The sequence below is a fragment of the Myripristis murdjan genome, chromosome 6 (assembly GCF_902150065.1).
Source record: "Myripristis murdjan chromosome 6, fMyrMur1.1, whole genome shotgun sequence".
In the NCBI taxonomy this organism is placed as follows: Eukaryota; Metazoa; Chordata; class Actinopteri; order Holocentriformes; family Holocentridae; genus Myripristis; species Myripristis murdjan.
This window is the reverse complement of record NC_043985.1, coordinates 10,029,977-10,174,155: the sequence shown is the minus strand read 5'-3', so window position 1 is coordinate 10,174,155 and position 144,179 is coordinate 10,029,977. Positions and strand designations below refer to the sequence as shown.

General features: G+C 44.7%; 3 protein-coding genes across 8 annotated transcripts; all 3 read right to left on the bottom strand.

Annotated features, from left to right (window-relative positions):
- Nucleotides 1-477: 477 nt before the first annotated feature.
- Nucleotides 478-55,459, bottom strand: carmil2 (capping protein regulator and myosin 1 linker 2). 2 transcript variants are annotated; one of them, XM_030053213.1, is made up of 41 exons: nt 55,112-55,459; nt 53,844-53,947; nt 52,417-52,467; nt 50,646-50,705; nt 46,663-46,784; nt 46,284-46,381; nt 45,203-45,273; nt 43,847-43,920; nt 43,678-43,753; nt 42,671-42,759; nt 41,804-41,898; nt 37,454-37,540; nt 37,243-37,352; nt 36,844-36,921; nt 36,515-36,591; nt 36,103-36,207; nt 35,379-35,448; nt 35,182-35,263; nt 34,056-34,152; nt 33,913-33,967; nt 33,175-33,347; nt 32,827-32,895; nt 32,054-32,147; nt 31,017-31,103; nt 30,485-30,613; nt 29,824-29,937; nt 29,482-29,657; nt 28,681-28,768; nt 28,188-28,277; nt 28,018-28,084; nt 22,710-23,245; nt 12,754-12,851; nt 9,565-10,477; nt 8,118-8,222; nt 7,539-7,575; nt 6,849-6,917; nt 5,646-5,914; nt 4,827-4,962; nt 3,620-3,709; nt 2,529-2,642; nt 478-2,395 (listed from the first exon to the last, which is right to left on the bottom strand). In XM_030053213.1, exons 1-41 carry the CDS (start codon nt 55,137-55,139, stop codon nt 1,806-1,808), a joined length of 5,673 nt encoding a protein of 1,890 aa, XP_029909073.1. In that variant the 5' UTR covers nt 55,140-55,459; the 3' UTR covers nt 478-1,805. The 2 variants fall into 2 exon arrangements, with proteins under 2 accessions (XP_029909073.1, XP_029909074.1); XM_030053214.1 differs by having other exon boundaries at nt 9,565-10,330.
- A 2,332-nt stretch (nt 55,460-57,791) lies between these two features.
- On the bottom strand, nt 57,792-71,013 carry ctcf (CCCTC-binding factor (zinc finger protein)). 2 transcript variants are annotated; one of them, XM_030053297.1, is made up of 16 exons: nt 70,759-71,013; nt 67,823-68,000; nt 67,444-67,589; nt 66,853-66,972; nt 66,455-66,634; nt 64,806-65,015; nt 64,241-64,403; nt 63,808-63,978; nt 63,563-63,696; nt 63,243-63,363; nt 62,615-62,764; nt 62,328-62,488; nt 61,903-62,085; nt 61,190-61,322; nt 60,841-61,086; nt 57,792-60,722 (listed from the first exon to the last, which is right to left on the bottom strand). In XM_030053297.1, the coding sequence occupies exons 1-16, from the start codon at nt 71,011-71,013 to the stop codon at nt 60,478-60,480; spliced, it is 2,796 nt and encodes a 931-aa protein (XP_029909157.1). In that variant the 3' UTR covers nt 57,792-60,477. The 2 variants fall into 2 exon arrangements, with proteins under 2 accessions (XP_029909157.1, XP_029909156.1); XM_030053296.1 differs by having other exon boundaries at nt 70,764-70,901.
- A 1,011-nt stretch (nt 71,014-72,024) lies between these two features.
- ripor1 (RHO family interacting cell polarization regulator 1) lies at nt 72,025-134,853 on the bottom strand. Of its 4 annotated transcripts, XR_003928336.1 has the most exons (26): nt 112,645-112,967; nt 101,634-101,757; nt 100,591-100,743; nt 98,986-99,064; nt 98,749-98,772; nt 98,599-98,652; nt 96,533-96,682; nt 95,544-95,607; nt 94,586-94,629; nt 94,344-94,469; nt 93,178-93,326; nt 92,717-92,849; nt 91,174-91,290; nt 88,318-88,440; nt 86,858-87,030; nt 86,025-86,730; nt 84,642-84,778; nt 83,393-83,513; nt 82,156-82,291; nt 80,138-80,299; nt 79,870-80,028; nt 77,997-78,193; nt 76,794-76,877; nt 76,268-76,358; nt 75,701-75,865; nt 72,025-75,669 (listed from the first exon to the last, which is right to left on the bottom strand). XR_003928336.1 is itself a non-coding variant. In XM_030053229.1 (25 exons), exons 2-25 carry the CDS (start codon nt 101,729-101,731, stop codon nt 75,768-75,770), a joined length of 3,378 nt encoding a protein of 1,125 aa, XP_029909089.1. In that variant the 5' UTR covers nt 101,732-101,757; nt 134,600-134,853; the 3' UTR covers nt 72,025-75,767. The 4 variants fall into 4 exon arrangements, 3 of the variants coding, with proteins under 3 accessions (XP_029909089.1, XP_029909087.1, XP_029909090.1); XM_030053229.1 differs by lacking the exon at nt 112,645-112,967 and adding an exon at nt 134,600-134,853 and having other exon boundaries at nt 72,025-75,865; XM_030053227.1 differs by having other exon boundaries at nt 72,025-75,865.
- Nucleotides 134,854-144,179: the final 9,326 nt, after the last annotated feature.

The window sequence follows — 144,179 nt, the reverse complement described above, 5'->3', positions numbered from 1 at the left end:
TAAAAACTGTTAACCAGGTTTATGTGTCTTGTTGACTTTCTAAATAGCCTCTTACAAAAAACATTTACCATTAGTTTTCAGCAACTTGTGCTGGCAGTTACTACAATTATAGTCACCCATGTGGGGGCGCAAATGGATGGCAAGTCTGTCCCATGTTGAGAATGAAAACATGAAAGTGACTTGTTTGGGGTGGGGGTGTGTTCAAACTCCCGTGAATGGGGAGGTTTTGTTCTAAGACGTAAAGACAGAAATTTCAGCAGCTGGTCAAAAAAAATGGTTGAGTCATTGCTGTGCAGATCAACAACCCTATCAAACACCACATTATCTGTTTATTTGCTGTTCATTTGCTGATTATTTGCGTGAAGGCTAAACGCCCTCGATGTGCCTGTTCAGCACATTTGATTTGATTTCTATGGTTCAAAACTGTGGAATTAAAAATTAAAATTCAGCACCAAGAAAGAAGACGACAACTGGAACTATGACACAACTCAATCAACTTTAATAACTATTAACAAGTATAGGTATGGATTTACACTCTTTTTTAAAACTTTTTGTTATTAATTTCTGTAATTTTTTTTTTGTTCCCTTTATGTATTTTGTACATATTCCAGCTGGCGTGCAAGGCAAAGATAGACATGATGGTAGAAAATAAACTCTCCCCCAGGATGAGAAGGAAGCTCGGGTCATTGCCATCACAGGGAGCCCAACACGGGGGTTGGCCAATGGGGGCCGAGGGGGTGGGGTCCTCTGAAGCTACTCCGACAAAAAGTGTGTCATTTCCAACAGCGACCCTGAGTGTTTGTTACAGAAAATACTCTTTGTGTTACTTTTCAACACAACATGTGTTAATATTTTGCATCAGACAGTTTGTTGATATACGGGTTAGTGAGCAAATATGCGCCTTTCATTAAAAAAAATCAGATGTGGTCCACCTGATATGATGGGAATGATGCAGTTTCATTGATTATGTTTGAAATGCCTTTAACCTGAACGGATTAATATGTTGTGTTGAAACGTAACGTGATGATGAACTACACTCACAAACGTGTTGTACAATGAAGCACATCCCTTTCTGGAGAGTGAACAGGGAGGATTTCCCTTCTGCCTGGCTCACGTTCTCATGGAGCTTTCCATTGACTGGCGGACGCTCCAACCTCTGAGGCGGAGCGTCACGCCTCTGACGTGGACGCCGGCAAGAACAGAAACTGACTATCGGATCTGACTATCGGCAGCAAAGGACTCGCTGACCAGAGTCGATGAGGATAAGTCAGATTACCTGCAGCTGGTCCTCATCTGCTCTAAATCTATACCACTGCTAGATAAAGACAACAGACTGAAGCTGAACATGTTTTCAAATTAAAGTCCAGACAGAGAAAAAATGCGTCACTGACTGTGTTTTCCATCGTTCATATGTTGGTATTTCAGTAAACTCAGTGCTTTCAGAGTTCCTAATTAACTGGACCTCCTTTGCACTTTTCTGTGTTGGAAGTCCTATTTGTTGTAATTGGGAGTTCAATGGAAAGCTCCATTGCAACGTAAGCACACAGTGGCAGACAGTGACTGGGCAGGTAGGTAACACGTCACCTGAGCACCTTGGCTGTTTGTAGGAGCTGACCCTGGGACCGCGGCCTCAGACAGTCTCTCAAAGCCACTTCACTGCATCTTCTCCCAATGAAGCGGTGAAACGTACATGCTCCCGTCGCAGTCCGCGTACTTCCTCCCGGTTTCTGATCTCCGTGATGTCACAGGTTCCTCCGTCATCTCCCTCCTCGGTGTCTTTCCTCGGGTTAGTCCATGTGTGTTTTTCAGAGAGGGGGGGGTTCAGTTCTTTGGTCTGGTGGTTCTGCCTTTACTATGTGCTGTTTCAAGACCGTCTCCCCCCTCTCCTGTGTGCTGTTTCCCACGTCCGCTGTGGCTGGTGTTGTGCTGGGGCTCTTCTCTCGGGACGGGGGCATTCCCGGGGGTTTCTGCAGGGTCGGGTGCAGGGGCTGGGTTGTGCTCGGGGTCGTCTCTTGGCACGGTGGGGGTTTTTCTGAGGTTTTGGGCAGGGCTGGGGTTGTGCTGGGGGTCTTCTCTCTAGATAGGGGGATCACTGGGGATTTTTCCAGGGTTTGGGTCAGGGCTGGAGGCTTCTCCTGGGTGGACGGTGCTTTCTCTAAGGCAGGGCCGGGGCTAAGAGCTGGGGCTGCAGATGGTTCTCTATGAGCAGCGGTGGTGGAAGTTGAGATGGGGGGTGCCTGGTCTAATGTTTCCCCTTCTCTTGGAGGCGGTTTTCTGGAATTGGCTGGCATCTCCCCACTTCCTGTCCTCCCTCTCTCTGCCTTCATCTCATCCATCCTGACCTCCTCCTTCTCCTCCACCTGCTCCTCCTCTTCTTTCTCCTTGGCCTTCTTCCCTGAAGGTCACACACACAGAAGACAAAGAAAGAAAGAAAGAAAGAAAGAAAAGGGTTTAGTGTGATAAATAAACAAGATCCCCTCTACTTCCTTCTCTCTGCACCCACTTCCCTCCTCTCTCATGCTCCTCACCTCGGTCGCCCTCAGGTGCTTCCTCCCTGGTGGGTGGGTCTTCAGTGCAGGTGGGCAGGTCTCCTCTGTTGCCCCGGAGACGGATGGGTGACCTCTGCAACACCGCCTTCAGCTCTGACAGGGCGGGAGAGATTAAATGCTAGATTAAAACTGTCTGAGCTTATATAGAACTTTTACAGCTTATATAGAAGGGTTAGATTAGAATTTGTAGAATACTTGATAAAACCAAGTCAATAAAAGGAAGTTTTAAGAAGTGATTCTACTTTAAATTAGACAGGTCAGTCCGGAGCCGACAGATCGATCAGTTTAGGCCTTGTTCACACTGCCAGCCCAAAACAGTTTGTTTAGCATAACCATACTGAACACTGATTTCAGCAAATCAGCCAAAAATCACATGAAACACAATTTTTGCAAGTCAGATCTTAGCCACATTCAGAGGTGTTTGAAACGTGACTGTCACCGCAGCACACAGAGTCAAACCCAAAGAGCTGCAGATGAAGCCGTGCTGCCGGTCGCCGAGCCGAACGGACGACAACACACACAACAACAGGCCGACTGACAGCGTTAGCGCTCAGAGGGCATCTGTCCTGCTGCTGCGGTGGAAACCGCCATGAGCAGCAAAGTTACTGACTGTTTCCAGCGGCAAAACATGCAGACAGACTGGTGATGTCTGGACACACAGATCTGACCTGAGCAGATGAAAATAACAGCGTGTCTGTCTCTGAGCTCTGACTGGAGAAACTGATTTGATTTGCCTCCAGTCTGAGCAAAGCATCAGTGTAAAGCTGCAACAAGGCGAGGCACTTATGTGGAGATACACAGTCTGTGGGCAAATTAACAGCCACTCACATTATCAGGAGAAAGAACAACTGTAAAGAGTTTTGATGAATTGATTTTGACCTTGCTTTCACAGTTTTACTTTGATGGTTCATGCTTTGCTTTTATTTTTCTTACCTTGCTTTCATAATTTTTCTCAATATTACAGTATTTTGAGATGTTTATCCTGTTACATCAAGATGATGATGATGATGATGATGATAATTATCAGCAGGAGTGGTGTGATTGTGGTTGCACACAGAGCTCAGCCTCACCTTGTGTGATGGCCAGAGTGTCTTCATGGACTGACACCGCTCGGCGCTGTGGGAGGGGCTTCATGCGTGGGTGGGGCTTAGGAAGACTCTCTAGGGGAGGAACATGAGCACACACACACACACACACACACACACACACACACATTAATGACAATAACACACTCACAGGTTAAAGAGGCTCCAGCAGTGTTTTATCGTTATAATTAGCAGAGTCTAGCTAACAGACAACGTACTGGACTGTAAAGGCTGTTCAGACTGAAACATGTGACCTGACAAACGTTCAGCCTCTTCCACAGCTGTTATACAGTTTATCTGTTCATAAGGTGAGTATGTACACTGCAAAAAGTCAAAATCTTACCAAGATTATTTGTCTTATTTCAAGTAAAAATGTCTTATTTCAAGTAAAAATGTCTTATTTCTAGTCAAAATATCTCATTATTTTGCCAATGAAACAAGCAAATTTTCACTTGTTCACTTGTGTCACAAGTAAAAATTTGCTTGTTTCATTGGCAAAATTTGTTTCTTGTTTCAAGCTAATTTTCACTTGTTTCAAATAAATCTTCACTTGAATCAAGTGAAAACTGTCTAAAGACAAGTTATTTCTGTGCTGATCATGTCTTATTTTAAGTGTAATGAGATATTTTGACTAGAAATAAGACATTTTTACTTGAAATAAGACAAATAATCTTGTTAAGATTTTGACTTTTTGCAGTGTAGGTGGGCTCTTTCTTCTTATTAACACATACAGCACAGCGACATGCTGTGGCAGAGTTTGATTTAAACTGCCAACAGGAAATATTTAGTGCTGATCTTGCTGGACCCCTGCTAAGGGTGGAGGGCCTCGAAACTGACATGTCCCTTACTGCCTTACTGACTTAATCCAGTTTATTAGTTGTACCTGGTCCCTAGCAATGTTTAATTGTCACCACTAGAAGGCTCCACTGAGTTATTTCTGAAAATCAGTTAGTGACATTCAAAGTCCTGGGCCTCATGGAGCTCAGGAGAACATAAAGCACCGATCAGGCCAGCAGGAGCCTGATGTGAGGGTCCCGGCAGGCGCAGCCCTCCTGCTGTAATGTTTATACTTACGTTTCACCATTTTCAGGGCAAAAACTGTATCATGTCCTAAGTGGAGCAACTAACTTGACCAGATCAAATGTTAATGACTTTGGACCATCTGCATCCAAACTGGTTGACTATCAGGTACCGTCAGTGACTGATTGTGCTTTCTCGGAGCGGTCCGGGGCACCGGGACCCCTCCGTGGTGACGGGGCGGGGGGAGCAGCTTCTCTCCTTGGGGAGGGAGCAGCGGCCGTGATCTGGGCATCCTCCTGGATTTCATTCTGGAGATGAGGATGAGAAAATGGGTGGAGATGAACTTGTGATATCACAGGCGGGGTTTGAGCAGGACAGTTTGAAATACTGATATTTTTGGTTTGAAGCTGCTGATAGTCAATAACCTGTGTTAAGAGAAAAAAGATAATAACTAACTAACTAACTAACTGACCCTGGCTAGTGTCAGTACAGCAGCGACGGCTCATTTGGCTGGACATTGACCACAGTAATGTAGTTAGTGCCTCACCTACATCTGTCACCTTGTATTATTCCCCATTAGCTGCTCATGTGTCAAGTGTCAAATGATGCCGACAGAAACAGAAAATGTCTGTTGTCGCTTTCGATGCGTCAGGACAGCTTCAGTGTGTCATGGCTGGCATCAGTTTACCAAATTAAATATCATTGGTAGAAACAATTTTACTGTTTTTCGGAACGAGGTTACATTTATTCCCATCAGAAGTTCACCAGGTCACCACTGAAGTTTCAGTTTCATAGACCTTTAATCAGTGATTTTAAATATGTATAATGATCATGAGGCATTTTGGACACTGAATGTGAAGGACCCACTTTCTTGAAAATCCAAAACAAATTTCTTGGTTTTTAAAGCGAAACTGAAAGTTGAAGTTCAGTTTCGCTTTAATCTTCCGGCTGCAACCAGGAGACATGCTTTCTCCGTCCTGTGCTGTTTTACCTGCAGCTTCCCGTCCTGTGAGGGGGGTCTGGACTGGATCCCTGCTGAGGAGCTGGTGAAAGAAGGAGTGGAGGAGGGGAGGTGTGGCTGGACAGGACGTCCCGCTGCTGCCTCTCCAGCAGGAGTGGCCGGGGCAGGGAGGGGAGGCTTTGCGGCGATGGCGGGTTTGGGTGGCAGGGGGCCGACGGGGCGCTCGGGGACGGCGGGTTTTGGGTGGAAGGGCAGGTCTGGGTAGAGGGGCTCCAACACTCGCATGGGACGCCTGGTGTCTGGTGGGCCGGGCAACAAAACGAGAGAGAGAACAGGAGATGGGTTAACCTGCTGGTATCCAAGAACCAGAACCAGGGGGCTTTTATACTGAAAGGCTTTATTTCACCTGCTGAACAAAAGTCTTTTTTTTTTTTTTTTTTGAATTTATCCCTGTTTGTACATTTTTGTATTGTATGGTATTTTTTTTTTTATTGTAATTTAATTTTTAATACATAATTATAATAATAACAAATACCATTTTCTTGTAATTCTTTTTACTCATTTTTTTTGCATATTTTATGGTCTTTTTGTAATTTACTGGTCATTTTCTTATAATTTGTTGTTGTTTGTTATTTTATGGTCATCTTACAGTCATTTTCTTTTAATTGTATTAACTTATAGCAATTAAAAAAGATTTCTGCAATTTTCGTAATAATTAAATTGCTTTGGCAAATTTTATAGTATTTTTTATTTAATATTTTTGCTAATTTTCAAATAATTAAATTTTTTTTTATTTTTGCGGTAATTTTATGGTAATTATATGGTGATTTTCTTGCACATTTTGGGGGTATTTTTGGGTAATGTAGTAATTTCATGGTCATTTTCTTGAAAATTAAGTTACTTGGATTTCAAAGGGTTAAATAATCGAGCCGGCAGCGCCTAAGACATCAGCTGACAAACGGAAATATCAGAGTTTCTTTACCAACCAAAACATTTTCCACTTTGACTGAGAGCAAAAGCTTTCATACATTATTATGGAGATCTTGACTTTTGCTAGTTCCAGCTTTTCTTACTCAGTTCATGTAATTTGCAAATAAATACTGGAACAGACGCTCAGCTAATAATCCTGAGTCTAGCCCAGTAATTTGACCCCGAGGTAATCCAGTGAACTGATTCCTGTCTAGGCGAGGTGACCCGTGACCTGCGGGTCAAGCTGAGGAGGATGATGTGTACCTGATGAGGTGGACATAGTCCTGGGCTTCATGAAAGTGGGAGGAGGTTCAGGTTTGTCCAGAATAGCACCTGAGAGAGAGAGAGAGAGAGATAGTAACCTGTAAACTGACTCTTGTAAACTAACCTAAACTACCAGCACATATTTACATCTGCACAGATTCCCAGTATAGATGGATCCTTTCAAACTCAAGTTTCAACATCTGAGAAGTGTCTTCCAACCTTTTGCGCACGAGTTTTCAGATCATCGTTATCGATCTTCCAAACAAACCAGTGTACCTTTGCAGTGTAAAATCATGTTTGCAGAAATTCCAAATCTGTTTTCCCGGGCAAAACTTTATGCACAGTCTGTTGATCAGATTTCAAACTTTCAAAAACTGAATCAGTCAGAATCACAAGATGCAACACTGAGTTAATCTTTAACATATTACGTTGGTGTCCAAACCGATGCCTGGGGTTTTATTTATTTATGTATTTATTTTGGACATGCTGCAAAATCTTGCTGCTGGACAGAGAGAGGGGTCAGTAACACCAAACGCAGCGGGACAGAGGTGACCAAGACAAAGGAGCTGACTCTGCAACCCCTGACCTCTCATCATCCCACACACACACACACACACACACACACACACACACTCACACACACACACACACACACACACACACACACACACACACACAGAGCTGTCTTACCCTCAGAATTGGCCTTCCTCAGCTCCTCTTCTTTATTCTACAGATACAGAAATAAAAGGACAGCACAATGGAAAACATGGAAAATCCCCCACATAAACTGGTTTATTCTGATAAACTATATACTGATACATTTTCAAGTAAATAAATTGCTATCCAGTTCATGAACGCTGTTTACAGTTTATAGCTGTTGGACTAAGGGGCTTTTGGTCCAATGGGACATTTTCGGACTGTTGGGGTTTTGGAATAATTGGCTGTTGGATCAGTGGAGGATGACCTGGTGTTTCACATTTTCTACCAAACTGTCTCAGTTTTTCTCTAATCACGCCTGCATTTTGGACCAAACATTCACATATGATGTAAAAAAAATGCTGCTGAATCTAACGATGCCAAATCTATTTTGTTAAGTCAAAATATTACATTTTATTATACCAATACAACAGCCTGTCTTCCTCCTTATCTCCTTATGCAGAGTGTGTGGCTCTTTATGCCTCACACTACGAGTCCACTGCATGTTAAGAGATGTACTGTGTGAATCTACACACACGCACACGCACGCACGCACGCACGCACTGGTCCTACCTGGCTTGTCTTGGTGTCAGCAGGTGGGGTTTTGGCCACGCCCATTCTCTGCAGCATCACCTGAAGCCTCTGTTCAAATCCAAATGTGCTCTCTGATGCATGCTTCTGCAAGAATGTACACACACATTTACATTACATCAGTACATCACACACACACACGCACACACAGACACACTGCAGGCTGTTCAGCTTCACACAGAATAAAACATGCTTCTGCTCTTAAAAAAAAAAAAGACAACCCAGCCACCCTCACCTGAAGAATACGTTGCACTACCATCAGTTATTGATGTTTAAACGTTTGTTTTTATTTTTTAAACAACGAAGGCAAATCAAATAAGAAATCCAATAGAACTCATTTGATTTGACTCACATGCAAAGTCAAAACAGCAGTAAAGCTGTCAGCTTTTATAACACAAGCTGTCCAAATATTAGACATCATTTATGTTGACCCATCATTTCATGTTCAGACATATGAAGTTTGCAGTTTTTACTAAAATGTTGATAAAAACAGATGATAAAAAGTTGGTGTTATCATTCAGCGCTCTGGCGGCTGTTATCATGTCGTTATCTAAATATGAACATTAATATCTTAAAATGAAACAGTATGGACAATATCTAAGTTAGGGTTAGGGTTAAGACACTGTGTGGTCTGTTCTGATCAATACAATATTCTGGGAAGGAGCTGCATTTTCTTTATCTATTTGATATTATTATTCTGTATTTTGAAGAATGCTTAATTTTCACTGTGGCTACACTTTTCAAATAAGTGTGAACTCCTAGTCATATCATAGATCATATGGCTATCTGGATATTTGGCATCAATACCGAGCTATGACATTGTGCCCATATCGTGCAGCCTTATTAATTTCCAAAAGCGTTCAACATGTGGAGCGCCAAGCAGCAGGAAGTGACATCACTGTGACATCACCATCAGCGCTCAGCTGCTTGTTAAATAATTCCTTAGTTGTGGCCTGAAATTATATGTTTGACCTTTGAATCCCTGGAAATGAAATAAGTTTTGTGGATATGAAAAATAGTTCATACAATTCTCCAGTCGTTATTGTAGTTATAAAATATAGTTATAATATCGGAACCAGGCGGCTCTCTGTGAGGCTCAGACCACCAGGGGACAAATAAGTTCCCAAAGTCAGGAGACAAACTGGACCTTAGCGGGTCCAGTGACAGTCCTCTGTTCCCTGAATGTGTAATAATGGGCTTTATTTTCTGAGTGTGCCACTGAAACCAGTGAAACCAATTAGAGTAACAAATGTTTTTTAATTACTTAATTATTATTTTTGTTTCTGCAGTTGTTCTCTTGTCCCGCTCACGCCTTCACCGTATTGTTGTCGTGTCGGGTCCCGCAGCACTGCGGCCCTCCGGGGGTCCCAGACCCCACTTTGGAAAGCGCTGCTGTATTCTCCTTTATCTGGCGTGTGTGCAGGCTCACCTTGCTGTGTGTGCTGTCCTTGTCGTCGGGCTCCAGTCCGGTCAGCAGAATGAGGCTCTGGCTCTTGCCCTCCCTCAGTGACCTCCTGCTGACCTTCAGCCTCCTCTCTCCGAGCGGCGTCCCTCCTTCCTTCCTGTCTGTGCTGTTCCCGTCCCGCTCTGCTGACGCCACGGCCTCAGCGGCGGCCCTCGTGGGGCCGTGGTCCGGCCAAACAGGAGGCGAGGGCGGGTGCACCCCCTCCTCCGGGTTGGCGAGCGGGACGGCAGTGAGGTCAGGGGCGGTGGTGGGGGGGGAGAGGGGAGCGGCCTCACTGGAAGGCGCCGTCGTGGTTACTGTCATGACGGGCGCCATCTTGTCCCTCCGCTCGCCTGGGGGATGGTGGTCGGCGGCAACGGTTCCTTCTGTGATGGCGGCATCGTTAGAAACATTAACATCGTCCACTGACCTTGTCCCTCTCTCCTTCTCTCTCTCCTTCTCCCTCTCCCTCTCCCTCTCTCTCTCCCTCTCTTTGGCCTCGCGGAGGGGTCGGATGAGGTCTGCGATGGAGGTCCTTTTGACCTTCGCCCCCTCTCCTCCTCCTCCCTCTCCCCCTCCTGCCTTGGCGGCCCGGCCGGCTCGAGCCCTCTTGAAGGCGAAGAAGTCGCCAAACTTTTTCTTGATGTTTTTGGAGGGAGGGGCGGCGGTGGTGGTGGTGGTGGTGGTGGAGGCAGGGGGGGGTATGGAGGAGGCAGGGGATGGAGCGTTAGTGGAGGTGAAGGATGTGTTGCTAGATGGGACAGAGGAACAGGTGACAGTGGTGATGGGTGAGGTGATATTGTCAGACGAAGAGGAAAAGGGGGTCGGGGCTGAGAGGGTGGAGCTTGACTCTGAGGGAGTGGCTTGGGCGGGGTTTGACTCCTCCCACCGGCCTTTTCTGCAGCAGGGAGCAGAAAGAGCAACAGACAAGAAGAGGAACTCAGTACTACGCCTAAAACTACAAGACTAAGCAGACATGCTCAGTAGAAGTACACAGCTAGAACAGACATGCAAACAGCACGCAGAGCAAAACACCTCCACATGTTAATATTACAAAGCATGGTGGGTGACTGGCAGTCACTTATTTGTCCCAATTGGATGACTTTTTACTGATGTCAGTTATTCATCATTGGACTAAAGTTCATGCAATTTGTGATTGCCAGTTTTGTTTGGAGATTTACACGCCTCTCAGTATCAGGTGCAAAAATGGGGCAAGTAATGCACATTAACCTGTTCTTCATGCAAATCTTAAAGACGGCAGCAGACAAATGGCGCTTTTCCACTGGTACCTACTCGGCTCGACTCGACTCGACTCTACTTGGTTTGTAAGCTTTTCCATTAGGTGGTAGCACCTGGTAGCAGGTACTATTTTGGGACCTACTCAGCCGGGGTTCTAAGCGAGCTGAGCTGAACCGAAATGTGACGTAAACGCCGTGCAGGCAACTGATTGGACAGGGAGTGACGACACATGAGAGCGACTCTTCCACAAAAACCAAACCCGGCATTTAAAAAAACAAAACAAAACAAAACAAAAAAAAACGGCAACAGCGACCGTGCGCATTGATCATCACTGAAGTTGGCAAAGTCGGAAAATGGCAAGCAAAAAGGTAACATGGTCAAATGAAGAGGTGGAGACTTTTCTGAGCTTGGTGGCGGCCCAAAGAATCCAGAGGGAGCTGGACGGTGCGCCGCCTTGCTATGACAACTCCACCCACGGTGAGCTGGTACTAAATTGTAATGGAAAACGACCAAAACTGTGTCGAGGCGAGTAGAGTCGAGCCGAGTAGGTACTAGTGGGAAAGCGCCACAAGGTTGGGTGCACCACAATGAGTGTGCATATTAGCTTTACGGTATTTAGTGATCTAATGAATTTGATCTGACTTTAGCTCTGATGTTAGCTAAAGAGTGCTGCATAAAGCTGTCCCTCACGGTGGGCTCCTGAGGGCTCCAGCAGACTGGAACTTAGACTCTATTTCTGCCAGGCTGGTGTATTAACATTTTTGTACTTCAAATCTAAATGAAATTCATTTTGTTCAGTCGTGCATCTTGCCTGGTACATCCAGGGTCTGCTGAGTGAGTGGGACCATATGAACCCTCCAGCTATTTACAAATCTCTAAATGACCAAAATCTGTCCTGGACCTCGGTGATGTTGTTTAAAAGAGCATGAGGCGTGTAAGCTGCAGACGGGACGGGTGTTTGTGTTGCTCTGCCGCTGGGAGGCTACAGGGAAAGGGGAGGTTTGTTTTGAGCGTTGCCATGTCTGGCTTCTGTTCAGCGTCACGCTGATCAATATTAGCATCTCATTGCGTTAGTCTACATTGCAGGTAGTTTTTCATTTTTCTTCCCAATCAAAGCCTGAAATTGGCATAATATCCTGGAATTTTCAATACAGTGTTGGAATTATTCTGGATTATTTTGTAGTCATTGCACTGACACCTGATGGCACTGAGCAGAATCCAGACAGGGCATTAGTGTTTACATGGTGTTACTCTGCAGGGTCACAGGGATTGCCAAACAGCACATAACATTCAACATGCAATCTACTCAGATTACACATCGACCAGACTCATACTGAAGGCTCCCATTCACAACCATCTTTCACGTTTTCACACATTTCTGACTTTTATTTAAGCAAAAACGATCAGGAGAGATCCGGCCCTCTCGTTCTTGTCAACATTATCTTCACACAAGACCTCTGATCATTCACCAGCTAATTACTGAGCTGAGTCATCATTTCATAGAAAGAAAGAAGGAAAGGAAGACAGAAAGAAAAAGAAAGAAAGAAAGAAAGAAAGAAAGAAAGAAAGAAAGAAAGAAAGAAAGAAGAAGAGAAACAAACACAATAAAGCAAGAGGTGTAAAGGTGATTTTAGAATTGCTGGAAAAAAAGGCCACAAAAGTATGTATGCTGAGTTCCTGCGTGAGTCACACTCTCTGCTCCAGTTATACTGGTGTGAGGGACTCACAGGCAGTGTGTGTGTGTGTGTGTGTGTGTCAGTTTTTCTGTTTTTGTGTAAATCAAAGATATGCTTATGCAAGTATGAGCATGTGAATACTTGACAAAGTGAGAATGAGTGCGTGTGTGTTTGTCTGTGTGTGTGTGTGCGCGCGTGTATGTGTGTGAGTGTGTGTGTGAGTGTGTGTGAGTGTGTGTATATGTGTGTTTTAACTCACAGTGCATAATCAGGGATGATTTTCTTGGTGAAGAACTCCTCTACTCCTTCATCCACTCTGCCCATCCCGTCAGTGGCCTCATGCTCTGCCTCCGGCTCCTGCAACACACACACACACACACACACACACACACACTGTCAATGCTGAGCTCATCCATGCAAACAGGTGGACAAGAGGTCTTGTTTTCCCAAGGCAGGTACTGTTGTGATTGCACATGCACATGCACATGCACGCACACGCACACACACACGCACACGCACACAAACACAAACACAAACACACACACACACACACACACACACACACACAGCAGTATGTGGTTCCATCATGTTGGGGAGACCCACCAGTTAGCTGTGGCCCCTTGCTACCGTGGCAACTATATGCAAATGAGGCTGCTGCATCCCACAGCATGGAGAAGGGGATTATACATCATTCAACACTTTTCAGCCAATCACAGCGCTGCTTTTTGCATCACTCCACTCCATCAACAGGAATGAAAAACACGTGTGTGTGTTTGTGTGTGTGTGTGTGTGTGCGTAGGTATATACACACACACACACACACCTGCAGGGTGTGTGTGTGTGGATGTCAGTGAAGCAGAGACTCCAAATGAACCATTTACATGTCAAAATGATCTCTGTGATATGAACACAGTCACATCAGTAATAATGAGACAGAGGTTGTTGCATGTTGCAGGTGTGTTATGGCATGTTATCACAGTACCAGCCCTGATCTGCTGTCTGTCTGTCAGGTGTGTGTGAGGCGGAGCTGCAGGTGCTGGCAGGAGAGCACACCTGCAGCTCCTGCACCGCAGCAACATGCAGCTTTTGGATGGAGCACAAAGGGAGGACTGCTGGGAACAGGTGGTGCACGAGTGGAGAGACGACTCCAAACTGCAGGATCTGCTTCACTACTGCCACACATGATGCCATGAAACAATATGATTTTCAAACAAAACACACCAAAACTGAAATTTAGTTTTGTTTTATTTCGTTTAGTTTTTGTCAGGAAAGTGTGTGTGTGAGACACTAATTTGCCCCTCGGTGTGTTTGTGTGTGCCTGTCCTGCGATGGCCTGGCGACCTGTCCCGGGTGTTTCACCAGCGTCCACCCAGTGAGAGCTGGGACAGGCTCCAGCACCCTAACTGGGATAAGCAGCTTGAAAAATGAATGGATGATAAACCCGAGGACCAAACAGAAGTAAAATGGCTATCAGCTGCTGAAAGCTGCCGGCTGGTATTTTCAGAGCAGCATCACTCAGGCCGGCGAGTCAGGCGGCTTCTCTGCCTCCATGTTGGAATACAACGTTTTCTCAGAATGACAGAAATTCAGTGTTGGATGCAGTGTGTGTGATAGCCCGGCACAGCAAGCTGATCTCAAGAGATCAAATTAGTTTGAACTGTGAAAGCATCTGGTCCGACCAAACAGCCCTCAGACTGAGGGGCTGCAGGTGAGTTTAACCCCCACCCCGACTCTGACCCTGAACCTGACCCATAACCCCAACCCCAACCCTGACCTTGAGCCTGACCCCAACCCTGAGCCTGACCTATAACCCTGACCCCGACCCTGACCCTGAGCCTGAGCAGCAGGAAGCTGTAAGCACTATCTAACATCACATACATTAGTTGTGCTACAGTTTCAGCACTATAACAGTTTCCAGTGAAGTGAAATTAAACTATTCCACATTTTGCTGAGGGCCCCCTGAAGACCTTCAAGGACCCCCGTGGGCCCCCGGACCCTACTTGGAAACCACTGCAGTAAACTACTGCATGTCTGTACCTTGTACCAGCTTTGTACTGCAGTTTGTGTTTGCCCTTACTGTGGCAGAAAGTAGAGCCAAGCTGAGAAGGAAAGAAACAGATGAATGACATCGCGTCATAACCTGCTTTATAGTGAAGGGGTTACATCAACATAATATATTGCTTGATAGTACCAGTTATTTTACATAGATTAGCCCCTAAAAATTAAAATATCTTACTGAGGGAAAGTCAAAACTAGCATCTCTGTGTATGAAAATGTCATGAAATGACATGTCCCAGTCCTGCATAGCCACACAGGATAACACACAGATTAGAAAGGCACAGCTCAAACTGGAGGTCACAGATGGAGAGACAGACGGGTCCTGCTGCCTTCAGATGGCCACAGGGATTTAACCAAGCGTAAGGGAAGACCCTCACACACCCTCACACACCCTACACACACCCTCACACTCAGGTGGTGGATAACAGGTACTGGTCATAATCAGTTCTTAATCTAGCTCTGTACTGAGTCTACTGGCTTGACTTTGATGTGTCAGTAAACATGTCTAAAGGAATTTTGAAATAAGTAGGCATAAAATCTGATTTGTGAGGGGGTGGAGGCGTGAGCAGATATTTGGACATCGAAAGTGCACAAAACCATGTGGTGAGAATTAGAAACTCCCATCTAACGAGCTCCCCACCCTGTTTTGGCACAATGATCTCATTTCAAGCCAGGAAATTACCAAACAGGCACGGGCAAGAAAAATCTGAATAAAATGAAACGACCACTGGGCCGACATGGAGGAAGGTCCAAGGAAGCAGATTATCCACTCAGTTTGGTTTAGAGGCGCGTCTGGTGGGCACACACGTGTATTTATACACACGTGGGCTCTTCCACAGCAGCCATCCTGACATGTTAACACAGGTGGGTCTGTTCCATTCCAGTGCAGCAGAGTCTCTCCACAGAGCCAGCACCAACAGCAGCAAGGTCCTGCTCTGTTTAACACAACACAGCCTTAATTAATGGCATTAGTGATCCCTGTGTTTACCCTGCTATCTCATGTCAAAATGGCCGCTGTGAAAATGGTCTGTGTTTTGGGATGAGGGCTTGGACAGCTGGTTGGACCACAGCAGAAGCTGCCTTGGTAAAGATTCGCCAGCTGAAACCTTCTCTGAAGCTTTAATGTGAGGAGCCCATTCAGCACCAACTAGAACATCCAAAACCCTGTAAAGCATTTCAGAAAACTCTTGACGTTCCTCTGTGCCTGAGCTCATCAGCAGCCAGCTAACTTCCACAGGGCTGCGCCTCATGCGGCCGTTTTCCACTGCAGTTCTCAGCAGCGGCCATGTTGGCTCCATGGCCCTGCTTCATGACTGTTGCTAAGTAACTAGTGATTCCTTGTCTGAATATATCCCATTGAGATGTTGTAGAGGACAGTATTACATTGAATGTTTTTTATCTAACGCCAGCCGTCACTCTAGAGCTGCAAATCCACTGAAAATGATTTTACGGTCTGTCAGCCTCAAGTGTTGCTTAACAGTCTGATGATCAGTTAATCAGGATATGTTCGATATGCAGAAGACCATGCATGGCAATAGTTTGGGTGTCAAGAAGATGAAGACTTCACTGTGCACATGGTGAGGAGAGCAGGGCTGATGGTGGGATGTAAGAGCAGATCGGGGAGTCTCACAAAAAACACTCCAGGCTGCAAACTCCAGATTATTCCCCTGATGTTCACCTCATGTTTTTGTTCTCTTTGCCATGAACTATCAGAAAAAAGCAGAAATGCCCTCAAATAAAAATAACATTTTCCAACCCTTAAAAAAGTTTAAGAGTAAATCTCAGTCTGTGGAGAGAGGTCCAAATATTGAAACAACAGAGGAGCAGAAAGCAAAATATGTACCAGCGCTCAGCTGTTCTACCTGCAACACATTTAATCGTCTGCAAGGCGGGAGGCTAACTGGTTCATATTAGATCAACATTGGGTTTTGTTGTTAATTTCTCCTGCTGCTAAAACGATGTGAAAAGTCTATGGATGACTTGCAGGATGAATAAAGTGTCACATTTTAACAAGTATGTCTCAGTATAAAATGATAGAATAATGGTGGAGCGGGTGGTTAATAGTCCTGGCATCAACAGCACTGCTGAAGTGCCCCTGAGCAAGGGCATGTTACTGACATTTATACAGAACATGCACCACCCTGCTCTAAGAGGAAATGTTAAAACAACAGCTACCATGAGGTAAAGACTGGGACACAGCTCAGTGAGGTGGGTCCAGACTGGGAATCGCACTTCACTTCACGACATGGGAGAAAACAGAAAACACGGGGAAATTTCAAACTCAATGGTCATTCAGTCTGAAGATCAGGCTGATCTGGTGGCATCTGCCCTAAAAGTCTAGCAGCGTCAGTACAGACTCATATTCGCTCGGGGCGGCTCAGCTGGGCTGCAGGGGGGCTGCTCTGTAGCTGCAGATATATAGCATGAAGTCTGAAAGGGCCTGCAGAAGTGCTGCTGTGGACTAAGCAGTTAAGTAGCTCCGTTTCAGGACAGTTGTCGTGTGTAAGCACTATTCTAACTGGGTCAAGCAAACTCTGCATAATCTCACATATTATAGTTGCAATTGTTATTACCAGGCATGGCTGCAAAACCTTTTTACAGCCTCTGAAAGCAATATGCCGCTGTTCCTCAGTGCGTTTCCTTTATTGCACCTCTGTGTGTGTGTGCAGGCCATGTGTGTGCTGCAGACTCACAATGTCACTTTGATGTTTGACGTTTGAAATGTAGTTTTCACAGTTTGAATCAGAACAAGTGTGTGATGCTCACAGCTTGGTGTCTAAGCAAATCCTCCTGTGTCCACAACAGCACACATATGCATACATATGATCACAATAACAATAATTATTGCAGCACACAGTGAAAAGCTTCACAGCGCTGGCAAAACACTCAGAGCTCATCCTACAGGTGTCATATCAGTTTAAATGCCACAAATGAGATTCAAGCCCACAATGTTGACATTAAGGGTGCACTCACATTAGCCCATTCGTGCCGTGCCCAAGCACGTTTGACCCCAAAATCTGGATTATTTGCCTAGTGTGAGGCTCCGTTCCGTGCTTCAGCACAGTACACTTCCCCCGCTCTGGCTCAGCTGGAGGGGGTGTGCTTCAGCACGAGCACATGCACAGTCACGCATGCAGCAGATATGACGTAAACCATGCGTTTCCTCCTGCCTGCGCAAAATCGTTTTATGCGTGCAGCGTGATTAACTGAGAATCGCCACCTCGCGCAATCAATAATCAGCCATGTCGTCTGTGTTGTTGTCCGTTGTGCTGCTGCAACCGCGTATAAACAAAAGTGGATTTATGATGACGTTGGGCCATGCGTGTGTCGTATTTAAACGTGATGGTGTGCGTACCAGAGGCAAACCTGCTTCAGCACGGTTGGGCTTTGGGTGATGTGAGTGCAGGCCAGCGGGGGACTGGGGGGAGGAGGGGCATTTGTGCTTCAGAACGATACGGAACAACTGGGCCTAATGTGAGTGCATCCTAAAGGACCATATCAGTGACTTTGGATTTTTAGCCTATTTACTACAATTTAACCACATTTTACATTCCAACAAACCATTCTGCAAATAGATTTCACAACATATAATCAAAATCCCTCTATTTTCAAATGTGAATACTTGGTTGAAGCAGCCGCCTTATAATGTTCTGATTCTGTGGCTCAACATTCAGAAACCACAGAACTGATAATGTGATAAGCTGTGTAAGGCAAATGTTTCCTCAGGGACTATTTTCCTCTTTTGTTGTGTTTTGATGACTTGAAATTGGGAGGAGTGAAATCTTCAGGTCTTCACAACGCAACAGTGCTGCTGCTTTTAGGAAAACTCATGTGGAAGACTTTATTCTGCTGATGGAAAACTGGAGTGAAGAAAGTCTGAAGGCTCTGAAAGTGGAATGAATGGAAACGGGAGGAGAAATGATGTGGCAGCCCGAAGATATGACTGCTGGCTTTGGGAGGAGATTAGCAGAAACATGATGTAGCCTATAAGCATTTTGCAGATATTAACGCTGAACATGCAGAGTGACTGCTATGGTCCTTTAGGTCCATTCCCATCAGCAGCACCACAGGCACATGGCTGGGATGAAACTGCAGCCACATGACAGTCCGGGGCCGTCCCGTTCAGCATCATGCCGGCCTCTCAGTGGGACAGGACATCACTGTATTCCAACTGCAGAGTTTAAATCCACACAAACTCCATTCCCAGAGTGCCTTCTGTCAAAGCAAAGCAGCATTTTATTTCTTATGTAGTCAGTCCAGCGAGCTACATGCTGCCCTCTCTCTGCCGATCTTCTCCTGCTATCAGTCTCTTCCATACATGGACAATAATGTGTCTCTCTATCTCTGCCACCCCCTTTATAGCCACCTGTCTCCCTGCTGCACATGCCAACATGGCACTTTGTCACACGACTGCTGGCTCTCTCTCTCTCTCTCTCTCTCTCTCTCTCTCTCTCTCTCACTCTCTCTCTCTCTCTCTCTCTCTCAAACACACACACACACGTGCACACTTGTGCACACTCTTGTTACTAAGGGGCAGAGCTGTCTTCCCTGTTGAACATCACTGATCAGAGTTGCATGTACTCTGCCTGACTACCCAGACACACACACACACACACACACACACACACACACAGCTGAAGCTCAGCACAGATATACAACAGGTAGAAGAGCAAGCTGGGTGAGTCACATTCCAGTCACTCAGGTTAAAGTGTTTAAATGAAGCCTGAATGAGGTTCCCTGTCACCGGGAGTCAAACCCTCACTCTCAGGGGTTAGGGTTAGGGTTGGGGTTCGTGTTGGGTTGGGTTAGGGTGGGTTGGGGTTAGAGTTAGGTTGAAAAGGGGGGTGAGCTTCTGGAGCTTCTCCTAACAGCCACCACAGACACTCATATTCATATCTGTGGAAAGTCCAGAGTCTCCAATTGGCTGTGAGCAGGAAACCAAGAGAACACAACACACACAGGGCGGGGATTCAAACCCTAACAAACAAGCAAACAAACAAACAAACAAATAACTAAAGATTTACAAGAATTTTATTTAATATCATTATCAGAAATTACCAGAAAATTTTAAGAGAGTCAGTAAAAACATGAAAAAAAAAATCAGATGATTAGGGAAAAAATTAGCAGAAAATTTGTAAAAGATTACCAGAAAAAAAAATAGTTACAAGAAAACTGTTTGTAATTATTGGAAATATATTCAAAATTAAATTAAGAGAAAATTACCAAAAAAAACAAAACTGTCTCAAAAATGTAAAATATAAAAAACTATTTTCATAAAGAGGGTGAAATAAAACCATGAAAATAAAAGCTCATCCATGGGCTCCTGGTTTTGATGGGTTTCAGCATCAGAGAGAGCGAGGCCCAGCTGACTGAGCGGACACTGGGAGTCAAACCTCTGATGAAGTTGAGCTTTACAGGACAAATGGAATCAGGCTGCTGGCAAACAGCTGCTGCAGCACGTTAAACTGAGTTCAGCTGCTGCAGTGCCTCTGAGCAACACCAAGGAGGCGCAACGCTTTGAACTTCCCATGGCCCTGCTGACCCAGCTGTGATGCCAGGCTGATCTTCATCTGTGAAGTTCTGCACATTAAAATCACAGCTCTGCACATTATAACCCCACCAGCAGTGGCTCTGCTGGGTGCCGGCACAAACGCCATCCAAACGGCACGCCGGCCTCCTTTGGCCCGTGCCACCGTGTCTGGACTCGTGTATTTTTAGTACATAAAATGTTTACCATCCTCTCAAGTGGGGCAGGATATGAATGGAAAACCAAGCGCTCTATTCACATATGAAAACACCGGCCTGCCATAAAGGTTGCTGTGTCACTGTGGCTCCCGGTCATGAGCCTGCACGTCCCAAGTGATGTGGGTTAATCCAAAATATTGCTATAGAAGGAATTCAGCGGTTCACTTATTATTGAACTGTCTGCACTGTATGGAGAAATAATGAGAACATGAATTCATGCTAGTTCTCATTATTTTAATGTGCTCAAATGAGTGGGAATGATGTGTGGGCATATTATTTCACAAACACAATTAAACACATCTCCGAATCGCTGCAGACTCTATACAGCGGGAAATGGCCAATCAAAATAGGAAAGGCGGCGTTGTTAAAGCCAAACTGAGCTGAGTGTGTTCGGGTTCGGGGGCTGTGCTGTGCTGTGATGTGAGTCCACATGGAGCTGAAACCTCCTGAGCTGCTCTGCTAACAGTAATGTGTCTGCGTCTCTTCATTCACCTCACATTCATGTTGACATGGTGCAGCAAAACAGCCTCCGAAATAACACTGCTAGCAGATAAATGAATGTAAACCAAGCAGATTATGCCGGTATAAAAACAACAAATCCCGGTACCCATTTACTTTCATGTAATTACAATCATTTATGAAAGTACAGTCTGGTTGTTTCTTCCTGGCACAAGAATACTGTGCAGGAGTTTCCTGCAGACGCTACCTGCCGGATCTACTTTCCAACTCAAACGGGACATTAACAAGAAAAGAGCCGCTGAATTTCCTCAAAAACTGGCTACCAGAACGCGTTGATTTTTGTACTGGCATAACTCGCTTTATTGCTGTTTGTTTATGCTAAAATGTGCCTGTAGGATTTGTTTTGATGTTCTGTGGAAGTGAATGGGCAGACGGAAAAGAGACTGGAACTACAGACGAGACAGTTTGCTGTGTCACTACAAGCCCAGCCTCGGCTAACGCTCTCTGAGAGCCCTGTGGCCACACCGACCGCACTGTGCATGACCGAGGACATCAGTCACTGGGCAGTAAAACTACAGCTGGGCTCGAACGCACGAGCCTGAGGAGGCACAGCACACCTGCCGGCCACAGAACACGTACGTGCACAAGAACCGACACGCCGTTCATCTGTGTTCACATCAACACGCCGAACTTCTAGGAAAAATGTGTCCTTTTCACATGTGATGTTTGCTAAGGACTAGAGAGAAAACACACACACACACACACACACACACACACACACATGCACGCACATACACACGCACACACATGCACACCAGGTTCCCATTCAAAGATGAAGAGGAATCCTCCTTTCCTTTTAAATACTGACAGGACAGCAGGAGAGACCCCCGTTGATGTGAAAACATGAATAATTGAGTTTGCAAGAGCATTCCCGAGAGGGAGAGAGAGCGAGAGCGAGAGAGAGACAGAGAGAGAGAGGGAGAGAGAGAGGGAGAGAGAGAGAGACAGAGAGAGAGGGAGAGAGAGAGAAATTATCATCACTGGGGACAACCAAGGAAACACCACTCCCAAAGTGCGTGTGCACACACACACACACGCATGCACACACACATACACACACACACACGCCTACATATGGTAGGGTGAAAATGAACACACACACACACACACACACACACACAGAAAAATAGAGAATAAACACACAGTCTGACTGTGTGGATCAGGAGAATGCAAAGAAAGATGGCTACCATTATGACTCCAGTATCATGGAAATGATGAGAGAGAGAGAGAGGGAGAGAGAGGGAGAGAGATAGAGATAGTAAATGTAGAGGGTGAAGATAGATAGATAGACAGATAGACAGACAGGCGGACAGACAGACAGGCGGACAGACAGACAGATGCAGGCTGTTTGTGGTAATGTAATGTGTGCACTTGCTGCATTAACCTGAGAAGCCCGGCCATCCCAGCGGTGGCAGTGCATCCTCCATCCCTTCCTCCCCTCTCTCTCTCTCTCTCTCTCTCTCTCTCTCTCTGTTTCTCCCCATTTGTTCGTGTCGTGTTGATGTTTTTATTTTCTCCCTGTTTTTCTCCTCGGGGATTCCTCTGTACTCCAGCAAATTAGCTTCCTACACCGTCCTCCCTTCCCTCCGTCCATTTCTCCTTCTACCTCAGTGACTGCCTCTCCTTTCCCCTCTATCCTGCTTTCCACCTTTGAACATAGATACATATATATGTGTGTGTGTGTGTGTGTGTGTGTGTACATTTGGAGCAGTGTACACCCCTATGTCTATGCAGTGTTGTGTGTAATTATACGCTGCCTATGTAACGCTCAAAAGCACATCTTGCCTGTGTGCATGTATGTGTGCATCTCAGTGTGTATATGCTCACTGGTGAGTGTGTGTGGGTATGTTCTGTGGCGTGTGTGTGTGTGTGTGTGTGTGTGTGTGCTCCTACCTGAGGCCTGGAGGAGGGGGGCTGTGTGTGTGTGCGTCGCGGCCGCGGTCGGGAGGCGGTGTAGTGCCTTAGTGTCTGTCCCTGGGTGGGTAGAAGCTCCATGGGGGAAGCGGGGGATCCAGAGCCGGGGAGGGGGCCTGGGCTGGGGCCACGGCCGGGGAAGGGAGCCTCTCGTCTGGGTAAGCCTCCGCGGCCGGCAGCCTCCTCCTTTGGAGCTCGAGCGGAGGAGTACAAGAGGGGGAGATCGGGAGGAGGAATGAACGATGCTCCTCTCGCTCCTGACACTGCTGCTGCAGCATCCGCCTCCCCCTCCCTCCGCCTCCTCCTTCCCAAGGGGGAGGGGAGAGGGGAAGGGGAAGGGGAAGGGGAGGGAGAGGGGGAGGGGGAGGGAGAGGGGGAGGGGCTCGAGGCCGTGACTGACAGGGGGGTTGCCATCAGCGACCGGGGAAGGCCACGCCCCCCTCCCTCCTCTCCAGAGAACTCGCCCCCTCCCCTCTCTCTCTCCCTCTGCTGTTCCCAGTCTGCATCCAGGAGACCTAGCAGAGAGAAAGAGAGAGAGAGAGAGAGAGACAAAGAGGGGATGATCAAAGAGAGAGAGGGGGGATGGAGGGAGGAGGGGGACTCAGCCCACGCAGACTATACACTGGAATGTATGGAGGCGAAGAACAGGGGGAGTAAGGGGGGAGGAGCCTTGGAACAGGGGGGCTGGGGGATTGGGGGGGTGGGGCGGGCAAAGGGGAAGACAAGGTGGGGGGGCTTGTGTGTGTGGGGTGTGTGTGTGTGTGTGTGTGTGTGTGTATGTTGGGGGGGGGGCATCCCCTCAACACAGAGACACAGAACAACAGAGATGAAGCAGAGCAGCAGATGGATGATGCAGATACCAGCCAGCACCAACACTCTGAGTAAAAATGGTTTAAAGTTAGACCAATATGGTCTTCACAGTGCAGATCCTACACAGGCTTTCAGTTTTCATTTGTTTTCAAAGTAGGGTCAGGGGACCCCCAGGGGTCCTTGAGGAGCCTCCAGGGGTCCTGCGCAAATTGGGGAATAGTTTTATTTCGCTATTTCAATGTATGAGAGATCATTTCTACACTTTCTTGATTCTGCTTTGATCTCACCACGATTTGTTAGTGTTCAAGTACGACATGGACAATTTAACCCTTTAAAACCTATGCAGGATCACTTGATTTCTTAAAAAAAAAAAAAAAAGAGGAAAAAGGTGATTAGTAAATTAATGAAAAAATTACTGGGACATCAGTCAAAAAATTACACAAGAATGAGCAAAATTATTTGCAGAAAATGAGCAAAAAATCCTTGAAAATTATAAAAAATACTTTAATACAAATTTACAAGAAAACTATATTTACAATTACTAAATTATATATTTGAATGTCAAATAAAAAATCAAAAGTGTTCAGCCTGAGGCTGCGTTCAGACACCTTTCACAAGCTTTTAATAAGGAACTCAAACCCAAGCAGTTCCTGATGAAAGGCTCCCTGTGGGTCAAACTGACTTCCAGTGGCGTCAGCAGCACTTTGGGCTCTACATGCCGTTTCACAGGCCTGTGCTGCATACAGCCAGAATATGAAAACCTAATACTCCAAGTCCCACATGAGAGCAACAAACACTCAGTCACATAAACAAGATTTTAACCCACTATAGGCTAGGGAAATACACATACTGACTAACTTTTTGCCACCTTTGGTATATAACCAGTGCAGGCAGGTGGATTTGATGGAATGCGCGGAGGGGGGATCATTCAGGAGTTTAAACAGAGCCTATGGAGAGAGAGACAAACTGCGACCGCTGGGTGTCATAAATATCAAAGTTGTGTGGCTACACAAACTCTGAAAATGGGATTGGCTGACACTGATGCACCATCTCTTTCACCAGGAAACCAGCTCAGGTAGGATATTTGGTGCTCAGTGGGGCTCAACGCTATAAAATGATCACCACATTTGATTCCAAATATTCACTTGTGACTGGACTATTACTGTATCAGTTACACAGCCCAAAATTCAGAATAAATTACAAGTTACATGAATCACAGAATTACAAGCTGAGGTGAAATCTGTGCTTGTATAATGGTGGCAACTCCAGCCGATTTCCTCTGAGGCTACATGCTGCTGACTGGCTGCAGAACCAGGGGGGAAAATTCTTGAAGATGCTTTCAGATTTCATTCATCTCAGCACAGAGAAATATGTCTTCTTGACCAACGCCTGTTCATTTTCACCAACACACTGAAAAATAATAATAATAATTGGGTTTAAAGGAAAATAAAGGAATTATGCAATAAATGCATTATGCATTATGGCTGAGAGTTGGTGCCCCCAGACCTCACCCCCCTCCCCCTCCTGCTACCCCTCCCCCCATCTCCTCCTGCCCCGCCCCCCACCGCTGCCACTCCTCTCCCGTCCCCTCCTCCAGCTTCCTCCCATCCCTCCCATAGTGAAAGTCACTGGTGTGAAAGTAAGCAGGCCACGCTCCAGTTCTCCACACTGTCACGTCTGGTCGGACCACCCCGGCCCTGCACCGGCCATGTTAGCCCAGCACACACCCGCTCACCGAGCCGAGCGGCTAACACGGTGCAAAACAGCTATGCACTGAAGAAAACGGTTTAGCATTGGAACGGGAAGGCTTAATGTCACATAAAGTCATGTACCACAGACGCAGGTCATGAACATCCCGGCTGGACAGACGGCAGCCAGCAGGGGACCGGCTGGGACGTCCCAGAGAGCCAGACGGCTTGGCATTCGCAAAGACAAAGTTAACAGAGGAGTGGCTCTGCAGGAGCCAGGGCACATGTTGCACAGGTGCAGAGAGATCCTGTTGGAGCACCGTGGAATACAGAATACAGCGAGGTGCACCGGGGCAGCCACGCCATGTTTTACTGCCGGACTCACAGATAAGCCAATATCCAGTATCAGCTGGCCAATATTAGTGTTGTGCTATAAACGGAGTGTGTGCTGCATTAATTAATGATTAATACTACACCGGTGGTCCAAGCAACATCTGGACTTTAAAAGTGAATAAAGTGAAATACCGTATTATTTTCTATTCACATTTTGTTCATTCATTTACACAAAATTCATTTACAGAACATGATGGTCTAAATATTGTTTCAGAAGACTTTTACACAGCACAGCTCCTGGAAAAAACCAAAACGCAGCACAAAGCGATCCATCAATCAGGGTTTCTGCATCTTGCTTCCCCGGCAGTGCACTTCCATTTTTGTGCATGGAAGCTGTGCAGGGTGTGGGTTTGGGGCCTAAGATAGCATATTTGCTCAAGTTTAAGAATAGATACAGTATATCTGCATTATTTCTACAGCCAGCTGGTATGAAATCCATCCACCTGGAATCCATGTGAACCACATCCAAACTGGTATTTTAAACAGTATTGGCTTCCTCTGTCTGTTTTTTGGTACTGATGACTCAAATGCCAACACCTGTGACCAGACTCACATTTGCTTTTAATTATACCTGTCTTGGTGTCAGACCACACACTTCCTGATGAAGGCTTCCAGCTGAAATGCGTTGAAGTGACCTTTTATCATGTTTGGCCCTTAACTTAATAAAGGCATTTTATTTTTTCTAAGATGAGTGCCTTGGTATTTGTTTCAAGTGTTTTTTTATGGACCCAGCCCTTAACCAAAGAGCACCATCTTAACAAAAAGAAGTAGTTCCAGGCAGCACTCCTACTCTTTGGCTTTTTTGGTATTTTAAACATTTGAAAATAATAAAGCGGTAAATAATAGATCCATCTCCTTCCCTGCAGTGAACAGAATGGCTTTACCTTTTCAGATTAAAACCCTGTTCTGTCCACACTTTTCTATCCAGTCTAATTCTACGGCAGCAGCAGACGTGTAACACTGACACACATTTGATCTGCTTCTGCATCTCTTAACATGAGCTGTCTGTGTATCACACACACACTCACACACACACTCACACCCACACACACTCACACTCACACTCACACAGACACTCACACTCATACACACACGGCTTTGCTTTCAGCCAATCAGCACATCAGGTGCGCCTCGTGCTAATGGCAGGTGAGACACTGTCACGTCCTCAGGCCTGATGGGTAATCAGGCCTCTGTCCCGCAGGGCTCATGGAGGACATCCCGTTTTGACCAGAACACACAGAGAGCTGAGTCTGTGTGAGGAAGTTCATTACCTCTCGTAGCAAACGTTCCCTCCATGACTTTGCTTCACTCGTTTCACAGAGAGTCCTTTAGTTCACAGACTTCTGGGCCTTCTGTTTGAGATATTGTTCATATTACAATAATATTGCTAATATTAATGCATATGACTGGAGAGATGCACAGTTCTTGTCTGAGCCAGTGTGAATGTCAAAAAGCAGTGATAAATTACATTGTGGGGCAAAGAGATGGCTCTACTGAGCTAAAAGACATACAGCCTAAAGTTCATGTTATAATACACAATGTACACTGTTTAGTTTGTGAGATACTGGAGAGTCCTTACTGTGACAGTTACACACCATTTCAAATTCATGCTTTGATTTGGTATCAAAGACTTTTTACATTTGAAGAATTCTGGGAGATTTTTTTTTTTTTGGCAACTGAATGACAAGCCTTCTGCTCTGGGAATTTCTCAGAAACTCCCCCTTATTTTACCTGGAAATCCAGAGCTCCTCTGAACGGCCTCGCTCTCTAGTTTGTGTCTGTAAAGTTTGATTAGGCTGTGACTCTCCTAGAGGTCACTATAGGTCATTTTATACAGTGATGTCCAGTTTGACAAAATGCTCTGACTGCAGTGAAATGGCTGCTATGGGGGCCAACATCATCACACATGATTCAAACGTGGCTCAGTGAATCCACAAGAGTCTCAGCTTTCCAGTCAAAGCCAGTTGATGCAACTCCAAGACTGTTTAGGCCCTAGTCTGCACAAACACACCATCTTACAACAGGCCAAGAACACATGTGGACTGCAGGGTTTGTGGCCCAAACTGCATGGGATTAGCAGAAGGTGGGCATGTCTGCAAAGGGGAGAGATGTGGCTGCCCAGAGAACCCATTTTCATTCACACATCTGGAGGTCAGAGGTCAAGGGACCCTGCTGGAAATGGACAGGTTTTCCTGTGGAGTGATATTTAGCCGCCACAGCAACATCCCAGCATGACTTAACATCAGTGAGTTCCTTCCTGTCTAGTTTCATATGATGCCAGCGTCTTCAGCAGCTTTAAAACTGACATGTCACCTGGATCCGCTCACCATGACGTTGGGTATCAGTGGATGATGTTGTAATAATAATAACAATAATAATAATAATAATAATCTTACTCTTGATCGAAGGGGCAGGCCTCAAGCTCCTACAGTGGAAACTACTTCTCCAAATCGCTGGAACATACTGGTGATGGAGAGAGGAGGAACCAGAGTGGAGGATCAACAAACATGTGAATGAAGTGATAAATGATCACACAGATGGAGGAGTGGATGGATCTGCCTCCTACCTCATCGGTCGGGAAGTCGCTGTCAACCAGGCGCAGCTGTGGGATGTTGTTTCTTGGGGCAGAGCATGGATTCTCCTTAGTGTGGCGATCCTGAACATTATGGGACATTTCATTAACACCTCTGAGGTTTTAACATTTCAGGTAATAACATAGTTCTAGTTGGGATCAACCAAAATCAGCTTTTGAAAGTCTAAACTAAAGGAAAAGCTTTTAGACAACAGGACATTAAACCCTGGCTTCGTCCTCTTTACTTTACTTCCAGACCTCAGAGGGAAGAAGGAGAACAGTTCTGTTCTTTTCAAGTTCTACTGGAAAGTTCTATGTTGCTTCATTTCGATGGTCGCCAGTAGAGTTTGAGTCAGATTACTGAATGCTCCTTTAAAATGAGAACACTGGCAGTAAGCGCTGTCTTGAGTTGTATGTTACACTACAAAATTATATCGTCACACAAACACACACACACACACACACACACACACACACACACACACACCAATTTGTCCTGTGCCGTTGCCAGGTCCTGTAGCAGCTGTTCTATGATGCTTTCCACCAGAGACATGCTCAGCGACTGCCTCAGCTCGCTTGGATGGATGGACGGATGGATCGACAGATGGATGGAGGGACGGATGGATGAAAAGAAATGAGAGGAAAAGGAAGCAGTTTAGTTTATAGTAGCTACAACATTTAGCTGATGGTTGATTAAACCATTTAAACCATTAAACTGATTTCAGAAGCTGCTGAAGACCAAACTTGACAAACTCAGAGCAACGAGACACGTCCCTGCAGACCACGCCCCATGCAGACCACGCCCCCTGCAGACCACACCCCATGCAGACCATGCCCCATGCAGACCACGCCCCCTGCAGACCACACCCATGCAGACCATGCCCCATGCAGACCACACCCCATGCAGACCACGCCCCATGCAGACCACGCCCCCTGCAGACCACACCCCATGCAGACCACACCCCATGCAGACCATGCCCCATGCAGACCACGCCCCCTGCAGACCACACCCCATGCAGACCATGCCCCATGCAGACCACGCCCCCTGCAGACCACGCCCATGCAGACCATGCCCCATGCAGACCACACCCCATGCAGACCACGCCCCATGCAGACCACGCCCCCTGCAGACCACACCCCATGCAGACCATGCCCCATGCAGACCACGCCCCCTGCAGACCACAATATTATTACATTATTATTACATTATTCATAAACTCAGTTTATTCTATGCAGTATAGAGTATATATGAAAACATGATTATATTAGACACAGTAGATATGGTTACTAGAGTTTGTTGGTGATGATTTTCCCGCTGTTTTCTACCAGAGCCGTTTTCAGATATTTCAGCACATGTCGGCTTTTCTTGGAGACACACTCTGTCAAACGCTCACACACACTCGACCGCTGGACCACCCGTGGACACACTCCCTCTGCACACCTCAGGAGGGCTTGGGCCACCTCCTGTAACACACACACACACACACACACATCTTCCTTGACAGGCTGATCAAAACACAAAGTAATTTAAACATTTTATAACAAATGTAACATTTAATACTACTCTGTAGGAGAAGCTCATGATCAGGTGTGTGTGTGTGTGTGTGTGTGTGTGTGTGTGTGTGTGTACCTGCAGGTACACACTGACTTCATTAGTCAGTGCAGTAGCAGTTTCAGTCAAGATGCAGTTCACCATTGCACCATCAGAGGGCGCGCTGCCTATTTCATAGAGAGAGGGAAGCACCTGCACACAGAAAGACAATAGATAGGTGCCTACATAAGAGAAGCTTTTACATTTTTAAATGACCTTTGTCTTCAGTAACATGACAATTTAATAACCGACAGATACTGTAAAAACATGATGTGACTCATGATGAAAAATGATGACCTCATTAAAGGTAAAGGACAACATGTACACAGTACATTCATACTGTAAGCATACTGTGATTGTAAGGTAACTGTTACAGTATTAAGGTAAAACAGCTCCCAAAATAACACTTTTACTACATAAACAAGCAGATTATGACAATATAAAAAACAAGTGCCCATTTTTTGAGAAGGTGATCACTATTATTAAAAGTACAGTGAGGCTGTTTGCTCCTGGTGCAAGGTTACGTTTCGTGCATTTCGTGCACACTGCCGTATCTACTTTCCAATTCAAATACAAAAATAACACAAAGGGAGTTGTTTCATTTCCTCAAAAATGGGACTTGTTTTTTATTTTGGCGTGATCCGTTGATGTTTGGTGTTATTTATAAGCTCTAAGTGTTACGGCAGCAGCTGGACCGTACCCTGAGGGACTCCTTGGCGTTGTGCAGCACCTCCTCCGCTGCCAGGACGTCCGCCTGCACCTCCTGGATGCTGCAGGAGGTCAGAGGCTGAAGGGTGTCCTGCAGTTGCCCGCACAGCCCCTGGATCAGCTGTGGGGGGGCGGGGGAGGATCTACGTTACTGAGGATACAGGTTTAGTGCACCTGGGCTCTCTTTGATATGATGGATATGATTATTGATTTACTGGAGAACTGATTGATAATGTACTGGTTGCTCATGAGAGGCCCTTCACCCCCTCGTGAACCACAAACTGTACACACTGTAATGTAAAGGTTTACTCCGCTGTTTTAGTGTCCTTTACAAAAACATTACAAAAATAAAAGGGGACAAGAAGAAACACTGGAAACATGACTCAAATCTGGATTCAAATACAGATCAGATTTAGTTCTAAGTGTATTCAGTGCTGACACAAAATCTCAGCTCTCAGCAGCCTTGACCAAATAATGCTGGGATCAATACTCATCACTGATTGATCAGGCTGTCTGGGTCTCACCTTCTCAGAGTGCTGCGTTCTGAAGGCCTGCTGCTGCTCCGCTGCTTCAGGCTGCCGCTGGTTGTTTCTCTGCAGACACCGCTGGATCTGAACACACGCACACACACACATACATACAAACACACAGCAGATGTCTCATTACACCTGTATGAAGCCTCATCACACTCAGGATCCAGTCAGAAGGAAATCCTGCTGGTTTGAGTCCAGCATCACAGCGTTCTCCTCAGCATCTGGACTCTGGAGAGATGCTGCTGTGACTTGGGCCGATTCAGAAGAAAACAACACACTAAGTTTTGAGTTTTTTTCTCATAAATCTCCCACTTTAACCCCAGAGAATTTCTGTTATTTTTTTCTTGCAAATTTGTGACTTCATAATCTCATTAGTTTTGTTTAAACACAGGTTTTTTTCTGGTAAATCTACGACTTTAATCTTCGAGTTTTTTTTCCCAAAATATTACCCTCCCCTCTCCCTCAGCTCAGTCATTTTTTCCCCTCCTGTAATGGCCCTAATACGCCATCATACTTTTTAATGCTATTTTTTGAAGGCAGGGGAGAGAGAGGAGTTGGCATGCAGCCCAGGGCCTCGGGTTCAAACCCAGGACTCTCGGGCAGCTCGGCCCCCTGGCCTCCAAAATGAAGGAACTATTTTCTGCCGTAAAGTAGTTCCTTCATTTTGGAGACCAGGGGGGTTGAGAAGAGCACTAAGAGGGGCAAATATGTTGTCAAGGAAAACAGAGCGCAAAGAGTGGAAAGTTGGAGCGTGTACAGTTTGGAGTTAAGTCTGTCCCATTCTGTTTTATTAAATCAAATTCAGTTTTGAAAAATATAGTCCTGCAACTGCAAGCAGTACGTTTGTGTTGAGCCTCTGCTTATTAATAATGGAGATATTATACACATCCTGTTTGCCTCCAGCTGACACTTCAGACTGCAACACAGCAGAGACACTCTCTCTCTCTCTCTCTCTCTCTCTCTCTCTCTCTCTCTCTCTCTCTCTCTCTCTCTCTCTGTCTCACACACACACACACACACACTCACACCTTGTGCAGAGCCTCCTTTGTCCTGTCGGGGTTGCCGCGGTAACTCTGGCTGATGTCGGCGAGGGGGAGTGACACCTGCTGCAGCGTGAAGTTCCTGGACGGAACACAAGTCGCCGGTGGAGATTTGTCTTAGCGTCCAAATATTCGAATGTGTGATTTCAGTTTGGAAACACTCGTGGCCTCATTCACATCCTGACTGCTGCTCTGGGCTGCTGATCCACAGCACTGCATTTTTAAATGTCTATTTACCTCCACGGGGCAGCAAACAGCTCCCAACATATCACTTTTAGCACATAAATGAATGTGCACAAAGTGGATTATGCAAATCTGAAAAATAAATATAAAAACCAAGTCCCGCTAGCCTTGTTTTCTGTGTAATTACACGTATTTGTGAAAGTCCTGTCAGGTCACGTCTCCCTGTCACAAGGTTAGTACGCGGAAGTTTCCTGGAGACGGATCTACTTTCCAATTCAAATGAGCAAAGAACAAAAAACAGACAGATTTCCTTAAAAATGGGTACTGGGACCTGTTATTTTTTATATTGGCATAATCTGTTTGGTTCCCGTTCATTTCTGTGTTATTTAGGGAGCTGTTTTGCTATGGAAGTGGATGGAGAGACAGAAATCCACACAGTTCATCTCTAACACTGTTTTACTGCTGGATGGTGGATTAGTTTCATTTTCATTTTTTCTACCATCGGCATTTCAGACATTATTACTTTATAGAAAAAGCTGCTCTGTGTGTGTGTGTGTGTGCGTGTGTGTGTGTGAGACCTCTCCAAAGCATCAGCCACATCCTGGAACCCCCTGGCAGTCACATTGTTTCTGTCCCACACCAGAGTCCTGGGAGGAGACAGAGGCAGAGGCATCCGGAATGTTTTCTACTTTCCACTGAGTTTTTAAAAAAGAAAAAAAAATCTCTAGAATAAATAAAGAATTTAATCAAAGCTGAAAAACCAGCAGAATGTCTTTTTCACAAAAAAACATCACTGACCAGCCCTCAGAGTGGTGCTCTGTCGTTTCATATCACATGTTCAGACACAGAAGGACTTTATACAGCAGTTCAGTGTGTGTGTGTGTGTGTGTGTGTATGTGTGTGTGTGTGTGTGTGTGTGCGTGTACCGCAGCCTGGTGTTGCTCAGCAGGGCTTTAGCCAGCATCTTGGCTCCGGTGTCCCCGATGGCGTTCCCACTGATGTCCAGTTCCAGCAGACTGGCGTCGCCGCCCAGAGAGCTGATCAGGATGCTCGTTCCGGCTTTCAGCTTGGAATCACACACTGACAGGGACTGCAGGGGCTGGACACACACACACACACACACACACACAGGGATAAAATACAGAATACAATCACAAGTGAAAACTCAGTAACAGCTGAGCAACCATCCAAAGTTATCCCTGACTTTATGTGTGTGTGTGTGTGTGTGTGTGTGTGTGTGTGTGTGTGTGTGTGTGTGCACATTATTAAAACTACTAAAGCTTGTTGGTGTCCCACAGGAGAGGATTTTGGGTAATTAAATGAGTTCCTCTCAGTGACGTCCTGTTGGACACAGACTGGCTCATCTCTGTTTTTTTTTTTTTTTTTTTAATATATATATAAGGTAGAAAAAACTACAGGAAAATAAGCAGAATATTAGCAAAAATAGTAAAAGTATAAGAAATTTACCATTAAAATTAGAAAATCAGAAAATAAAAAAAATTGTTAAGTAATTACAAGAAAAATATGTGTATAATTACTGTAAATAATAAAGTGAATTATGTTCAGAGGGCTAAAAAAAACCTTTCAAAACAAAAGCCTGCCCAGAAGCTCCTGAGAAAGACTTGAATTAAATTAAATGAAATTAAATGAGTTTAATGACTCACACAGTCCTCGTCCTGAATGAGCTGAGCGATGCGATGCAGCACGTCGGTCAGAGCTCTGTGAGACAGGAAGAGCAAGCAGAGTGAACACCTCACAGCTTCAAACAGCCAACCTGAGCTGGACAGGTGCAGCGCTCCTCTCACACCTGGACTTCATGGCGAAGTTCCTCCCCAGCGCCACGTGTCGCAGAGAGCGGCAGCGACCGATGGACAGCACCAGAGTCACCATGTCGTTTTCAAAGCCTGCAAAGAGACGCAGAGAGGAGTGTGTGTGTGTGTGTGTGTGTGTGACAGGTGACTGTCAGCTCACATCCTCAGCAGTGGCTCTGCACTCCTCTGAGCTGCTAATACTGGATCTATGTCTCCATCCACAGCTGCCAAAACACAGCTGAGCACGTAAAGCACAGGTGTGTGCAGAGCCACACGGAGCTGCGGCTGTTTGGTGTTTAGAGACGGAAGAACAAGTTCAGCTTCAATTCAAAATCAAATTCATTCAAACATCTGATACCAGTTAGACTGAAACAGATAAAATAAAGGAAAATTAGTGTTTGAATTACTGGATCTATGTGTAATGTTTAAATTAATTACTTCAGTCTGATGGGACTTACTGTATGTATTTAAACTAACATTAACAATAACATTATGGGCCATACCACATTAAAACTCACATATTCCATTTATCTAAGTCAGTTCCATGATTAATAATGCTTCATTCAAAGTCACTTCCTAAATGACAGTCCCTAAGTTAGAGGTGCTCAGTGTAGTTTTCATTTAAAACACATTTCTGTTCTGGATTTGATTGCTGATTATTTTACTCATAATTGTAACTGCTTTTAATTTTGTCCCTGTTTTATTCTGTTTTAATCCCTGTTTTATTGTATTTTTGCTATTTGTATTGAAATTCCGTATTGTTTTTATGGTTGTTGTACATTCGGCATCATTGTAAATGAGGGCTTGCTCTCAATGATTCCCCGAATCCAAATAAAGGTTGAATGAATGAATTTCTGGATTTCTGTGTTGAACTCTCCCTCACGGCTCTGCTCTCCTGCACTGACGTTATCTCAGGGGTTTATCTCAGCAGGTTGTGGGTGTGTGTGGCTTCAGTGTGAGGCTTAATTAACAGAAATGAAACAGAGCAGCGCCCTCTGCTGGCCGAAAACCAGCACTGCCACAATTATGATAAACTGCATGAATGGCAGCAGAACACAGTCAGTAGGATATGACACTGAATGTGTGTGTACGTGTGTGTGTGTGTGTGTGTGGTTTGCATACCATTGTCAGAGATGTCTAGACTGCTTATGGCTGTGGCTTCAAAAACGTGCTCCTGTAACACCTGGGCGCCTGCTGACTGTAGCTACACACACACACACACACACACACACACATAATCAAAGACACAGTAATGAGGTTACAGTGAGCAGTGCTGAGAGCAACATGATTAGTGTGTGTGTGTGTGTGTGTGTGTGTACCTCGCAGCTGCTGAGGTCCAGCTGCAGGCCACAGAGCCGCGTGTTGGTTGCCAGACCCTGTAATAAAAACCTGGGATTGGACAGGAAACAGTAAATATGCAGAGCAGAGTGTCCCAGTAGCAGGGACTGGTTTTCTGTCCCAGGCTAGCCTTAAAAGGGTTTGGACTGGGAGCGGCTTGTTCAGACGGGACGTCCTGGGATCCACACGGGACGGTCCTGTTGTTGATTGAGTTTTGAAACGTGATGCTGATCACATTCACTGTCAGAGCGGAATGGGCTGTTTCTCCTCACCAGGTTTCCTTTTTTCCACAATCTGAATTTTTCTACCTTCCTATTGGACGAGGTGTCTGGCACTGTGCTGCGCTGTGATTGGCTGGGAGCTACACACCCACTGCCCAAAGGCCGAGGGGATGACTGACAGGATGTATGTTGGTTTTTGGAAAATCTTACTCATTCTGCCTTTAACCTTTTGAAACCAGAGCAAATTCACTTGATTTTTTTTTTTTTTTTCCAAAACTTACATAACTTATAGATTTAAAAATGAAAGTTGAAATGAAAATGAAATGAAATGAAAATGAGAAAAAAACAAATACAAGAAAAATGATCACAAATACCATAAAAATTTCCATCGTCAAAATGGTTTTGTTAAGTGGCTGAAATGAAATTTTTCAAAATAAAAGGACCCCTGAGGACCCCCGACCGCGGGTTGGGAAGCACCGCCCACCTGAGAGCCTGAGGAGGGAGTCTGGTCGCCGACAGGCCGACGAATTTCAGCTCACAGCTCTGACTGAAGAACTGACGCACACTCCTGGTCACCTCCCGCACCTTCCTACACACACACACACACACACACACACACACACACACACACACATGGGTTGGGGGTCTCTCTCAGTAAAGGAACAGTTCATCCATTATGAAAAATGTGAATATGATTTATCAGTGTTCCTAAACGCCTTGCTCAAGAGCCCCTGACCTGAGGGTTTTTAATCTCAATCCAACTGAGAGACACACACTTTCATGCACAGGTGGTTCAGGTAAAACTGTCTCAACCAATCAGCATTAAGCACGTAACTGGATCAGGTGTGTTAGAGGAGCTGGAGCAGGGAGGACGGGGGGTTTCTGTCGGGGCTCACCTGTGACTGAAAGGGTTCTTGGCCAAGTTGAGGTAGATCAGTTTGGAACAGCATCCAGAAGATAAAGACACAAATAACTGGAAGGGGAAATGATAATAAGTACAAATCAAATGACTAAGATAACCAGTGAAGAACTCAAAGCACTCAAAGAAAGAAAGAAAAAATGAAAGAAAGAAAGAAAAATCTGTGTGAAAGGGAAATATTTCAGACATGAATATGATGTATGAAATAAGTGATAAATAATAAAAATATCAAGATATATGCTACATATCTTTGGCATGTCTTAATTCAAACTGCACACTACAACTACGACTGCTGTGCTGACTGACCGTGTCCAGAGGGCAGTCGGTGCCGCTGACGTCCAGGTGGGATAGAGAGTTCGCACTGGACAGGAAACTAAAGAGAAACTGGGAGACACACACACACACACACACACACACACACACACGGCTGAAGATCTATGATCACCATCAGCTGAGTAAAGCAGCTTTAAAGGAGTTTAGGTTCCCCAGGATGACAGCAGACACAAATACATGGATCAAAACTCCATAGGGGCGACTAAATACAATGGACATACAGTCCAATCATTCATTGGTTAGGGCCGTTTCAAACACAACACAGTCAGCCGACCCATGAAACCACAGGAAGCTGGTTCCAGCCTCTAACAAGGCACAAAGGACCATTTCCTGAGTGAGCTACACACACACACACACACACACAGCATGTACCGTGGCCTCCTCCGTGGCCAGGCTGCCAGGGTTTCCAGAAAGATCCAGATGGGTCAGAGTGGTGAGGAACACCTGACTGGAGGACAGCTCCTGACACAGGCAGCCCAGACCTGGAAACACACACACAAACTTTGTGCTGATGAACTCTTCATGCTGATTGGTCAGAGGGGAGTGCGTGTGTGTGTGTGTGTGTGTGTGTGTGCTGATATACCTCTGGCAGACATGGACACCTTAGAGAGGGAGAGGTGCTGGAGACCCACAGCCAGTCGTCCCAACTCCAGACTGAGAGCTATCACTCCTGGGAGCACACACACACACACACACACACACCAAGAAGAAAAATTAAACTACTAAAATTCAACAAGCAGACGTATTGATTTAAAGATGCAGTGTGGAACTTTAACATTTCTAATATTGTAATATAATATAAAGCCAGCAGAGTTCACACAGTGATGATTACGGCTGTCACCTTACATTTGGCGTCACCGCAGACGGTGCACAGCTGCTGTCTGTGGTGACGCTCCCATAATAATGCACAGCTGACCTTTAGTGACACGTTTTATGCCAACAACACATCACAAACACATCTGGGATTGTATAAGAAAAGATATAGAATGGCTAATGTTCCAGTTTCTGCCCTGTGATTTAAAGCCAGGCTGAGCTGAGCTGAGGTGTGTGTGGTGAGGTGTGGTGTGGTGTGTGTGGTGAGGTGTGTGTGGTGTTGTGTTGTGTGGTGAGGTGTGTGTGGTGAGGTGTGGTGTGTTGTGTTGTGGTGTGTGTGGTGTGTGTGGTGAGGTGTGTGTGGTGTTGTCTGGTTCCACATGGAGCTGAAACCTCCTCAGCAGCTGCTCTGAGCTCCTCCGGCTGATAAGCTCTTTGAACAGCACTTTCAGTTTCAGCTCATAAATCCATGTACTTCATTAGTCCAGTAATTTTAGGCCAAAATTGGGGTCAACCCAGGACAAATTGCAAGAGAAGCAAACTCAACTGATTTTGTATCCTCAGTTTGTCCTGAGTGAGGGAAAAAGTCCCAAGAAATCCCATTGGTGGAAAGTTTTGAAAATCACCTATTTATGACCATATAATACCAAAAAACACTGTTTTTAACACACAGGGGAAAGGGGTTCAAAATTTTACTTTCAGCTGCCCGCTCCGCCCGTGCCTAAAACCGCTACTGACAGCCAGGGATGTTATCAGGCCCAGCAGCTTTACTCATATTCACTTTCAGCAGGACTTTCCTCACATCCACTGTGGATACTGACAGTGGTCGGTCCTCTGGAGGCGGAGTAGACTTTACTGCTGACTCCCTGTTGAGGAGGTCAAAGCGAGCATAAAATGTGTTTAGCTCGTCTGGTAACGTGGCCTCACGCATGATTGGAGCGCTCCTGATTTTGTAGCCTGTCATAATAATATTATATTGGTGTTAACAGAGTTTTAGTGTGTAACATGAGTTGAGGCGGCACTGTGTTGTGGAATTCTCCAAAACATTATGACTCGTTTTAAGACACAGCATTTTATTCTCAATCTCAACTGAAATATTATAAAATTAAAATATAGCATTACATTAGACTTTCTAAGTTTGAGTGTTTGGAATGTGCTGATTGGAATGTGGAGTCACTGAAAGCCTTTGTGACGTCACAGGGAGATCTGGTTGTATTCTTTAAAGTGACTTGAGATTGTGATTTCATGAAGAACATGACATCATCAGAGGATGGAGTCACAAAATGAGCAGACGGGCTGCAGATCGCCTCACACCAACCTGCTCTGAGCTGGGTGCAGCACAGTTGAACAATTAGCTGAGCTACCTGCTGTATATTATTGTGAAGGTAAGGAGCTTTTAATCTGAAAAGGTGGTCCATGCTTGTATTTCCAAGGTGCTGCTCACACTAAAAGCTGAAAAGCATCTGGTTTAAATTTCAGTGTTTAACTTGTGTTTGTCTTTTCAAACTGGACTGGAAACTCACCAGTCCAGTACTCACCAGTGTATTTATTATAATATCTTATTTTATTCTGGACTATTATGTATGCTGGACTCTGAGCAAAACAGCTGATTCATGACGCAGTACACGCATGTAGACGTGTGAACATAGAACTGAAATTAATGATTTGGCCTCAGATCAGTCCTATTGTCTCTGACAGGTGATCCAGCTGTTTGAGTCACTATTGGACCGACATCTGATATCAATATATATCAGTATTGATATTGGATCAGTGCATCCCTTGTTTTTCCTCACAGATCTGATGTGTCTGTTTGAACTGTGTTTCCGTCTGTCTGATGTTTGACTCTGGACAGCAGCCACAGTCTTCATGGCTGCAGCTTCCTTGGTAGTTCTTGCTCTGTGAAGTAAATTGTGTTTCCACATGAAATGAAATGTGCAAAATAAACAAGGTTTTTCTTCCTCGCTTTAGCTAAAACATGGAGGGGCTGCAAGGACAGCCCGAGACCCCTGAGATCTCCAAGACCACTCCGCCCTGCGAGACTACTGAGACCTTTGCAATGCGCTTTGCACAAACTAAGATGTTCTGGACTTGGATACAGGAGCAGCAGGACTCCTGCCAGAACACTCTGATCTCCAAGAGTTTCAACAACCCTGAGACCTCAGAGACCCTTGAGATCTCTGAGACTCTGAACAGATCTGAGACCTCCAAAATCTCCTTCACCCAAGCCAAAAACTTCTGGGCTTGTAGGCTGGACGAGCCGGGCACCTGCCAGAACAGCAAGGCTCCTGTGAAGACTCCTCACAACACCTCCAAGACCTCCAGCATCCCTGAGACCCTTGAGACCTTTGAGACTCCTGAGACCTCTGAGGCTGAAAAGTGCTTGGCTTGCAGGGAGGAGCAGCAGGACACCTGCCAGACCTCCAGCAGCCAGCAGGAGCGGAAGGAGCCCAGAGAGGCGGCCCTCCAGAACCCGGAGGAGGAGGCTCTCCTTCAAAAATTGGAGGAGGCCATCCAGAAGAACCAGGAGCTCTCCAGCAAACTGGAGGCTGAGACCAGGACAAGGGAGTTCTATGAGACACAGAACTCAGGTCTCAAGGAGAAGATCGAGAGGCAAAGGTACATCATCCTCAAACAGAAGACCATGGCCCGGCGGGACATGCACCTGCTGATCAGGGCCAAGAAGGATGAGAAGTGCCTTTTCCAGACCATCGGGAAGCTGGAATCGGTCATCAAGGAGAAGGACTCAGAGATTGGGGAGCTGAAAACAAAGCTGAGTGCAGAGGAGGAGGAGAAGAAGAAGGTCCTCAGCCAGCTTGAAATGCTCCAGAATGAGGATGCAGAGGAGAAGGAGGAGGAGGAGGAGGAGGAGGAGGAGGAGGAGGAGGAGAAGGAGGAGCAGAAGGAGGCCATCCACTGCAGCAAAGCGTCGGGCGTCAACTCTGGAGACAGAGACGAGGAAAAGCCTCGCAAAAAAAAGAAGTCCAAGTTTCGCATCTGGGTGGGAAGAGTCATCAAGTTCCTGACTCCTCGAAGGAGGAGGAGGGAGTAACACCCCACCCCACCACACACAGACACACACACACACACACACACACACACACACACACACACATCCATTACATGTCAGTCCATTCTCCTTTGCAATCACCCCACCCCAAACACAGCATCCACAACCCCCCACCCCCACCACACACTACTCCCACCCCCCCACTCCCACACACACTATCCACAACCCCACCCCCCCTCAAAAAAAAAAAAAAAATAATAATAATAATAATTAAAAAAAACATAAAAAAAAAATATTCACAGTCCAAAGTATCAGTTTTTAAACTCTCTGGTTTGGTTTGAAGGAGTGAAGTGGATTCAGAGCCGCCTGTGGCCTCCTGGGTTTAAAGGGTTAAACTGACTATCTGATCTGATATGCGCTAATAAGGAATATAAGGAATAAATGCCAGAACAGATATTTAAACAGTGAATTAAAATGTTACTTTATATATAGTAACCTTTTAATTCACTGTTTAAATATCTGTTCTGGCATTTATTCCAATTAATAATCAACTTGTGAATTTATATAGTGATATCTGAAAGTAAAAATTTGAACCCCTTTCCCCAGTGTGTTAAAAAGGGTGTTTTTTTTTTGTTTTTTTTGGTATTATATGGTCATATATAGGTGATTTTCAAAACTTTGCACCAATGGGATTTCTTGGAATTTTTTTTCCCTCACTCAGGACAAACTGAGGATACAAAATCAGTTGAGTTTGCTTTTCTTGCAGTTTGTCCTAGGTTTTTTCATAAAATGACTGGACTACATGTAACTACAATTTGTTAAAGAACTATCTGGTTATTTATTTCCTGCATACACAACTAGCAGGATCTGCTTTCCATTCGAAAAGGAAAAAGAAATGTCATGATGAAATTCCTCAGAAAATGGGTATCAGGTCTTGTTTTTTTATATTGACATTATCCACTGTGTGTGTTTGTTTCTGTGCTGTTTGAGCTCCATGTGGAGGAAACACTCAGAGATCTGATCTGAAGCCACGCAGCAGCTGTGGATGAGACGGTGTCATGATGTCTGATTGTATGCTTCTTCCACTCAGATGCAATAACATGAAAGCCCCACCTTTGTCTTCGATCTGATTGGCTGAGAGGTTGATGGAGTGCAGCGTCGGGGAGGCGTGTTCTCGCAGGGCAGCCGCCATTTTGATTGCAAAGTCACTGCAGCAGAAGAACAACATTCCTTCACAACCAGTTTCAGTCATTAGAACACAAGGCTTCATCTCATATCCCAGCAGCATGTCTGCACTTTGGGCCGCCATCTGAAAACTAATGGGACGTTTCTGGGAGTCAAGCTTGGGGCGCTAGCAGGGGGCGGCCCGGGACCAGGGTCTGTTTACACTTTAAATGTGGACCGTAGTGTCCCGGGCCACCTCTGTCCACTACAGTCGGATCAAACTACATCAGTCTGCAGCGTTGAAGAGGTTAACAGTAAAAGATTAAACTGAGCAGCTCGCTCTGTTAGCTTGCACATCCTGACTGGAGGAGCTAGCAGAAGCTAAATCTAGCTAACGTCACCTGAAACGCTGAAGTCTTCACAGCTCTCAGCCGGTGTGACACACTTTATGGCCCTACTGACTCGTTACCATAGCAACCAGCTATAAGTGCCACATGACCAACAGAACAGAACAACGTTGGTTCTGCGTTCAGGTCTCTGGTTCCATGTCAGAGCTCCAGCAGAGAGCCCCAGGCCTTACTAACACATGTGAGATTGGTTTTGCATCTAATTTGTCACTTATCTGTATGTTGATAGTTTCAAAATTTGCCACTTGTCTCCTACCACATGCAGTAATTTTTACTGGCATGTTTTCATCGTTTTCATTCAATTTAATTTGTCGTGGTGTGTCCTCATGATGCTATTTTGATAGAAATGTCACGCAGTCTAGTTGAAGTCCACTTGCACACACACACACACACACACACACACACTCACACTTTGAGTCCGCTGGCCTCCAGTGAGAGCTCCTCCAGGCTGGGAGATCTGGACAGCAGGAAGATGAGCTGCTGCTGGACGTCCGCTGACTTGGACAGACAGAGACACAGAGACAGAGACGTGAGACCAAACAAATTCAACTAATTACACAGACGTCCTGCAGGCAGAGTTCCACCTACAAGAATGTTCCATCTCCAGGGGGCGACATTGAGCACTAAAACAAATCAACAGGACCTTTCCTTAAAATCAGATCTTGAAATTCTATAAATATATACAGCATATTTTCACTATGCATTGGTGAAAACAAGCAGACACTGCTTAAGAACATACACATTTCTTTGAGCCTGATGAAAGATTGTTATGATGTTATGCAGCCAGCGAACATCACACAGCCTCCACGCCAGCGGGAATCCTCACGTCAACTGATAATTATGTCCTCTTTATAAATATTGTGCCATCTGACAATGACAGCAACAGCACAGTCACTGGTACATTTTTGGAATCAATACACTGACCATTTTATGGCTTTTAGCTCCACTCTGTTTAGCGAGCACTCAGCACTGCCACCTGATGGCCAAAACACTGTACTGCACTACATTTCTTCTGTCTCACAGCAGGCGACAGCCACAACCCAGCTGTCTCTCTCTACAGGCTGTAATGCAACTCTGCTTTCCAGATTAAAACAAAAAGTACAAATTTAAATGAGAACACCGACGGGGCTGACTGATGACAGAAAGACTCGGTCAGTGTGAACTGCAGTGATTTCATACCGAATCACAGCTCTGAAGGCCAGGCACTGGGCTCCCAGTAGCTGGCAGAGTTAAACTACAGTATATAATTATCAGTTACATTTAACTATTAAGTGTTTCTTAATTCTTAAATAATGTTTCATTCATAACTGAAAAGTTACTGTTATTATAAAAAGTAGACGATGCTCAGTTTGGACCCAGGCTGGCAAAACTGATAAACTCAAACTAATAAACATAAACAAAGTGGATGTTCTGTACCAGTCTGAAGTCTCTGCAGTAGATCTTAGTGAACCACTGGTTGAAGGACAGAGCTGCTACTGTCAGTGCCAAGTCCCTGGGAGGAGAGGAGAAGATCCTTATGATGAAGACTGTATGAAGATGTTTGGTTGGTTTGAAAGAAACACACTTAAAATATGAATAAACTCACCTGCTGTCTAAGTGACCAAAGTCCAGCAGATTGAACTGTCGCCAGTTGTGGACACGGTAGATGTTGTCAATATCCTGGCAAAAAAAAAAAAAAAAATCATTTTCAAACTTTCTTTCTTTCAGGTTCATATTTCAGTTTATTTGAATTACAGGACTCATGAGTTTGTTCATAATATTGGAGTAGGAATCTGCAAGTTCCTTGTTTTTTGTTTGGTTTCCATCTTTGGTGTTGAGCTCTCATTCTGCACCACGATCACCTGTCAATCAAACACTGGACAGGATTGCTACATGCATACCAAACACAGTGTCTGTAGGGGGCGCTCCTTTCTGTGTCTGTTATGTCATGCTCACTCCCCAGTTCTAGCTTTGTTTTAGTCCAAACAAACGGCAACATGAAATGCATCCGGGTGAACATGCCAGATTTTTTCCAACCAGCCCACAGACCTCACAGAGGAGGTGGACGGGAGCCCATCCATGTCCCTGAACATACATGAAGGCCTGGATGTCGGCCAAATCCAACATGACAGAAGGCTGTTTTATGGACGCACTGGCACAATTATAAGGTAAACCCTTTTACTGTGGGAACAGAAGCAGGAATAGAGTCCAATGAGCTGTTGTTTGGTGGAAACAGCAGCATGCTTTTGTATGAAGTCACACTCAAAGTGTCCATGTAGCTGTAACCACCATGCACCTGTCCAAGAGCCGTTCCCCCAAAATAAAATATACATAGTTTTACACAAAGCCCTAGTGTCAATCTATTTCCTCACCAAGAACACCAGAAATCTGTCCACCTCTAATCACCCGGGGTGGGCAGACACAGGAAATAGTCCCATGAGACTGATCGCCCTCTATGGGCCATGGATTATATTACGGTTGTCTGTATCTTTGTTTTGGAGGGAGCTGATACTGTTGAGTTTTTCACGAGTACATTTTTGGCAGTTTGAGTGGAGGATCCTCGTTTAAAAAATTAAACACAGTCTCATCGACTCACAGATTTCAGTTCATCTTATCCACACTAGGTGAGTTTACTGTCCACCGACTGTCCACCAATCATCAACAAGAACAAAATTATGTGTAAATTTCTCTGTTTGGCAGGTTGATATGGTAATGTGCATGGTGTAATGTTAATGTTAAATTAGCTCATGACTGGATAATTAACATAAGCTGGAAAAATAAATTCATGCCATTGCTTGAACAGAACATCTACTTTTAACTTGCCTTTTGTTTTGTTCCAGTGGCTGTTATTAAATTATGTGCAGAGGAAGCGTGCCTGCTGATGGGTAAGTAGAAGTATTTTTATCTTTTGGTGTGGTGACTGAGCTAAAATCTGAGCTAACCTCTCATGTTGATGACTTACCCACTGAATCTCCTCTCGACATGGTATCTCATTGAAGTCACACAGAGCAGCGTAGGTGTCAGAGAATCCTCCTGGTGAGTTCACAGCAAACACAGTGTTTACAGGAGTGTGCCAGCACATGGGCTTCATCTTCACAACAGCTACAAAAAGGCTTTAACGGACCTGCTTCACAGCAGCCACTCTGACATGAAATAAGGTAGGAACAGGTGTTACTGGTGACTTTAGTGAAGGGTCTGCTCCAGTTCAGCAGCACAGTGTCTCCAGTCAGCTGGCTCTGTTAGACCTTCTGCACCTGAACCTTCATTCATGTCATCAGGAACACCTGAGCTTACCTGCTGTGTGGTGTGAGAGTGACACCTGTAAGAAAAGCTCTGTGCTCAGGACGCTGCTTCCAAACACCCTCTCTCATTCTTATTCTTACATTTCTATTGCAGTGAACAAGAATAAAAACCTATTTATTAATAGAAAGATTTTAAATGAGTGTTCCTACAGGTCCTCATAAGCTGCTGTGCAAATGAGCTGGAGTCTTTAGATTGAATTGATCTGATTGCTTGATTAGTTAAACTTTGCAACAGTTAATTAAAATGTATGTAATTATGTAGATAATCATTATTGATAACCTTAAAATATATTAGAGATGTATAACTTTCCTACAGTTCCTACAGCTTGTTGTGTTTGTTATTTGATGTTGGTTTTTCTCCTGGAGAAAGTCAATGCCAGCTGCTTATTTATATATCATATACTTTTTATTAAATGCCACAACTCCTGTATTTATTTATCATATGCTGCAGTTTTGGAACGTGTGGTGTGTTCTGCTCACCATGCAGCCCTGACCTGACAGGAAGACTCAGTCACATTATACTGAATGTCCAGACCATTTTTGAGAATCCTAGCAGGGGGGAAGTCCAGCTCAGTGGCAGGAGGCTAACAGTTAGAAGATATTTTCTCATTTCTTTTCTAACTTTGAACTGCTGATCTGAGACAACAGGTGACAGTGTGCATGTTGCTCTGGTGTGGCAGAGCCACTGATCCTGTCCCAGCACATCAGGAGGTGGGTTGTGTTTGTAAACGAGGTACGTACCACAGGACGCTGACTGGCCATTCAGCTGCTTCTCTACGACACTGCTCAGTGTGGAGAGTCTCTCCTGCAGGTCTGGAGGAATCTTCTTCAAAAGCTTCCTGAGAGCACAGAGACCAGAGGACACGCACAGTGAAGCCTGAACACACTGGGTGGCTAAATTACACAGTCTGCGCATCTCATGAATCTGTCTTAGGAACCTAAGACAAATACAAGTCCAGTTGCCTACGATTCAATTTGCCCAAAGAGAACGATGACCTGGATAAATAAGAATATCCATAGACATCTCCTGAATCACATTTAATTTCTCAAAATTGTGATTGTAGTTAATCCAGTTGAAGTGCATGTGTGCGATGCTTGAGAATATGCAAATGAGACCCACTCTGGTGACGAATCAGGGAAGATCCTCTTCAGTGAGGCAGTCATATGACTGACCATGGCCTCCAGGTCCTCAACCTGCAGAACACTGAAAGAAAACGTCTGTCTGTCTGTCTCGAACACAATCTGCAACACACACACACACACACACACACACACACACACACACACAGAGTCACATATCAGATTATATCAGAGCATAGAAACCCAACAGATATTCTAAGAAAAACATGTGAAGCCTTTTTTTTTGCCATATTTTTTTCAGCCTGATGTTTCAGACAATTTGATCTCACACTCTCCCATGAACTCATATCACTCCTATTCTGACTATCTTGACTTGTGCTATATATTATAGTTTTTCTTGATTGCCAAGACACATTTCTTTAAATTTTGCTCCATTTGCACCATCCACACTCATCTTCACAAATTTCAAACTTCCGTGTCAAAACCCCGCTGTCCGCTCTACACCGTGTCATCTTTAATCCAAACCAGAGCTTGCCTTCAGACGTCACACACACACACACCATCGCACACACGGTCAGGCCAAAGCCTCACAGCACAGCCAGGCTGATGTGCCTTATCTGCCCCTTCAAGCCTCAAACAGAATATCACAACAAGCTCCTGCAAACACAGATATACGATTTTCAGTCACGGACCCTCTGCCATCCTGATGAATTAAACTGAGGAACATGTAGAGAGAGAGATGCGACTGACTCTTGGGTTGTCAGTGAACCAGTCGCTGGATACTGGCATTGTCCCAGTGTGTTAACTGGATTCCATGAACCACTGCAAACACGACTGAGAGTCCAACCAGAATTTTGCCTCCACGTACCACCACGAGTTGGGGTGAGTGAGTTCCTGAGTCTCTACGCCTCCTGTTCCCACAAACACCTTCAAACAACATGATTTGGACTGAAGATGCTCAAGAGCTGTGGCTGACCCAGACCTTCAGTCCATACCAAATGGTAATACCTGCCATTTAAACACACCTGAAGTCTCAGTTCGTGCTCCACCATAAGAGCCTGAGTGAACGTGTGTCCTCAGCTAACCCTAACCCTAACCCTAAACACAGCAGGATCAGAGTCTGGAGCTGGGACCCATCTTTAGAGACACGCTGGTGTATAAATGAGCAGCTGAACACCAGACTGGCCTTGTATAGTGTAAGGAACTGAATGATGGGGTACCAGGATTCGGTGGAGCTGTTGGCAGTCTTGGGAGAGATTTTTTTATCGTGTCCTGCTCCGGCTGCAGTGCCTCATCTCTGGAGGCTGTAGCAGTCTCTGCACTTCTACTACTGAATCCACGACGTGGGCCTGAGGACCTTTCTCCTTGAGCTGAGAGGCAGTTCATGAAGGTCATACGCAGTGAAGTTATCCTCGGCTCCCGTCACAGATCCCTCATGACTTTTGGCCTTTTGAGAGCTAGACTGGGCCTCCTGCAGAAATACAGGAGCATTCCTAGATTCAGGTCTGACCACGGGGTCTGATGAAGGAGCAGGACTGGACTGTGGATGTTCCCACAATGCAACATGTACTGGGTTGATTAGACTCGAGGTGATGACAGGGGTCACTTGTAGGGAAGCTATTTGTTGATACACAGCCTGATTGTCCACCAAATCTTCAGCTGGTGGCTCAGTGCCGCCCACCGTCTCTTGTAATTCAAGAGCACTGAGCTGTAAAGAAATATTCTAAAGTTTTAGGAAAAGTTAATTTGTGCTGGATCTACCTGAGCCTTCAGCGGTGTGCGGCTCACTGGGGTAGATGGGAGGATTCATGTGTTCAGCGGCTGCAGCTGCACCATCCAGCTTCTCCTCAAAAGACTGTCATGTTTTTGTAATTGTTTAATTTTACACCTTGACGGAGCCAGGCTAAACGCGGTGTGTTTTAGCTGAACGAGACGGCAAAATGAGCTTAGCGCTGCTGTTCTGCGTGAACACAGAGAGACCCGGGACGGCTTGCTTTAACATACAGAACATATACACCCAGTGACATAATTAATGTAAGAGATTTGTTTTGTCTCTCTCTCTCTCTCTGTGTAGTGTGTGTGTGTGTGTGTGTGTGTGAAAGCATTATGACTTAGATGGTGTCAGATAAAACAAATGGTACAGCATGGGAGCTTTTCACCTTCACAACTGAAAGTAAAGAGTGTGCCGAGGTCTGAGAGAAGTCATGATGGAAACAGTTTGAGTGAGGAAGCGGCACCTCTGATCAGCCTGATTCTGGTTTCCTTTGTTCTACTTCCTCTGGTTAGTATGTCAGCAGCTCAGCGTCTCTCTTTCTCTAGGTGACCTTTATTTATTCAGCTTTACTTAAACACACACACACACACACACACACACACAAACTGTCTCACACTCTGTGGGAGTCAGAGGGAAAAATGAAGCGACTCTCTAGATGACTGGATGGAAAAAGTCAGTTAAATCTCCTCCTTTGTGACTGAGCTGCAGAGAGTGACGGCTCAAGCTAAAACTCTGAGCCCTCACAGGGAAACTGCGTCCAAACTGCAGCTGGACACAACAACAACACAACAACAACAACACAACAACAACACCTATCTATCTATCTATCTATCTATCACAAAACAGAATTGGATCTTTCTAAAACGCACTACCTGAATGAGTCACAGATTTTGCCCGAGGTGTAATACAGTAAAATCGATGTTGTGCAGTCTGATCATCTTCATCTGGCCAAACGCTCTCCTCAGCATCAAACCTGCTGTATTTTCATCCCGTCTTGTGAAAGAGGAACACATTTCTTTTCACGCCGAGTCATCTCTGCCGGTGAGGAGGATCTGACACTTCAGACATTTACACTTCAGTCAGGAGTTTGTCACCATTTGTTTCCATCAGCACCGTAGCTTCTTTTTTAAATGTGAATTTTGAATATATAATTTATGATGTAGATTGGCTTCGCACCTGGACGGGGTCAGGCTTTGACCTTGGCATGAACAGGAGTGTGTGCAGGTTTGTGAAACGGGCTGGCGCTACGTAAAGTTTGAGTCTGAATGGGAAAAGGTGTCAGAGTGTGTTTTTGGCGTCGATGTAAATCATTTACAGTTTGGCTCACGCTGCTAACTGAGTGAAACATATTGAAACAGCAAAGCAGCTGTAAAAAAAAAACATGAGCATGAAAATGAGGCTTGTTGTACCAGGGGACCTGTTGTGTTCTGGCTGAGAGTGAAACCACCGTGTTTGCACCGTGGTTTCACTGGCGTGTCACCGCCGTGTTTCTGCGCGATGACCACAGTTACGTCCACAATACATTCACTTCCTGTCAGCTGTAAACATGCAAAGTGCTCACAAAAGCTTGAATGTTTATGGGACAGCATCAACGCTGTGCAGAAACACGACACCGACGTTTGGAAAGTTAAAAATGCAACCAAAAAAAAAAATAATAATAATAATTCAGAGGAAAATCACAGCAAGGTGGCACAAGGTAACCTTTTTTTTTTTTTTTTTTTTTTTTTTAAACAAATGTCTATAGACCTGCTAAGGTGAGTACCTGTCCCACCTGGCACAGCCACATGAATATTTCCTTTACATTCTCACATTAAACAACATTCTCATATTCTTTAAATTTAATTATCTGAGAGAATATTTGAAATATTTTACAATGTCCTTTTATTATGTACATACTTCATTTTTTAAATATATTTCCATATTATACAGGGTTTTTTTTTTTTTTTTTTTTTTTTTTTACTAATTTCTTTGTCTCATCTCTTTTACGTCACACGTTCTCACAGCGCTGTGGTTCAGTTTGCTTGTTTTCCAGCTGTTTAATATCCTGCATGCCCTTCATTCTTATTTAGATCCTATTTTTTTTCCTCTTTCTGCTTCTGTTGCTATTTGCTACTGAAACAACACAGCGTTGCCATGGAAACCATTAAAACTTCATCATCAAGTCTCGTACAAATTAATCAGAACACAGACAAGAGCAACGGTGTGAGAAAAGTGTGTGTGTGTGTGTGTGTGTGTGTGAGAGAGTGTACCTGTGTGTGACTGTGAATGTTGATGGAGCAAATCTCCAGGTAGCTGAACGAACTCTCCACCTGCAAACACACAAACACACACACAAACACACACACACACACATCAACACTGGAAGACTGGAAGACTGAAGTGAGCAGAAAAGGGAGCACCCTTTTAGAACAGAGGCGAGATAACAAGGTGTGTGTGTGTGTGTGTGTGTGTGTGTGTGTGTGTGTGTGTGAGAGAGAGAGAGAGAGGGAGAGAGAGACATGACGTCACTGTGGTCTACAAAAGTGAATTTCCGTATTTAAGTTTCAGTAGCAATGACCCCAACACACACACACACACACACACACATGCTGCCAGCCTCCTCCTGCAGCCAGGCGGCTCCACAGTGAGCTGGCTGGCTGGTTTGTGTGCGACTGTGTGATCGTCCTTGACCTGTTTATTCACTGTGTGAGAAAATGTGCCCGTTGTTTCCGCCAGAGTCACACACACACACATACACACACACACACACACACACACACACACACACACACACACACACACACACACACACACACACACACACACACACTGCAGCTGACCACACACACACACACACACACACACACACACACACACACACACACGCACACTGCAGCTCGTCATGCAAACACTGCAGCTCACCACACACACACACACACACTGCAGCTCACCACACACACACTGCAGCTCGCCACACACACTGCAGCTCGCCACACACACTGCAGCTCGCCACACACACTGCAGTTCACCACACACACACACACACACACACACACTGCAGCTCGCCACACACACACTGCAGCTCGCCACACACACACACTGCAGCTCACCACACACACACACACACACACACACGCGCACACTGCAGCTCGCCACACACACACTGCAGCTGACCACACACACACACACACACACACACACACACACACACACACACACACTTCAGCCCAGTCTGTATTCACTGTCTCACTCCACTGAAACTGTTGAGCAGACGACTAAACGCTCAGATTCTCACGTCAGACTCCGTCCAGCGAGCGGCAGTTTAGAGGAAAGACAGAAAAATAAACCTGTAAGGAGCTTTACCTCTTATACAGTCTGGATCTTCTTTGGTTTAAGTCTTATATTTGGTTTCATATTATTAATATTATTATTTTGTATTGAAAACCTGAGCAAATCACTTTAGTTGTTACAAAAACATTATATATTTAAAAGCAAATTATAAGAAAATTACATTATAATTTTCACAAAATTACAAAATACAAAAAATAAATAAATAAAGCCAAGAAAACTGCTGTGACTTTGCCACAAAAAGGAAAACAAAATCACAAAAAAATCAGTACAAAGTAGTACAAATTACAAGAAAACTGGGCCAAAAATGTTTTTAAAAATTACAAAAAGAAAAAAAAATCTCCCAAGAAATAAAAGAAAGAAAAAAAAGAAAGAAAAAATGAAAGTAAGAAATGAAATGGATTTTGCTCAGAGGGTGAGATCAGATCTCCTGGGTTACAGATTTATGTCAGGTTAATGAGCTGTGACATGAACACATGAAACCTTTGTGTTTCATCATTTTGAAGTGGATTTCAGAGTGTAACAACACAAAGCATGACACACACACACACACACACACACGCACGCACGCACGCACGCACGCACGCACACACACGCACGCACGCACGCACACACACACACACACACACACACACACACACACACACACACACACACACACACACACACAAAGTCAGACACATTTTGATTTACCCTGATAGGGTTCCTGTTTATGACCAGGTACCCTCTCCATAGACTCAGCACCTGGGAGAGAGACAGACAGATAGACAGACAGAGAGAGATGTGAGACTGGTATAGAGCCACAGCGCCCCCAACAGGTGCAGCATGGTACAGTGTCAAAGCTGATCAATAATATCTGGTCAATCGTATCTTTTAAAGAAGAAACTGAGGTGGCACAATAACACTGTCACCATTTAAATGAATGGGGACACAGTCTCCTGTCCCAGTGCCCCGTCTGTCCCGGTGCTCCTGGTACCCACTTCATTAGTAAAGGTAGTGCAGTGGCACTACTTGTAGTATTGCTGGTTTCATCATTACTGTCCTTTCTTCAGTGGACAGTTTTATTGTCCCATATCGGTCTGAATGAGGCCCAAAGTGTGGCCGGCGGGCCAACGGCGGCCCTTTCAGGTGGCCGGCAATGAGTTAACCTCCTAAACTCCACCGAGGCCGCTGGCGAGCTCAGCCGACACAGTGTTTGGTACATCCTGCTGGGCTGTCGGCAAAGGGCCACATGGTGCTTTACAGTTTGGCAAAATTTTACAAGGGAAAAAGTGTCATGTCTGTTTCCAGTGGGGTCCCTTGACCTCTGACCTCCAGCTCTCTGAGTGAAAATGGGTTCTCTGGGCAGTCACGGCTCTCCCATCTGCAGACACGCCCACCTTCTGCTAATCCCACGCAGTCCCTTGCCAGTCACTCACACAGTACTTTGCTTTTAAGAATGGTTAAACAGCGCCCCACTGGGCTAGCTGTCAAATTAGAAATGGTTGCATAGCAACAAGGCATCTCGCAAGTCACGTATGACTCATAAGATGCCTATCCATGACATCATCAGTACAGGTGTGTTGGCTGGTTAATGAGAAGAGCCGGTGCCATCACGCCGAAACTGTGCCAGAGAGGAGGAGAGCGAGTCCCGGGACAGATGGAGCGCCGTGGCTGGTCAGGGTTTGGATGAAGTGGCGTGTGACACACAACACCATGATGACACCATACCATAACTACGCTTCAGTCATCTCAAAGAGGCTGCATGGCCCGCTGCCAGGTTTCACTCACTGATGACAAATTGTGTTTATTAGACTTGACAAACTGCACACATGCACCTTTATCATTCCAACATCTACACATGGACGAGTGGGATCTTTTCTCTTCCAGTAAACACAACATCCATTTTCAACAGGATTCACAGTTGGCATGACTTTTAATCTAAAATAGGCAATGAAAGAAAATATGATTGGGAATTATTTCGTGTTCTGTTTTTTCTTGGGTGGCCCTCAGTCCAATGTTGGCCCTTAGTCAGCAAAACGTTGAGCGATCCCTGATCTAAATGCTGCTTCAGAGGCTTTTCCATCTTGTGGCCTCTGGGGGAAACTAGGAAAACAGCAGTGGATTGCAAACACACTCACCAGAAGCCTGTTGTCTGCTCTGGCCCTGGGCTGGCTGGCCTGGTGCACGGCCACCGGCTTCACCACACAAACCCGGTGCGGCCTCAGCAGCTCCGAGATCTGATCTGCTCAGAGGAGACAAGCAGGTTCAGCTGCAGGTCAACATGAGGGATCACACCACACCTGAAGTCTGCAGCACATTTTCACATAAACAGGAGGAACTTCAGCGGGTCAACACCCACAGCTGGTCAGCAGGACAGGGGAAGGAAACGCCTCCGTTTAGATGGCAAAATAAATAATAAAACATCAAGAACACAATCGGACAGACTCTACATACAATACATTAAAGATTCAAATCAAATGAGATGTTTCTGCTTGTCTGCTGCTGGCAGCTGAGGTAGGAAGACACTGAGCTGCGGCTTCAGGCTGCAGGCTGAGCTCTGCATGAGCTGTAAAACACAGAAATCACAAAGTGAAACCGCAAGAGACGAAGACGCTGGAGATCCAACACAGGCGGCGGGAAGTCTTCTCCACACAGGAAGTCAGAGCTCTAAAGCAGAGCAGCGCTCCGTCCAGAGAACAGTGGACTCAGAAATATGAGCAGGAGAGTTTACCAAATTTTCCTTCTTTGAAAGGAAGCTAAAGACCTGTCTTTTCTAATCTGGCTTTTATTTTGGAGTATCATCACAGCCTTAGTTAACATCTTATAGTTTTTATTGCTGCACATTTTTTTTTATTGCCACATGCTAACTGTTAGCCTCCTGCCACTGAGCTGGGCTTCCCCCCGGCTAACACTCTTGAAAAAAAAATAAAATAAAAAATACTAATACTAATGCTAATAGTAATACTAAAAATAATAATAGTGCCAAAACCAGTCTGTGTCATCCATTCCTGATATGACAGATATAAGGCAATATGATATTTTTAAAATATGCATTGTAGAGCTGATGAGGTTGATTTTAATGAATCATTTTGATCAGATTTCACACAAAGACGCAGAGTCCTGGGACGGTCCGAACACTTCAGAGGCTCCTGCCTCACAACAAAACAATTCTGGAGGAAACACTGTTTTTTTGTTTAAAAAACCTACTGGACAGATTTAAAGGCAAACTGCAAAAACAAAATTCTGTCATTTTTCTTTAGTGTGTAGCAGTGCGCTGCACGCCACAGGCATGTTACAAACACAACTAAAGGTCCTAATTTTGCCGTTATCAGCCCATTCGCTTCGTTTCCACATCACGGAGGTACAACTCAGCTTTCATGTTGCTTTGTGAAGCGGCTGGCCTTACCTTGCAGGCTCTGAGAGACGGCGTCCATGCTGGCGGCCTCACAAAGCCTCGGCGTCGATGGAAACACACATAACCCTCCAACAGGTCGCCGCGGTGCCACTTTACACTTTCTCTAAAACTGCAGCTCGCAGGGCATCGTGCAGCCGGACCAGAACATCACACTCACAGATGTGAGAAGACACCACCAACAGCACACACAAAAAAATTAAAAATTAAAAAATAACAGAAGGAATGGATTTTAATTAGTAATTAAGTGTGTCCAAAACAATGAAAAAAATGAAAAACCTATAAGTGCATCAGTGCACACAGATAATAAAACACTGTGCAGTTTTTGAGACAAGAAGGGAAGAAGTGCATGGCATGTAGCAGCAGCAGTCAGCAAGAGCGGGATCAAGGTATGAAAGGTGCAAAGGCAGACACACACACACACACACACACACACCACCTTGTCTCTTTCATGTGCACACCAACATCAGTTTCTCACACATGCATGTCTGTACACACACCACTCAGAGCCCACGCCTTTTCTCTTCCATGCACGCACACACACACACACACACACACACACACACACACATCCTGTGTGATACTGTATCAGTTAAAGTGAAAGAACATAACCTTATATCAGCCTTCATACTAGAGGAAGGGATGTGAGCCGTGTGTGAGCTGCAGAGACCCTCTGACAGCCAGGAGCCCAGACTGTCCACCGGGGTGTCGTGACATACTGACAATAATAACTGTGATATTTAAACAATCTAATACCGATATCATCGGTCTGCTGCTCTGCATCGTGCTCGGTGATGTGAGGCTGGCGTTCGGCCGCTCGGCCATGAAGCTCCTGGCGCTCAGTTTCTGTGCTGATGTTGATGCCAGAGGAGGTTTGGAGCTCTGCAGTTACTGAGGCGGCAGAGCGTCGGACACTTTTACGCACTTTGAGCCTCGGCGCTCGCTCGTCGACCCCACTCTGTCATGTTACGTGGTGCCGCCCCCTGGTGGCCGAGTCGCTGTGGTTCCTAAACGCTTCCACTTTATAATAATCCCACTTCCAGCTGATGGTGGAATATCTAGGAGGGAAGAAACTTCAGCAGCTGACTTGTTGCAGCCGTGGCTTCCTGTTACATGACTATTACAACAGCACGCTGGAACTCAGTGAGCTCTTTAGAACCAGACGTTCTTTCACTCATGTTGGTAAAGGCAGACTGCATGGCTAGCTGCTGGAGGTTATACACCTGAACTCAGTGATTAACAGGTGTGGCCCAACACTTTGGCTGTACAGTGCATCTTTAAATGTGGTTTCACTGCTGAGTAAAATCTTTGCTCAGCACATGAATGATTTCTCAGCTCAGGGTTTGGTGTCTGGTCTTTATAAAGACACCTGAGCCACGAGGCTGACACCCAGCAACACACACAAACCGCCTTGTATTTGTCAGAACTCTATTATGTCAACCTGTGATTTTACAGGTTTCATGTAAAATCACGTTTCAGTGCCTGACCTGCTGCTGGTGTGACGGGTCAGTTTCCATCTGTACCATCCATCAACCAGAACTCATCTGCTCATGAACCAGCCTCTCAGTGGGATTTGGACAGTGCTGGTTTGGACTTGAACTAGAAAACAAACAAAAAAAAAAATCGAATACTATGATTTGTGATGATCCACTGGCTGGATGAAGACCAGCCAAATGTTTAGTCATGAGGTTGTGCAGATCGGTTAGAATATTTCTAACCGATATAACCTCAGCCATGTTGGGACAGGCGCTGCAGTGCTTCCTTTGACCACTCGGGGTCAAATTTAAAGGGTCATTCCAGTGATTTTAAATGTTTTGCCAGTTTACTACAATGTAGCCACATTTCACTTTGCAGCAAACCATTATGCAAATCATGTGGGGCTACTAAAGATTAACATAAAAGACTAAAGATTAACAAATAATCAAAATTCCTCAATCCTCAAACTTTTGGGTGTAAACAGCCGCCGCAGAGTTTCTGCAGCTAACAGGCCTCATTCAGACTGCAGGCAAATCAGATCTCAGACTGTCCACACTGTTCATTAGCAAGTGATCAGATCAGATTTGTGCGTCCAGACATCATCGACCTACCTGCACGGGCTGCTATGGTAACGACCTAGGTATCAGTAACTGTGTGTGCTCGTGAAGCAGCTTTCCGACGGGGAAGCAGGGGAGCAGCCCTGAGCCGTCCCGCTGAGCCGCTCTGCTGCGTCTCGTCGCTCGTGCTTTGACCTCGCTGCCGCCGCCGCACGCTTCTCTGCGAGTGGGCGCAACAGAATCTGAAAACCCATTTGAGTGTCCAGAGCGTCCGGACTGAGACACGCCCGCAGAAATCCGAGTGGAATCACATTTCAAATTGCCTCCCAATGTGGCATGAATCTGATCTGCAAAAACTGCCTTCCATGTGTTTTTTTGCTGTCCAGACGTCCTGAAGCGAGCGGGCCGGCGGCCTGAACAAGGCCAAGGTCAGCAGCCCGAACCGAGCAGAGCTGCTGCTTATTGGAAAAATAATGTGGATTTTATTATGGTGAATGTCAGTGTGAAGAAAGCTAGAAGTCTCTCAAAGTTCATTTTCATTTCATAGTGGAATGAATGGAAACCAGTGGTTGGAAGAAAAGGAGGACACACACAAAAAACATGAACACTGGACCAGGAAAAAACAGAAACCTGCACAGTAGTCATGCGCTCTAAAGTATGATTTTATTTCTTCTCGTTAGCTGTACAATGTTACATTCCCATAGCATCTTCAATAGCATGTTCCAACCTAACAGACATGACAAAAAGGTTGCTGCTGTTTTTTTTGCTTGCCTTCGTCATAGAAAACAACAGAACAGTTCATCTTCATCTTCCATCTGGGTACACTGCAAGTTTTTAGTTATGAACAGCTTGTACTGTAATGCAACATGTTTTTAGCCCATTTTCATTCCCACAGCTCCATGTTCCCGTCTCTCTCTCTTTACCTGCCAGGACGGTTCACATTACAGAACTGCTGCTTTAGGACCGACCCAGCAAACTTCCCCAGACTTTTCTTCCATTTTTGATCAGTTCACGAGTTGTGATTTTAAACTTGGTACGTTGCAGTATTCAGTGGTGTTCAAATCAGCCTCGACACAAACAGCTGCTGCGGTAAACAGCCTGGTCTTTACAACACTTTTGCAACAGGTGGCAAGCCAGCTGTGTATGTTATGTCGAGTCCGATCCAGCTGACATGTTTTCATCTAGCTAAGAGACGGCAACATGGAGCCTATCGCACAATGTGGTGAAGCCATCACTTGGGAATCAAGACACGTTGATTAAAGTCAAATTCACAAAGTACAACCAGCCAGTTATACAAAACTTACCATCCTACAGAACTGTATTAAGAGCTCAACCAAAAACATAAAGCAACTTTGATGTAATCGTTACATACAGTGAAAGATTGGAGCTTCATTCGGTTATCAGGATTTTCAGCAAAAAGATGCCTTTTCTCTTTAAAACAGACGTCTCCTCTTTCCTGCCTGCGTCCCCTTTTCTCCGACAAAAACATCGACACACCTTTAGGACTTTCATCTGCGTTCCCATCGACGCAGAAACTAATTCACCGCAGGCAACAGAGTATTGACAACAAAACGATACTGCTTGAGAAGAGCTGAGCACAGTTTGGTTGGTTAAAAGGGGTTACTACAGTAGACGGAGCGATAATGTGTTGAAACAAAAAGCAGAACTGATAGTCAAACGTGTTGTTTACATTTAAAATGCAAAAGGGATGAGGGGTCATTTTACAAGTTTGTGTGAGCACATTTTAAATGTCTGGTCTTCCTAATGGAGGCAGCAGCCCAGCTCCTTACAGAGAGCTGGAGGCTGTGACGGGATCATTTATCCTTCAACGAGGCAAGTCAACAAACCACTTGCAAAAAAAAAAAAAATGGAGGAAAAGAAATTTAAAATTCACTTGATCAAAGTCTATCTTTGATTGGTTCAGGCAATGGTGTAGTATTAAGCATCCAGTCCAACGTTAAACTGACATCATTACCATGAAAATGTTTTGAAATTCTTACAGCCCAACGCCCCTTCAACCAACAAGTCTTTAAATCAGCTATTAAAAAACAAACAAACAGAAAAGATTAAAATGTTCACAATAAACCAAAGATGAAAAAAAGTATTTACAAGCAAACCACCTAGCAGTCTTTTCTTTTATGGTGAAGTTTTTGGACTGCGGTCTCAACAACATAATGCAGAGCACTGAGCAGGAAACCACGCTGCTGCGATCCCAGCCGGGCCAGTGACACAGGAGCTCTAAACTGGGTTCAACACATGCTGGGATGGAGGGGACCCTCTTTTAAAAGCCTGGATAGAACCAAACATCCTGCAGTGTCAGAGGTTTGGGACCGTCACTTTGTGGAGGCATGATTTGAACAGAGCAGAAGCAGCTTCTATCACCGTCCCTCTACAGGGCCTTGATTTGGAACGAGCAAGCACTGGATCACAACACCTAGCCAGCGGCGCAAAGCCTAACCAACTCTAGCAGTTTTAGAAGGACAGGAGGAAACTTAGACTTTTATAAACAGTAGACTAGAACACAGACGGCAGCGAGAGATGACGGTACCTTAGAGGCAAACTAAAGTAGCATGAACTACATTTTATCCAAAAATAAAGAAAAAAAACAAAGAAAGAGGCATAGCTGCGTGACAGAGATTTACATCGCCAAAACTAGTGGACCTAAAATCATACAGTAAAAAAAACAAAACATCCCTTGTGCAGGAGCAAGAGGAGGAAACGCTCACACACACACACACACACACACACACACACACACACACACACACTCACTCACACTCACACACACACACACCCAGGCCTGCACACATGCACATACAGTAGTTGTTTCCGGCTGAACGTTAACTGGGGAGTCAGTTGGCGCAGACCAAAACAGGATGTGGCTTTCAGTAGAAACAAGGAAATAAAAACACGCAGATTCATCCACATAAAAAAGTAAAAGAGAAACAACATGAAGAGGAGCAGAGAGCAGTTCGTCATTAGCTTCAAAATATTTGGATGAAATTTGGAAGAGGAGGGTTGTGTGTGTGTGTGTGTGTGTGTGTCAATCACAGACATAATCAGTTAGCACACGTATGTACATGTGTGTGAACTTATGCAAATATTTACATGTGTCATCAGGATGGATCTGCCCTATATTTGTCGTTTTTGCTGCAGCCATTTTGTGCAGCCCTCTAATGGCTGATAGAAAGGAAGCAAAATGGCCGCCATAAAAAGACGTCCACAAATTGAACATCAAGTGAAGGCAAAGTAAATGTGTGTATCTGCCAATTTAAGCAACTCAGTTCAGAGATCTATTTTCTGAGTGTGTGGGCCTGCGTGTGGCCTTCACCGGTCCATCATGCTAAGGATCATCTCCGGTGTTAGATCTCCGTTGGCGGCGGCCGCCCCCTCCTCATTGACGGGCAGCTCCACAGTCTCTACCCCCTCGCCGTCCATGCCCACCCCCTCCACAGTGAGCGCCACCCCCTGGTCCAGAGACGTGGTTGCGGAGGTGTCGGACTCCTCCTTCTTAACAATGATGTTCTCCACAGCTCCTGTGCTCTCATCCTCGACCTGGATGATGGCGGCAGCTGCAACAACAACAAAACAAAAAGGTGTAAAGGTCATGTGACAAACATTTCAACGATTTGTCAGATCTTTTCTTTCAACTTCTCTCCCACATCAGCACATCAGCATGTGATTTCTCACCAGAGGCGGCGGTCTTGGCGGCCACCCTGACTGACTTGGTGGGTGTTGGAGGCGGTTTGGGGGCGTTCTTTGGGGGTCGGCCTCGTTTCCTCTTGACCGGCGGCTCGTCGGGGGCTGGAAGGGGCACTGTGACAGGGGCCTGGTCCAGCTCCATGCTCTCAGCCTCCTCCTCTTCCTGCAGCAGAGCTACTTCTTCTTCGCCCTCACCTTCCTCCTCCTCTTCATCGGGTTCAACATGATCCTCATCTAATAGTCCAAGAGTGAAGATTAGATAGGATTCAATGGGAAAAAACTGACAGGGGCTGGGGGGCATTGGTGCTGCAGTAGCAAATTATCAGAGGATACGTACCACTGTCGTCCTCATCTCTCCTGCTCCTCATCTTCCTCTTCCTCCCCCTCCTCCCTCTCTTCGGGGTTGGAGCTCCATTCTCAGTGTCCTCCACTTCACCACTGCAGTTCTCAGCGTGGCGAGCCATGGTGTTCTGCGGGACAAAGTATTTTCAACATGAGCTTATTTTGCTGCAGGTCTACAACACTACCAACAAAGAAGGAACAGTCAAAATCCAGTTTCCCTAACGTGCAAACACTACAAACACTTAACAGTGGTGCCACAGTCCAAATGGAAAAGCTCCTATAAATGTTTCCTTAATGTCCAGTTCAGCATTTTCATGAGCAGCACACTGACATACAGTTTGGTGCAGGGAGGAAGAGCCCATCAGCACTTCCTGTGTGAGGTCAGGCCCTGGAGCCGCAAGAAAGCAGCTTTCTGTTTTCTCCCGGGTGCCAGGAGAAACCAAACTGTTATAGGAGCTTTGAAAATATAACTGTTGTAATGTTGTTTTGTAGGTATGTGTTTGTTTTTTAAAAAAGAAATAAAATCTGACTTTGACTCCTTAATCTCATTTGTTGTTGTTGTTGTTGGTGGTGGTGGTGGTGTGGAAGACAGCTCCTCTCCTTGGCAGGAACTAGCCATACAAAGCTGTTTTCACGCAGCCCTTCCAATTCAGAGCATCAGAACTGAGATGAGCAGAGTTGCTAATGAAAGAAAGCGTTTGTCCTCACCCTGCGGGTGAAGGTCTTGCTACATTTGGGACAGACGAAGGCGGTGGGGACGAAGTTGGGGTCATGGTAGCGTTTGAAGTGCATGTCCAGCAGCTGCTTCTGCCTGAAGGTCTTCTCACACTGGCTGCAGGCATAGGGTTTCTCTCCCGTGTGGGTGCGACGGTGCATTACCATGTGACGCTCCTTAACCAAGGCAGGGAAACACAAGAATGGTTAGTGTTTAATCTACAGGATCTGTCACACACAACAGGAACCAAACACAGGCTGTGTGTGTCCTGACTCTCAGATTCATTTAGAATTAGCATTTTCCTAAGCAACAACTCACTGTTAAAATTACAACATTGGGACTGCCCTCTCCTCACTTTGCCTGTTAGTTTAGAGCTCAGTCATATATTTGCCATACTGCTACACACACACACACACACCTGTCGGCAGCAGTAATCACACATGTCGCATTTGAATCTTTTCTCGTTTTTGTGGGACTTCTGATGCTGGATGAGGGCGTAGCGCTCGTGGAAAACAGCGTCGCAGTAACGGCACTTCTTTCCAGTCTCAATAAACGAGTGCTGCTTACGCAGATGTACACCTGGAGACAAAGGAATGACAGGAAGAAGACATATTGAAGACATGGACTACACTACACAGAAGAAAAAAAAGAAGGCCAGAAAAGTTAGAAGAGCATGACGACAGGGGGGGCAGGGCTGTGTGTTACCCAGGTCACTCTTGCGAGCGATGACAGTATCACAGTGAGGACAGTGGAACTTGGCCACGTTCTCGGTGTGTTTCTGCAGGATGTGCATCTTCATGGTCCCGCTCTGGGTAAACCGGGCATGGCAGATGTAGCACTCGTATGGTTTCTCTCCTGAGAGACAAAATCAGAACACACAGGTTTAGAACCACAAAATGTGTCTGACTGTTTGTGCTGTAACTGGAGAACCATTAACAACAGAAAATAGAATTAAACTATAATTAAACTATTTGGTGAAGTGTACCATATGGCTAGACAACTACAACCAAAGCTTAGGTATATCATTGTTTCTTGTCATCATGGTGTCTGTGTAAACTGCTTGTTTGCTTGTTCTGATCTTTAGTAATTACAAGTTTCAAAATATTGGCTAACCAAAACACCATTTCTAATTGATTTTTTGTTTTCAAAAGGCAGCTGCACTATTATACAGTGCTCAAAAAGGCAGAAAGTGTGAATTCTAAACGGCATCCACATACTTTTCCAAATTTACATGTTTTTAATAGACAGTGATTTTTTGCAGGACCTGAGGAAATTTTATGGAAAACCAATATTTAATACTTTAATATTAAGCAGAGCTGAAGTGTCGCTTTACCCGAGTGTGTCCGCATGTGTCTCTTCAGCTTGTACGTGTCTCTGCTGGCGTAGCTGCACAGACTGCACTGGAATGGACGCTCACCAGTGTGAGACCGAATGTGACGCTTCAGCTTACTCACCTGGAACACACACCGGCCAGCATAAGTGTTGCACAGTACAACTTATAGGGATGTACACAACCAAAAAACACTTTAATAGTGCAATAATTCAGTTATTTATCAGTCTATAGCACAAAATGATCATACCTGCTTATTGTTACACAAATATCTATCCTTTTTTTGTAAAGCATTCAGAATATAAGTCCAGACAGGATCTCACCTCGACACTAGCGTAGTCACACATGGAGCATTTGAAGGGTTTCTCATGTGTGTGTTTGTACCGACGGTGACGAACCAGCTCCCCACTGGTGACAAAGGCCATATCACAGTCTGTGCACTTGTGAGGGCGAGTTCCTGCACGGACAAAAGGTAAAACACAGCTTTTTTTCATGCATGTTTTTAGCCCCTTGTAGAAATGCTATAAAAAGTAATCTACATGAGGATTATAACTGGGTCCGTGTGTACCAGTATGTGTGTTGAGGTGGTTTCTTAGCAGAGTGACGGTCCTGAAGGCTCTTCCACATAAATGACATTTGTGTGGCCTCTCATCGGTGTGGCTCTTCATGTGTCGGTCCAGGTTAGAGCGGCGAGGGCATGTGTAGCTACACAGCTCGCACTGAAACGTCTTCTTCACTCCTGCCAAACATGGACAGAGACAGACTTTACTCTTGGCCAGGGAAGTCATCTCACTATATCACCATACCACACCATGTCTTAGTACAAAACCTATAATATACAGTATGGGACAGCAGGAAGTACTGTAATGCAAAGCCGAAGCACTGAGACAAAACAGAGAGCTGATTTGAATAAAAATATTACAAACAATGACTACTGGTCTAACACCCATTACAAAACTTTCCAGCACCTTCTGTGCATACAGTAGAAAACGGTTTCTCACCTTTCTTCTTAATCTTTGTGGGTTTGGGGGGTTTCATGTTGCCCACCACTTTCTCAGCGTTGACCTCAGACAGAAGGCCTTCTTGTTGCTCCTCTTCAAAGTCATAGACACTGACGTCCATGTCCTTATCCCCCTCCGCATAGCGCAGACGACTCTTTTTACCCTGTACACAACAGCATGACTCAGAATATCTAATAAACTAAGCCATCTTATCAGCCTAAATTTCTGAGAAAAATCTTCCACTGCTGCTACGTGAGATGCCATAGATTCACACTATTCGCTCAAACAAAATTTTAATCGCAGGAAATTTCAGGAAATAAATGAAAATAGAATGAATTCCTCTGTCATCTAAACAACAGCAAGCGAGTTCTCTGTCCAGAGCTTTGGAACTGGGCTGTGCATGCAGTTTTTCACTTCTGTCTGTTTTTATATTACAGAACAGGGAATAAAACATAAAGCAACATTTCCGCTGCTGAAATAGATTTGTCTGTGCCCAAACAGATTTTGTGCATCAAATTATATTTTCCTTTTAAAACTCTAAAAATCTATCATGCAGTTATCTAACCTTCTTAGTTTTCTTGATAGCTCCACAGGGGGGCTGGTAGTCAGGATCTTTAGCCCATGACGGGTCATCATTCTGGGGCTGAGCAGGCTCGTCCTCTCCCTCCAATGCCTGGTTCTCCTCCACCTCCTCCTCCTCCTCAGGGTGGGGCTCTCCTCCCTCCTCCTCTTGTTCCACTGTCTCCACTTCGCCGTTAGCACCCACCTTAACCACCTACACATCAAATGTATGACTCAGTCAATGAATGTGACCAACAAACCAACACTACAAACCCTTCAAGCAAAGTCACTGCAGTGTTCAGTGTTGCAAGGACCCAAATCACTGAATCTCTCCAGTTAATATGGACTAGAAAAAACAAAACAAAACACTGACACTGCACCTACTGTATATTCAATTATAATGAGCAGAAAACATATTTGCTGTGTTTGTTTTTTTAACCTAAAAGCCTGGGCCCCATTCCTCATACTTGAATTAATTCACTTATGTCTGCCAGTTCAAATTATCCAGCTAATCCTCATCCAACTAATTAGGTTCCTCAAACACAAGTGGTGGCTTGCTTTTTCTCGACTGTGCTTCTCTTGCATTGTTGGTGCTAGCATTATGACTGGATGAATGGATTCCACCCCCAAACACTTAATTTTAAACAGTTTCTGGATTAAAAAATATATATATATTGTTCATGCTCATTTTCTGAGTGTACACAGGTATTTAAATCTTTTCACTGTGCAAATTACTCAACTAAACCTGTATATTTCAAACATGAAAGGATCTTGGTATTCTCTTCTAAAAGCTTCTTTAATTATGATAGACAATGTTCTGCTCTCAACAGAAAGGATCATCATGTAAGGAAATAAGATAATGGATGGATATGTTTTCAAAGGCAGGGCTATAATCCACCTAACTCTCACTAATCCTCATTTTTTTCAGGATTGTGCCTGAGCAGCTGTGGCTCTGAGGGCTCTATTGTTGTGAATCCAGGTGCAGACACAGGCAATGACACAAGCTCGCTTTGGCAACAAATTCCAAAGCCAGAGCCGCACAGTTTGGAGACTAACTTCTCCCAAAAAGGAAACCAATGTTCTCATCCAGGAGGTGTGGTGGTTGAATACATGACACCCTAAGTATGAACATGCAGCATAGGGGTGTGCAATAAGGACAAAATCTGTCACAATATGGATGATTTCATGTCTTCATGATAATACGTCATGATATTGTATGTTTTCTGTAAATTTGATGAAAAATTGGCTACACAAAAGATTTTTCTTCTTATGAAGAAATATGAGTGCCTTGTAATGTATATGCCTCTTAACATGAGGCACTCATGTTATGAATTCATACTTGGATGTATTTATTTTATATGCATTGAATGTGCTTATTGCATTGCTTTTGTTAATTAATCTTATTGCCACTGTTAACTGTATGCACCGATGCCATCGCCAGCTGACCATGGTGATAATCAGTGACCCATCCTTCTGTCTATTCCAGATAATGCTGACTGATTGTGCAGTGTGGGGTTTGTTGTTCATATTTGTAGTGGTAGTTCTCATTGCACTCTACTGATTCTGATGAAGATGTGCTGAAGAGTAAAGGAGGGAGTGACATCTGGACAGACTGCAAGTCCCCACTGAGACATAAAGTCTACCACTACATACCTGGAAGCCCTCAGGCAGTGGCAGAGTGTGGCAGATAACCGGATCTCCGTCTTTCGGCATGGCAGTGGCATCAACGAAGGTGCCTTGCTGCAGAGCCTCTACAGCGGTGGCAGAAACAGGCACTTGCACTAACTGGAGTTCTCCCAGGCCTAGAGCAGCCTGCTCCTCCATGTTGACTACCTGAAGACAAGATGCAAAAATGATGTCAGAGTTTCACAAAGACAAAATTTGAGACTTTTTTTCCTGTTAACTGGAACTGTGTATGTGAGGAATTTAATAACCAAAACGAAACACAACTTGTCACAACTTCTTAATGAACCTGTGGATAACCCTGATTCAGCCTGCACATACACAGACAAGCTAGAAGGTGTGTCTTTACACTGACACCCATCTCCCACCTGTAGTGTGATGATCTGAGTCTGGTCCACCGTCGTTACAGTTGCCTGGTGAGCAGCACCTGGTACTCCTCCAACAACACCAACCGTCCCCGAAGATCCTCCCACTGCAGCCTCCATCACCTACAGTGACATCAAGTTGTGACAAACAGTGATGTTGGTGTTACAAATTACTGTGTGAAAAAACTTTCTTACACATCTCCATAACTTATGTGTCAAGTTACTGTTCAGAAACACGGCTACTAACGCATGCCAGAATGAAGCAAACTGGAGTATATTTTCAGTTTTATTTTTGGTGTCAGTGCTGAGAGCGTAACTCTGGAGTGACTGAGAGCCTCTTAGGCACAAACTTTTCACCGTGTGGCAGCTGTGCCACAGATCAGCTGACTCGAGGGAAACACTGCAGTGTTTTCATGTTTTTAGAAATGTGAAACTGTGATAGGTAGACATAGTTTACACACTAATGGAAACCTTGTTAAGGCTTGAAGCTTTCTCAAAGTACTTGTGAGACACTGGGGCAAAGTACAAAAGCAAAGATGTCATAGTCCTTTCAAGAGAGCGCTACTTGAGCTCACAAACTAAATGCGACCTTACCTCTGTCTTCATCTGCAACAGGGTGGGATCCAGTGAATCCATAACCATCATCTCAACCCCTCCTCCACCTTCCACACCAACCCCAACTCCAGCCTCCATAAGCTGCTGCTGGGCCTGTGCAGCTCCCACCATCCCCTCTCCATGACCTAAAATGCATTCATGGCAATGTAGTCATAATCTCTTGGTAAAATGACCGAGGAAAAAAAGGTGTTCATGTGACACTGAATCCCACCTTGTCTAGTCTGAGTGGCCCACTTATTACATGTGGCACACCCCAAGAATTAATTCTTGGACAAACATTGTTCTCATTCTATAATTCTACAACTGAGATATTTCATTTCAAAGGCAGTTAATGTGTTAATACATATAAATTATGAACCTTGCTCAAGGACGACTCCAGCTTGTCCCTCCACCACCCCTCCAGCCTCTGCAGCCTGCTGGAGGAGATCGGCCACCATGGCGTCTTGGCTGTGGACAGCCTGGATGGAAGGGAAGTCTTTGGAGGGGTCCCCCACCCCCACTCCCTCTGTTGGCACCCCGTCCATGCTGGGTAGGAACTGAAGAATGCCATTTTGGAGATACAGATATTAGTTAACCACATGTCCACATGCATTGTAAACCTTCCATTACGAGTATTTCCTCTGAGCCAGTGGTGTCTAGTCATTTACCACGGAAGCCGTTTTCAACCCAAGAGGACATACCGACCAGTGAAATGGATGGCAAGATGACTATCCATGGCAAAGACGAGACACCACCGGCTTAACACTGGTGGCAAGTGAATGTGACAACTGGGAACACCACTAAGTTTTAAAAGTGGGTCTCAGGTTGGCAACCAGGGATTTGGTTGTAAAATTGGGAACATGCTTGCTAAACTTTAACCAACCAGCATCAAATGATCAAATGGCTGACAGTGGCCCAAATCTGGCCGGGTAACCTTTGCTTGTTTCGAATGTAAACAAAATTCAGCTAACCACAGAACCAAGTGCTGGAAATTGCTTGGTCTTAGCACTATTTTACCTGGTCAGCAAAGTAAACTCAACTGGTTTCATGACCCTGTCTGTAGTGCTGTGGTACAGGTGACCTCTCTTTAACTTGCTGCTGAAAACCCTGAGCTCTGCTGACTCAACTGTGTGCTACCTGACTCTGTCCCTGTCAACCTGCAGGAGGGAGGAGGCACAAGGCACACCACTCAATACATATATTTAGTTATTTCAGTTAATCTTTACCATGCCAACAACACAAAAAATAATCAAAATGCACTTAGTCTAACACTACACATTCAATACTTCAGGTGAAGGATAACATGATAACATTATTCAGCAGTTTTTAAACTGCCAACGCTATTTTTTCCTCATTAAAGGCTGCAAGGTCAGCGCAAAGTACCCATTTGGAATACCTTGGCTTTATTTTAGGCAAAGGATGATGTCTACGGCTTTTTTGGGGGGTCGACCTATCACAAGGAACTACAGCAGGGGTTAAGCATTGATAAGCAGCTGGCAGTTTATTACAAAAAGCAACAATAAACAGAATGTACCTTCTCTGTAAAAAAAAAAAAAAAAAAGAAAAAAGAAAAAAAAAAAGGGAAGAAGAGAGAGAAGAGACCACCACCACATCCGCGCTAGTGTTGACTTTCCTGTCACTACTATGGAATGGGCATGCCTGCTCACTCGACTACTAAGTGCACACATAACAACTCTGACTCTCTCTTATTCTTCAAGCCCACAGGCTCAAAATGCCCCAGTTGTCTTCAATACACATGAAGCAGATACCTCAATGATTGCACTTACTAGATACCACACCAGCTGTAGCTAAGGAAGGGAGGGTGGGGGTCAGTCTAAGTTTTAAACTAGCTGTGTACCTTGACCCAGTTTTGGTTAAACATGTTGAGGAGACTCCTAAACGAGATGTAGGTGTATATTCCCTCAAGTCATTCAAAACAACATCAACGCTGAATGCTTGTCTCAACCTGTGAGCAAGGAACACAACATGAACTTTAATGTTTTGCCTCTTGAATAACCACTATAAAAGCTGGTTGTATAGTCAAGTTTGTGGTGTGTGTGCCTGTGCCCTGGTAACTGACAGGTTCCTGTGTTAATGTTGCAGTATGAGAGGCGGCTGGGCAGACGGAGGGCCTCATGTCTCCTCTCACTCTGTGGTAAAGCAAACTGAGCACACACTGACGAACTGAGCGCCCAGCCGTGTAGCTGTCGCCTCCACGTACTGCATTTACAGCGGTATTTTTGTAGCTCTCCAAGCCGAGTCGTAGAGGGAGCTCTCTGCTGTTATATATCTCTCTGTCTATGTGGCTCTAGGTGGGCTTAGAATAAGAGACAAGCGGGCAAACGGTGCAACAACAACTTCAATTCCAACCACGACGACATGTCAGGAAGAGACGAGAAATGTAGTGCTGCGTATTGGGAAGTTGGTATTTTTGGAGAGAGTAGGAGATAGCAACCTGGCGAAAACACAATGGTCGCTATTATCACCGGGGGTCATTTTGCTGTGAATGCCCCGTCATCATCTTCTATGCGACGGCCCGAAGTCTCGGTGCGCAGCGGGCAGGCAGGCGAGCTAGCACGGCGCTGCTAGCTGCGTAACGCCGCTGTAATGACTCTCTCGGTGCCCGAGGCGAGGAGACTTTATGAGACTGTCAACACGGTACGATAGCTAGTCAGTTATCGACTCCTGTATGTTTTCAAAAGCCCGGGGACTGAACGGTGTGTGCAGAGGGTGGGGAAGGGCCCGGCCTGCTAGGCGACTGTTAAGCTAGCTAGCTATCGTTACCTTCTATTCACGACTCGTTTCGACGCGAAAACCAGCCAGCTGCTGTGCAGCTCAAGCACACAATGGCCATCATTAAGAAGGAATTATTTGTGTCTATCCTACATCGTGTGAATTGGGTCTGCAGGCTTGCAGTGTTAACCTGCAGATGTTGAAGCAGCCGAGGCGCCGTTAGCGCTAGCAGCGTTAGCTAACATTAGCCCGCCAGTTTCCATGTCGTCCCGGCTGTAAAAAGACAGGAAACAAAGAACAGACAGAAAATGGACGCCTCGGCCTAAACACTTCAACCAAATCGTTTAAGTACTTGTAACTTATTCTCGACGATATTTTCGCCGATGTGCGTCATATAAAACAGGATGTGTGTACATTTGTTAGAACTTGGGTAATTTAAACGTATTTTGACGGGGTTTTCAATAACGATAGAGGGAGACAAACACCCCCCGACAAGCCGCCCGGACCCGGAGCCCCATCGTGACACCTAGAGGCCGATTAAAGATCCTGCAAACTCCCCCCTTCTCAGAAAAGTAGTGATACTTTACCTCTTTTAAGTCGCTTTCTCCTCCCGCTGAACTGGACCGACAGCACAGAGTCTGAGCTACAAAGTTGGGCCGGCGGCTTGGAAATGCGGGCTTCTTCGCAGCTTCTTTTAATCCTCTCCCGCTTTAGCAGAGTAGCTCTGCCACAAAATGGCAGTTGGGCGCTCAGTGCGCCTGTGCGGCCGCTGGGGGGTGGTGTCGAAGCTGCTGCAGCCCCCTGATTGGCCAGGAGGGGCGCCCCGTTGGAATACATTGAAACCCATTCATCACAATATGAAGCCTGGGACGGCGGTCGCTCCCCTAGCAGAAACCAGAGAGCTTTCCCATTGAAAACACCGTTTACTGCAGTTTCAGGACAAAAATGATACTGTGGAACTTGGAGTCTGGGGATTAACCCAGATTATCAGACCTCTCTGCAACCTTACGTCATCTAGGAAATCCATGTTGTAAAATGATGTATTCATTAAAAATAAATAAATAATACTAATAAAAAACCCTGTTCTTAGCATTATGGTCTTTGTGTCAGTATAACTGTTAAAACCCGGCAGGACACAGCTGGAGCTTTGCTTTGTGCATCGCTGTACAACAGGAACTGAGGATTTGCACTCGCATGTTGAGTGGCTGCAAAACTTCAGTCCCTGTGTTGTCAGTTTCAGATGGGTTTGAACATATGAGGACTCAGCAGCATTGAGGTCTTATTCCTGTCGTCTTATTTTACCCACACGAGCTGAGGTGAACCACATTTTCAACCACAATGCTCACATCTGCTATTTTCCCTGAGACCTGAGTGCAGCTGGACATCAGGTCATTACATGGCACTGTGGTACCGGGTGATGAGGAGCCCTGCTTAGGGCCCCAGGACAAAATTTAATCAATCAGCCCTCCAAAAAGTGAAATCTGAAGAGTTTGGAGTGTGTGATAAAGTCCAGGAGTTATCACAAATATTTTCATGTTTCGTAGTTACCTTGCCTTCTGAAATAATCAGAAACTCATAATTACCCCTTGTTCAGTTAAAAGCTTTGATGTTTTGCTTTTTTTAGTGCAATAAAATATGAAAAACACTAATGTGATTTTAGAAATATTTTGTTGTAGGAGTAATATCACAAAATATTACAACGGTATCTAAAAGTACTTAGAGAAATGTGTAAGGCCGAGAATACACTGTCTTATTTCTCCTTCAGTGTATATTCAAGATATTTTATCAGCCTGCTGTATAAAACTTTAAACATGAAATCATTTCAGAACCAAAAGCACAGGAGACAAGTCTGTCTTAAACACATTTTAATAATAATCTGTATATGTTTGACAACCAGGCAAGACAAATGCCAGGGAATATATTTTAGAAACATTTTAGAAAAGAAAAGAAAATAACAATCATGATGAAATAAAACACTTATTTCCAATGCTGCACAATCTACCAACCTTATGGAAAAAAAAATAGTCTGCTGCAGTGTTTTTGCACTGCTTCACTTTTTCTTCATTCTTAAATAAAGTATCTCTGTAAGTCTCATAGCATCTCTTTCACTATCAAACCTTGAGGCACTTAATTCCTGTAAGATGCTGCATGAATGCATAGGTATAGCAGTAGCTGGCTGTCGGGGCTGAATGCTGAGTCCTGGCAGCTACAGCCCACCTGACTGCAGGGCCAGCCGAGCTCATATTGCAAAGCAGACCTGACTTGGCGTAAGGTTGCATGTTTGATCAGCCCTTGCAAATCCCAACAAAAACCTGAGCAGGAAACCAGTCTTCTCATGGACCGAGCAGCAGAGCAGAGATTCATTATTGCTTGCGATGAGAAGGAGAGCTTCCATGCCGGCTGCAGGGCTGCTTCCTGACGTCCTCCACACTGACAGGCTCTGGAAGCAGGCGAGTCCCAGTGCATACTGGCATTGCCGAGCATGTCTTTGAGCAGCTCAGGCCAGTCTCAGGGGAAAACACAGGACAGACAACTGATGCAATGTGTGTGTCCCCTCTAAAAGGACAGTTCACCCAATTTGGAAAATAGAAATCACTCCCCCAGCTGTTCTGCAGGACAGTGGTGCTGCTGTCTTCCTCTCATCATTATCAAGTGGCTGAATCCTGGCTGGAAGCTCCACATGCTAACTGTTAGCGTCCTGCCATTGCGCTGGACCCCCCCACCTGGGATTTAGCTGGCCTGAATAACAGCTTTTACAAATTCACACTGTAATTATTCACATTGTAGTTTTATCCTAGAGGTATCCTGTGAGCTGGTTTGAATTTCCAACCTTTACTCATTAGGATTCTCACTAGTGATGAAGGGAATACGTCAGTGCATATAATCCACTCAAATTATGTAACAAACAAAGTTTGAGTTTGATGATGTTAAGGCTTCTTTGAGTGGATTAAGGTGGTTCTTTTGAAGAGTGTTAGCTGGGGGGAAGTTCACTTCAATGGCAGGAGGCTAACAGTTAGCATGTGGAGCTTCTAGCCAGGATCCAGCCTCTTAATAACGATGAGAGGAAGACAGCAGCACCACTGTCCTGCAGAACAGCTGGGGGTGATTTTTATTTTCCAAGATGAACGCTGTGTTTTGGTGCAGGCAGCGTGCACACACTGAGCCGGACAGACAGACACACAGCCTCTGTCCTGCAGCAGCCATGTTGGCGTCAGCGCTCGGATCCACAGCAGCTGAGAGCCTCTAAGCTTCTGCTCAGACATTTCTTCTGGAAAATGCCGCAGCAACATGGCGCCCGCTGCAGAACCGGGGTCACTTCACCTTCAACTCAGTCCATTCCAACACTTCAGCCTGTTTTCAGATCCAACCTTCTAAGAAAGATGGAAATCCACTCCTTTCTGCCTAAAGGCCAGAACTTTAAAGTGAAACACTGTTTCGAGGGAAAATCTGAATTTACTGAATTCAAAGTGAATTTGTCCTTGACCTGGCAAAACCCTGAACCCGCTCTGAGCCGCTCTGTTCTCCTCCAGGGATTTGTCCTCATCTGCTCAAAAAGGCAAGTCCTCCACAGGTCTCTGGCATAGTAATAAAAATACTGAGCATGGAGCTCAAAATAAATGCTAACACCTTTACAGTAGATATCAGATTGCTGTATCATCATGCCAGTGTCAAAGTGTCATAGAAAGTGGTGTCTTAACCAATCACTCAGTCAATCAATAGATCAGATTCACTGGTTGAGTGATTGAAAATAAATGGTGTCTTCAGTAGAACAGAAAGAGCACTCATAACAACACAAAGTGTGAATTTACAAATTAAGACTGCTCTAAAAAAAAAAAAAAAAAAAAAAAAAACAATTTACAATATAGTCACATAACATATACAATTCCAGTGGTAATAATTATATATATATATATATATATATATATTTTTTTTTTTTTTTTTTTTTTCATTAAGAATAAGCTATGCTTTGCCATGATAATACAGAACATTGGCACTGAATTGTTTGAACCTTTGTCTCATACAAGCCTGCAGGGACTCACACCAAGCAGGGATAACGATCAGACAGCTTCATAAAGACTCTGCAGTGTGGAACCTGTGTGTTAGGACAGGGGGCTTAGCTGTGTGTGTGTGTGTGTGTGTGTGTGTGTGGGCCAACATGAGGACATCCCAGACCTGAAAAAAAGCTGTTTTTGGCCTCATGTTCACCTTCTGAAGTGAAGCCCAAATCTCACAGTAAATGATGCAGTGACAGTGACACACACAGAGGACAACCGACAGCCTCTGACTTCTCACTCATTTTTCAGATTTCCTGGTGTTTCCCGGTGTTTAGTTTGCTGGAACAGACTGCTGGACTGGTGTGACTCTACCATACTGGGTGGCAGTAAACCTGGCCTGTGGTGTGGTCTGTTTCCCTGACGGAGCTGAAACCTCCTCACCAGCTGCTCTGAGCTCCACTGGGTGTCCATTCACTTCCACAGCAAACAACTCCCACAATAACACTTCTGGTGCAAACACGCAAACACAAACATGAACAGAGCGGATTATGCCAATATAATTGTGTAGTTACAGTTATGTGTGACAGTACTACCAGGTTATTTCTTCCTGGTGTGAGGTCACTCTGCAGACGTTTCCTGCAGGAGCCACTTGTCAGATCTACTTCCAGCTCAGAAGGAAAACAACAAGAGTTGTTTAATTCCCTCAAAACATGGGTACCAGAACGTGTTGTTTTTACAGTGGGCATAATCTGCTTTTATGTGTTGGTTTATGTGCTGAAAGTGTGGGAGCTGCTGTGGAAGTGAATGGAGAGACAGAAATACATTTGAGCAGCATGTGGACACAGGGAACTAAACCTGCAGTGATGGACAGTGTAAACCGGTCAGATATTAAAATGACATTTTCCTGCAAGTAAAAGGGATTCTGTTTTGATCTTAAAATACAACTTTTTTTTTGTCTATTTCTTGTTAAATTGGTATATATTATGGCATGGACATTTAGCTAATCAGGGGACAAAGTTTCATGTCATGATTTTAAATAGCTCTGTAAGTAGCTTTTTCTAGTATTCTTTTTCATGTTGTGTTTCTGATAGTTTAGAGGCTCAGTTTTGTGTTTGGGTCAGTTTTGAGACACCAGAAATCGGATGAAAAAGCCCTGATGTTGGTATAATACATTTTTGTTCTGCACATACACAGTCCTGCAGCCGGGAAGCTTGAGATGCTTGGTTTTCCTGCAGCCTGACAAACTCCACTGCACAGCCTGCTCCCAGTCCGTCCTCCCATCCTCCCAGTTAAGGCAGATAAGATGACACGTCCTTCCCAACATCCACATAGTCCAGCTGATTTTGAAGAGTAGTTACCACAGATTCATTTAGTAGTGTGTGTGTGTGTGAGTTGTATGCCCAGTGTTAACTATAACAGTGGCTGTCATCTTCCACATGGGTATTATTGCACCCTCTCTGACAGTGTATGCACTTTATATTAATGTTATAAATGTGATGTTGGTGAAGGAGTTTGGGAACAGTACAACATCATGATACATCAAACATATTCATATTGTACTGCTGGTGTGTGTGTGTGTGTGTGTGTGTTTGTGTGTTAGAAGGCTGTGCTGGCCATGCTACCAGGAGCGAAGAGTCTTGGTATGCCATCCTGAGACGTCTCGACATGTCGGTGGGCCATCTTTCCCTCCTCGCCTGTTCAGCAAAGTGAACAAATGAGCAACCAAAAAAAATGAATGAATGAATGAATGAATGAATGAAGGAGGGAATATTTTGATTTGTTTCACAGCACAGTCTGACATGTTCCCGTGGTGGACGGGACCGTCATACATTTCATATCAAGGCTCTATTGCCGTTTTTATGTCCGAAAAGAAAGAATGAATTAAAATCCCATAAAGGAATGTTTTTCACATTTCTGGTGACATTGGTGACAAATGGCAAATGAATGAAAGAGAGAAAAAAATATGTTACAGAAGAATATGACTGTTAATCCTCTAAACTAATGCAATTAAATGCATCTTATATGGTCAGGCTGTGCCAAAATCATATCAAACTGCTTATTATTCTTTTCATCATCATCATCATCCACATGATTACCGAGCACTAGCAGGGCTTGTTTGGCAGCGTCTCTGACTTCCTCCTTGTCTGTTTGACACAGATACACCAGCTGGTCGATGCTTTCTTTAGCCTGGAAAAAAAAAAAAACAGAGACAATAGATGCAGGGATGGAGCTGTGGTGAGTCTACAGGTGAGTCATATGTACATACAAGTTGCAAACAAAACATATTTTGAGCAGTTTTGTGCAAAAAGTCTCAAAAGTAGTCAGTAGGAAGCTTTTTGAATTCTTGGCAGTGTGGAAGAGCCTCTGTGGCAGCGTTTAGGTCGCCACAGTAAAGGCCCACAGTGCATGTTTATATAAAGCGTACTGTGTGTCATCTCAGCAAAATGTCTGCTCAGGTGAGGGGGGGCTGGTAAGGACACAGCCTTGACACATGACACTCAGGTGCCCCTCACGTTTGACGTTTAACTTGAGGGGAATATCAGCCCAGATACCGGGCTAAGCCTACGCTGCTCACCGTCACCTGCTGTGAGCCTCTAGCTGTGTGTGTGTGTGTGTGTGTACCTTGAGACAAGCTAACGCCTTGCATCCACACACTCTGGTCTCCACGTTCTCATCCTCCAGCAGCTCCAGGCAGCTCACCAAGGCCTGGGGAGAGAGGCACAGCTCATGTTTATTCACACACCATCTACAAGCCTCCTGACACAACCCTGCTCATGTGAATGTAATACATGGTTTGTATATGTGGTAGCAATTACGGTATTTGAATAATATTGCACGCATCAATGTTTTTTTTTTCTTTTTTCCTGTGGCTCCACATTTTCTAATACTGTTATTTTGCACAACAGCATAATACAGTAATCCACACTTTGTTCCTCATGTTTTCTGACGTGATGTGTTCTTTGTAACATAGTTGTTATATCAACACTGCATCCTGTTCTGGATGGGGAAGCGAGAAGTAACACACAATTCTGTGACTGGAGACGCCTGTTTTTTTCCTCTGGCATGTTTTATATCAGAGTGCGCTGAAACACACGCGTTTGCCGTGGTTTCTTTGAGTTCACCAGTGAAACCCGACATAATAGGAATGCATGAAAAAGGGCTGCAAATCCGTAATAAATGACCTTCTTCCAAGAGTTCTGACAACGACCCGTAGGAGTTCAAGTTTGTTTCCAGCCTTTACTGACTGTTGCAGTGTCTGTGAGCTGCACATGGCCACAGACACTGTCACAGTTATAAAGAACAAAGTGACTCCCTCTGACCTGAACCTGGCCAGCAACAAAACACTTCCACAAACAAACAAACAAACAAACAAAAAGTGTGTAGTGATACAGAGGCAGTGCTGTGGCAGAATGTAGTCCCACTGTTCTGAAAGCCAGGCTACTGAAAAGAGCGCTGCAAGTGGAACTGAAACAGGCGTGTTGCTGTGCATCGCTCAAAACAGTTTTCATTTGCCACACAAATCATGTTGTTTTCCCATCTCTGTCTGCTTCTTTCATTTTGCTCCTGGTGAAGCTGTGAGGGAGGGAGCTGACGGACCAGATGTGCTAAATGCACTGAACTCACTGCACCACAGTACAGGTAAGACTATCACCTTACACACCATGTGATGTGTTGGAGGTCAGATACTGAGGTTTACATACAGCATTACATACACTTATACCACAAAGGAGTTAAATAATCTCATCAAAACTTTGGACTCTCTCTCTCTCTCTCTCTCTCTCTCTCTCTCTCTCTCTCTCACACCCAGACACACAGCCGTCTCACCCTCTCTCTGTGCCTGGGCTGCTCAGCCAGGCTTCGTAGCAGAGAGCTGGCAGAGGCCACCACTTTCCCTCGAGGATCTTTCAGCAATTTGGCAACAGCATGAAGCCCTTCTCTCTTCAGGCTGCACTCCGGGGGGCGCCGCAGAGCACGCACCAACACTTCCTGGTCACATGACGCGAGGGTTTGGACTAACCAGACTGCAGGAATGACAGTGATGGGAGAAGAAGCAGTCGAAGAGGTTAGGTCATGTTGTTAAGGAGTCAAAATCTTCCACAATTAACTAAATAAACTGGGATTATTAAAACACTGGATTTTCCAAGTACAAGTGGGAATGTTTGCCATGTTAACAGGTCGACAGAGCATTGTTCATATGTACAGAAACTACACATACATGTGTTGTAAAAAACTATTTACTATCAAATACAGACAAAGAATCATCCAGCTGATGTTGATATCAGCTCATTTTGCCTGAGACAGGGCAGCACGGCTGGCTGGCTGGCTGGCTGCCTGACTGCAAGACTGGCTGGCTGAAAGCTGGACAGATGATGTACCTCAGCACTATGATCCACTGACGAAAAAATTATGATTGGCCTGACGGGGGGCGGTAATTAAAAATCTAAATTGAACAAAAAATCCAGCTATCCTTCCAAATTGCACTGATCGGCCTTATGAAGGCAGTATCTTTAAAAGGTCAGAATTTTTTTTCTACTTATATAAAACTTAGATTGGATGATGCACAATGGCACTGAGGTCTGCTGTTTAAAAAATTACACACTGATTGGCCTGATTGCACACCGTAGTTAAAGGCCAAAGTGTCGAGTCTGGGAAGGTGTAAGTCAGACTGATACTAAACTTTGATCGGTCACTATAATTAAAGGTCAGCATTGTTAACTCATGATCCAACTTTGATGCAACTTGGGAAGAGGACACATTTTTGGCACAAGGTTCTGGCATTTAAAAAAATAAAACTAAATGACCTGATGGAGGCACTATAATTAAAGGTCAACATGATCAACTTGGAAAGGCGTCACCTGCTGCACCTCCTGCCCTCTGAGGCTCTGACAACCGCCTGCAGCCCAGTTTTCATACTCGAGGACTGAAGCATTTTAGAATATATGACTGACCCAAGGAAAGCCAGCATCGTTTGGGCCAAAATGTTCACTGCTGTTTATCTGTGTGTGTGTGTGTCCTGTTGGAGTACACAAGCTCACATGACAGTCTGATATGTCACTAAGAGTCAAACAAACTCGGTGGCGGTGAAGCAGCTACAGGACTGACCTCCTGAACATGACGACACCTGGAAACTGCAAAGATAATCCTGAGGTGTTCCAGGGCTGGGAAGCTCCTCCTCAGCTGCTCTGATAATCCACAACACTATACTTCTGTCTCTCCATTCACTTCCACAGCAAACAGCTCCCCAAGATACACTTTGAGCACATTAACAAACACCAACAAAGCAGATTATGACAATATAAAATACCACATCGAGTCCTGGTGCCATTTATTTTAGGACACTGAACGTCTCTTTTCTTGTTTTTTTCCTGTTTGAATTGGAAAGTAGATCCGGCAGGTAGCATCGGCAGGAAACTTGGGCATGGTAACCGTGTGCCAGGAAGAAACAACGGTGCTTTCACAATTACATGAAAAAAAGAACTTTTTTTTAATATAATGGCACAATCTGCTCTCACGAGTGTTGGTTTATGTGCTGAAAGTGTTATTTTGATAGAAAGAGATCCAGTGTTGTGGATTATCAGCTGGATTATCAACCAGAGGAGCTCAGAGCAGCTGCTGAGGAGGTTTCAGCTCACATCACATCAGGGAACCAGACCACCTACACCAAACCTCAGCTGAATTAAATGTGTGTGTGTTGTACCCTCTTCAGCCAGCTCGCTGATGTGTGTGTCCATGTCGCAGATGCCGTCAGCCTCCAGGTAGCTCCACAGCTGGAACACCGTGACCATCATCTTGTCTCTGCCGCCGCCGCGCCGCGGCAGCTGCTGCTCCAGCAGCCGCTCCAGCAGCCGCATGAACACTGGACACACACACACACACACACAGCTCTGAATGTGGTGCATGCACAAACACACACACACACACACGATAACTTGCATGTACACAGTGATGTCCTGCTTTCCCTGTACCTGCGTCGGCCATGTTGGCAGCCCGCTCGGGGAGTTTGGCTGAGTAGACCGTTGCCAGGGTAACCAGGAAGGACTCTGCGGAGACGCTGTACACGCTGCCCTGACCCACACACTGTTGCCATAGCGACGTGGCGCCCTGACACTGCTCCAGCTGTGGTATTACTGTGATTGAAGGAAGAAGGGATGGAGAGGTGAAGGAGAGGGAGGGAGGTGGAAACGCAGAGAAACAGACAAACAGAAATTATAATTCATCTGTCAGCTCTTCTGACACTGAAACTGACGGAAACTGAGCAAACAGGCTGACTTCACCTGAGTCAATGAAAAAACAGCCACAAAACAGCTGATGCTGTGCTAGGCCTGAACATGAGAGCTTCTAACTGAATGTGACTGATGAACTTTTTCAACACTAAAATGTGGGAATGAGGAGAGTCAAGGATTTTTGGTCATTTCTATTCCATTATTTAAAGCTCGACTTTGCCATATTTGGATGCTGGTGACCCCAAGTGGCAACAAGAGGTAACTGCCTCACCTGGCAGGGCTGTGACGCTGCCAGGAGGAGATCAGCACAGATTCTACACATGGAAGGACAAACAAACCTCAAAGATGCTCCCTCTAAATGCTCGTTTAAAAATGTGATTCCAAATGTGGATACCAAAAAAAAAAAAAAAAAAAAAAAAAATCAAAGAGTGCCTTTTGATTCCAAGTTTACACATAAGTGACTTCACAGCTGGAATGACACGATGCACTAAACTGCACACAGCACGTTCATGTTGACCAGCCTGGCCAGTCTGTGAGGAGTTACACCAACAGATGTCAAAGATACAGCAGGAAAAAAATCCAAATGTACTTTAAGTCCATGGCTGCATGTCAGTCACACATTGTGCTCTGTTTTGGCTGCTGTCCCCCCTCGGCTGGATGAGGGAATCCCCAAAATGCCCAGATACAAAACGACTAACAAACAAGTAGGATTCAGTTCAAACTTCCAAAAAACAAGGGAGCATTTATTCTCCTTTGTTCTCTTATTTTGTCTAATTTCTACAAGAGTAAGGTAAGGGTAAGGTAAGGGTAAGGTTAGGGTAAGCTTCTAGCATTAAGTGTATCCAACAGTTTAGCAGAATGATGGTGGAATAAAAAAAAACAAACAAAAAAACGAAGCATTCCATACAGATGTAAGTTCATTTGACAGCATCACGTTTTGATAGTTTCTCTGTTTGAATAGTTCATAGTGCTGCACAGGACAGAGCATTTCATGTATTTCAGTGACCTGGTATCCACAAAAAAAGTTTTAGGTTACTGAGTATTGTTGGCTGCAGTTACCTGGCTGTAAACATGAGAGTACAGCCTGCTGAGAAGAGGATTGCTGTAAGGCCTGTTCAGTTTATCTCCCGAGTCTCTTCCCTGGCTGAGAAGCAGAAAGCCTGACATTCTGTATGTGGAGCATGTGCTCACGTGACAGAACAGTAATGTGACCTGAGCGCCGCTGTCTGATGGTCAGTGCTGTGGATTATGAGCCCAGAGGAGCACAGAACACCTGATCAGGATATTTCTCCCTCATGTGGACTCAGGTCACTCCAAACAGCCACACCTGTCCCAGCCAACACTACCAAAGGTCAGTTTGGCTCGAAATCGTCTTTCACTTTTTTATCTATTCGATTGTTTAGGGAAAAGTTGCCTGTCAGCATGGGACAGATGTAGTGATGGACAGACAGATCAGAGTGAGGTTGCAGTTAATGATTTTTTTCATTGTCAATTAATCTATTGATTATTTTTTCAAGTAAGTGATATAAGTTAGTATCTAAAGAGTAGAAATGCTCGTGGGAACTGCTTTCGTATTCTGACCAGCAGCCAAAGTGTTAATTTCATGATGATATGATGGGAGAAAAGGTGAGCATACCCTGGCCAAGTGGAAATCAGCCAATGGCATTCTGATTTCATAAATTATCTAAATTATGACAAGCTGCTTGTCTGTTTGACTGTTTGTTCTGTCAGGAGAGAAGAGCAACAGGTGAGCAGCTCACCTTGGTCACACTGTGTGAGTCCCCTGGGGTTGTCCTTGATGATGCGTCGTATGATCTCTAAGACCCGAGCCTCTCTCAGCAGCCGGTCCAGAGCGTACATCTCCCCGCACCGCAGAGGCCCAAACATCCCGAGGCGCTGCAGAGGAACACCGGCCCACTTCAGTTCTGTTCAGCTCATTTTTTAAGCAATTTTATCTTCAAAATTTGGCCTCTTTTTGCCCTCTTGACAGTTTGTACAAAGTGCAAGCCTCTCCGACTCTTACCATGACCAAACTGAGGTCAGACTGATCAGTAAGACATTAGAAAGCAGACACATGGAGAGTTTTAGTGTCTCTGAGTCTGAATGTTTTTTTTTCCAAAAGAAGCCCTGGACTAGTACAAAATTCTAGGAGAAACATCGATACTCAAATTAAAAGAAACTAAACCCTGACACAAAATAGTGGCTATCAGCTGACATGCAATCAAAAAAAACCCAAAACAAACAAACAAACAAACAAACAAAAAACAGTACAGCCCTATATCGATATCAGCCCTCAAAATTCCATATCAGGAAGCCCTGTTCCCACATGGGTCTGTCACAATGGCTTCTTCTCTCTATGTTTACTTAATATGTATATGTATTGTTTGTTTACATGGACAGATTATCAACTATGACACCAGTTTCGCGAGTCTCACTTTTGTATTTCCTGGCGGTAAGCAGTGACCGGCGGGGCTTTGCTGCTCAGTTTCTCTCTGACCAATCAGAGCTCTGTGGCGTTTCACGTCACATTTTAGTGTCGGCTCGGCTCGCTTGGAGCCTCAACAGGGATGCTTCTGGCATCCGACTAACCCAAACTTTTACCCAATGGAAAACCAAAAACAACAGGTAGAGCCAAGGTGAGTAGAAACAGCATCATGTCATGGAAAAGGGCTATTACAGAGTATATCTTTTAGTATTTGTATTATGATATTTTATATACAAATACTGTATAATTACAGAGAAAAAAAGCAAGCTATGACCTCCATTCACTGGTCAACAGGAGGCAACAATATGAACAAAAGTTAATTATATTTTCTGGAACAAATGCCATACTGCTGTTATTCTAATTATTAAATTATTATTTTGGCATTTAAAACATGCCCTCACATAACCTGCACAGACTGTACACTTCTTACTAAACTGACTGCAGGGGGGTTTCACACTAAAACACTCATTACATGGGATGACTCTGGGGAGTTCTTTGCTTCTATGTCTTACCAGCAGCTGTGTGCTGCAGTTCCTCAGGTGGACCACCAGGGAGCGGTCTAGCACAGTGCAGCCAGTGGTGAGGGGGGGCATGGGGGAGGCGGGGGCGTCCCAGCCTCGGTCTGGATGCCGCCTGCACACAGAAACTCGAGTTTAGGAGGTGAACACAGCGGCCTCCTCGCCAGCCTCCTGCTGCTCAGCAACACAAACACACAGCAGGCCTGGTGCCTGCTCTGTTTTAACATTTACAACAAATAAGATATATAGTGCTTCTGCACTGAAGTTATACTTAGACCCAGTATTCAAAATCTTTAAATTTGACCATTTCCATGTGAAAAAAACCCCCACTGTGAATCAAGGTGGAAAGCCTCTAAAACAGCACGTAACCCATGGGGCAATACAGCCCTCCACTGACATCCAGGGCAGGAATAACAGCGACACTGCCAATAATAATAACATTCATGCAAACATGCATGTCTATGAAATGTTAGAATGCAATTAAAATTGCACACAGTACAATCAGGTGAAGTTCTTCCTTTAAAGAGGCAGGGTGGTATCGATCAGTTCCATAATATTCAATCAAACTGCATCCTACCCATCACATGCGAGGTGAACCACCCTGACGAGACCAGATCTGATGTTTAATGAAAGTCAGCTAACAATTCCAGCCTTTCAAGAAATGAAGTACAGCATTATGCTGCTGTGAGTGCAAAACAGGCTCAGAGAAAGCAGAGAAAAAGAACAGAATCAAAAAGACTGATAACATGCAATGAGAGAATATATAAAATGAAAAATGCACAGCATCCACTTGAGACTAGAGTAGCAGCATAATTTCTCTCTAAACCCTTATTGTCTCCATAAAGCATGGTGATAAGGTCATAATTAGTGCTTCAGTGCTCTCAGCTGCACAGACCAGTGCAGTCACTGGTTTGTGTGGTTCAAAGTGCTGGTGCGTGACTGATCCACCAGAGGGCAGCAAAACACCACATTAGAACAAGGAAGATGTTTGTCAGGCAAATCATGTATAGGCTTTAATGGCTCCATCATCGGTGAAATTTGATCTGTTTTCTCTAAGTTCAACTCATATTTGTAACTTCACAATTTCAGCACTTCACTTCTTTCAAAACTTGGATTTTTCTCATGAATATGTCTCCTCAAACAGTTCCTCATGTGGTTGCAAATGATTTCCTCTGAGACTAAAAGAAAAAGTAGAAATAGACTGATTAACTTCATTGTAAAAATGTTGATTTTCGCTACTCACCTGCCACTTTTACTCCTCTTGTCACCTTCCTCCTCCTCCTCCTCCTCAGCGTCAGAGGTGTTCAGGAAGTCAAAACTGCCCAGAGCCGTTTCCACCGTTAGGCTGACAACACTGGGTGACGGGCTGTGCCTGCCGCCCTGCAAACACACACACACACACACGGTCACACACATATGCACCATCAGACAGTCAGATATAAGTTCACAGGTTGACGTGAACACACACTCAGGCCACACACACACCTGGTTACACCCTGATATCAAACAATGAAAACAGAGTCTGACACCAGCTGCACATTTTAAGCTCTGCAGAAACCACATCTCTGAAAAATCTGTCCCTCAGGATCAGGGTTAGACCAGTCCGGACAGGAACTGGTATTTTCACATATCAAACAAGTGGCTATAATAATCTAATTTAAACACATGCTTTGCATCCATTTTGGTGAGTGATCGTGCATGGTGTGCCTTTAAAATGCTTTAATCATTCTTGTTTTTCTTGTATTTCACAAACCCTTTTCAGCAGGTTGGCTCTGACTCAGAGCGACACATTTTGTTCAAGTGAGGTGCGATGTAAGCTGTAACACTGGCCTTACATTTATTAATTATTATTAAGAGTAACTCCAGGCAAAATCTATTTCAGTGATTCATTTTTACTGGCACGAGAGCAATGAAGTCTCATTATATCAAAGCTGTAAACATGCTGACTCACACACACACACACACACACTCGACTGACATATTGTGGTGCATTGTGGGGTGGGTAAAGCTTCAGGAGGGGCAGGAAGGTCCGCACCCTCCTCCGGCCCCCTGGGAAACAAGGATTTCTGGGAAGTCCTGCTGTCTTCCTCGCTGCGCTCTTGTTTCTGTGAATGTGAGGGACAGTCCAGCCTCCCACACAGTCTAATCTTATCTAACACCACCTTTTCCAGTCACTGCGTCCTCACTACGCCAACAGAATAAAGAAATTCCCCATTAAAAACTGAATGTTCTGTTGCTCACAACCAAAAGGGTGTATCCCCTACCCAAGTCAATAACTGGAGCCTCAAGAGACTGAATGAAAAGTTCACTACGGAAGCAGTGACGGAAATGTGACGATCACAAGTCCACAGTGTCCGTCACACTTCGTCCGAGGGATGTGATTTGAATATGTAAATTTGGGAAAAACCACTGGAGTTTTTGGATCCAAGCTGACATCTGACATTCAAACTCCACAAAATAACAAGTATTCAGTATTTTCTACAAGGCAAATGCCTACGAAGCAACATTTAGCCCATCATGGGACAGCTGAAAGCCAAGGTGGACCAGTGACTGGACTCATCTGATTAAAACACGCATCAGCCCATATCAGCCGCATGTGTCAGAAGCCTTTAGACTTCCACCTCACCTTCAGCGTAACTTGCAGCAGCCTCAATTCTTGCTCCAGGAGCTGTAGCTCAGGGAACTGGCCTCTGTAATCATCCAGAGACGAGATGACGGCTCCCAGGGCGTCCTCCACCTCGCTGTCCACCAGCCTCTCACCTTCACCGGACTCAGGAGCAGCTCCAGGCCCCGACGTCTCCTCGTCCTCCACGGACACCCGGTGAGCCACGTACGTCACGTCTATGGAGGACTCTATGCTCATGTGTGACTGTGTGTTAGCGTCCACACTTTCAGTCCTAGAGGCGGAGGAGGTACTGGCTTGATTCTTAGAAACCTCCTGGTCATCTTCTCCACGCTCTCGGTGGCGATCCGAGACATCAGCCACCGCGGTTTCTTCAACAACAGCAACTTTTCCCGGTGAAACTTTGGCTTCCATGGCAACAGCGCTGGGTAGATCTGGCACTCTGTCGGGCATCTCCATTTCAATGTCGTTGATAGAGACCCCAGATGTCAAAGAGTTTGCCTCCCCCGAGTCGCAGGCGGACCTGTCTGTCAGGACAACACCGTCGGCGCTGTTTTCACTGATGTGGCTGAGCGATCGTGAGTAGGAGCGAGAGGCGTGGCCGTTCGGCACCGCTCCACCCCCCGTTGATGTGAGCGGCTGTTTCCCAGAATCCTCTCCCTCACTTCCAGATATTGTTATCGTGGTGACTGGCCGCTCTTCTGCTTCCCTGTCAAGCAATCAATAGATCAAAACAGAGCTGATACAGCACGTTTCTGATTCCAAACGATGCCTTTTACACAGGAGGGAATATGACATGAGAGCAGAATAAAGATGATATGAATTTAAGCCGATACCTGTGACGCTTAAATTGGGGCTCTGTGATGGTGTGCGCTTCGCTGGTAGGCCTCAGTTTGTGGGTGGAGTTTGGTGTCGAGGAGGCTGAGTCTCTGGGGCAAAATGAGATGTCAATTTGAGAGCAGGAAGTTCCTGCTGCAGCCGGCTGGAGCTCTGGATTTACCACCGCCGGCTAGAGAGGAGAGAGAGAGAGAGAGAGAGAGAGAGAGAGAGAGAGAGAGAAAGGGATCTGAGGATCTGATAAATTCTGGACCGTCTTGGCCTGCATTATTTTCCAACATGTTGGAAAAGATTGTTGAGGGTCCAACCAGCCAGTTTTGTCACACTGGCCAATCAGACTGCAGCAGGACAGGCTATGACATCACTCTGTTTACTATACAACAGACAGATGAGGCCACATTCGCGCCCGAAACCGCCATCCTCTTCTTTGCATCTGCATGTTTGCATGTGCAAAAAAACAAGTCCACTTGATGCATGATTGTTCTCTTGCTGGTCACTAATTGTCAAACATCTACACTAATGACTCATTTCACTGTCCATCTTGCAAGGTCTGGTCCTTTCAGCGTCTCGTCTGTTCTGTTTGACGTTGGATTTGCTCGTTCAGTCTGTAATGTGCAAACTCGCATCGGGTCCTCATCCTCGGTTTTGATGCAGGGATGAGTTCAGGAGCCCAGTGGCTGTGAAACGACCTTCAACTACTGCTCATGTAATGAGCTTCTGGCCTGAAAGAGACGACAGCAACACACGTCTTCTAGGCTGATTACAGCCTTTATGAGGCATCGAGATCAATCTGCATGGTTGCAGTGAATCTCAGCTACTTCAGGACTTAAATCTCCTGCATCCTGATCACATATTTCATTTTCATTAACTGGATATGGACAAGTTTTGATGTCCTTTTGTTGTGTGAGCTGTTCAACAAGTCAGAAAGATCAGGAATAACCAACGGGAACAGAACACCAGAGACGGAAAAGGCAGCAATGAGTTGTTATTCAACTTCATGTTTTTGTCTGGTTCTGGTCCTTGTGGCGTGAGGGTTTGTGTTTTCTCTGCTTTGGGGAGACCTTGGCTGATCAGGGTTCCCCAGGTCCAACGGGCTGTCAAAGCAAATCCACATGATTGCAGGTGAATAACAGTTTAGTGTGAGATCCCTGAATCAAACCAGTCATCATGTGTTTGTGTTCCCCTTCAATGGAAGTGACGAAAACCTTCATGTGTCAGTGGTTGAGTGTGTGAGGTCCAGTCTGTCATCAGTCTGTTTGGTCATGCAGTCTGTGCCAGGCTGGGGTCAAACAGCACAGGACAGTGATTCCCAAACTCCAACCCTTGGCACCATCATGGCAACACAGTCAGTTTTAACAAAGACGATGACAGAGAGTCAAACTGAAAAGGGAGGTACAGACTGAGTAACATGATGATGGCTGAACAGAAGAGAAGGAGCATACAGAGTGCAGTGTGTTACCTTATGGTGTGTGGAGTTGCGTAGTCCTACAGAGAGCTGAGGACTGGAGGAATCATCTGAGGATTCAGAGGAATTAGACCAGGCCGTCCCGTTCTCCAGCTCCTCATGACGGCGCAGCATGTTCTACAACAGAGAGAGAAGTTAAAGGACTGAAGAGAGGAAAATGACTGACAGCAGTCTATAAGTCTGTCGATGACAGACGATGGCCAACAGAATCCATAAAACAAAAAACTCAATGAAGGAAACTTCTGAAGCCATTAGAAAGTGATGAAGACCACGGTGATTCATCAGCAGAAGTCTGCGGCGCACGAGCACTGGGATGTTTATGTTTATATTCCATTTATGGTAATATCGTGTAATAATATTTCTAATATAGCTTTGTAGCACCAATGCAATGCATAGAATGGCAGTTCTGATTTCAAAATAACAAAATCCTGACAAACTGAGGAGAATCCTGCATGAGTTAACATCACTCGGATTTCAGATAAAAGCAGCCAGACACAGTAAATAAAGGCTGGACCTCAAAGAAGAAAAGTTCAATATTATATATATATGTATGCACTGATCTGTGGGTCATATGAATATTTAATACATTGCCATGTGCAGAACTCAGTTTTTCAGACAACATTTCTGCCATGACGAAAGTTTCCAGTCAAAGCCGACGTAACCTGGCACAGCTGCACCTCTCAAGTGTTTTCATGTCATCCACTCTCAGACTGACAGCTGTCCACACATGGATCAACATTATTAGTAAGAGGGGAACCCCTGATTAGATCGTCTCTCTTCTACATGTAAGTGGGCTGATTTCTACTGAAATAAAATACCCGTTAAGCCACACCAGTATTCCTTTGGGGTACCTGGACCTGGTTTGGGGACACTCGATACAGCAAACATGTAATTCTGGACTGTGTGGGGAAGTAAATGTTTCTGTATGTGTGATTAACTCCATCGTGCTCGCTGAGCCTGATGTTACAGCTTGACAGAAGGAGAAAGCTACAGGCCCCATTTGTGTTTTGGATCTGGTCCATGGGCTGCAGCATGCTGACAGCGAGCTGGGTGATACGTGCTAACACCACACCGCATTACACAGCCCTGCCGGCTCACACACTCTGCACACACCTCCCTCTCGATAATGTTTTTCTCAGTGTGACATGCAGGCTTTGACTCTGCGTTTTTCACCTTTGCTGATCAGACACTTATCATGACAGCAACAGATTAGAACTGGACTCAGTGATATTCACTCCAGCACGTCTGCTGATCAGGTTGCCATCGGCACCGATGACTGATCCTGTAGATTCAGGCGACTTCAGCTTCTTGGCACACAGATGTATTGTCTAATTAGAGAGTCTGGCCGGCTGAGTGTAATTATCCTCTCAAACAAGCAAACAGCAGCCACTCTGCCTGGCTCTGCTCTGTTCTGCTTCACTGAAAAACCACAGCGTCGCCATGACAGTAACCAATCAGAGACTGACTTTTCAAATCTTGTAAAGTCGGCACGCTCCAAACCTTATAATGTGCCGTCTCAAGGAATCTGTGCTCTGCAGCATGCAGCTTTGTTTTCAGCTGCAGGCAGAAATAACTCCTCTGTTACACCGGGACAAAGGCAAACAAATCAAATGTATGGGACACTGATAAAAATGCAAAGCGCACGTTTCAAAGTTTGTTAAAATCTGACATTGTGTCTTTCCTCTCCCCACACAAACATGCTGATTCATGCAAACATATAAATGAGTTTAATATGTCAACTCCTCCTTTCCATCAAATTTTCCAACAAAAACTTTGGAAGCGAAGCATCTTGTAACTGCGATAGCAATATTGCAAAAATTGTAATATTGATTATTAGTGATCCAGGACACTGATAACCAATATTTAGGGATGATATTAATTTGCAGTGTGTATCGCAGTGTCAAAAACTGCAATACAAACCTGGCTTTGAAAAAACAAAGCAAAACAAAACAAAAAGGATTAGGGAAAAAAACAAGTACAGTAAACCAAATACCATGCAGAATTAGCAGAACAAAATGCAAAAATGACAAGAAAACCATATTTTAATGATTAAAAAAAATCAGCGATGCTGAATCATATTTCCTGTGTTGAGGCTGCGCACAGACGTCTTCACAGGCATAAACATCAAATCAAACTGTATTACTTTTTTTCTTTCAGTAAAACCAAACAAAATACAAATCCAGCAAAATGGGAAATTAAAACTGTAGAAATATTATTGTAAATGTGGCCTTTCCTCTGCTGTTCCTCAGATGGAGAGGCTGAGTGGTTTCAGCCATCATGTAAATCAAAACTTTGATACCAATTATTGAAAAATCCTGAATGCTGGCCAATAATGGATCAGGGCTGATCAGCAGCTGATCCCTGACGGCAGGACAGCAAATGATGATCTGGATCGCTGGAATAAACACGTCAGTCATGTGAGCAGATTATGCATGCGTGATGCATGCGCTCAGGAACACGGCTCGGACAGAACATCTAACCGTCTAAATCACAGAACCACCAAAAACACACACGTGGCGCAGGGAGACTGAGTCCTCTGCTGCTCTGCACCATCAGGTGCACTACTGAGTGTTCGTGTAGGGTTCTAAGGTTCTCTAAGGTTCTACTCCAGGATGACTTACTGCAGCGGGCAGTAACATGGGTTCTAGTGGCTCAGTTCTCTAAGGTTCTCTAAGGTTCTACTCCAGCATAACTTACTGCAGCGGGCAGTAACACGGGTTCTAGTGGCTCAGTTCTCTAAGGTTCTCTAAGGTTCTACTCTCTTATGACTTACTGCAGCGGGCAGTGATACAGAGGTTCTAGTGGCTCAGTCTCTGAGGTTCTCTAAGGTTCTACTCTGTCCTGACTTACGACAGTGGTGGGTCTTGCGGGCGACGTGTCGCTGCAGGAGCAGCTGTGGCTCAGCGTGTCTCTGAAGACGTCGAGCAGCGGCCAGGGCTGCCGGCTGCCCAGACTGCGAGGCAGCGACTGGAGCAGGAGGAGGCAGCCGGGTGGAGCAGAGCACAGGGGAGGAGTTAGGCCACTGACTGACTCACACGCTGCCTCCATTTAATACTTTCAGTTTTCTTATAAATTCTGTAGAAATAAAATGCAGGGCTGATAGTGGAGATATGTCACCATATAACATATATACATTATTTGAAAATAACCCTATTAACTATCTTGTAACTATCTATTGCCACATTGCTCCCATTCTCCTCTATCCAAGCCCAGCGCCATTTATTCTTAACGCCCTTATCAACATCTTTGCTGTCTTCCCCGGGCTTCATGAACCTGCAGTCCATCCTGTGGGTTGCAGTGCGTCACTGTAGGCTAAAGAGGCTCACTTTCAACGGCACGTGAAGCGCCTGATTGTCAACAACCAAGTCCCGCCCCCTTCTGATTGGCTAGTAGGCCTATTGTTCAGAATGAAAGCTGCACTTCTATTGGATCCAGTGAAATGTCTGGTAGATCAATCTGGGCGAACCCCCTTTTTTTTCACAGTCACATCGGTACGGCGCTGGAATGCTATCAGCCCTGAAAATGTCAGTTTTTAAATTTTCTGTTCATTTTCTTGGAACTTTTAATATTTACTAATTTATTTTAGTTTTTACTAGTTTCTTGCTAATTTCCGGTCATTCTTTGCTAATTCACTTGTCAACTTTTTTCCTGTGTTTTTGAAAGAAATTAAGTGAATCTGATCAGGTTTCAAAGGGTTTCAAAACTTTGAGAAAGAACTTGAATTGAAAAATAGGCACAGCTGAGCACAGCTCAGTGCAGCACATCAGGCCAGGTGGCTCTCTGAGCGCGGAAAACCCTCCCAGCACTAAACTGCAGGTGAGATGAGAGCTTCTAAGGGGCAGTGCAACACAAACTGGAGAGAATTTTGTTGGAAATACACCAGCACAGAGTGTTTTAGCCTGTTGACTTTGACTCTGTTCTGCACATGCACACCATCCACGTTGCTCAAAGGCACATGGAAGAGGATTTATTTTTTAGCTGGACCAGAAACATGCATCAGAGCTGTGCCAGGTGAATCTGACGTCCAAGGAAGAGCAGGAGGCCTGACATACTCCCCCGTCAGACTTTACCTGTGAACATCTTTGGGAACATTTGAAAATGGAAAAGGTGAAACTTTCTGTAAAACTCCCCACGGGTGAAAACATGGACCGGTTCACTGGTTAGCACCCAGACTCCCAGAGTCCCAAAGAGAACCAGTTCCAGAACCAAACGACTTTGGACAAGTCAGCGTGAAGCTGGAATACAGGTGAGGACCCACAGCTTAAATTTTGTATTAATAGATGCAAGGATTGTCTTTGCACCTAGTAATAGAAACTGTATCAGCATTTGCCTTGAGCGTGGTTTGAGATCTTCTCTGCAGGGGACAAAGGGAACAGAAAGGCTACCAGCTCACATAGAAAGCCTGTTCGCGGAGCGACGGCGTGTCCGGGGGACTCTGGTTGAAGACGGTGGAGAATCTCTTGTTGACGGTTGGAGCTTTGTTGACCGAGCTCGCTGCCGATGTTTGGTCATCCTTATCAAACGGACTAACACAGCAAGAAGGGGCAGAAAAAAGACAAAATGAACAAAACATTTTACAAATAGTGTTCAGACAATGTGTAGTAAGAATAAAAACATAAAATATGAGTCAGCCTGACTGCACTGTAGTAAATAAAAAAACAAATCAACAGATCCACTCTCAACAATTTTCAGCATTATTTGCAATTTCTGTTCGGGACAACACACTATTTTTTTTATATGTGGTGAAAAGAAATTTTTAATAGATGTAACAGCTGGTATTAAAATCAGTCCCAAAACGTCACATGTGAGAAACGCTGAATGAGAGGACAGATGGACATGATTGACAGGACTCACTTCCATGTGACCTCTAAGCTGAGTTTAATTGTTCCCAGGTCATTAATGTCCACGGCGACCGTCTGAGGCAGCGCGGTGAACAGGTCCTTGGTCTCGCATGAAACACTCCCCACCACCACGTGATTGGCCAGACTCTTCAGCTCCGTCACCTTGGAGACCACAGAGGGACAGGTCAAACATGTATGGGTGCCACAGCTCTGAGGTTATCCCGTCTCAGTGAGATACCTGCAGGGTGTGAGATGACTCATCCTGGCCTCCTGTGGAGGGCGAGCAGTGCTCACACGGCCCTCTCATCTACACAGTTAAAGCAAAACTCAGCTTTGGCAGATGGTTTGTGTAGTTTCCTGGGCGAGTCCACATGGAGGTGGAATATCATCATTAGTAGTATTTCTGTATGTACTTCCACTTTCATCGTACGGCAAAAAACAACCTCAAAATAACACTTTGTTACACGTGAATGAACGCCAATATGGTGGATTATGCCAATATAAGAAAACAAGTCCTGGTGCCATTTTTTGAAGAAATTCAGTGGCTCTTTTCTTGTTATTTTCCAATTTGAATTGGAAAGTAGATTCGGCAGGTAGTGTCTGCAGTAAACCTGCAGCCTTGGGCCAGGAAGATATAATGTGAAAGTACTTTCACAAATAATTAGAATTACACAAAAAAAAACAAAAAAAAAACAATGGGTACCAGGACTTAGTCAACTTTGTTTGTGTTCCTTTATGTGCTAAAAGTTTTATTTTGGGTTGTTTTGCTATGAAACTGCACAGAAAGAAACAAACCCAGGGCTGTGGATTATCAGCCGGAGGAGCTCAGAGCAGCTGCTGAGGAGGTTTCAGCTCCATGTGCACTCCCATCACATCAGGGAACCAGACAACACCACATGTTTTCCTATAAGAATCCATCCTGTCTAAAACAACCAGCTGGCGTGGCACCGGAGAACCGCGTCCCTCCACACTGACTGAGATTCGACTTGCGAGCGTACTCCACATCAGAATGCAGTTTGGCAGAACGTCTTCACTCGCAGTAAACCTGACACAGCTAACACGGGTTTTATGGCCTTCAAATAAATGAATAGAGTGAAAATCTGTGAGCCTTAGCCTGCGCACCAACAAAAACACGGCAGGCAGAAGAGGAGAGAGGCGGAGGCGGAGCGAGGAACTCACTTTGATGGAGAGGAACTCGGTGATGAGCGGCAGGAACACCATCTCCTCGCTGTCCCACACCTGCTTGGCATTGATCTCTATCCTCCCTCTGAGTCTCCACCGCTGCCGCCCATACTTCATGAAGATCTGCACACACACACACACACACACACACACAATACCAGTCTTATTTCTACTGTCACCTTGTGTGTAAACCATGCAGGGGGATTTGGGGGTAGGTGTGTGTGTCACATGGGACTGACCTCATACTGGTCTCCAGCACAGAGCCGAGCAAAACCAGCCAGACCTGGGAGACACACAGCAACAACACGGATCAACATCTGACTGAACACACTACAGTCAGTCAAGAAGAGAATTATTAAAATAGTACAATAAATAATACAATGCAAATAAATACGAAAATAGAAATACGTAAAAACTAACAATGACAACAAAAATAATAAAGTGACAACACAGCATGGACCAACAGCAGAGACAAGGCCGCATCTGTGTCTGACAGAAAAAACAACACAGGGAGACGGAAAACAGAAAATACTAAAATGTGATAATAACAGCAAACGAGTCAAATGTTAGTAAATGCTGTTGGGGCTCAGCTGCAGGGGAGGAGGCAGGCAGGGGCTGTGAGGAGGAGGAGAGACGAAGAACAGGAGGAGGAGGAGGAATAAAACGAGTGGAAGGGATGATGGAGAAGAGCGGGCGAAGGAGACAGGAAGCAAATGGGAACAAAGGAGAGAAAACCCAAGGAGGACGTTCAGGTTGTTTGGCAGGAGGTTGAAGTGACGCCTGAATTCATTTCACGCTTTTCCGTCTCTGCTGGTTCAGGAGGAGTTGGTCCAGTAAACACCCGTGTAGGACAGAGAAAAGAAAAAGAAAAAGAGGAATCCAGAGTGTTTTTCTCTCCTCTCCCTTCTTTCAGGCGGGAAAACGTCCATTTCAAGGTGGTGCGTATGATTCATCTAACAAAAGCGGTTTGTATAGAAACCGGATCAAAAGGACGTTATTTTCTATCGACTCTGTATGTTTGCTGCTGCCGTAATCCAGCCTCCCGCAAAGCTTCACCGAATCTAATCTCATTTTAAAGGGCAAAGACGGGCTGGTCACCTGAAGATGGGAAGAGGGGAGAAAAGAAAGATGGAGAATGGAGCAGGAGGATGGAGGGAGGAGTGACGACAGAAATGGCTGTCTCTCCTTCATTCTTACCTTTCATCTTAATGTGAAACTCCCCCAGCTGGTTCTCCAACTCGTTCTCCAGCACACACATGTTCTGTTGGAGAGACAGAGGTGTTTGTGTGTGTGTGTGTGTGTGTGTGTGTGTGTTTGTGTGTGTGTGAGAGAGAGAGAGAGAGAGGAAAGGAGGAGAAAATGAGGAAATCATTTTGACACTGAGCACAGACTTCAGACTCACGCTGCTGTCGGCTGTTTCAGGTTTTCAGGTCATGTTTGTCCAAACTCTGATTCCTGCGTCTCACCTCTGTGCCTTTACAGAGCACATGAACACCAAACCCTAACGCCAGGTGATGGCATCTTCATTAAAGAGTCCAACAGAAGAAACACCACCTGGCAGGCTTCACACAGAGCTGGGTGTTTGGTTACAATTTAAAGCAAAACCGAATGCCGGGGGAGTCAAAGTGGTTAAAAGATGAGTTAGTTAGAAACGGCTGGGTTTAAAGATGCTGAGAAAATATCCTCTGCATCATGGAGGGACACGCGCACACACACACACACACACACACACACACACACACACACACACACACACATCATGGCAGTACATTTGAAGTTTGAAGTTTGAAAACGTCCTCGTTGCCAGATCGAACATACTGTCGTCGCTGGCAGCCGTCTCTTCTAAACGGCGACGCTTCCAGCTCATTACCATGGAAACAGCCATGTGCCACAGACGTCCTCCGATGTTTCGATCTAACGTGATCAGTAGGAACTGCCACAGCATCGATCAAACTCTTCCACGACGTTTTAGCCGGGTATTCATGCATAACCCATATTTTCATATCCTAGTCAGGTATTTGATATTTTCTGTTTCCACCTGCGAAATCACGTTTCATTCAGTTTAATCTAAACCTGATCAAGCAGCTGTCCTGTCTCTGCTAATCTCTGCTCCTTCAGGCCTCATCAGAGGAGCCGCTGACAGCCTTCAGCACGTGGCTCCTCCCCGGCCTCCTCCTCCTCCTCACCTCTGTGTACTCCTTGTATCCCTTGTTGGCTTCAGACAGACTCTCCCTGGCCTCCCTGCTGCCGGGAGACGCCGTGTAGGCCTTCACCATCTTGTCGGCTCCATCTCGCAGTCTCCTCTGCAGACAGTAGGCTTCATACAGCTCCTCAATCTGGCCAGAGAGGGACAACACATGACTCATTCTGTGCTCAGGTCTGCAGAGCGTGCAGGTGAGCTTAACAGGACGGATCTGGTTCAGAAGTGATCGACACCACAGCGGCTGTTTGAAAGATGAAAACTGAGCTGACAACGGCACAGGACTCATCGGAAAGCATGTGACCAATCTAGAGCTGTAGTCAACCAAAGAAAATCTTGGTTGACTAAAGTCCTGAAATTTCGACCAAAAGTTGACTAATCCGGGGGCGCCGGAAATACAAAAAAAAAAAAAAAAAAAAAAGTTACTATTTTTAACTGGGCAGTAGCCTACCTGGTAGCCTTGTCTGCCTAAATGAATTATAAATAAACATAAATAACTAGTATTTGCAGTATATTAAATCGTTTTTGACCTAATTATTTTGCACAGAATGACACACTCAAGTCGGTCGGCTCTGACAGCGTTGCATCACGTGCACCTACGCAATATCATAGCCTATGATTTCCGAAAACAGTACTATGTCAAGCTGCCGTCGTCACGGGTATGTGCACCTGCAGTTATAAAACGATTATTAGACTAAAACTTTGAAATATGCCAATTCTGATATGTTTATACTCAAACTGACAGAGCAACCTAACGCAGACATGTTAGCTTACCGTTTTTAGGTGATATAGTCCAGTAATTTTAGGGCAAAATTGGGGTCAACCTAGGACAAATTGCAAGAGAAACAAACTCAACTGATTTTGTATCCTCAGTTTGTCCTGAGTGAGGGAAAAAAAAGTCCCAAGAAATCCCATTGGTGGAAAGTTTTGAAAATCACCTATTTATGACCACATATTAATTAAAAGGTTACTATATATATATATATATATATATATATATATATATATATATATATATACACATATACATATATAGTAACCTTGAATTAAAATTTTAATTCACTGTTTAAATATCTGTTCTGGCATTTATTCCTTATATTCCTTATTAGCGCATATCAAATCAGATAATGTGTGATATGCATGTGTAAACAGAATAATTCAAAGAACTTGTAATTGACTTTTTTTCTTGTCTTTGTGTGTGTAATCAACTTGTGAATTTTTATAGTGATATCTGAAAATAAATTTTGAACCCTTTCCCCTGTGTGTTAAAAACAGTGTTTTTTGGTAATATGTGGTCATAAATAGGTGATTTTCAAAACTTTCCACCAATGGGATTCCTTGGGACTTTTTTCCCCTCACTCAGGATATACTGAGGATACAAAACCAGTTGAGTTTGTTTCTCTTGCAATTTGTCCTAGGTTTTTTCATAAAATGACTGGACTAATATGCCATGTTGATCATTGAGCTGTGATACGCAAACTGTTGTTTGCAAAGTTTGCATTCGACTTTTTTCCATCTATTTTGGTAAAATGCTGCCACACTGACGACGTCTTTGACATGGTAGAGGACTAAATGTTCATTAAACGTTCTTAATTAAGCAAATATTCGGAAAATCAGGCCTAGTTTTTTCTTCAATTCAGAACATACCGGCCTACCTATCTGTCTCCACCAGTGGGTTGGGCTAATCCAAAACTGTGAAAACAAGGGGGGTGTTCTGAAGACAGACTGTTACCTGTGAAACAGGGTGTTCTGAAAACACCCCCATTAGCACTTAGTGCTTTACTCCTGATAAAGTTAACACGACAAATAATCGACCAATCAGATTTTGGTCGACCAAGAACGTATCGACCAATAAATCGACCAGTCCACTAACAGACTACAGCCCTAGGCCAATCAAGCATTTATGAGATCATTTCTGTGACATTTCTCAAAACTCTTTAATATTTATAACTTTGAAGATGTACTTATGGTCAGTCGCAGAGCTGGAAATTTACAAAGCCTTATTTAAAAACCTGGAGAGGCTTCTACCTGATCAGGATGAAGAAGCCTTACCTTGCTGAGGTGGAACTCCAGGCGACGTATGAAGCGCTCGGTCACCTTGACTTGCTGTCAGAAGGAAGCACATAAATCACACTCAGTTCTGCACAGAGGGAATGATGCTCCCAGTCAGAGCCAGCTGAGAAATGATGCTGACGGACTCACCTTGTCCAGTTCATACAGGAAGCCCTGAGGGGGGAACGAAGCCATCAGTAACTCTCACACACAACATGGGTAAAACTCAAATTCAGATGTGCATATTTTAAATATAAGCTCAGTTCAATATGTTAGCAACAAAATTAAAGGTTCTAATACAAGCAGAGGTATTTATATTTATTATATTTAATTCTCCTGGGAATTAACAGACTGGAGAGATTCTGTACAGGAAACGTGAGAACGTACCAGCCGAGAATTCCTCTTTGACTCTTTCATTTGTCTGCTGAGGCTGTCCAGCTCCATCTGGTGGACCTGGAGATAGGACCTGTCCACACACACACACACACACACACACACACACTGAAGATGAGCTTGGTTTCCATCAAAAGGAAGGACTGGCTGGGCTCTCTGTGCTGTCTTGTGCTCTTGTCCTTCAGCGGTGGGAAGACTTTCTGCCATTTCTCATGAGAGTGGGGACACTGGTACATACTGGTACATACTGGTACATACTGGTACATCTGGTCCAGCACACCGTGCCCTGGCATGGTGAGTGAACTTAAAGCAACACTGAGCCTCTCCAACTTATTTATGAACTTTATGTATGTATGTTAGGTGGACATTTTGGTTTTTATTTGTCAGATTTTTTTGTGGTTAAAAAAGAATAATTACTCCTGGAAGCCTTTATGCCTACAGATCAGGAAAGGCTGTGCATCAGACTGCTTTTGGAACCGAACATCTGCTCTTGCTGCTGTTCAGACGTTTTGAAACTCAAGCTGTCATTAGTTGTATTATTACTACTCTAATTACTAGCATCACTCAGTCCCGCTACAATCAGACCTGTAATTATCATTATTACTATTCTCGCTATCACTGTTCCAACTACTACTATTATCATCAGAAGTTTTATTATTATTGCTATTAATGTTATTATGATTACTACTGTTGTTGCAGCACTACTAGTATTATTATTGTCATTACTGCTGTTATTTTTTACTCTCTCCATTGGTAGTTATAGTTTCCTCAGGCCCAGGGTGTGCGGCCCAGTACCGGGAGACCCCCTGGGATGAGGAGAATTAATTACCTCCTATTTGTGCAATAATTATTTAGCTCTTGTTTTTTTTACGTACTAGTTATTTAGATTATATTTTATTTATTTAAACTGCCCCACAATTCCATCTCTGTTGTAATCCGGAAGCCAAGCAATGCCATTTCGTTGCAAAAAACTCACTTCTGTGTTTTTTTGTGCAATGACAATAAAGAAAGTCTAAGTCTAAACACCACTGTGTTACTATACAGCCCGACCTGCATCGCTCTGTCCTGCAGTCTGATCCTCCCTCCTCTCTAAAACTGAACTGAACTATTTCCTCGAGGTGAGTGGTTTGTCTCCTGGATTACACATATAGTGAAATCTTAAAATATGCATTGTTTATCTGAGATGTCTGAAATGATAATCTTCTATCTTAACTTTTCCTTTGATGGTCCAGCACAGTCGCCATCTTAAGACCAAACATATTAAGCCCTCTCTGCTAGCATAAACTGACTGCTAATGAGTAAAAGAGTACCCTGGCCTATGATGTAATCCCTGCAGTACCCAAAGTAATATGTACTTTATGTAATATGTACAGACCTTTTTGAAACCACTCGTACATTTAACAAGTCCAGATTTATCCTCAAAACTAATCCAGGAGTGACTCCGCTCTGATCTCCAGTTACAGCGGATCAGCCCAGGAGATTCTCTCACTGGATTGTGTTTCTGACTCCACAGGCTCAGCGGAGACGGTGTGAACTCTCCGGTCAGTGCACCGTCACCTGACTGCATGTTTGTGTTGGACCTGCTGCGAATTCACTCACTGAAGGCCTTTCTTCAGCGCCTCATAGACCTCATCCAGCCGCTCGGGTTGAGGAGTTTTCGGCGGCGGGTTGGTCTTGCCTGACATGGTGAACATCCTGCTGGCTCTGCTCGGCTTCCTGGTCACACCTGGAGTGCTGAACACTGATAGGTTCCTGCAAAAGTCACAAGTCCATGTTAGAACAACTACCACTGCTGCTGTCGTGCCCGTCACCTCAAGCATCATAATGTTGAGCACCACCTCTCTGGTGTTTGTTCTTGCTGTCTCTGTATTCCTTGTAGATTTTAGCCAACTCGTTATTTGGTCGACAGTTCAGAGAATATTTCCTCCAGCTCACCTCTAATTCCCTCGTACACGTTTGATTTCCTTTGTGGACCTTCCAGTTAGTCTGGATTTCTCTAATGCGCCGTATTGCTGGGAAAGCCTTGGTGTCTCTGTCGGCTCACTTTTTTTTCCTCCTGATACGCTACTTTTGTTTTCACTGCAACTAATTGTTGTTGTTGTTGTTTTTTAAAATGGCAGTTCCACTAGCATACACAACTAAAGGTGGTGACAGTAATCCCCTGCTTCCCAGCCCCTTGACTCACCTGTTTCTTGGTTCCAGACAAACAAGTTTATGGGGCAAAATAGTCTCTGGAACCCAGTAGTGCCAGTATTTCTGATGTGAAAACAGAACCATTCCCAGTTTGGCACCAGTTCCAGCACAGGCCTCACTGGAGAAGGGGTAAGTGTTTCACAGACCATACACTTCCACACATTCACAATGGAAATGGCCCAGTAGACCACAGTCTTCAACTGGTGGTCACTGCACAGCTCCACTGGAGCAGTTTGGAGGTTGAAATGCCTTGCTCAAGGGAATATCAAGTCAGTGCAGGAGAGGAAAGTGTAACTCATTCATGTTCACACACACACACACACACACACGCACACACACACAGTCTGTGGAACCCCGCCTGACAGGATGTCCTGTAAACTCTGGACTTCCCCACAGTGAATGTGCACGTGCATGCGTGTGTAACTGTATTTGTGTGTGTGTGTGCCTACCTGTACGGCTTGTCGTAGGTGTTGACTCCAGCGAAGCTCTGGCTCCTAGTGATGGACCTGGACAGGAGGCGCCTGGCCGGCCGAGCGGACAGCGACATGGTGGAGAGAGTTCGGGACGGACTCCCTGTCAGGACAGAGGAGGGGAGCGATCAGAGCAGCCTGGAGGGGACGGACGCCCACGGGCCGTGGGGGCTAAAAACTACCAACGAGGGCTTCTGAAGGCAGGACCTCATACAGGACTAAAGCTACAGATAGCTGATACTTTATGTAAACAATAAATATCTTTAAATGTTATCACTTTCATGCCCAAACATTGCTGAGAATTCAAAGGATGATTTGTTTTCGTCTTCCCAGATTTTGTCATTTTGACCATGATGGGACACTGATCTAAACTGGACCAGAACTGATTTTTAATAAACGTCCTGTGTGTCAGTGTAATGATCATCGGGCCGGAGCAGCCTGGAGATTAGAGGGACCACATTTGAAATGTCACTCAGTCATTTAATCACAATTCCATCGCCATTAAGCGATGCCTCTCGCTGCCGGGAACCTGCAGCCGCTCCAGTTTGAGTCCACTGCAGACCATCCCACTGCACCATCTTCCTCCATGCATTTATTAGCATACATTATCAAAAAGGTATAGGCCATGAATCAGCTCATAAGACTTTTATTCAAACTACAGGACCAAAGCAGCATGTCTTAACATCTATGTGGTGGATCACAGTGAAATCTGATGACAACATTCATGTCACCTAGAACAGCCTTGTCAAAGTTTTTTCAGTAATGTGCCCCTTTGAAATATTTTTTCAGCCAAGTAACCCCTGAGCAGTGAAAAAAAAAGGGTTAAAAAAAAGAAAATCCTTCATCAGTGTCTGAAACAACAACCTGATGCTGATATTTGGAATATATCTTATTAAATGTGATTTATCAAACTTACATTCACATTTTTAATGAACTTATTGTAGCACAGGCTAATTATTTTAGGAACTAAGCATAACGGATATTTTTTCAATTAACATTTAAAAAAATCTCCCTGCAGTAATCCAGTATACCCTGAGGGGTGTGTGTACCCCCGAACGGGACGATGCAACAAGTTCACGTTCAGGTTTATTTTTATTTAGAGCCCAGAATCCCTGTTAGCAGCTCTACATGCCCACATGAAACATGTCCATTTTGGTGACCCTGTGACCTTTCCTCTAGCGCCACCACAAGGTTAAACTATTCATAAAGCACACTAAGCAGCACAAAAAGATTTTTTTTACATTATCATGAAATTGGTGCCAACATTCATGTATCTAAAGGAAGAAAACTATCAGTTTGGGTGTCCCCATAACCTTCTCTCTAGTGCCACCAGCAGGCCAAATGAGGCACCTGCAGTCAAAATGAAGCGCTACTTAAAATGAATATGTAATGCAGATAGCAAACATTCAGTGTGCACATTTTTATTTGGTATTTATTTACTCTATTTACCAGCAGCATTGCCAACATTAACCTGCTGGGTACATGATGCCCTCTGATCATTACACAGTATTCTGGTGTGTATCAGCAACACACACTGTAATCTGCCCACCGCTCAGCTCAACAGCTGATGACACATTTCCCTCCCTCTGTCTCTGATTCCTGTACAGCAAGGTCAAGTGGGAGAATAAGAGTCACTGCTTCCAACACAGAAAGGCAAACACACACACACACACACACACACACACTGAATGCACCATGAGATCCTGGACATTTTTTAGCATTTGGAGGCCAAGAGTTAGGAACACACTTCACTGAAACTGCAAAAAATGAAATCTCAGCCAGTGCCGTCTCTCTCTCTCTCTCTCTCTCTGTCTGTCTCTCTCTCTCTGTGTGTGTGTGTGTGTGTGTGTGTGTGTGTGTGTGCATTATCAGTGAGTCACTGGACTTGGCTGTTGGGCCTCATTGTGCTCCGTGCTTTGATAGAAGTGTAAAGGCCAGATTAAACAGAGACAGAGAGCCGACACAGTGTGTTCTGGACTGCACAGAGCTCTGCACCGCGTACAGCCACCATGTTCCACCATGTGGGGGTTCCACTTCACACAGTTTAGACTGGCTGTATCACTCTGCTCTCATTGTTAACAGCACTAATCATTTTGTACACTTTAGCTGTCAACAGTACTTCACAATAGCTGACGTTTAACTTTGTGTCTTCTCATGCTAAAAAATCTCTCAAAATCTTCCTCTTATCAGGGTGCAAAAGCCTCTGGAACAGCATTTAGGGAAACCAAAACTTTAGTGAAACCCAGGACACTAACCCTTCTGCTCACACCAAGTCTGGATTCTCAGCATCAAAATACATACACAAAAAGATTTTAAAGAAGAAACAACCCATCTCTGTGAACTCCTCTGAGTCCAAAAACCACATCCAAAATACTGCAATGCCAATCTGTCTTGATTTTTCCCTCAGAGGCCAGGCCCTTTTTTTTCCTTCTTGGAGGCTGAAAGAAAACTCACCGACCAACTGGCTTTTAAAATGGATGTGGAACAGCTGATATCTTTGGTCACCAAGGATACAGAACTACATGATAAAGGCCATGACAGCTACAAACAAGAGGAGGAAAAATAACATTATGGCAATCAACTGCTGACAGAATGAGAATGCACACACAGTGGTCAGTCTCAGCTGTTTCTGACAACAACTCGTCCTCATCAGTTTGTCTCTGGTGTAGCAGAGGAGGTCGGCCAAACCTCCAAACCTGAGCCACACCGGCAGAGGAAGATCGGACTCAAAGCGGAAAAGCTGCTTCTGGTGTCCCAACGTTTCTCTGAATGACGAGAGTTTAGTGCCAGACTGTGTGAACAGTTTGGGTGGAATAAAATAATCTTTATGAATATTCTATAACTTTCTGTGATTTATTCACATAGGACCTGATGCAAATATGCCATAATGAAACATATTCGTGCTTATCTGCATGAATGAATATGTTGGTTATAGGCTTTACATGATCAGGATTTTTGGGGCCAATCGCCGATCACTGATCAGTGAGTTTAAATAAACCGATCACCGATGTGATCACATGATCACGCTTATGTACCGTTTACTGAGGCTGTGTCCGAAATCACTCATTCACTCACTCCTCCCTACTCACTATATAGGGAATTCAATGTAGTGGACTATATAGTGAACTCAATAGCAGACCGTTTCGGACACGACTTCGCTCGTTGTTCGGCGCCGTTCCGCAATGCATGACGGGATATATTGCCTGGTTAGTGACCATCGGATGTCCACTACATTTTGCGGTGGATTGTGGGATACATCCAGTGAACTATATAGTGAACATAAATAATCACTAGACATTTGGACACCCCTACAAATGGCGTAATCACTATATAGTGCACTATATAGTGATTAGTGAGTGATTTCAAACACAGTCTGAGTATCAACAAAAGTATTGTCAAGCATTTTTGCCAATGTTTAATCTTTGCCATGCGCCAAACAGACAGAGGTACTGTACTGATGCACAGATTGCAAATAGCTTGTGTTTTATCTGTCTCAGACACTTTGAAGAAGTCCCACACCACCGACATGTTTGTTTGAATCCGACAGCGAATGATTCAAGGTTAAAAAAAACTTTATTGTCCGTCACACAGTGACAGGGCTCAAAACTAACATGGCGGTGGTGTGGAACGTCTTCGGAGTAAATGAGACAGATAAAAAAATGCAACGGGAGCATCTGCCAAAAGTTTCAACACGACAGTGACATCATTGATCGGATCGGCGAATTGAGACATTACAGCCAATCACACAAATTGCACAAAATGCAAAATATCAGCCGATCCGACATAGCCGATCAGATTGGTGGAAAGCCTAGTTGGTTATCTTCTCACAGACAGTCAGTGTAGCCTTTGTAAAAAACTACAAATAAATATAAAATCAATCAACATGCAATCACTATGACTGCAAAGTCATATTGACTTTATGATTATTGGCAATGGCCCCATAAACCATCTGAGCATTAATGTGTTTTATGTCAGTTCCAGGAACAACAGCGTCCAGTTAAACCAGTTCTCACAAGGAAACGTTATGCTTGGAACTGTCAGCTGCAGCCGCTCAGCTGAGTGAAGCCTCTGCTTACAGCTGCAGAGCAAACGCACCTTAAAGTCCCTGCAGAGCTTCACAGACGAGCTGCCCTGGTGAGCACGCCGGCTCAGGATCCCTGGCATCGCGCCTCGTTTTCAACACTCGCAGCATCGGTTTGATTATTCTGACCTGGTTTGATGATTTCAGGAAGTCACACATTCAAGTGATCAGTTTGCGAGGGGAATTCTCTGTAAATGAGAACGTTGCCAATGATGGATTTTAAGTGATATTTTGGGTTTTTCCCTTTAAAAGGAACTTTGCTACTCTATACAAATGTAATAGATCATCCAAGTTTGACCCGCCAGCTCCTTCCCTGTGGTAAGACTGAACGCCTCACTGGGACTGTTCTTTTACAAAAAGCATGAGGCGGATCATGACTCATTTGAGTGTCAATAATTAATCTCAAACAAACGTGTGCTGGTGTGCATCCTTAACAACAGATTTTAAGTTTTGGGTCGCCATTTGCAATCATGTTGTTTCCAGGCCAGATCCACTTCATCTGGTAGAAGAACAGCCCCAGTGGAGCGCTGGCTTTTGCGACAGCAAAGTCACAAAAACCAGTGGAGGGTCAAGCCTGGAAAATCCACTACATTTGCACAGAGCAGCAAATACCACTAAGAATCCAAACTATCACTTTATGATGGGAAAAGGCCGGAGCCTCCATCAGAACTGAAGGCAGAACAACTGATGTTGAAGTATCAGAAATGAATCGTGAGCTTCATTCACATTAACCAGCATGCACTGTAGGACCACATCAGTGAGTGTCAGTGGGCTCTCTAAGCCCTGACTGAGCTTGCCAGCACATGCAGGACTATGCAAACCTTCTGAAACCTTCTGCAAGCTTCCAGCCACATCAAGGCAGAGTGAAACCAACAGCAGCACCAGGTTTCCACCTCCTGTCGCGGTATGACTACGTATGTCCCCAGCAAAACAATGAGCCACTAATCACTGTGACAGCCAGAAGCACACTGCATCCTACGGGCCGTCCCGGGGAAACAGAGGCAAGAAAACCCAACAAAAACAAGACAAACAGCCTGCTGGTGAGCGTTTCTGTGGGCTGTCAGACAGCCGAAGGAGATGCAGGAAAAGCCATGACAAAAAAAACATAAATGCTTAAACAGCCTTTATTCAACCGGCTGCCTCGTGTTTCAAACGATAAAAACATTAAACAGAAGCAGAGACACTAACCCTAACCGGGCATCAGCCAATAACAGCCAAGTGCTCAGAAACAGCTCAGAGTGGTGGAGAGACTCACCAGCTGATCACACAGAACTCCTCAGAGACACAAACCACACAACAACACACAGAGCAAACACATCATACACCAACAGGTCAATATATCTCTTGGATTCTACACATACAAAAGAATAGTGCCAATATAGAAATACATTTTTACAGCATTACAAATGAGGAGAAAAGTCCAGTTCTTCATTAATACAGGGAGTCTGGTGGCCTTAAGAACCCAGTCAGTATTTATTTAGCAGACAGCACCAGCTGCATCACATAGAAACACTACCCAGTTTCAATTTCAAATCATTTTCAAAGATAGTACTGTTAATCAGTGTGGGGGAGGGGTGTGGGGTGACGGGCGCTTACAACGTACCAACAAATTGAGCAAAAAATATATATATAAAAAAAAAGCCAAAAAAGATGGGAACAACATATTTATATACATATCTATATATCTATATGAATATATATTTATATCTATATCTATATAGATATATAGACATATATACATATCTATCTATCTATCTATCTATCTATCTATATATATATATATATATATATAGAGAGAGAGAGAGAGAGAGAGAGAGAGAGAGAGAGAGAGAGATCTATAGATACAGATATAGATATAGATATATATAGATATTTATGATACGGTTCAAATCATTATAATATAGTCATATAGTTCAAACATCATATAGTTCAAATAATTTATAATAAGGTCAGATGAGTGATGCTGAAATGACCAGTGTAAGCAGACGAGCTCATTCCAGCAGTGGACGCCGCTCACAGGCAGGAGCACTGTGGGCGGCGTCCTCTCGATTTAGCTGCTCCTCATTTTGCTGAGGACCTCCTGGAAGCCCCTGAAGGCCCCCCGGGGGTCTCAGGCCTCACTTTGAACACCACTAGTCTATGAAAATGTTACATTTCTGCAAACAGAGGTGGCACTTTGCTTCTGCTGCCCAAAGATTTGTTTCTGTGGAAGAAGACAGTGTTTTGTTGCTGTGGCCAGACCTGGTGGCCCGTATCCTGTTTCTTTAAACAGCAGAAACACACACACACATACACACACACACACACACACACACAAACACACCCCACAGGAAATGTCACAATCCTACAGGAAGTCAGATGCAATTGGTTCTGTGGACAGGAAATTCAACAAAGGAAGATAGTGCCGAGGGCTGGACTGGCCCTTTACTGAGAGGCTCCAGCTGGAGCTCAGAGCTGAGGAGACTGTGTGTGTGTGTGTGTGTGTGTGTGTGTGTGTGTGTGTGTGTGTGTGTGTGTGTGTGTGTGCAGTATGACTGAGCCATGAACGAAGATCTGCGTCAGACTCCAAACATCTCAGAGTGATGGTCTGGCTTTCTGCTCGCCTCACACGCAGCGTAAACACAGGAGGAGCAGAAATCTCATTTTCACTGTTTTCTATCTGCCTCCAACTGTCTGTCTGCTGACTTAACCTACTTCAACCAGACAGACAGGCAGGCAGGCAGGCAGGCAGGCAGGCAGACAGGCAGACAGACAGGGCACTTGGAGAGAGAAAACGAGGCAGCGGGCGACAGGCTGGGAAAGTCAGTCACACTCAATCTGCTTATTGATTCTGTGATTAATCACGACATCATGGTTTGTTTTCACCATCAGAGCAGCTTCACTCACAGAACATACTGACTTTTTCTTTTTCAGTAAGTATTAGCATATTAGCAGCTTTCACTCTGATTCACTGTGTAAATCTCATTAACCCTTAGAAACCAGAGTAAATTAGAAAATAAAAAATTAGAAAATAAAAAATACAAGAAAACTGCCAGAATATTTTGGGGGAAAAACTACCAGGAAAAAATGTATATTTCTAATTATTGAAATTATATATTTAAATATGAAATCAGTAATGCTGATGTCAGATTTCTTGTGTTTAAATGGTTCTACAGCATTTAAACCTTTGAAAACTTGATTTCTTCTGAAAAGCATTAAAGCATACATTACAAAAGAATTATGAAAATTATGAGGAAAATGATCAGAAAATAATAATAAAAAAGAAGAATCCTATCTGAAAATTATCAAAGGAATTACCAGAAATTAAGAAAATGTTACCAGAAATTAGCAAATTAGTAAAAAAAAAAAAAAATTACAATAAAACTATTTCTAATTATTATGACTACATCTTTATATTAAATTGCCCCTAAGATGTGTAAATAATAACGATAATGATAATAAAAATAAACCTTTACAAGGAAATTACAAATAAAATTCTCCCCAGCAAATGTCACTGAGAGGCAGAAATGAAACTTTTCAAAATGTGACTGTCAGGTTGTCGGCACGCAGACGGTGGAGAGCCGCTGTAACACACCACCTGCACCGGATCCATGATCAACAAACAATAACAGCTCCATGTCCCGACCCGGGCCTGAGACAGACCCCCTGGGGGCAGAGCGGGCACCTGCTGATGGGAGGGTGCCTGGTTCAATCCCTGGCTCCTCCAGAGAGCGTGTTCCAGTGTCATTGAGCAAGGCAGTGAAGCCCCAACTGCAGCTGAGGGGTGGCTGGGCGCCGTGCACGGCAGCCGCAGCGTCAGTGTGTGAGTGTGAGCCAAACACTGGAGAGCACTAGAGTGGACTAGACAAGCTCCACTGAACAGGAGCAGGTTATTCACCCACCTGGACGGGGCTCCTTGTCTTGGTCAGTGTCCCAGTACAGACAGGTGAGCGGCAGTCGGCACATCTCTCCCCCTGTCCCACCCTAACGTCCCGTCTCTGAGCTCGAGTCCTCGTCAGGACGCCATCAGGCGATCAACCGGTCTCTTAGCGAAACCACCAGCTCCTGACAGTCAGCTGGTCTGGGCCGGTCCGGCGTGTTCTCCGCTCCCCGCCCGTCCCGTAACCCAAGTGCCGTCCGATAATAAATAATAACAGCGCTTTGCTCTCACACCATTCGTCTGCCATTGATGCTGCACTGTAAACAGCACGGCAGCGGCTCAGAGCCACAAGCTCATCCAACCTTCCACACACATCTGTGGAGCCGCTGTGTGTGTGTGTGTGTGAGTGTGTGACAGCACACCTATTGTCCAGTGTCCTCTGGCCTCTCTCTCCAGGACAATTCTAGAACACAAAGCCCTGCATGCGGACACACACAAACAAATACACACACACACACACACACACACACACACACACACAAACACAAACACACAAAGTAGCACCACACCCTAAAATCCCTCTCTATACTAACCTTTAGCATTAGGCCATACATTCCTCTTTGGTCAGCACTGTATGTGTGTGTGTGTGTGTGTGTGTGTGTGTGTGAAACTTTATGGATATTTTATCATTTTCAAAGACACGTCCAAGCCTGGGAAACACATTTTCAAACTCTTTAAAATTCCATGAGTTTTCCAGGATTTTGAGGAACGCAGAAACCCTGTGGACTGAAGCAAAGGGCTGAGCTACGGTGGCCTGTGAGTGTCATCCTCACACCAGTTTAGGCTCCTGTAATTATTCCACTGTCTGAATATTTCATACTGTCCTTCTCCCCCTTTCTCCTTACTCCCCAGAGAGTACTGCAGCATAACTAGTGCATTAAAAATGTGCATTATAAATGTAACTGCATTGTGCCATATTACAATTGCCATATTATCGGGCAATGTATCGAATAATATCTCGGGATGCATGATACTGGATGTTGTGCTGATATCTGACATGGCGATATTTTGCCAATAGTCTTCCGGCTGATTGCTGACAGCGATATAGGCACAATATTTTTTTTAAACCTCATTGCAAAGGGCATGAAGTCTCTCCTGTAGTGGAATTAAAATATTATTATGCCAGCTCCTGTCTGATGACCCCCTGGCAGATGCAGCCATAAAATACAACATTTCTCAAAATGCACACATTCACGGGGCAAAATAAGAAAACCAGTTCGGCTTAGGCTCATGTAAAACTGGCCAGTAATGTGTGGGGTTCTGGATGCTGTAACATCCTGATGCCACTGAGGCCCAAATGTTGCCTTTCCCTGTTCTTGCAGTAAACCTGAACCTCCGTACACTGTAACACTATAACATGACAATAACAACCACAAAATATCGTTACATTATCAATACGAGGCTGTTCGGTCTAAAAGACTGTGACATTTGATTTTGTCAGTAATGTCCAGCTTTAATAACCACAAAGAGCGTCTTCAGTCGGTGACCACAGTGGCAACCAGGAGAACATCGAACTTGCCAAAACACAAAGTTATAGCCACGGTTATATCTGAAGGCCAGAATACATACCAAACATTATGACTAATGTATTCATACTAAATCTTTTAAAGTGTCTATGGGAAATCTGAGGTGTGTTTTTATTTCTTATTTCAATCTGTCATGCGCATCGTTTCAGCACTAATCACCAGCCCTTTGAAAACAACACTGCCCATGTCTCTGCACTCCAATAGTTCCCAGTGTCCAAATCATACCTGTGGTGGGCCAGCATGCACACAAACACCCCCTCTGCACCTTTCCAGGCCAGTCCTGATATGAGCATCCAGTTAATGCCTGCCCTTTCAATGTGCACACAACATCACAGTCATTATTTGTTCTTCTTTAGGAATCCCATTTAGCTGAAAAAGCCATATGATATTATCCTTCCAGAACACACACACACACACACACACACACACACACACACACACACACACACAGAGCTAATGGGAAAACACCCTTGACGCAACACTCCAGCCAGTCTGAGAATAGCATCAGCATACACACACACACACAGACCACACACACACCACAACCATCACCACACACAGTCACATAAAGGCTTTCGACCACAGAGTGTGTTCTGCCGGCCTCCTGCCAGGCGGCCCCAGCTGCTCAGCTAACGGGCAGAAGAGGAGGAAAAACTACCAATAATCACCTGAAGCATCAGTTTTCATTTCTGCAGTGAAATTCTAAAACTAACGGGTGAGCCACATTCCACCGTTATCTGCTGCTTCACTGGTGAGGAGGTTATTGCTCTGAGCGCCGTCGCAGCAGCGGGACGGCCCCCTGTCGGCTGAGCCTGTGCTGAAGCCAGCACCACGGGAGCAGCAGGGGCTCCTGGGAGTCAGAGGGTTAAGCTGATTTGTGTTTGTGAGAGAAAACACACAGCAGAACACCAGAACCAACACATGAAATGTGCAAAGAAACTCAAATGTCCTGTTTTCTGCTCTGTAGAGGGTAAGAGGTGGTCAGAGGTGCACGTCCAGCCCAAACCTGATCAGTCAGAGATCAACCAAACGTACCTGAATACAGAACGGCCGCCCCACCTTGCCATTTTTCCAAATGTATAAACAACTGAGAGGAGGAACTGAGCTAGATGAATTTATTATCATGGTCCTCATTTTATATCACCGATGAGCTCGTGATTTCCCCACCACACACACACACGCACACACACAGCAAGTCCAGATCGTCTGAGTTTCTCCAAACTGAAAGGAAGGCTTTTAAGAGATTTAACTTGCCAGGAAGTCAGCTAATAAGCCAGTGCCTATTGTTTTAAGGGAATGCTTGCAAGCTGTTCTTTCAACCCATAATCTGTCACTCATGAACTTCCAAAACGACGAGTGAAAATGCTGAGCCAGCTGTTTTAAGGAGGTGACAGAGCTGGAACATCCACTTTGTTAATGATTAGAAAGGAGTTTGTTCCGCGGAGCTGCGCTCTGGGTTTTTACCTCCATATCCGCTGTACATGGCTGTTTTTGTCGAGGTCACGTCTTCCTCCTGTGTGGGTCCACCCGTCTCGAAATACCTCGCTCCAGCACAGAGCAGCAGCACTGGACTGTCCCGAGTGTTGTGTGTCTGTCAGCCTGGACAGTTTCCTGTCTGCTTGTCCTCGGTCCCTCTTAAAGCATGTCTGTCTCTGGGAATATCGCCCAGCGTCGCTCGCTTTCTCCTTCTCTTTTCCTCCGGTTCGCTCTCTCTCTCCTTCACTCCCTGCCTCTGAGCTTAAAAGTTGTTTGTTTTAGTGAATTCTCTCACGATGCCCCCTTTTCTCTTTTCCTCTCTTCTGCACTGATAGAGGAGAGGGAGGAGGAGGAGGAAAGAGGAAAAAGGAAGGCGGTCCTCCCTCTTCTTCCCTGCTGACATCACTCTGTTTTCCTGTCCCTCCCTCTCCCCGCTGCACCAACATATTGTTCCTGGACACACACACACACACACACACACACGCACACACACACACACCAGCTCCTCACCTCCTCTGGCACCACAGACTCAATACATCTTTTCTGAAAATTGCCGCTTGCAAGGCGTCACTTGTTATCTGATTTTCTAGGTACATATATGTGGACCCTAGAAGTCACCAAGATCTAGTTCACACACACACACACACACACACACACACACACACACACACACACACACACACACACACACACACACACACACACACACACACACACACACACACACACACAACCAGACCCATTCTTCATTGTTAGGATCCAGATGAGGACCAAATGAGTCACCCTGAGGAGCTCCTGATTATCATCAGGGTCCGGCGCTGACTGATCAGCTCGCTCCACGTCACAGAGTGGGACAGAACACCTCCAGACTCGTGAGACAGCTCCAGCGCTCTGTGTGTCTGCCTGCTGCATCACTGAACAACTCACACGTGTAAACAACGTCTGACTGTCTGCGTCTCGGCTCCATGCTCTAACTCAGCTGTGAGAACAGAAACTCTGTCCGCCTGTGTACGCAGGTGAAACGGAGGTTTCAGACTCTTACTGTTGTTGTGTTTGTTTACTTACGTAAAAAAAATGGGAACTGACATTTTGATCTTGGAGAGTTATAGACCCCATGAGACAGACTCTTACTTTCTTAATTTGATGTATTTCCTGTTGAGACAGGAAGTTTGGCGGGGCATGGTGCAGGGAGGGTTTGGTCGGGTCACGCGAGTGTTGGCTTGTGCAGCTGCCTGAATGTGATACCAGTCGACATGGTGGGGAAACCAGGGCTGGAACCACTTACCAACAATTATCTCAAATTCAATAACAGGTCTGTTATCGATAAGTTTGTTCTTATTATTTTGACTAAATGAATAACTAAGAACAGCGACTCGCATGGCTGTGATTGGCTCCCACCGAGCTAATGAACTCATATTAAGTCACTTCATAAGATATGAAGTGATTTAATAGCTAACAATGAACCTTTTTCCTTATAATTACAACTTCATATTCTTCAGTCTAACTTTTTCCCTCCCAGCTGCAACTTAATATGCAGACCTGTGAGATATTACTGCACTGTGTCTATGTACTGTATATAGATACTGTACTGTATACACCTGCGTGAGGGGCAGTACACAGTCGCTCATTTAAAATGTTCAAACCTCAGAGCAAAAGCCACTGAGTGACTTCATTAATGTATCAAACTGCATCAGCCACAGTTACATTAAACATCCTCCCACCCTGCTTCAGCTGGTCAGACAGTGAGCGTCTTATTCTCCCTCCTTCCTGCGTACCTGTCGACCACAGGCTGAAGGTTTGCGTGAGCCTTCCTGCTCCTGCTTTTGGCAACAACAACTCCTGTAAGGTTTTTAGAAATGTGCACAGACGGAAGAGAAAATCTGATGCATGTCAAACAGAAAAGAGACAGCAGGAAATGTTTCTCAGTGTGTATGCTCTTCAAAAAGTGCATATTAAGGGAGAAAAAAAGATACAATCAGTTAGCTGTGAGCTTTAAAATTGAATGTGAATGCTGTGGAAAAAGACGGATGAAAATAAAGAATACAGGAAGTGGAGGTTTTCTCCACAAATGACTTCAGAATAAGAGACGCTCATCCTCAAATATTATCACAAAATCCATTAGACCACAAACTAAAAAGCAGGAATGAGACAAAGCTGCTGAGGAACACACACACACACACACACACACACACACGCTCCTTCACACACACTCGAGACATGCTCCATTTGCATTTCTTTGCGCTGTCATGATTGGTTATCATTAAACAAACGAGACATGAGAACAGAACACACGCCACCTGAGAGTCACATGACACAGCGGCTTGTTGAAGGTTGCTCATGGGTTCAGGAGGAGTTAAACTCCTCGGCCACAGGGGGGGATAGCGGCGGGTGTGGCGTTATCACAAAAAGGCTCATAACGTCTGTCCAGGTTCACATGGCAGCTGAACAATTAATTGAAATATCACTGAAATCACGATATGGCCAAGTGCAATATACAAATCACGAGAGCTGTAACTTTTTATTTAAGGTCAGTATGTGACAAAACATCAAGTATTGTGCTGTTGCAGAGAACTTTGGCACACAAATTGAATTCTTCAGACATAAGAAAATATGTAATTGGCACAGGCCGCACTAAAAATTACACTATCATCCATTTTTTCTGTAAAGCCCAGATTGTAAATTCACACTTCACACTGTCCTCTGACTCGGTGTGTGACTGCCGACAAGTTGGATGACTTTTGGCCACGCCCACTTCTAAACGCGCATTATTACAGATTCTGGACCAAAGCTGTTAGCTCTGCTGAGTTCATTTGTTCATCTCTTACCCTGTTAAGAAAACGGAAAAGTCTCTGCAAAGGTTTTTTTTTTCATGCAGCTGCCAGACGAGGGCCTTGCACAGCACCAGCAGGCGGTGAGGCCTGGATCTGCCCCGGCCTCTCTAATGTGACGGATGCTCTTTAAAATGTGATTAGAGTCGAAACGTTCTGTACTGCAGAGAAAATCAAATGACTAACTTCAAAACATCCCAAGCACAGAGGAGCTGGTGTTCAGTATCAGCTGGCTCAGGACCTGCTGCTGTTAGATAAAGCCGAGGCTGACTGGATCTGAGTCAGAGCACAATCTCTGATCTCTCCATGAACACAAACGCCTGCACTCAGATCTGACCTGAACGCTTTATCACACACACATCCATACACACAGGCACACACACATGCCACACACAGTGAAGGCACGGGCAGGCAGACATCACTGTAGTCTCCTTGGCTTTAGGACAGCTGTCTGCATGATGACTGTGTGCATGGACAGCTAGACACAGTGCATGTGATGTAACGTGCATTCAAAGGTCTCCACTGAAGGGTACTACTACTGACGACAACAACAACAACAACAACAACAACAACAACAACAACAACAACAATGTAAGGTATTCATACACATGGAATTCGGTCAAAATGTCATAAAAATAAGTTCAGATTCCTAAAATAATTCTGCAATAAAAATGTTATCAATCTGATTTGAATATCAATTAACTACTTTATTTGGTTTTAAGGACTAACGAAAACATAGTGGTCCTTTTGGATTTAATACGTTTAGGTTATGCATATGCAGAGGTGCGAGGTGTCAGTTTTGTCTCTGCAGCCACACAGCAACAGTCAGTTTAGGGCTGCAGCTACTGATTGTTTTCATTGTCAATTAATTAGTTAATTAGTTAATTAGTTTTTTGGTTGATCATTTAGTTTATAAAGAGTGACAAATGATGTCAAAATGCAAATGGAAAGTGATTAGAGCCCAAAGCAGCTACAGTGAATCTCCATGATTCCCTGCACTGCTGGTGATGCCAGGATCCAGGAGGTTGGCATCACCAAACCCCGAGTCCCTGAGTGGCCTGAGCCATGTGGGAGCTGAAGGGAGCAGTATTTTTTTTAGTGGGAAACTCATATCCTCTGACTTTACCAGATGCTATGAATCTAACAATAATCAGTTTCCATGGACGGAGAGACTCAGAGCCAACGGCAGGGCTGAGATTTGAATGTTATCTGTGAAGACTGGAACAGCAGCCGCAATTTAGGTAAAGCAAAACCACACTCGGCAGGACAACACACGCCTTATCTGAGTCAAACACCCACCCACCCACACACACACACACACACACACACACACATAAAGATAAGATGCTCCCTGTGTTATCTCCCTGTCTCAGATGAAGACACACACTCACACCCACACCTGCAGGAGGATCTTAGGGGTTTTTCCCAACTTCCACAATTATCCCAACACATGCAACCAGAGTCTTACATTAGTGCCTGGGCTTCTGTCCAAGTATTGCTGTAATGGGAATTTTTCCTAAAATATCCTCAATGTTACAAAGAAGAAGATCTTACTCTTGCTCAAGGGGGTGAAAAAAAAATTGGCAGTTTGGTTTCACTTTCAGCTGGGAGATTGTTAGGTTTCACTTTGAGAGGGAAACTGTCTTCATAATGGTAGTTTAGTCAGTGTTCCTCTGATGTAGCTGCCCACTATGGTTAAATCAGTTTTAGCATATTAAAATAGGCTGTTTGTGGCAAGACACACGTTCATGAGCAAAACGTCAAGCAACGTGGTATAATACTCCTCTGTTATAATGTTTCAACAGGGATTCAGGAGCAACACTGCTGCTGAAAATACACTCCCAGACCCAGAGGGCAGCTGAGAGAAAAACTGTGCGTTTTTTCAAAAGTATAACAGACAATCACCAATATTGCTTTTCTTTCAGTAAAGGTTAGTAGAGATATTTTAGTAATATAATAGGTAAATGTCAAATGAACTACTATGCACTAATATATACTGTATTTATGTAATGCATTTAGTTTGTGGACCACGCTGCAGAGCTACAGCAGCATCACTGTAAGAAAAAAACCAAAGCGAAACACTTAGTGGACCTGAATTCAGTTCTGTTTCGACTATGCCTATGCTTTTTAATTATTTGTTTACATTTCCATTTTTTAAATCATGAATTTGGATATAGTAATTTCAGCAGCCACACCTCTGTGCTGTCTCATTATTCCCACAAAGCACGGTAATTCAAATTGGCCTGAAATTAAAACCTTCATGCTGCTGGTTTAGATCTGAAATGCTCCTGCTGCTTTATTATTAAAGAGCAAGTAACCACGAAACCCAAACCTCTGCGAAGAGTGACCTCTAGTGGTGAACAGTAGTGTGTATGGTCAGTGGTGGCAGGTGATGTCACCACCTGCTGTGTGACATCACCGGCCACCAAACACCATCACTGCTCAGACTGCACACAGATTTGGGTTTGGGGGGTTACGTCTCTGTTGATGCTGAAACTTGTGAAACTTGGAAACACGATGAAAACAAGAGACGAAGGATCGTCAAATTGTCACAGTGACTGAAACACACCAGGAACACACCTGAAACACACCTGAAACACACCAGGAACACACCTGAAACACACCAGGAACACACCTGAAACACACCAGGAACACACCAGGAACACGACTGAAACACACATCTGAAACACACCAGGAACACACCAGGAACACACCAGGAACACACCAGGAACACACCAGAAACACACCAGGAACACACCTGAAACACACCTGAAACACACCAGGCACACATTGGGCACACACCAGGCACACCTGAAACACACCTGAAACACACCAGGAACACACCAGAAACACACCTGAAACACACCTGAAACACACCTGAAAGACACCTGAAACACACCAGGAACACACAAGGAACACACCAGAAACACACCTGAAACACACCAGGAACACACCAGAAACACACCTGAAACACACCTGAAAGACACCAGGAACACACCAGAAACACACCTGAAACACACCTGAAAGACACCAGGAACACACCAGAAACACACCAGAAACACACCTGAAAGACACCAGGAACACACCAGAAACACACCAGAAACACACCTGAAACACACCAGGAACCCACCAGGGACCCCGCTGCACCCCCCGCCCCTGTTTCTGTCTCTTATACTTGTGTCTCAAATGTGATATTTTGAACCATTCAATTTGGTTACAATGGGTAATCACTAGTTTTATGGAAAAAAAAATCATATAATTTCAGATCTTTGTCTTTTTTGCCCCTGGTTGAATGTGCCTCTCTGACAAACCCCCTGGCCCCAGCCAGGCCCCTTCAGTAAAATTGGTCTAGAACCGCCACTGAATGTTGTTAGCTGAAGGAGTTATTTTGATAAGAAACTGATACTGAATATGACGGGTTAGCCAAACAGTTTGTGCTTCTTCACTTGAGCACATGGCACGTTATCAGTCAGATGGAAAATGAAAGTGGTCGCTGCATTCTAACTTCAGAGTTTTCTTTCCTTCTCAGACCAGGAGGGCAAAGTGCCCCTCAAATCACCTGAAACCACAGGCAGAATGTGGGTTTAGGGAGAACGTGGGTTTAGGGCCGCCGTGTCTCTTTCCTCCCTTGTTCTTCTGCCTCCATGCTCCGAAATCTCAGTGGAGGTTATTCATTATCTTCCTCCTCTCTTCCACCTCCTCTTGCCTTCTTCTTGTTCTCGTCCTTCATCGAAACTTCTCTCCTCCTCCTCCTCCTCTTCCTCCTCATATTCCTAAATAACAGTGTCTGCTACTTTCTCTGCGGCAACTGTGGTTGGCTACCAGGGGAATGAAGGGAATTTCTGAATGACAAGAGGCCAAAGAGCCCCAACACACACACACACACACACACACACACACACACACACACACACACACACACACACACACACACACACACAGACACATCAACGCATCCGTAGATGGGACAAATTTCCCTGAATCTTTACTCCTGATATTATATATTATATTATATTCCTCAACATTGTCTCCTTGTGTGTGTGAAATAACACACACTGTGACACACTGTGCAGTGAAACTGTGCAGTGAAAGTCACTCAGTGTGTTTTCATGTGAAATTCATTTGTGGCGCACAGAGAAAACATACTTGACTCTCCACACCACGGTACATCTAGTCCATGCCCCCCACACCCCCGCTCCACGACTAGATGCACGGTCCGGGATCCGGGATGACTAGACCCGGGTCCGAGATGTCAGTCGGCCAAAGTGTTGATCCATTCCTCCCAAAGAAGACGCTGTAAATACACGCCAGTAAAACCAGCACATTAAACTGCAATTTAAGGCTCATGCCAGTTCTACTTCACTCTGTTTCTATGGTTACAGCTGGGTAATTTCTGACAGGAAGGATCCAGCCTGATCGACAAAATAATGGAAACGCCACTTTAAAAGGGACTTGAAAAACAAGCAATTAAATCACAATTACAAAGGCAGGCACAGCATCGTCAGCTGCTGGTGTGCTTATCGTTTTCAGTATTAATTGTGTTGTATTCAGTATTTATTATTGTATTCTACTGTATAAGACCATATTAGCCAATAAAAAAGTCAATTCATTCAAATGGCAGAGAATGTGCCATTACTACCTCATATAAAGTAATGGGACAACAGACTGCTCCTACCTCACTCTAAGCACCACAAGACTACCTCTGTGTGTGTGTGTGTGTGGACCCCTGTGAAGTGGGGACTTCCTGCCTAATCTCCAGCTGGCCAATAAGCAGCTTAACTATCACTGGAGTGCTGCAGGCTAATTACAGTTTGTAACCAGTGTAGCACGGCTCACACCATGTGCATATCAATGCTGCATATTAAAACTATATTAACCCCTGCTCATGGGCACCGGAAACCCAAAAATAGCCCTCTGATAAGCATGGACTTCTCGACTCAACCCTTCTGGCGTGTAACACATGGAGCTGGGCGTGCTCTGCAAACCCTCCCTGGATAAATACACGTTACAAAAGAAAGGAATAAAGGTAGATAGCTAGATAGATTTTATTGTCCTTTTTCAGGATAATTGTTTTCACTTCCGTACAGCCACGAGGATTACACAAACAACATTACAGAGGGAACACCAACCAACCAATACAATACCATACCAATACAATACCATAGCGCATACACGCCACCATACACATACATTTCACCACAGTTACATAAACATACATGAGATACAAAGGTCCACACGCAGCTCATGTTTCCTGTGAGGGTCACAATTTTTATATGATGCCACATTGTCTTCTATACAGCGCATTGTGAAATACATCTGATTATCTCATGTTATTTATTTATTTACTTTTCAAATTAAAGTTCCCATACCCAGCATTTGATATGATGGTGTATTAGTGCCTTTGGGAGGCACTAATGTGCAATATTACAATCATAATATTGTTTTCTTCTGAATCGGCCCGAGTCACAGTAAAGTCCAGAAGCTGAGGAGAAGACTGGGATTCTGGGCTCAAACCTGCAGATTTCCTCCTGACTGGATTCCACAGGAGCAGCACAGCTTTCACTGGTTTTTCTCTGTGGGTCTTTTTTTTTTTTTTTTTTTTTTTTAGAAACTTCTTGGAATGTTTCTGCATGACTCGTGCAGCCAGGGACAGTTTTTGCTATGGGCAATGCAACCGCCCAGGGCGCAATCTACTTGGGGGCGCACGAACGCAAAAAAAAAAAAAAAAAAAAAAATCATCAGTGCCGCGAAGCAGTTATCTATTATCAATGCAGGTGACGGCCTGTTGCTCTCTAAGAGAGAGTTAAGCGAATTACTCAGCTAAGTGTTACTTTGTAACGATTAGTGAAGATGAAACTGTTACTTTGTGTTTGTACTCGGCTCGAGAGCAGAGGTGTTCCTGTATTGTAGAACTGGGATGCTGCTGTCTGCAGTCAGAGGTTTTCAGTCTTGTGATTTTAAGAAACAAATGAGAGACCGTGTGGATCGATGGTGTGTCTGCTTTATGGCCATGCTGCGTGAAATCATAATGATGAGCAGGCAGACAAAATAATAACCGACTTCTCCTTCATTTTTGTTGTTTACAACAAAACCCAACAGAAGAACCAAGACCTGACTCTGCTTTCGTCTGACTGGACTGTGGTGAGACAGATGATGTGAATGATGGTGAATGATATGCATGATTTTTTTTTTTTCCTTGGAGCGCATCAAAGTGGAGCATTTCCAAGTCACACCAAGCTCCTCCTGAAAAACAGCAGGATGCTCAGAGCGTAAAGAACACGCAGAGGCGCTTGGCGTGCAAAAGCAGCTCGCCAGTTCTGTTGAAAATCTTTTGAAAATGACACGCCTGGTAGCCAACAGTGTCTCCGGTCTGATCTGCCTAAATCAGTTTCTGTAAAGTCCTTTGACACATGCTTGTGATGAAGTGCTATACAAATAAAGGAAGCTGAACTTTAAATATGATTTGTTACTCTCCTCTTTGCCATTTGGCCGTGAAAGCCCCATATTACAATCCTGTCCCAACGTCCAAACAAGCTTTCAGTAACTTCTGAGTGCTGACATTATTCTAAGGCTACACTTCAACAAAATGATTCTTAGTAAAGTTACTGCACCCAAAACCCAGCAGGCATATTCAAAAAGGTAGCTCATCCCACATTTTGAAGTCAAGGAGAACAAACTAGTCCCATTTCACCTGTTTACTTGTCTCACATCCCAGCAGAAACACCGTCACCGTGCTGGGGGTTTACAGGCTCAGCTCATACACAGCAGGAGATGGATCCAACCAATCACTTTCTTATCCCCGGGTTCTAGAGGAACCAATCACAAGCTGGAAGCGGAGGCAGAATGAGGCTAAAAAATAAAAAAAAACGGTAAAAATTATTCTCAGGTGCTTCTGCTAAAAGCTGCTGCTGTGGGACTGGACTGTGTGCGGTCCAGGTCCAGGTCCAGGTCCAGGTGCTGGCCTCAGGCCCAGGGCACTGTGTCATCAGGTTAACCCTTCATGCGGGATAAGCCACCACATGGCCAGGTGAACAGAGACACAACAGATGCCAACTAATGTGACGCTTTAAGCTCTGGCTCTGCCTTTGACCACGAGCTGCAGGCCTGACAGCAAGACCTCTGCACTGAGCTGATGCCCCTCCCTCTTTCATCAGGAAGCCACTGCTGTTGTTAAGTACAATAAAACTTCATTTTTCATTCATACGTTTTTTTTTTGTTTGTTTGTTTGTTTATTTTTTTGAGTTTAGCTTTTTGATTGACTGTGGACAGCAGAGGGCAGATCTACTTAAGCAAGCACAGAGAATGCAGATAATAACACTAACATGAAAAATAGTCACTTACCAGTAAGTTGAGAAATTGTGTGTTATTTGTTATTATTAATAAATTAATAAATATATTTTATCAGATGCAAAAATGAAACAAAGTGTCACTATATATGGGCATTGGCCACTAAAAAAGCCCTATCTGTGGATCAGCACACTGACTCCTGGCAGTGAGCGGTCAGTGTGCACCAGTGGGATGTGTTCAACTCTGCTGGCAGCTCCGTCCACATCCAGTCTTATCTTCCACTGCTGGCATTTTTTTTTTTTTTTTTAATATATTGGCTGTGTGAGTTGTTGTTGATGCAGTGTGTGTTTGTGCTGTCTGCTGCTGCTCTGCCAACATTTCGTCCTGCTTCAGGCTGCAGACTGGATTGTTTTCTGATAAAAACAAAACACACAGAGACGGTCATAGCCTCCCAAATTATGTATGGTTGATCATTTGCAATGTTCTTGCAAATTAAAAAAAAAAGAGAAATTACATAAAAAGGAAACATGGGGAAAAAGAAAACACATCTCTGATTATCACTTTCACTTTCATTTCTGGTCCTGCCTGACCCCGGGACCCCTAACCCACCGCAGGCACATGTCCCTCCCTGGCCCATGTCACATTTTTAAGGTCAATACTGGCAAATCAATGCACAGCCTGAACCCTTATTTTGTGAGATTTAGGAAACAGGTATCCGTTTTCGTCTCAATTCTACAGACACTGGCAGCAGAACACACACTTTACAAAAACATTACAGCAAAAAGAACTTCAAATCCCGCGTTCATTTGGGATCTGAGTGGCTGCTGACCGTGCTGAGGTGAGAATGCAAAATGAATTCAAACTAATGACCCTGTGGGAAAAACACGGATCCTTGAGGCAGCAGATAACAAGGATACAGCACAGAAAATAGATCAGTAATAGTAAAATACAAAAGAATATAAATGACTGAGGTTATGTAACCGCGCACATTCGGCCGTTCCTACAACGAGGCAGCAAGTGCAGGTGAGAGCAGGACAGGCAGAGCAGACATCACTGGTTTGCCATGAGAAGTGTCAAGCCACGGCATGTCGAGTGCTATCAACAGTCTGGCATGCTCACTGACTAACACACACACACACACACATATATATATCTGCGAGTCACACACACACACACCACGCTGTGTCTTCCGACAGAGCTGAACCAGTGGCCCTAATCTGTAAGAGCCTTACAGGAGGAGGATAAGGGTCTCTGACTCAGCTGACACATCCCATCTACAAAAATAGAAAGCTATGGACACTCAGAGTGGAGTGCTTTGTCTCAGGAATCATTAAGAAATACACACAGGCCAAACTCTGTATGGGTCTCTGGGCTGTAAGTGTGCCGACGGTACAGTCTTTGACCCAATGATGCAATGGCAGATTCAGTGTCTTGAGCTCGGTACGGTCCAGAGAGACTTCTCTGAATAATCTCCTTAATAACCAGGGTCCTTCAGCTGCTTCAGCCGCAGATTCAAAAAACAAATTTAGTCTCCCAGCCTGGGACACACATTCATTAGAGCATACTGCTGCTCTTTTCTCGTAAGGATATGCCAGAATTAGACTTCTGACCTATTTTGGGTCCCTGTCCAAGAAGAAGTGATGCTTCACAGGGGGAATATTATCTAAGTGACTGGCCTGGACTGTGACAAGGCAGCTTCAAACAATCCAGGATCTGACATGAAACCCACCATCTGGTGGATCAAATTTGTTATAAAAATCAGCTTTTGGTCACACTTTCAGTCTGGATCAGTCATTATCTGAAGAAATGTAGCTGTTTTGTCTGCATGTCCCAAACAAAAATACAAAGACAAAATAATAATAATAATAACTTGCTTAATATGTTACCACAAACGTTTCAATCAAAGCTTCAGTAACAGCACTGATGTGGGCGCCACAGCGTCAGGAATCCTTTCCCAGCACATTCAGAAGATGTTCAGAAGATGTTCATTCAGAAGGTCTGTGTACTCACCTGCCTCATGCACTGTGACCGTGAGAGCCCACAACACTGTAACTCCAGCTCTCCTTTCCTCTCCATAGTGCAGCAAAACTCCCAAAACACAGATGTGCATAAAGCAGATTTTGCCACTATAAGTCCTAGTACTTATTTTTTGAGGAAATGAAATGTCTTTCTGTTGTTGTTTTAGTATTTGAACAGGAAACTAAAATCAAAAGCAACCTGAAACGTCCGCATAGTAGCCTTGCACCATGAAGAAACAATGTGATAGTATTACAAACAACTTTAAGTACATAAAAAAGAGTACCAGGACTTACTGTTTTTATGTTGGTGTAATCCACTTTGTTTGCCTCCAATTATGTGCCAAAGGTGTTATTTTGGGAGCTGTTTGGCATGGAAGTGAATAGAGAGACTGAAATCCAGTATTGTGGAAATATGGCAAAGTGAAACACTGAGCAGACAAAGCTCATTCCACAATGACATGTATGTATAAGTATAACCAACAAAGGCCTAAGAGCTTTCACACACACACACACACACACACACACACACACACACACACACACACACACACTCATCAGCTCCCACACACGAGAGGTGTGATGTCAGATTGGGTCGACTCAGCCCTCTCATAAACGATCTGACACATCTTGAACATCTGTGAACATGAACATCTGTCTTCCTCAGCCAGACCTCAAACAGACGAGCATCAGCGGCACCAGGGCTGAGGTGGACAGGTGTTCTTCTACCTTCACCTGAGCCGTCTCTGAAAACATCACAGCTCTCATTTCCTCCTCAGCAGCCGGAAGGCAGCCCTTCACCTGCCGGCTCTGCACAGAAAAGCAGATGTTCACCGTTTTCACTGGGTGATCGTGGCTCAACCTCCCAAAACGGGACATGAGCGTCTTGCTTCCTTCTCTACAACATAAATACATGCTTTTAATGAGCATATATGAGGGAGAGGCCATGATGAGACGGTGGCCATGACAAGATGAATATATGGTAAACCTCCAGATGTTTCCTCAAGTTAAGCCAGACTGAGGAGAGATTCGGAAAAAACATCAGTATCTTTCACTCTTTTTTTCTCAGTTCAACACCAACCCACTTTCCTGGACAGGACAAACCAACACAGCATCTGCATCTGATAAAATACAGGGTGTCCATAAAGTCTCTTTACAATTTAACAAATTTATTACAAAAGCAAATGAATAGACAAATCTGAGGAAATTATTACAAAATGAGGAGTAGATATTGAAGGTTTTTTTTTGCCTCATGTAATGCACCTCTATATGGGCACCATTAGTTGCACGAAGCACATCAACTCGATTTCCTGCCATGTTCTCTGTAGCAGAGCCTCATCAATGGTGGCAATGGCATCAGTGATCTTTTGCTTCAGGTCGATGATGTCCAGTGTGATTAAAAACTTTGATAACCACTGAGTACATAGAACAAATCTGATCAACATATCTCATCAACTGCTTTTGTAATAGATTTTTTAAATTGTAAAGAGACTTTGTGGACACCTTGTACAACCATGAATAAATTAATTTAATACAGAATCACAAAATTATGGTACGTATCAAATTGGCACCCTGGTGTTGTGGGTAAAATCGCATCGGGAGGCCCCTGCTGGTTCCCATCCCTGGTTTCTATACAGACACGCAGCATGACAAGGAGGAGGCAGGTGGTGAGTGTGTAACGGCTGTACTCCATACACACACTCCATACACACACACTCTCTCTCTCTCTGGGAGTTTGCTGCTGTTTGGTCACTGCCTGATGAGTAATCCTCTTACCACGTCTCTCACCTGAGTCACCTGACTGCAGCGCAGACAGGTGACACCTACAGAGACTGCAGAACTCTGCTACTGTGAATGAAACAGTACAACATCAAAGGAAAGACAAACTCCTGTTCCCATCTGTGCTGACCCACCGCTCGCTGTGGAAGGCACCACACCATCATGATGCTCCAGTCTGTGGAAGCCCATCAGGAGCCGGTAAAATTTGCACTCTGCAATGTGACGTATTTAAAATGTAGCCCCATACAATACAAAAATGCACTTTAGTGAAGGTCAAATTGCAAGTTTTACTAATTAAAGTTCTGCTCCATGTCGGTCCAGCACAGTCAGGATAGTGCTGTTGATGCTGGTTCACTGGAAACACTCTGCTGCACTGACATGGAACAGAATCTTAACTGAACATCATCAGTAACACCTGTAACTCATTGGGCTCATTGGGACTAGCAAAACCCATGTCTGGGAAACCAATTCAGACCACAGCACCATCCACACACACACACACACACACACACACACATAAACATAGGCATTCACTTTCAGGAAAAGACAAGAGGTCAGGAAGCGGGTAACTAGCTGTTCCAGTCAGTACACTGTATGATTACTGCAGTATCAGCTCTGTTATTAGTGAGAGACGCCGCATTGGATGAGTCACACACACACACACACACACACACACACACACTGTGATGTCACTGTGTTGGTCATCACCTTGGTGTTTCATAATAACAGTGATCCAACTTCTCAGTCAGTTCTTACTGAGGATCAAGAGAAAGCCAAAGCAGGGCGCAGTGCAGTACAGCCTCTGGCCCATCGGAGGCAGTGCTGAGCACTACACAGAGAAAAATACACGGCGATCAGCGAGGCTAAATGCTATAAGATGATCACTACATCATGATCACTAACTGCACTGTTACTGTCATTGTTACACGACAGGAGGTGGAGGTAGAGTATCTCCCTGTGCACACTCAAATATGGAATAATGAGGGTTATTACAGACACGTCTGGGCTGCAGCTGCCAACAACTGATATTTCGTCCTGATATCTGATATGTTTCAATACGACTATTTTCATGGCCAAAATGTGTGTGTTTATCCCACTGGAAACCCAGGATGACACAACTACTACTAGGCTACCGCTAGTATTAAACATAATAAAGTTAATGCTACATCATTTTCATCCACGTGATCAAAATATCTCACCAGCACCAATTCATCAGGTCAGCATTTGGTCTGATCCTGCAGACACTCAGTGTGGTGCTGATCACTTCTAAAATAAAGTGGCTTTCAGCAGCTATATCTTTGGAACTCTAGATTTAATATCCAATTCTTCGTCCGAGTTCTCCCAGATGTCTTACTGAATATATTTCTGACTCTACAAGCCGGCTGCTCCTCGGCAAAGTCTCGCCATGGAAACCATCCAGGACACCAAACTCTGATGACCAGTTTAGATTCAACACAGTAATCTACAGGCCTTCAGAGTTTCAAACAAGGAGGTGGAAACCTAAATCTGTCCCATCCCAGACCCAAAAAATAAAATCCAGAAAGCTGCATTTGAAAAAACAAAAAAACAAAAAAAACTTCAGGTATTTGGTGTCATTAGCTTCTCGCCACTGGCTCTCTGCAAGTCACACTCATCAGCTCTCATTATAGCTTTAATAGTCAGGACCCGAGTGTGTGTGTGTGTGTGTGTGTGTGTGTGTGTGTGTGTGTGTGTGCGCGTTAATTGGCTGTTTGTCCAGATATTAAAGGAAGTCCAGTCAACCAGAGGAAGTCATTAACTTCTGAGGACCGTATGTGTGCGTGTGTGTGTGTGTGTGTGTGTGTGTGTGTGTGTGTGTGTGTGTGTGTGTGTGTGTGTGTGGTTGGAGAGAGGGGCCCTCAGCAGTCCAGGGATCAGAGTGCATGTTGGGCACAGCATATCAGGTTGCTGGACCCCTGCTCTCAGGCTGGTTTATGGTCTGCCAATGCACACACACACACACACACACACACACACACACACACACACACACACACACACACACACACACACACACAGAATAACACATACACAGATACAGGACACACTCAACGCCCTGAGGTTTGTTTTGCTCTCCGTGTCTCTGCACATGTAACTGACTTGACAAACACTCATGTTGATGCAGAAAGTGAGCAATGTACTGAGCAAAACACACACACACACACTCACACAGAGAGCAAGCGGCACGGCAAGAGACACACACACATTCCTGTCATTCCAAACCTAATCAAAAAAAATTCTTTTAAATTTTAACTTTGTTCAAACAAACAGAAGGCAGGGCTGTGGCGTCTTCACTTTCCTGTTACTGCTGCAGAACCTCCTGAGTCCCAGCGATGTCTGAGATCAATGTAATGTTAAGAGAACACAGTTTTCAGCCAAGCAGCCTCACATATCATCTGTCCTCTGTGGTACGGGGCCGCTGTCAGCCAGCCTCCGTTCAGTAATCTGGCAGATTAAAGCTGCCTGGGGAAGAGGACTCCAGACTGTCTGTAGCTGGTTGGAGTGCGTACAGTTAGGGCTGCTGGATTATGGAAAAAATCATAATCACAATTATTTTGGTCAATATTGAAATCACGATTATTTACACGATTATGTCTTTGAATTTGGAACAGCATTTATTGAACGTGTTTGGAATCCAAAATGTTCCCACACTCAATTACTGGCTTGCGCCCTTCCATGTTACTACTCCTACCGCCCGGCTGGTGCCGCGGCGGCCTGCCTGATGCCGGCCGGTGGCTTTTTTATTCAAACAAGATTTTGTCCATATAAAAAGTAGCCTGTTTTTCCAAAAAAGGATCTTGAAAAAGAGGGGTCGTCTTAAAATCAGGGTCATCTTTTATGTGGGTCAATATGGTAGTCTTTTTTTTTTTTTTTTTGAGGACACACTTTTTTTTTTGGTTTGTTTTTGGAGGTTGCCCACATTGCCCATAGCAAAAACCGTCCCTGCCTACACTAATGAAGTGGTTCTACCTTTTATCAACCAAGCGACGCTGCTCAGCCTCACCTTCTGCCATCTTCACACGTGCTTAAATCGCCGGCCTGGATCTCCACTCTCCACACACGCGGGGGCGGGGGAGTAGCGGGGGAGTAGCGGTTGAGTTGCGCATGCGCATCTCAGACTGGAAACTGGCAAAATAATCAGTTTTTCCTCGATTATATGAATTTTGAGATCGTCTGGAGCCAAAATTGTAATCACGATTAAAATTCGATTCATTGAGCAGCCCTACGTACAGTACACCATGCAGCACTTACAAAGAAATATGAAATGAACAAGCCCTTTTGAAAATGTTGCATTATTTCACAAAAGCAAAACTAGTGTCCGAGTGCATTTTTTACTAAGTCGCCCTCAAGTAGAGTTCTCATCGGGCCTGAAAATTAAGACCCGACCCGACCCGGGCCGGACTGGGCCAGCCCGAGGCCCGACCCGACCCGACTAATTAGCCGAACTTTAGGCCCGACAGCCCGATAAAGCCCGAAAAAAAATAATAAAAAAATAATAAAAAATAATCGCCAAATTCGCCATTATTTAGCAGAGCCGGTCGGCCGCGGCACCGGGGCACCATCAGTCGGTATCAAGCGGGCCGGCCGCGGCACTGGCCAGCATCAGGCAGCTCACCTGCCAGATCCGGCAGACCTGACGGGTGGGCGCGGTATCGGACGGTGCATGTGCGGGTCAATATGGTAGTCTAGAAAACTGGAGATTTTTTTTTTTCCCGTGCGCCCCCAGTTGCACTGCCCATAGCAGAAACCGTCCCTGCTGCCGAGTCTGCCAGCACAGCGGGATACTGCTGCAACTCTCTCTCACTTGTTTGCGCTGCGCTCGCACAGCTGGTTGTCTGTCTGTCACTGAAAGTTTAGCCTCCAAATCCAATCCAGTCTCTCACTCTCTCCACCAGTCACATAAAACGAAACGTCATAATCAATAACACAACACATAATTCTATTTTTTTATTTAAAAAAAAAAAAAAAAAAATCCCCCCACAGAACCCGAAGCCCGACCCGACCCGCCCAATTCACGTAAATTTTAGGCCCGACCCGACCCGAAAATGTCGGGTCGGGTCGGGTCGGGTCGGGTTCGGGCAGAATATGAGAACTCTACCCTCAAGCCACTGATTAAAGCCCTTAAACGGATCCTCTCTGTTCTCCAATACTACAAATTCAGAGGTTTTTTCCCTTGCCCATAAAAAACACATCCCCTCATGCCTTAAAACCTCTTAGATACACCTCTACACCTCGCACCTTGTACTTCAGGGTATGTGCACATCTATAACCCCCCGCCACCAGCTCAGAACTTGCATCAGATGCTGTAATCAAACCACGTAAAAAATGTTTTTCCCGTGACTCTCTTGGTTACTCTTGGTTAATATGGTCCATGTGAAGCAGCCATTTCAAGTTGGTCTTGATGTTTTCTCACACTGGAAAACAGTCAGCTGGGTCAGGGTTAGGGTTAGGCCTGGGGTACGCCTCAATCTCAGATTTCAGGGGCGTGCACACACACCTCCATCTGCAGCAGAGGATTGTGAAAACACCTCTCTAAATAGTCAGTAAAGTCAAGATGCGACATTTTAGGGGACATAAAGAAAAGAAAAGGACATTGTTGAGTGTTTTTAAGAAAGTTAGCTGGGGGAAGTCCACCTCAGTGGCAGGAGGCTAACAGTTAGCATTTGGAGCATCCAGCCAGGATCCAGCGAAGTGCCCCTTTAAGCTGCCCGGTGCCTGATAGAGGCTGGCGGTGTGACGTGCAGCGGATGGGCAGACGAGAGAGTGAAGTGCCTCCGTCCTCGTATCTGTTTCATGCAGCTTGTTAGTGTTGATGTGATCATTAGCTGAATACGCTGAGAGAGCCCGGCTCTGGACTAGTTAGCCTCCCCTACACAATGGACTTACTGTTCCCTGAGCTGTGCGTGTGTGTGTGTGTGTGTGTGTGTGTGTGTGCGTGTGTGTGTGTGCGTGTGTGTTACCAATAGCATTCCCACAGTCAGTTGGAACTAGTTTCTCACTTGTTTGTCACCTGCTACAGGGACAACATGTTCATTTGTGACTTCCTGTCCTCTGGGCAGCAGTCAGACAGCGCTGCTGGTCTCCCTGCAGCCCCACAGGTGAGCTCACGGGCTCGCAGGGCGTCTCACGGGGCGGCGCATGCAGGGGAGCAAATGCACTGAGTTTTAAAGTTATGCCAGGAATGCTGTCACTCAGAAGGTGAAAAACTGAACTTTTGGGAAGTCTTGACGTATGGAGGAGCTTAGCTCAGCATTGCAGACCCATACCCATAGGGAGTGAAATTTACTGACTGTTTCAACAGACAGTATAGTTGTTTCAAACACTTGACAAACAAAATTACTGTGGCCTATAATACAAATAGAATACAATGCAGTATATACCTGCAGCACCTGCAGCGGCCTGCGTCCACACCTCAGCATAGCAGCCGCCAGGTGATCTGCAGCCGCTTCTGTTTCACGCCATTCTGCTGTGTGTTGACTCACACACACTTCATATCACAGTTATAATACCTCACGCAGGTGACAGTCCCACTCGGATATGAGCCGAGAAACTTAGGCAAGTATACACTCACCTCTCCCACTACTGCTCGCTTACAATCTGCATCGGCTCAGGTTCCATGGTCATATTTGAAATAGGCAATATTACTTTATAAATACTAAGCCCTGACTGAGCCCCAAGCTCCACATGAGCTACTATGAGGAATTTAAACACACTGTCTTATCTTACATGATGTATATCTTACATGAGTATAAACCTTAAAAGCACCACACCAGTGACTCTGCATGTTTAGCATAATATCTACAAAATATATAAACTTCATGTTCCTCTGATCTCCTCCCAAAATGAGCAGTGGGATTTTAGAGCTGCCACATCACTCCTCCTCCCTTTCCTCCAGCCGCTGGTTTCCATTCATTCATCACTACGATATGAACATGAACTTTCAGAGCCTTCAGACTTTCTTCACTCCAGTTTTCCATCAGCACAATAAAGTCCTCCACATGAGTTTTCCTGAAAGCAGCAGCACTGTTGGGTTTCCAGGACTTTTTCAAACTGAAACGCTCCCTCCTCCGCCTCCTCCACCTCCTCCGCCAGGGAAAATAGTCCCCGGGGAAACGTTTTGCTTTCCACAGCTAATTATCAGCTGTGTGGTTTCTGAATGTTGAGGACTTTGTTCGCCGCAGAAGCAGAACATTATAAGGCGGCTGCTTCAACCAAATATTCACATCTGAAAATGAAGGGATTTTGATATGTTGTGAAATCTTTAGGACCCCTGCATGATTTACAAAATGGTTTGTTGTCATGTAAAATGTATGTAAATTGTAGCAAATCGGCCAAACATTTAAAATCACCAGTATGGTCCTGTAAAGCATTCAAAATCAAGGATTAAGCTAACCATTAACTTCCTCCTAACCCAGCGAGCCGACGCTGCCGCAGGCCCAGTGTTGTTTAAACTGAGAGGCCAGGAATGTCGACTGTCTTTCATAAATCAGTGGCAGAGCGAGCGAGCTTAGAAAAGCAGATGAGGGAAGTTTTGTCTTAGCAGTCAGCTGGAACACAACTCACTTTCACTGATGATCAGCTGAGATGAACTGAGAACAGAAATATAATATTCATGTCTGATAGGAGGTAGATTTCCTTGCTGACAAAACTCAGCAGTGGGATGAGGCTGTAATGGAGATGATTGGTTGAGCTGCAGGCCCAGAGGCAGCAGGAGGCAGGAGACAGGAGGCAGGAGGCAGGAGGCAGGAGGCAGCAGGAGGCAGGAGGAGGCAGGAGACAGGAGGAGACAGGAGGCAGCAGGAGGCAGGGGGCGCGAGCAGCGACTTGGATCTGACTGAGCTGTTTGAAACATGATGCCACTGTTTTGGGATCCAATCTTTAATAGGACGCCAATATCAACGCCATGTAAACATGTACTGATTACAAGTCTACACAGGTTTATGGAGACGGGCAACATCAAATCATGTACACACACGCACGTGCACACACACACACACACACACACACACACACACACACACACACACACACACACACAACACACACAAACAAACAAAATCCTGAGGTTGCGTGCCTCAGACTTCCTCAGTGATTCCAGCATTAGAACCAAAAGCAGTTTAGATATAAGGGCTGAGTATTTGACACTGTGCCCACACACACACACACACACACACACACACACACACACACACACACACACAGTGTCATGGGTCTGCAGTCCTTAAGACACTGTCCAACACTGTCCACTACTACACACACACACACACACACACACACACACAGTATCATCTCTTGAAACATAATCTCATACATTTGAAAGACTGGAAGCGATAACTGCACTCTGTAACCAGATTACTTTAAGAAACTAGGTATTAATTTAGCGTTGCTCGTCGCTTCTGCCTGCAGATGTACGCGGCGACAACACGACCAAACGCCGTTTACGAACCACTCTAGGACAAATTCGGCAAAATAATAAATAAATAAATAAATAAATAAATAAAATAAAATAAAATTTCAACTTTTTTCAGAGGTTCATGACAGCCGCTATAGCGCCGGGCGGTGCATTTTCCAGTTAGAGGACTCAGGGAACAGCAGGCGTACCAATTATAGAAACTGGGGTTTGACTGGAGCGGGCGCTGGGTCTGCAGGCGTCTACATGCCGATCTGTAAAGTGGGAGACTGTGATTCACTGAAGTTGTCGACTTAAGCTCTGCTAGCTGTGTATACTTGCTGACTGTCGACGAAGCGTTAAATTGTACGAATCTCCAGTGGAGTCTGGCTGAAGTTGTCCAGCAGAGAAGCTGCGTATCGGACTGAGGGGACGGGATTTGCAGCGTCCAGACACTTGCAGAGAAACGAGTCACGCATTTCAGAGTGAAAAACCTACCGGGCAACGATTCATACCGTCAAATCAACATAACAGCAGCATAACGGAGCGGACAGACAGAAGTGGACCGACAGCTCCACTGAAACAGCACCGCAGAGAGAGAGAGAGAGAGAGCTGAGAGGACATACATGGTCGCTGCGGTGTTTGGGGCTCCTCTCCTCTCTCGGCTCGTCAGATCAGTCCGGGACTGGGAGCAGAAACCGGATCCTGTGAGGGTCCAGCCGGCGGGCAGCTCGGTGCCGGGCAGCTGCAGCTCGTCCTGACAGAGTATCCCGGTCAAACAAACAGATCCCTGCGTTTGTTCATGAGGCTTCACAAAGTCTGGGCTCCGTCCTGCGGCCAGCAGAGCGGCGCTCACTGCCGTCAAGCCCGCCGCGACCACCACCACCGCTTCCGGCTGTCCTCTTCAAAATAAAAGCCTAGTTGCAAGGGCGTCACCGTGCTACAGACTGTGTGTGTGTGTGTGTGTGTTCTATGATACTGATATATGAAAATGTTGCATATTCAAAGCATGTTCATCCACCTTAATGCTCTACCTTAACAGTGGGCAGGTTATCCCTTTACAAAAAAAAGTGCTGAGGACTTTTAAGTAAGTCCAAGCTCGTTTACATTTTGTTGATTTCGTGTTGCACATAATCCAGAGTTTTTTTTTTTCTAATGAGCTTTGATTTTTTTTCTCATAAATTGACCACTTTAATTTCAGAGAATATCCAGTTGTTTCTCATAAATCTACAACTTTAATCTCGGAAATTCAAAGTTTTTCTTTTTTCTCAGAATATCTGAGACTCCATATTTTTTCCTACAATGGCCCTAATACACCATTACCTAAATAGGTCCCTGAGTATTGACCAAAAAGTTTTGCTTGACAAAAAAATTCACATATTTCCTGTTCACTTCCACTAGGCTTCCCTCTACAGCTGAGCCTTCCAGTGACTCAAATGCAATATGCAGCAGGGATTTTTGAAGATCTGGTCTGATCTGAACTGAACTGAAGACACCAGTTTCTACTCCACAACCTTCACTCTACAGATGAAAACATGTCCCTCCTGCAGTGAGCTGGGAGGTAGAGCATTTTCAGGAGGGGAGTATTGCTGGTTGTCACTGGCTCTAATGGCTCATACAACAGGTGCTCTTTGGTTGTACAGGTGAATACACACACACACACACACACACACACACACACACACACACACACACACACACACACACACACAGAAAAAAAAAGGATCCAACAGGTCTTGGTAACACATGCACACATACAGATGTGACTGTACATTATCATAAATATTCCATTATCAAACAATAAAGAGAAGAAAAGGCTCTCTGTTGAAAAATTAAAGCTGGCTCAATATTTGAAATCATGATTCCACTGATCTCCAATGTTGTTCCAGTTTCTATCGCAGTGGGCTTTTAAAGCTGACGGGCTTTCATTTTGACAGTAAACCTGTATATTTCCGGGTTGCAGTGTCTCTGCGCGGCAGCTTGACGCCGCTGCCCGTCCTGATCGCCTGCAGAGGCTCCGTGCCAGACCCAGAAAGCGAGAAGGCCACTTTGTGGGACAGGAGCCACTCTGTGGGACAGGAGCCACTCTGTCAGCACAGGAGCCACTCTATGGGACAAGAGCCACTCTATGGGACAGGAGCCACTGTATGGGCCAGGAGCCACTCTGTGGGACAGGAGCCACTCTGTGGGACAGATGATTTTATTGAAGCAAGGTTTCTCCGGCTCTGTCATGCTCTGGACCTCCAGGCAGGCCGGCTCTCTGTCAGCCACAGACCCCCACTTCAAATGATTTTGTCCCAAAGGGACTCTCATGTGAAAAAAGGCCATTTCGATTACAGTGATGAATTGTTTAGCCCTTCAAAATAAGAGCAAATGCACATGATTTCTTTCAAAACATCGGGGGTGGTGGGGGTGTATAGTGGACTTACCAGAAAAAAAACAAACAAAACAAACTATAGCAAGGGGATTATGTAATGATTTCTTGTGTTTAAAAGCCTGTGAGAGGTGTTGGTTATATCTGCATGTAGAATCAAAGTTTTAGAAAACAGGCTTAAAATAGGTTGTGTATTTATAAGAATGACATAGTGTCACAGCATCAGAGATGTTTCTAATAGTAATTTCTTATATAATATTTCTCTTTTTTGAATTTTGATAATAAGGGCACAGCCTGGCAGCGCAGAGCTCTGCCCAGTTTCACTGAACTGGGAGAGTTTCTTTCCACTGGTGTTGTTTTGCACGGCTCTGGGACGGGACAGCTCTCACTCCTCCCTATAAACTTTAACTTAGCTGACTGGAAGAGAGAGAAAGAAAAAGCGAAAAAGAGAGAGAGAGAGACAGAGAGACAGACAGACAGAGAAAGAAAGAAAGAGAGAGACAGGCTGGGCAGTCCAGGGAGCAGATGGAGGGTTAATTATAGACTGAAGGAGGCTGGGAGCCACATGCTGCTGCTGCTGCTGCTAAACGCCTCACTGTCCCGCTCTAATCCTGCTGTCCTCCCTGCCTCGGCCTCTACCAGCCTCTCTCTCTCTCTGCCTCTCTCTCTGTCTCTCTCTCTCTCTCTCTCTCTCTCTCTCTCTCTCTCTGTCTCTCTCTCATTGATATGTGTTGGAGGCCTGACAGTGTGTCCGTCCCATCAGGAGGAAGTCCTCTTAAATTCCTTGAAAAGCATCACTCACACACACACACACACACACACACACACACAGAGCACCGTCTCACACACACTCAGTTGAGGGAGCTTTAATAAAACACAAGAGTCTCCCTTCCTGTCTCTAAGTATGTGTGTGTGTGTGTGTGTGTGTGTGTGTGTGTGTGTATGTGTGTGAATGAAAGATGGATTGCTGCGCATCAGTAAACACACTTTCTCTTTCCCTTTCTCCTCCTTTGAAACGCTTTCCATCTCACACACACACACACACACACACACAAACATGCATTCATACAAAAACGAGTCATCAGGGTAAGTGTGTGTGACAGTGACAAAGCCCGGCCACGCTGAGATGAATGGCCTGTTACCAAGGCAACCGGCTGGCTGGTGATGTCACGCCTTGAGAAAGTGACTGTGTCTAGGGCCGTCTGCCCGTGTGTGTGTGTGTGTGTGTGTGTGTGCGTGTGTGTGTGTGGAGACGGACATCAGAAAAACACTACCATTCAAACTCTATATGAGTGTCATCATTATACAACATCTGATGAGGAAATAATACATTTTGATATTTTTTATTTACAGTGTTTATAGAATCTGCATTCATGGTTCAGTGTCTATGCATCTTTTCATATTTTTCAGTTTTCAGTCATTTTCTTCTCAATGCTCAACTATATGTGGCTTTTTCTTTGATAAATTTCTACTGTTGATTGTCAGTTGAATTTTTTTTAATTGCTGCATTTGCACATTCTTATAACATTACTGTAAATATTATACGTTTTTTTTTTTTTTTTTTTTTACTGGATGGGTTTTCTCCTGTCACTATTTGAGGTTACACAGGGATCATTCCGATTTCATCTCATCTGAGTTAATGTCATCTCTCTACAATGAAAATAAAACAAAAAATATTGTTAATTTTTAAAATCCTTCATATTTTTAATCCGTCTGCTTGAACTGTAACTAAGTCAAAGTAATTCAGTTCACTCTGACATCATAACTGCCCTGTAATACTTATTATTGATCCTCTCCATCTCTACTTTACCATTTTAATTTAAGGTCATCATCATCTGACTGACCAGCTGCTCCTCTGTATTTCTGTCCATTGAACCTCAACAGCAAAGCAGCTCCCAGCACCTTCAGCACATAAATGAATGAGAACAAAGCAGATTCCACCAAAATAAAAAAAACAAGTCCTGCTGCCCACTTTTCCCCTCTTTTCTTATCATTTTCCTTTTTGAGTTGGAAAGTAGATCCGGCAAGAAGCACACGCAGGAAGCATGTGCACATAGGGACTTTGTACGAAGAAGAAACAATGGCACTTTCATAAATAAGTGTAAGTACACACACACACACACACACACACACAAACACACACACGCATACACAAAATGTGTACCAGAACTTGTTGTTTTTTATCTTTGCATAATCCATTTTTTTTCGTGTTTCTGCGGCTCAGCTGTCATGTTGGAGGCTGTGTTAGGGTTGGGGTTGGGGTTGGGGTTAGGAACTGACGGGACAGACAGACGCAGTTCAGAGCAGCCCAGAGGAGCTGATCAGGAGGTTTCAGCTCCGTGCTAAAATGACCCGTTATGTCTTTCACATTATAACAAGATGCTTTCACATTAGGACACATTTTCTTGTGTTTGTGACATCTCAAATTATCGAATCATAACATGAAACTTTTCATTTACAACAACACAGCAGCACGTTTCTGTAACATAAAAGTTTCTCCTTATAGCCAGATAACTTATACTGCTAAAACATGAAAAGTGTCACTTTTACATGACTAATGCGCAACCGGAATATTGCGGATATTCTGAATAATACAGGAATATGGTGTGCATGCAAACGTGTTCACTATAAACTGGCTGTGACTTTTATTCTGGTCTGAACTGCAGGGGGCAGCAGACACCACGACTCGTCCTTCCTGACGTTTTGCAGTCTCTCTGAGTGTCATGACATCATCCATCTCACTCAGTAACTCACAGACATCATGTTTCCTCATGTGACATAAAAGATCTTTTTCTCGTTATATGTTGTTTCATGTTAGGACAATATATTTTATCCTGTAACGAGAATGTTTCCTGTTATAATGAGACAGGTTGGTGTGATGTCCTTGTTCATATGTCTTTGTAGCAAGAAAATCTGTCAATAAAGTTTGTCGAAATGTCATGAAAAACCCTGTGCCTGTACTGTGATGCTGCACAGCGACATCGAATCAGCCTCTAATGATCTGGCCTCGTGAGCGCTGACCCCCCGCAGACACACACACACTGAGCTGCAGCTTAGCTAACCTAACAAGACAGAGGGCAGTGTGTGTGTGTGTGTGTGTGTGTGTGTGCGTTAGACACAGAGAGAGTGTGTTATGTGGGTCACTGGCGCTGCTCTAATCCAACAGGAAGTTTGTTGGTCTGAGGTTGACCTGCAAGTCAGCATCATCACTGCAGCAGCTGGGAGAAAAGTGCCTTGCTCAAGGACACCTCACTCACCATCCCAGCCAGTTATTCCCATCCAGAGCAGGGAACTGAACCAGTGACTGGCCACACCAACCCCCATACTCACACTTAGACATGCACTTAAAAAAAAGAGGTGGCAGAAATGGGCATTTACAAAAATACCTAGCAGGTGATTGGATCAGCCATTTGTATTATTTGTTAACTTGTCCAATCAGATAGCACTGTATTGGTAGTACTGTAATTAATGAGCCACACCAGTGATTATGCATGTTTAGCATAATATCTACAAAATGTATATCCTTCACATTTCTTCTGATCTTTATAAAAAAAAAAAACATATGGAGTATCATTTCTCCTCCCTTTCCTCCAGCCGCTGGTTTCCATTTATTCCACTACGATATGGATATCCAGTTTTCCATCAGCGGAATAAAGTCCTCCTCATGAGTTTTCCTGAAAGCAGCAGCACTGTTGGGCTGTGAGTGAAACGGTCTTTCCACAGGGAAACCTTTGCTTCACACAGGCAGGTGTCAGCTCCATGGTTCACATATACAACACCCTCTTTAGAAATGTCAAAATCCCTCAGAATTTAAAACTGGATGTTGAGGGGTTTTGATGACATGTTGTGTGATCTTTGGTAACCTGGCATGATTTGCAAAATGGCTTGTTGCAATGTCAAATATCATATAATTCAGATTCTGGTATGGTCATTTAATCCGGGTTACAGGTCAGACGCACTGAGCTGACTCGTTCAAGGTTATCCTCTCCTCCTGCTGGCCTCTGTGTTTCCTCACCTCTGACCCTTCACACCTCCCCAGGGAGTGAGTGTGTGTGTGTGTGTGTGTGTGTGTGTGTGAGGTTAAGTGCTCCAGCAGGTATTTCATGTCACAGAGGGAAAACCTCTGGAATCTCTCCTTTCCTTCCTCTTCTGCTCTTTTTCAGTCTGCGGGTGACTTTCATCCTCCCTTCCTGCTTTTCTCCCTCCTTTTTTTTATTCCTCTCTTTCTTTCCCCGTCACTCCTTCCTTGTTTAGGTAAACTCGCTTCTACAGGTGTAACACTGGTTGCAAGTCATGTTGCTGCACGCCATCTGACTGATCAAACACCTGACTGACGCTGCTGAGGAGTCTCACAGCGTGTCATGTGATGTATAGTGTCTGATATGGACAAAACACAAGTGCAACATGATGGATGGATGAACACGTCCCATGGTACATCTCAAGGGGTTAGTCCTAAAAAAGAATTTCAAATATTTCGGAAAGAGAACGGAGCTACATGTGATATTTTCCACGGACAGAGTGGCTGTATGTTGTCGTAACAAGAGAAATGTGGAAAAATGCTGAGGAAAATGTGGGAAATCATAAATCTGAGCAGGGAAGAGTTCATTTCCCAAAGGTAAAGCTGCTAACTGCAAACTGTGCATTTTGCTGACATTAAATAATCAACAGTTCCATAAAATTGCATTAAGTAAGTGCAAATTCTGAGATGCAAAGAACATGACGTTGACATTAAACACCATCTGCGCATGTGCAAACACATTAGCTAACCAGCTAGCTTCAGCCAACAACACTACTTGGTTAAGGTTAGGGAAAGGTCGTGGTTGACGCTGACCGGCTGACATCAGCAAGCTGGCTGGACGTCCGCCTCACCCTCCTCCTGACATGGACTTTGTCTTTCCACCACAGCGCTGCAGATTCCTGCAGCTGTGTGCTGTCCATGTCCAGGTGAGGCCAAACGCTGCCTCTGGTGGACCAACAGCGCTATTACATGTTGTGATGTGAGACTGGGCTGGTCCGACCAGCTGTCAGGAGCTTCAGGGCTCTCGGTCTCTGAAGTCAAACCTGCCTCCCTCTGCGTGGAGGAACTGCCGGCTCATTTAAAACCATTTAATTAATCTGCCTTTCAATGCAGCCTCTGAGTGTCCCGCCATGCTCTACACGCTGCTGCAGACGCTTCGCCACCATGACAGGAGGACATTTCTCACAGAAGCACCACTGGTATGAAGGCTAAAATATAAAGATATCAGACGCTCCAAAAATATAAATACCAATATCACCCTTCAAAAAAACACTTAGCACTTAAGCAATAGTCCATAAACAAAAAAAAGTACATTTTAGGTCTCTCTCTCTCTCTCTCTCTCTCTCTCTCTCTCTCTCTCTCTCTCACACACACACACACGCACACACATGCACGCACACACACACACACACACACACACACACACAGGGAGGAGCAGAGAGGAGGAACGAGGATATGATATAGCGGAGGAGGTGAAGAGGAATGACAGAAATGAGGCGACCGGGACACACAACCTGATGAGAGCAGCTGAGCTGAACCACAGACTGAAACTCCACCGACACGCTGGTTCACTCAGCCACCAGATGATCGCATGAACTTAGCACTGTAGCCTCTCTCCCTGTTGAGTGCTGCCCCCTTGTGGCGCAAAAGCATCACTGCCCATCAGCAACACCATAAACCATGAACTGCATGTGGGATGAAGTCATTCTGCTGAGCTGGACTTGAACATTTAGACCAGTTTAACCAGTGGTTTTCAAGCTATGGGTCCTGACGCTCTGGTGGGTCCCGGTGTGGTGACAGGTGGGCTGTGGGAGTGCTGATCTATCGATAATCAATCATGAGGGATAGAAATATAAGTCAAATCTAAAGTTAAATCATGAGATGGAGAATATAAGGCATAGTTTATCACAATTTTATAGCCTGTAACACATATTTTTAAAATTTTATTTTCGTATGTTCAATTCAGTTCAGTTCTATTCAATTCAATTTTATTTGTATCGTGTCAAATTGAAAAAGAAGTTATCTGAAGACACGTTAGATAGATAGATAGATAGATAGATAGATATACTTTATTGATCCCAACCAGGGAAATTCTGGTTACAGAAACCTGACAGACACTGAAAGAGATACTGAAATGGAAACAGCAGTTTATTCTTATTACTTAAAAATAAAAGCATCACCTGGAACCGAGAACAGTTCCTGCTCATGGTGATGCTGCAGGGGAACCTTTTCTGATCCAACAAAGAACCTTTCAGACCCCTGTTCTGTACAGGCCTATTTCTTTAAATGGACAGTTCTTGGAGGAACCATAAATGGTTCTTTACAGAAGAAAGAAGGGAGTATTTACATCTTTCAGGAACCAGAAGTGGTTCTCACAAAAATCTTAACCAAAGAAAAGGGTTTTTTGTTTTTCAAAATTGTCCCTGGTGAAGCCAGTTGGTTTGATGGAGAACCATTTTCAAATGTTTTATTTTCTTTTTAGGAACCCTCCACCCACTTCTAAATAATGCTGTTGTTGAGTAATGGTCTTCATGGAACCACACGTTTTTTTAAAGAACCATTTTAGAACCATTATTTCTCTGTGTGCATTACACTATGAGGGCAGTGTGTGTTATGTTAAAGCAGCAGTAAATATGCAGCAGAGTGATATCTCTTTAAGGCGCGCAGGAGCGGTGGAATGCCTGGAATGGCTGGTTATCTTCTCTCTCCCTTTTCCCAGCAGCTGTGCTACCTGGCCGAGCCGTCAGGCTGCTGGTTTATTAACTTATTAACTTATTAACTTTGATACAAAACTTGTGTGAAAACATCCCCTTCTGCTGCAACAGCTACAGTGTAAGAAGATGATAAAGAGAAGCAACCACATGCATGTTAAACATGTAAGTTATAGCTATACACTTTAATGTGACTCACACTTGCAATGTGCACCTTTTAAAGGTATAAATAAATAGGGTTGGATTCTACATGATGAGTCCTTAAGCCTCTATTTACATGTCTGAATCCACTGTTAGCCTGAAACTGGCTTTTAAATTATTCTGAGGACATATGGAGCGTTATGCCATGGCCTGTAGGTATGTCATGGAATAGTTGGATGCTGTAACAGTCATATAACAGGAAGCCACTGCTGCAACAAGTCAGCTGCTCAAGTTTCTTCCCTCCTCGATATTCCACCATCAGCTGGAAGTGGGATTATTGCAAAGTGGAAGCGTTTGGGAACCACAGCGACTCGGCCACCAGGGGGCAGCACCACGTAACGTGACAGAGTGGGGTCGCCGAGCGCCGAGGCTCAAAGTGCGTAAAAGTGTCCGACGCTCTGCCGCCTCAGTAACTGCAGAGCTCCAAACCTCCTCTGGCATCAACATCAGCACAGAAACTGAGCTGATGTTAATCTGCTGAATAAAAATGGGCTGTTTGACGACAACGGGTGGACAGACGAAGAAAACAACACATTACTGGATGCAAACCATGGAATGCCCGTATGTTACAAAAACAAATAAATAAATAAATAAACAACGGAAAAATTTTAGAAAAATTTAGAAACACAAATGCAAAAATGCAGCTTTGCAAAACTCAGCACAGCCATGTAGCTGGTAAACAACCTGATCTGGTTCCCCATGGCAGCGTATGGTTATTATTCCAACCTGATGCTTCAACACGTTATGGAAACACACCTTAACATGCTTTATGTTTTTCTGCTGCACTTAATTATTTACTGGCAATTCTTCCATATGTTTCATGGAAACATGACTATCTGCAGCTACTTGGCCACAAAGCAGCATCTGATGTTACTGTGCACACTGTATGTGTATGTGTGTGT

Bases quoted from the DNA above. Each gene is read 5' to 3' on its own strand.
- carmil2 (XM_030053213.1), bottom strand. From the start codon at position 55,139: ATGGACGCCGTCTCTCAGAGCCTGCAAG. The intron at 36,592-36,843 runs GTCAGTCAGCAC...TTCCCCTTCCAG, and splicing joins CCGACTGCCCTCTGGACACG to TTATTTGTGTCTTTATCTTC. The intron at 3,710-4,826 runs GTACCTGATAGT...TTCCTCCCCTAG, and splicing joins AGCACAATCAGTCACTGACG to AGAGTCTTCCTAAGCCCCAC.
- ctcf (XM_030053297.1), bottom strand. From the start codon at position 71,013: ATGTATTCCAACGGGGCGCCCCTCCTGGCCAATCAGGGGGCTGCAGCA. The intron at 64,404-64,805 runs GTTAGATAACTG...TGTTGTGTACAG, and splicing joins CTATCAAGAAAACTAAGAAG to GGTAAAAAGAGTCGTCTGCG. The intron at 60,723-60,840 runs GTGAGAAATCAC...TTGTTGTTGCAG, and splicing joins CGCCAAGACCGCCGCCTCTG to CTGCCGCCATCATCCAGGTC.
- ripor1 (XM_030053227.1), bottom strand. The intron at 95,608-96,532 runs GTGAGGAGGAGG...TCTCTCCAACAG, and splicing joins GATACAAGGAGTACACAGAG to AACATGTGTGTGCTGGAGAA. The intron at 83,514-84,641 runs GTGAGTAGCGAA...TTCTGTGTGCAG, and splicing joins AAGAGGAGTAAAAGTGGCAG to GCGGCATCCAGACCGAGGCT.